The sequence below is a fragment of the Somniosus microcephalus genome, unplaced genomic scaffold, assembly GCF_052327205.1.
Source record: "Somniosus microcephalus isolate GS21.2 unplaced genomic scaffold, FLI_Smic_1.0 unresolved_chr5, whole genome shotgun sequence".
Classification (NCBI taxonomy): domain Eukaryota; kingdom Metazoa; phylum Chordata; class Chondrichthyes; order Squaliformes; family Somniosidae; genus Somniosus; species Somniosus microcephalus.
In genome coordinates this window covers 40,984,457-41,128,635 of record NW_028225183.1, presented here as the reverse complement: position 1 = coordinate 41,128,635, position 144,179 = coordinate 40,984,457, and positions in this window count along the sequence as shown.

The following is a 144,179-nucleotide window of genomic DNA, read 5'->3' as shown; positions in this document are numbered from 1 at the left end:
GAAGCATGAGAGGTGAGCTCAATGAAACATACAAGATTGTGAAGGGAATTGACAGTTTAGATGCTGAGAGGCTGTTTCCAATGGTCGGCGTGTCAAGTACTAAGGCCTTAGTTCCATGGATAAGGGGTAGAACGAGATGAGGAGGAATTTCTTCATTCAAACGGATGTGATTTTTTGGAAATCTCTGACCCAGAGGGCTGTGAATGCTGAGCCTTTTTGTATATTCAAGGTTGAGATGGACAGATATTTGGACTCGAGGAGAATCAAGGGATATGGAGATCGGGTGGGACAGTGCAGTTGAGCTCGATGATCAGCCATGATCTTATTCATTGTCGTAGGAGGCTCGAGTGGCCGTATGGCCTAATTATATTTTGATAAGTTTGTACACGAAACAGAACATATTTCCAGAGCAGAGGACATCTTTACACAGCAGGAAACATTTTTAGGCAACAGAGAAAACTTTTACACATCAGGAAACATCATTACAAAACAGGGAACATCTTTGCACTGGAGAAACCATCTTCGTACAAGTCTCTCTCTTCCTCTCAATCTCAGTTTCCCTGTCTGTCTAATCTTCCTCTGTCTCCCTCGCATGCTATTTCTTTCCCTCAGCCATTTGTTAATCAGTCTGTTTGTCTGTCTCTCTTGGGTTTCCTCGATGTCTTTCTCACTCCCTCCCGTTTGTGTCCAGAAATCCTGTTGCTGGTTAGTTGTGTGTCATTCTGTGCCTGTCCCATTGTGGCTGGTGTAAAACTGAGTGCCCTTGTGACATTGTGTATCCAGGGTGAGCCTCCCAACACGTGTGTTGCTATGTCCGGTTCTCTAGGATAGTTGAAGGCAATGCTACCGCTTTCATTACAGACTGGAGGCTGGTTTTTTCCTCGCTAACTCACAGTATTACCAGGAAGTTGGAGAGAAATAGCACCACACAGCTGGAGACGCCCTGGGCCCATAACCCAGATTCCGCTGCATCAGAACTATCTTTTGCTAGTTACACCAACAAAGGAAAACATCGATTGCCACCCACAATCACATCGCACTTATATTTATTTCACCACGCATTTGACATACAACAACTTTACACAACAGAAAATATCTTTGCACTACCTGAAACTACTTCTCCCAACAAGGAACACATTCACACAACAGAGCACACAAGAACACCAGAGGGATCATCCTTACAGAAAATAGAACTCGTTTACACAACAGAGAGCATCTTTACACAACAGGAAACACCTTTACACAACTGGGAGCAGCTTTACGAAACTTTCAAAGCAGCACACAACAGAGCACATTTAAGCAACAGGGAACTGCTTTACACAATAAGGAGCATCTTTACACAACAGAGAGTAACTTTAAAGAACGGGGAATATCTTTTCACAATAGTGAACGTGTTCAAACAACAGCGAACACGTTTAATCAGCAGGGCACAGCGTTCCACAAGAAGAAACAACTTTACACAACAGAGAAATGCTTTACACAACAGCATACATATTTACACAAAAAGCAATAACTTTTCACAACAGATGACATATTTTCACAAGAGGGATCACGTTTATACAACAGGAACATCCATTTCACTAATGAGAACACATTACAAAACATGGAAAACTTTACTTAACAGGGAACATCTTTAAACAATTTGGAACAACTCCACACCACAGGAAATATATTTGCACAACAAGGGACGTATTTTCTTTTCCTCTCTGTCTCCATTTCACTATCTTTGCTTCAGTCTCTCTCGCATCTCTGATTTTGCTTCAGTCTGCCTCTCCCTCGTGATATTTTATATCCTAAAAGTCCCTTGCTTTTTTTCTGTGTGTCATTCTGTGTCTGTGCCATTGTGGGTGGTGTAATACTGAGTGTCCTTCAGACATTGTATATCAGGTTGTGCCTCCCAACACGTGTGTTGCGGTGTCCGGGACTAAGGGCTATTTGAGGGCAATGCTATTGCTTTCAATACAGCCTGGAGTCTGAAAATTGTCTCGCCAACACACAGCGCTGACAGGCATCTGAAGATCGTTAGCTGACCATAATTGAGTGGCGCAGCGGAATCGTGCTGGGCCCGTAACCCAGCGGTCGATAGATCAAAGCCATCCTCTGCAATTTAATTCTTATTTACCCAATGAAAAACACCTATTGCTAACCAAAATCAGATCGTAATTATTGTTAGCACACATTAAGCATTACTTGCACCAACTTGACAAAGCAGACAACATGTTTCCATAAAAGGAAATAACTTTACACAAGAGTAAAATCCTTTACAAAACAGGAAATTGATTACACACGAAGGAATTCCTTTACACAACACGAAACATCTTTATTTAACAGTGAATATCTTTACACAACAGAGAACACATTTACACAACAGAGCACATCTCTACATAACAGGGAACATCTTTACACACCAGGAACACCCTTACATAACACAATACATATTTAGTCAACAGGGGAACCCTTTACACAACATTTAAATTCTTTATACAGCAGAGAAAACATTTACACAACAGGAAACATCTTTAAACAACAGGAAACATGTATACACAACAGCGAACACCTTGACACAACTGGCAACATCTTTACATAACAGCAAACATATTTACACCACTGGAAAAATATTTACACAACAGGGAACACATTTACACAACAGTTAACACATTTACAGAACAGGGAATAACTTCAAACACCAGGAACCCTTTTGAACAACAGGGAACATCTTGACACAACAGTAAACACTTTACGAATTTCCTTACACAACAGATAACACAATAACACAACAGGGAACATATTTATTCAAAACATATGATGTTCATTTGGAATAGGTGAATGAAGATGTGGGAGAAAATCTGAACACTTCTGCCCCTTAAACCTCTTTCCTACTCGGCAGCTCTGCGGAACCATGTCAAGCTATGGCTGGGAGCTCAGATATCCCGAAATGAATGCTGTGTGGTTAGAAGAATATAGTTAAAGGATTGCAGTTATAAAAGACACTCAGAATCAAGTGCGATTGCACCAAGACCCAGCATTCCTTCTTGGTTTCAGCACTTTCACCGAGTGAGAAACTCATTTTCACAATAAAAGGAACTTTTGGCAAAAGAGGCTGAGTTTGATTTTTCATCCTCCATTTGTTCCAGCATAAGATCAAACAGGACTGCATCTGGAGGGTAAAAGGAATGCTAAAATTCATAGAACGAGTGAATGTCTTATACGTCGTTTGCCAGAATATCTGCCCAGGCAGGAGGTCACTGACCTTCTGAACCTTAAGCATTGCAGGCAGAGCATCTTTCATTAGGTCACGGTTGCACGAGTTAATCACCTAATTCAGGACAATTGTTTGAACTGGTGATTGCAGTGGAATTGGTTAGTAGTTGAAGGTTTAGCGTTTCTGTGTAGTTTCATTTAGCGACACATCCAGTTGCTATTTTCTTGATGAAATAGTTGAACAATTGTTAGAACTGTTAAGCTTTAACTGCAGATGAAGGGAGCATATTTTCATATCATTAATACATAATACATATTGCATTCTTCGTGAATTTAGCGCTGTTTTATTTCACAAACCTTTATAACCAGTACATACAGCAAGCTGACTGAATGTGTTTGGGAAATTGTATTTGTTTAGCTCTGAATTGAATCCTTAATTAACAGTTCTGCTTGAAGACACATATGAAACATTTTTATTGTCCATGTGAAATATTACAAAGTTAAATTGTGACTCTCGGACCCTTCATTACCAATGGTTAGAAACTTTAATCTTTATGCCGAATGAACAAATAGCGGGAGAAATACAATAGTTAAATGGGGGCACTGAGCATGTAAGAATTGTGGAAAACCTTTCATTATAAACAGCACAAAGCAGCGCACCGTCACATTTTAATGAACCAATGCAACAAGTTTTTTTGATGGATCGGCACAAAATGCATTTTCATAGTTTATTGAGGAAAGTAATATTCAGCAAAATATCATTACAGGTGATAAGCATCACCCGTTAAATGTACAGTATTCAGCTGCCCAGGTCACTCATTCACTCATTCCTTTATGTCTGTCTGTCCGCCTGTCTGTCTCTCTATCTCTCTCTGTCTCTCTCTCTCTATTTATTTGTCAATCCTTAAAGCAGCCCCTCTGCGTGTGCAAGAACAAAAGATATGTAATTGACAGATTAGATTGGACCAACTCAAATTTCTCTTGAAAAATATGCAAGTGAAGCTAAGTTCCAAATTGAAATAAGTAATACTCAAATAAAGCTTAAATGCAGATTCAGTTCCAACAACTCGGGCATGGTCAACCGTCTACAAAAGGGGAGAGAAAATATCAGATCCATAACACAGGTAGATTTCAACAATTAAATTGCATTTGAGTAATTGCAAAAGTGAATGCTTTAAAATCTTATGTTAGCGTTATGGATGTGAATCATAAGAGATGATGAACATATTAACATCGAGAGGGAGGAGGTACTAGCGGTTTTAACAGGCTTAAAAGTGGATAAATCCCCAGGCCCGGACGAGATGTATCCCAGGCTGCTGTGTGAGGCAAAGGAGGAGTTTGCAGGGGCTCTGACACAAATTTTCAGAACCTCTCTGGCCACAGGGGACATGCCAGAAGATAGTCCCATTATTCAAGAAGGGTAGTAGGGATAAACCAGGTAATTACAGGCCAGTGAGCCAGTGGCAGGGAAATTATTGGAATAAAAAATTCCGAGGGACAGAATTAGTCTCCACTTTGAGAGGCAAGGATTAATCAGGGATAGTCAACGTGGCTTTGTCAAGGGAATATCATGTCTGAACAAATTGATTGAATTTTTCGAGGGGGTGATTAGTGTGTGGATGAGGGTAGTGCAGTGGATGTAGTATACATGGATTTCAGTAAGGCTTTCGATAAATTCCCGCATAGGACACTGGTAAAGAATGTAAGAGCCCATGGCATCCAGGGTGCCCGAGCACATTGGACCCAAAACTGGCTTAGTGGCAGAAGGCAGAGGGTGATGGTCGAAGGTTGTTTTTGTGACTTGAATCCTGTGCCCAATGGGATACCGCAGGAATCGGTGCTGGGTCCCTTGCTGTTTGTGGTCTACATTAATGATTTGGATGTCAATGTAAAAGGCATGATCAGTAAGTTCGCAGATGAAACGAAAATTGGTGGGGTGGTAAATAGCGAGGAGGGTAGCCTCAGGCTGCAGGACGATATAGATGGGTTGGTCAGATGGGCGGAATAGTGGCAAATGGAATTTAACCCTGTAAAGTGTGAGGTGATGCATTTTGGAGGGACTAACAAGGCAAGGGAATACACAATGAATGGTAAGACCCTTGGAAAAACAAAGGATCAGAGGGACCTTGGTGTGCATGTACATAGATCCCCGAAGGCAGCAGAACAGGTGGATAAGATGGTTAAAAAGGCATATGGGTTAATGGCGTTCATTAGCCGAGGCATATGGAGCAGGGAGGTTATGATGGAGCTGTACAAAGCGCTGGTTAGGCCACAGCTGGAATACTGTGTGCCTTTCTGATCGCCATACTATAGGAAGGGTGTAATTGCTTTTGACAGGGTTCAGAGGAGATTCATCAGGATGTTACCTGGGCTGGAGTGCTTCAGCTATGAAGAAAGACTGGACAGGCTGGGGTTGTTTTCCTTGGAGCAGAGAAGGCTGAGGGGGGAACTGATTGAGGTGTACAAAATTATGAGGGGCATAGATAGGGTAGATAGAAAGGAACTTTTTCCCTTAGTAGAGGGGTCAATAACAAGGGGGCATAGATTCAAGGTAAGGGGCAAGAGGTTTAGACGGGAATTGAGGAAGAGCTTTTTCACCCAGAGGGTGGTTGGAATCTGGAACTCACTGCCTGAAAGGGTGGTAGAGGCAGAAACCCTCACAACATAAAAGAAGCATTTGGATGAGCACTTGAAATGCCATAGCCTACAAGGCTATGGAACAAATGCTGGAAAATGGGATTAGATTAGACAGGGCTTGATGGCCGGCGCGGATGCATTGGGCCGAAGGGCCTCTTTCTGTGCTGTATAAATCTATGACTCTATGACTCTGTCTCTGTCTCTCTCTAGCCCCGGCATACAAACCGCTCATCAAAAGAGTGACAACATCAGTGAGATCAGTGAATGTATGGCCAGAGGGGGCAGTCTCGGAGCTTCAGGATTGCTTCGAATGCACTGATTGGGGCATGTTTGCCCATAATGACATCGAGGAATACGCATCAACAGTGCTATTCTACATTAACAGTTCTGTCGAGCTCGTCACGACCCATAAAAATATCAGGAGATACCCCAACCAGAAACCTTGGACGAACAGAGAGGTCCGCTCGCTGTTGAAAGCACATGACGCAGCTTTTAAATCTGGTGACGCAGCGGCTTACAGTGCAGCTAGGACCAACCTAAAAAAGGGTATCAGGACTACCAAAAGGAAACAGACACTACGGATAGAGGATCATTTCCACAACAACTCGGACCCCCGGCGCATGTGGCAAGGCATCCAGTCCATCACTGACTACAAGAGCAAAAACACCCGCCCCCCGGTTAGCGATGCGTCCCTTCCAGAGGAGCTTAACAACTTCTACACTCGCTTTGACAGGGAGAACAGGGAGCCGGCTACCAAAGCCTTGCCACCCCCAGCAGATCAGGTGCTCTCTCTGTCGACCTCCGACGTAAGGGATGTTCTACGCGGAGTGAACACATGAAAGGCTACTGGACCAGATAGCATCCCTGGACGGGTACTCAAGGAATGTGCTGATCAGCTGGCTGATCTCTTCACCGCCATCTTCAATCTGTCATTGGCCCAGGCAGTAGTCCCTACATGGTTCAAGACCGCTACCATTATTCCTGTGCCAAAGCAAATGGCTGTGACGTGCCTGAACGACTATCGACCTGTCACACTCACACCCATCATAATGAAGTGCTTCGAGAGACTGGTCCTGGCTCACATCAAAGCCAATGTTCCCGCCTCTCTTGACAAACACCAGTTTGCCTATCGTGCAAACAGATCAACGGAGGATGCAATCACAGCTGCTCTACAATCTGCACTGAATCACTTAGATGGTAAAGAGACCTACATCAGAATGCTGTTCATAGGCTGCAGCTCAGCATTCAAAACTATAGTCCCCAACAAGCTGGCCACCAAACTCCACACTCTTGGCCTGAATACTTCCCTCTGCAACTGGACTCTGGACTTCCTAACAAACAGACCCCAGTCTGTCAAATTAGGTAACCTCACCTCCCCCCCCCTGAATCAGAACACGGGGGCCCCACAAGGATGTGCGCTGAGCCCCCTCCTCTACTCCCTCTTCACCCACGACTGTGTGGCTCTTCATGGTTCCAAAACCATCATCAAGTTTGCGGATGATACCACGGTAGCAGGCCAGATCACCAACAACGATGAGTCAGCCTACAGGGAGGAGGTCCAGCATCTCGTGAAGTGGTGCGCCGATAACAACCTGGCCCTTAACATCAAGAAAACCAAAGATATAATTGTGGACTTCAGGAAGTCTAAAGGCGGAAGTCACACCCCCATCCACATCCATGGGGCTATGGTGGAAAGGGTGAACAGCTTTAATTTCCTCGGAGTCCACATCACGGAAGACCTCTCCTGGTCACTCAATACCTCCTCTCTGGTGAAGAAGGCCCAGCAGCGCCTATATTTCCTAAGGAGACTGAAGGGATGTAACCTGTCACCCCTGATCCTCTCTAACTTTTACCGCTGCACAATAGAGAGCATCCTGACGAACTGTATCACAGTATGGTATGGCAGGTGTAGCTACTATGACCGGAAAGCCCTGCAGCGGTAGTCAAAACTGCCCAACGCATTACCGGCACCCGGCTACCGACCATAGAGCACATATACCAGAAACGCTGTTTATGGAGGTCACGGACCATCATCAAATACCCTACCCACCCCAGCCACAGTCTGTTCGCATTTCTGCCATCTGGGAGACGCTACAGATGCATTCGCAACCGAACGACCAGATTTAGGAACAGCTTCTTTCCCAGGGCTGTCATCCTACTGAACTCCACAAATAAACTCTAAAGCCTGCACATCTGCCAATGAACTTTATTATGGTTATGTTTATGTTAATGTATTACAAGCCAAATGAATGTTGAATGTTTAAATGTCTTAATCTAAATGTCCACTCTCGGGAGCCGCATGCCTACATTTCGTTGTACTGCACTTGTGCACTAACAATGAAAATAATGTTGATTATGATTATGATTATGATTATGACATACACACAAAAAACTATTGAAAGAAAGAGGTGTAGAACTTCGTTGTATCTACGTTTGATATCAAAATCACGTGGTTCCGATTTTGTGTACTTTCAAACGCTAATCTAGAATTAATGTCACAGGTATATGGCATCTTGAATATGGTCTGACTGGATTGAAGTCTCGTCGTCGCCCCTTTGGACAGAATGTTTTCCTGCAGTAACATCTCCTGCCAAAAGAGAAAGTAAATGGGTCTCATTAAGGCTGCTCAGCAAGTGCTGGACTGTCACTGATATCTCCATGACACTAATCGAACATACAACTACATATTACTTTGGTGCACACTTCCGGTTCACATAACTTATTTCCGGTTGACTCATTTCGTTCAGGTAATTTTGTGGTCATATGCTATGGCAAATTAACAGTTCAATATTTCCGATACAATTTTGCGAATTCAACTGTTATGAGAAAAGTACAATTTCTAGCTACAGTGTCGCGCGCTGCAATAAATTCTGAAGTCCAACTCCCGACTTCATCGACTTTTCTTAAAATGTCTAAACAACTTATGTTAAACAAGTGATTATGGGCAACGCCACTAATCATATACTACCATTATTAAAACACTTTTGTGTGTGCGTCTATTTCCTGTAAAACCTACGGCTGTAATGATTTCTGGGCACCATCTTGTGGCTGCATTTAAAGCAGAAACTGACTCTGAGAGAAGTTATTTATAATCATGCAGTAGTGGAGTCCGGCCAGTCCGTGGTGCTCTGGATCCAAATTTCTCTTCTCAACCAGGTCCCAATCTTGAATGGGTAAAAACCGTATACATCAATTGACCTTGGACAAGTCACAGGCAATTCCCGAGCTTATGTTCATAGCTTGTTTAGTAACTTATTTCGGCATGTGTTTATCTGAATTAACTCCAGCCATAGTAGTTAATGGTAGAATGCTTGATAGCTCTTTCTATTGGGAGTAAGAGATGAAGGTCATCTATCAATTACTGTGTCTGTGTTGACTCTGCTTTCGCAGTGAAGTGGTTATTATCTTGAAACGGTGCATTTTGATAACTGGAGACCCACATGGTGGCACGGTGGCATAGTGGTTAGCACTGTTGCCTCACAGCGCCAGGGACCTGGGTTCAAATCCGACCTCGGGTGACTGTCTGTGTGGAGTTTGCACATTCTCCCCGTGTTTGCGTGGGTTTCCTCCGGGTGCTCCGGTTTCCTCCCACAGTCCAAAGATGTGCGGGTTAGGTTGATTGGCCATGATAAAAATTGGCACTTATTGTTAGGGGGGATTAAATATGTGATGTTAAGGGGATAGAGATTGGGTGGGATGGCTGTCAGTGTAGAGACCGGGTACTAGGATTTGGATGATCAGCCATGATCTTGTTGAATGGCGGAGCAGGCTCGAATGGCCTACTCCTGCTCCTAGTTTCTATGTTTCTATTATTAACAGGCTTGAAATGAGTTTAGCATAATTTTGCAAATAGATGTAACAGGAAGCAAAGAACATTATGATTGGTGGCAACGGGGCTGAAGTGTAATCTCGCAGAGTTCTGTCACAACTAGCAATTACAACTGGTAAATATCAATAAACTGAAAGATATTTTGATTCAGATATAATCGGTGTAGACAATTTAAAGGAATTTCCAAATGACCAATCTGAATGCACTTAATTCGGTAGTTATTTACACCTCAGCTACAGTTTGTTAGGTTCCCGCCAACGTCACAACTTCGTTGTTTTTATCGCCTCTTGTCTTGCGCTGCCAATGAATGATGATGTAATGTGCACATTTTGTGTCGAAGAGGAACATTATAAGGCCCTTGATTTTCAGCATTGGGACAAACTTTAGTCATCGTGTCGACATTTAATAACGTGAAAATCAATACTTATTTCCAGTGTGGTGTGAAAAGCAAAATCACTTCATTTCTGACTTTATTCCAGCGTGAAATATTGCAGTTTCAGCAATTCTTCAAACGTACCTGCACGATGTTGCTTTACTTTTATCGGTTTGCACTCTATTCCCAGGATAATCAGAGCAGGATACATGTGGCGAGACACAATCGAATTGGGATTGAATAGGACGTTAAGTAAGAACCTAGATGAACATATAAAGAGAGAATTTTAATGGGAAATTCTCCCGTTTCCACTGCAAACAGAAGCACAGCGTCAGTCTGTAATCCTATCTAACCTTTGCCTGGCAAGTACAGATCCATCATGATATTTTCATTCAGCATTAATTATCAGGGGCAGACGCACTCGGGAAAGACTTTAATTGCCTTCCATTTCTAAGTGTGGTTCTCCCAACATAAACTTGAGCTCATCCAAAACTCTGCTGCCTGTATCCTATCTGGCAGTAAGTCCCATTGACCCTTGGGCTCGCTGATCTGACTTGGCTTCTGTCCGACAGTGCCGTGAATATATATGGTAATTCTTGATTTCAAATCCTTCCATTGAACTCATCCTCTTCCTATCTCTGTAACCTCCTCCAGCCCCTACAATTTTCATCCTCGTGTTTGAATCCCTCCGTGTCCTCGTCCCATCGCTATCTCTGAAACCTCCTCCAGCCCCAAAAATGTCCATCCTTGTGCTCAAATCCCTCCATGACCCTTGCCGCTCCTTATCTCTGTAAGCTCTTCTAGCCACTACAATTTTCATCCTCCTGCTCAAATCCCTTGTGGCCCTCGCCCCTCCCTATCTCTGTAAACTCCTCCAGCCCCTGCAATTTTCATCCTCGTGTTCACATCCCTCTGTAGCCCTTTCCCCTCCCTATCTCTGTATCCTTCTCCAGCCCTACAATTCTAATTTTCGTGTTCAAATCACTCCATCACCTCACCCCTCCCTATCTCTGTAACATCACCCAGCACTAAAATTTTCAAACATATTTTCCAATCCCTCCATGGCCCTCGCTCCCATCCCTATCTCTGTAACGTCCTCCAGCTCTACAATTTTCATCCTCCTGTTCAAATCCCTCCAAGGCCTCACACCTCCATATCTCTGTAACTTTCTCAAGCCCTACAGTTCTCATCCTCATGTTCAAATCATTCCATCACCTCACCGCTTCCTATCCCATTATCCTCCTCCAGCCCTTCAACCCAACAAGATCTCTGTGCTCCTCCAATTCTGGCCTGTTGAGGATCCCTTTTATAATTCGCTCCACTATTGGTGGCCATGCCTTCAGCTGCCTGGCCCCTGATTTCCGGAATTCGCTCTCTAAACCTTTCCAAGTCTCTAACCCTCTCTCCTCATTTAAAAATGCTTGTTAAAAACTAACTCTTTGACTAAGCTGCCGATCACCTGCCCGGATATCTCCTTATGAGGCTCTTTCTAATTGTGTTTGAAACTGCTCCTCTGAAGCGCCTTCGGTCGCTTTTCTCCTTTAAAGGCTCTTTATTAATGCAAGCTGTTGCTGTTGTTGTCACTGTGGAATCCAAAAGCACTGGATCCTTGGTATTTGTAACGGCAGCATCCGTTGCCTTTTAAAGTTCATTGATTAATTACTTGTTTGATTTAAAGATTTAAAAACAATCTAAATGCATGGCCATTTACAGAGCGAAAGCCGTTCGAAACACGTTGGCAGATATTTCCAACAGAATAACATCACTGTCACCCATCAGACAGCATAATAATCAGGGGATATGGTAAGTTCGAATCCCCAACTGCTGGTTTATTTATCTTCATTCCTCCATCTGATAGACAGGGAATCTCAGGCGGAATACAATATGGATAGAGCAGAATGTTCTGTGTGAGTGTGTGAGTGTGTGTGTGTGTGTTAGTGAGTGTGTGTGTGTGTGAGTCTGTGTGTGTGAGTGAGTGTGTCTGTTTGTGATTGTGTGTGTGAGTGTGTGTCTGTGTGAATGAGTGTGTGTGAGTTTTTTCGTATGTGTGTCTGAGAGTGTATGTGAGTTTGTGCGCTTGTGTATGTATGTGTGTCTATGTGAGTGTGTGTGTGAGAGTGTGTGTTAGTGAGTGTGTGCATATTTGTGTGTGTGTCTGTTTGTGATTGTGCATGTGAGTGTGTGTGTGTGAGCATGAGTGTATGTGTGTGTGTGCACATCTGTGTGTGCATGTGTGCGAGTGTAAATTTGTGAGTGTGTTTTTGAGTGTGCGTATGTGTGTATGTGTGTGTGTGAGTGTGTCTGTATTTGTGCTTGACAGAGTGCATGTGTGTGTCTGTGTTTGTGTCTGTTTGTGTGTGTGCGTGTGTATGTGTGTCTGTCTGTTTTTGTGTGTCTGTGTGTGTGAGTTTTTGTGACTGGGTATGTGTGTATCTGTGTGTGTGTCTGTTTGTGTGTTTCTATGTGTGTCTGTGTTTATGAGAGTGTCTCTGTATGTCTCTGTGCGTGTGAGCGAGTGTGTCTGTCTGAGTGTGTGTGTGAATATGATTTGTGTGTGTATATGTTTTTGTGTATGTGTGTGAGTGTGTTTGCAAATGATTGTATCAGTGTGTATATCTGAGTGTGTTTTTGTCTGCATGTGTGTGTCAGTGTGTGTGTGGATTATTGTGTGTAAGTGAGTGTATTTGTCTGAGTTTGTCCGTTTCTCTGTGTCTGGAATGGGAATAAACTGACCGTTACAAGGCAAGGCGCAGCCGTGCATTAAATTACTGGTACATTGTCATACTATGGGGTAGGTTGTGAATATGATTGAAACATGCATAAGAGGATTCCAGTTTCAACTGTTGAAATTAGTTGCATTTGCACTGGATGGATCTGATCTTGCAATCATTTAGTGCAGAGAGCGAGAGCGAGGAATGTCTGCATTTTCCTGGCAGTAACCTGGCAGAAAAATTCCGAGAAAAATTGCAACAACAGGTACCAAATTAAATGCAGAAAAAATTTCCCAATATCTCTTCTGTCTGATTTTTGCACACTGGTTCTGGGAGAGGGAGGTTCGCTGACATGAATATTTAACAACACTTTAATACTTCCCTCTGAAGAAAATTAGGAAGTAGCATCGACTTTATTGGACATACATGTGTTACTGGGAAACACGCAGCGATCGGATGTGAGAAATACTTTCAATCCTGTAACACATCATTTTATTGGATACAGCTGAATGTAGTTTCAGCTAATGACTGACTGGTTCATTAATTGTTTCATTGAGCAATTGCATTTTTAACTATTTTACTCATACAGTCATTGATTCGGTGTGTGATTCATTTATTCATTCATTCCTTCTGCATTCGATCAATAAAACAACTGATTCAACCTAAATGGAACAGAAATAAACACAGTGACTGTGTGAATCTGACTGACCTCTTACAGTTATATGTACCGGGTCACTCAGAGCTGATGCTAGCTCTTTTCCCTCCACATTCCCCTTATACAGACAGATGTAATTTCCTCCTTCGGCGTGATCCATATTATTGATAGTGAATGAGACAGAAATGCTCCCTGCAGCCGCAGGCTGGACATCCGAGTAATTCTTTTCTCCGTGTTTATATAAGTAAAATGTGAAGCCAGGAAGCTCCCGGGAGATTGTACAGTTAAAGGTAACATTTCCACCCTTCACTGCAACACTAGAATCCGCTGATATATTTGGTTTTGAGTAGACCTGTAGTTCGAAAGGAACAAGTATTGACAATCGGCTCACAATGCAATTCAGACTTACTTTTGGGATCCAAAATATTAATGGTCTGGACTTGTGTAGAAAAAACATAATCGCAAAATGTGCAGATCACACAGAACCTGTAAATATCGGGAGCACTGAGGATGATAGTAAAACACGTGAGTTGGACAGAGACAACTGTTAAAATGGGGAGAATCATTGCAGATTAAATTTAACACAGAGAAGTGTGACGTGAAGAATATCAGTAGGAAGAATGTGGAGAGACAATATAAATTACAAGGTGTAATATTAAACGGGATGGATGAAGCAAGAGACGTGGCGTCTATGTAAAGAAGTCTGTGAGGGTGGCGGGAATGAGTGAGAAAGCTTGTCAAAAGCTCAATCACTGGAGGCGCAGAATACAACAGTAAGGACGGTATGGAGTGTTGTGTCTAATGCAGGGCATCACCCTCTATCACTAGAGGCACATAGTACAACAGTAAGGACGTTATGCAGTATTGTGTCTAATGTGGGGCATACACTCTATAACTGGAGGCACAGAGTACAACAGTAAGGACGGTATGGAGTATTGTGTCTAATGCAGGGCATCGCCCTCTATCACTAGAGGCACATAGTTCAACAGTATGGACGTTATGGAGTTTTGTGTCTAATGCGGGGCATCACACTTTAGGAAGGATTCCAAAGCTGAGGCAAAGAGAATAATTGGACAGTTGTATCATTCTATGACTCTATGATTAATGGTGTCGCTGACAGAAAAGAGTCAGCCTATGTGTCCACGATTAATATGTACAGAGAGGAGCTGACCGCAGAGGTGCACTCTATGAATATTAAACAATGTTACATTGAAAGATGGCTGATTTTTTGCATATACCAAGATCGTTGAATATGCGTATAATAAATCTCTGCTCCCCTTCACTCACCTGCTCTAATATCCGTCAATTGTAACCATCTGCTATTGATGGAGGTTCTATATTGGCAATGGTAATGCACTCCTTGGTTTTTGGGAAGAGCTGACTCGCCTTAGTAACTCAGTCATGTAGGGGTAAAATTGGAAATCAGGAACATAGATAGTGCAGTAATACCACCAGGCTGCAGTTCGTTTTTGGACGACACGTGGAGTACTGTGCACATTTCTGGTCTCCATATTATAAAAATGATATAGAGGCACAAAAGAACGTGAAAAAAAATAATTTACAAGGATAATCTAGAACTCAGAGGTTAAAACTGTCAGGAAATGCTGAACAGGCTGGATATCTTTACACTAGGAAACAAAAGGCTGAGAGGTGACCTGATAGAGATCTTTAAGATTATGAAAGGGCTTTATAGGGTAGATTTAGAGAAAATGTTTCCACTTGATTGGGAGTGCAAATCTAAAATCCATGAATATTAGACAGTAACCAATAAATCCAAGAGGGTGGTGAAATGTCCAGCTTCTTCCCAATGAATTCTGGGATACTTGACTATGTTAATCCTCTCAAGGAAGGGAATTGTATGAAATAGCTGTTAGATTCAAAGATGGGTTTTAATTCTTAAAACAGAGACTGACAACATGCAGCTGGGGAAAGTAAGCAGAAATGCAAGCATGGTCGAATATCCAGCATCTAAAGACAAAGAGAAGTCATAAGGGAATCGAACAATGCAAGGAATCAAGCACATTTGCAGACTGCAAGACGCCACTTCGCTAATCAAACTTCGAAATGGGTGTTCTCAGCCTCAGTAGAGCAATTGTCTAAACACAGCCTGTCCTCCCAAGAGATAAGGATACAAATTAACAACCAACATTTTACTAGTCGCAGAATACATGAATCACGGTGGCCTTGTAGTCACCCTGCTTGTTCGATCGTTAAGGATAAAATATATTTTCTCAAACAATAAACTATGCCAACAAAGGGGAAGAGATAACACCAGGAATGTGGGGATTAGGATGAAACCAAACATCTGTGACTGGCATCGTCAGAGGGTGCCCGAGATCAAGGGCTGGGCCCGACATTTGAGTGATTAACCACATAAACCCAAAAAGAGTAACTGTTGTGAAACTGTTTGCACATGCACGCCCCCATTTTGTAGTAGGCGGGCATTGCTTATAGAATTGTATAACTTGAATGAACAACTGCTCGTCCCTTTAGAGTGCACCTTTAGCTTGAGGAAGCTGAGTGGCTCTCCCTTGTGCACAACTTCTCCTAGTTGTTAATAAATTCTGTACTTGTCCTCAATTCTGTCTCCGTCTGTGATTTCTCCAAATTCGTATCTAACTGTTGGTGTCAGAAGTGGGATACAGCAGGTAAGGACCATTGGAGTTAAGCACTGGAATTGACGGCTGAGGCGTGAACCGTGTCGTGTCCTAAGGGAAAAAGTCAGAGTAAGGCTTCTCGGAGGAACAAGAACTCGTTCGTTCACCAGTCCAGGGAGGGGGTGGGGGGTTAAAAACCGTGTTAATACCAGTCAGTATTAATTTACCACATAGTAAATTATTCCTCATGGAGACCGCGGACTGACGGAATCGATTAGGCATAAATAAATGTATTTTTCTGGTTTAGAGCACAAGGTGGTACGTTTGTGCCAATAAAGTATAAGATAGAGTATAAGAATATACGTAACAATAAGATGCGACAAGAAAAAGCGGCTAGTTTTGTGTAATAGATCGGAGATCGAAAGTAGCTTCCTGATCAGCTGCTGCTCTTGAGGAGGGATAAACCCCGCGGGGAATGGGGAGAGCCCGTAAATTGCACGGTAGTAGCCGTTGTGTTAATGCATATACGTGTAAGTTAGACAGAGGCGCCTGTGTGGAGGAAGTGCAAGTATTATTGACAGAACTGTTAATCAAAGGAAACCGAGTCCCCTTTGAAAAAGTGTGAAACTTTATTCCGGAAAGTCTGTCTCAGAAAAAAACTCAAAGGTTTAAGGGAGAAACATAGCCAGGTGGTTAAGCATAAAGTCCAGGAGAGAGAGGGAGAGATAAAGAAGGATAAAGATCAGATTTACAGGCTAAACAATTTGAAATCTCATCAATGGAAGGGAAAAGAAACAGGGAGTTGGAAAGCCAGGAATATCTGCTGAGACTCTGGTTTAAAAAGAGAAAAAAAAATTAATGTTTTACCGACATGGAAGTTATTAACATCTGTGCCAAGACAAATAAAACACAATGTTTGCTGAGTGAAAGGAACCATAAAAAATGCTGGTATTTCAGTTTGTGCGAAACTGTACGTTAAATTGTGAAAGCCTTCCTGACCATGAATGTTTAAGAAGTTACAGTGTTTCTTTTGTCTGAAAGTCTGTCTTTAAAAGAATGATTCTGTTACGTTTGTTTTAGCTCCTCCCACTTCTCTGTGTTAAAAGCGTTTAACACTTTTGTCTTGTCTTGGATTTTGGAATTTTTAAGAATGTGCGAATAAGATTGCACCCACAGAATTGAAAAAAACTACTACAATTTAAGTTAAACTGGTGTTTAAAAACTGAGAAGAGCAACAAAAAGGTTTGTTTAACAAAAGAGTAAGTTTCAGTGTAAGATTTAACCTTGGAGTCACGGTTGCTATGGTGAAATTTTCCAAAGCATTTTGATTTGATTTGTTTAAATTTGAAAAACAATTTTTTCTCCAGTTGTATTCAATGTTTTTACAGTATTTTGGAAAGATATCTGAAGAAAGGACAATAAGAAATATGACGTAATTCACTGTTTTCTGCAAGAATGTGCCATTTTGTTTTGTTTTATCTTTTCTGTTCATGTTTAGTTAAGGTGTGAAAACACAACTGTCTTTTCGATCGGGAATTGTTTTTTTAAATTTACCTGATGTGAGGCAATTGCATGTGCCTGACAATGTTTCGCTCCACCTTCTTAAAAACTTGCAAAGGAGTTAACCCTTTCCACTGACAGTTGTTTAAGATCACCGAGCAACAACTTTAGTATGAATTTTAAAGATATTGGACATTATTAAATGTAATTTTTTAATTGTAATTTAATACTTCCCCAGTTTGACAGAAGGAAAATTATGATTTGATAAATTATATGGAATATCTTATTTCTTTTGTTATATGGAACTTATCTTGTAAACTAATTGAAGCACTTCTGTGCCCATTTAGACACGGGGGCCTCGGTGTCAATAACCGACACAGAGTTTCCCACCATAGATCAAAGCATTCAGATAACTGGGGATAGTGGAGAAAGGGTGGTCCTCCATTGGAGTGTTCCACATCTCCTGCAACTCCCACCAGTAGGTCACACTTGGTGGGTCACCCTGTGGGTGCGTCCCAACAGTGAGGTCCTGCTCTTAGGTATGGACATCCTCCATCAGATAGAGGCAAATTTTCTCCTAAGGGATCAACTATTGGAAGAAGGGGGGCCGCAAGGGGGTGATTTCCCTTCCAGGAATATAAAGCCTGGCAATGCAGAGTACAAGCCCTCTACCCAGTTAAGCGCGCATGAGTCCCTACCAAGAGGCCCACCGACAATACCCTCTCCAATCAGAAGCTCAGCAGGCCATTGATATCTTAGTAGTGGGCTTTTTAGAAACTGGTGTAGTGACAAGGACTCGGTCCCGTACCAATTCCCCAGTATGGAGAGTGCAGAAACCAGATGGATCCTGGAGAACGAACATTCAATATATGGCTCTGAATCGGGTGACTCCCAAGCTCCATGCCTTAGTGGCCAATCCCACCACTATTTTAATCGGCCTCCACCCAGCCCTGTCCATATTCATGGCACGGGACAACCAAAACGGATGTTGGACATGTCCTTTGGATCCCGGGTCCCAAGAGTATTTCGCTTTCACTGTCCGGTCCACCCAATATACTTGGACCCAGTAAATTCAGGGATTTCACAATGTTGCAACTATTTTTCATTAGAGCCTGCCAAAGGCTCTCCAGCCAGCATTAGCATATACCCGAATGCAAGATTCTGCCAGTCTTCAATATGTAGATGACATTCGCATTTGTAGTCCTTCACCCTCAGCTCATCTGGACGCCCTGACGTGTGTGTCATGGAGACTTTAGCTCTGTGGGTTCAAACTGAATCTGATCAAAGCTCAAATTGGGCTTCCTCGGGTTATCTAACTTGGTCAGATCATCTCCCCAGAGGGTAGGACCCTGTCCCCCGAAAGGGTTCAAGCACTCTTGCAGATGCCGCGACCCATCACTGTCTCTGGTTGTGAAGCATGATGGGATTGTTAACTATTGCTGTACTGAAATAAAGAATAGATTTGCCTTCCAAAGTTAGGCTTTATTAACTTTAAAATCGGCAGCATATCCTTCTATATCCAGTCCCAACTAAAGCTAGAAAAGGACTGAATGTAAGGTAGCCACAACACATCATGTGATCATCAACTACCAATGAGATTACAACACATATCCCAAGGCAGTTAACAAACAACGAATCACAATACTTTTACTAATCAAGGAATAATCACCACATTCACCCCTCCTTTAAAATATACTCTAACCTAATAACTTTTACAATTTACAATTAATTATTTACAACTAAACTATGCACGAGAATAAAACTATTTACATAACACAATACTAAATGAACAACAACAAATAATAACATTACACATAAGTATTAAGTATCTCTCAACTAAAACAATATACTATAATATTTCAACAATTTTTAAAACATTACTATCAATTTAAAAGTCCATTTTCAATCGGTCCACCGGATATCTTGTTCGTGTCGACCTTCTTAACCTTGGTGAAATTCCTTGCCCTCCCACGCCAGAAGGCACAGAAGTATCTTCAACAGGAAGGCTATCCATATCCCGATTCTCAACGGTTTCCGGATTAGAAATCCCATCAGAAGATGCACTGGGACGGTCATAAACATCTATCAAAGGCTGACTAATAGAAATATGATTATCTTCAATCGGATTGGAAATATTCGTTGTATCTGTAGCAGCATCCACATTATCCGAATCATGACCATTATTATTATCCTCAGAAGAGGGCTGGCCCCCACAAGGAGCCAAGTCTTTAATTGAAACAGTACTTTCTTTCCCATCTTGGAATCGAATATGAGCATATTGGGAATTTGCCTCCAACAGCTCCACCTCCTCCACCAAGGGGTCATATTTTGACAATCTAACATGGCGTCGAAGCAACACAGGTCCCTGCATAGTAAGCCATGAAGGTACCGAATATCCCGTAGTAGATCGCCGTGGATAGTTAAAGAGCCTTTCATGGGGGGTCACATTAGTAGCCGTTGAAAGCAATGATCTAATGGAATGCAGGGCATCAGGCAGTACCATTTCCCACTGTGTATTCTTAAGGTTCCGGGATGTCAACGCCAACATAACTGCCTTCCAGATCACCCCATTGTATCGTTCGCACTGTCCATTACCCTGGGGATTATACGGGGTAGTTCGTCTAGTAGAAATTCCCCGACTCTGAAGGTATTCCTTCAACTGGGAAGACATAAAAGAACTTCCCTGATCCGAATGGATATACACAGGCATCCCAAAGATGACAAAAAGTTGAGTCAAACATTTAATAACTGTAGCAGCTGATACATCTGCACAAGGAAAAGCAAAAGGGAACCATGAAAACTCATCCACAACAGTAAATATATATCGGTTTTGAGTAGTTGAAGGAAGAGGTCCCTTAAAATCAACACTCAAACGTTCAAAAGGAGAAGTAGCCTTTATAAGATGAGCTCGTTGAGGCTTAAAGAAATTCGGTTTACACCGAGCACAGATAGAACATGATGAAGCCATCCACTTGACATCTTCAACTGAAAAAGGCAAGTTCTTACTGCGTACAAAGTGTATCATCCTCGTAACCCCAGAATGACATAAGGCATTGTGAAGATTAATAAGCGTATCTCTGTGAATCACCGAACAATAAGCCCTCGACAGTGCATCAGCAGCAACATTATCCTTCCCCGGATGATAAACTATGTCAAAATGGGAACATGCCAACTCAATCCTCCATCTCATTATTTTATCATTTTTAATCTTTCCAAAATGTTTAACATCAAACATAAAGGACACAGATTTTTGGTCAGTTACCAACGTGAAATGTCGCCCAGATAAATAATGTCTCCATTTACGCAATGCTTCTACTATTGCGTATGCCTCTTTTTCTATTGAGGAATGTCTTTTTTCACTATTATTAAAAGTACGTGAGAAAAAGGCCACAGGTCTTCCATTTTGGTTCAAAGTAGCCCCAATTGCAAAATCCGAAGCATCCGTCTCAATCTCAAAGGGAACCTGCTCATCAATGGAATGCACAACTGCTCCTAAAATATCCTTTTTAAAATTCTCAAAACATGTCCTGGCCTCCCATGATAGAGGATATGTTGTAACCCGAATAAGAGGCCGGATCTTCCGTGAAAAACTTGCAATCCAATTAGAATAATAAGAAAACAGTCCAACAACTCGTTGCAAAGCCTTAGAATGAGTTGGACAAGGTAAATCGATCAATGGTCGCAGACGTTCTGGATCTGGTTTAATCTTATTTCCCGAAATAATATACCCCAATATATTTACCTCAGTAGTCGAAAAGACACATTTCCCTTTGTTAAAAGTTAAACCAACTTTTTCTGCAGCTTGAAGGAATCTTTTTAAATTAGAATCTTGCTCCACCCTTGATTTGCCACACACTGTGATGTCACCTAAGTATGAAAAGGTGTCAGAGAGGGAGTTATCATTTATAAAAGCATCCATTGCCCGTTGAAAACAAGCAACACCATTAGTAACACCAAATGGTATTCGGCAAAACTGATACAGCTTTCCACCAGCCTCAAAGGCCGTATATGGTTGATCCTTCTTAACAATAGGAATCTGATGATAAGCACTCTTTAAATCAATAGTGCTAAAAAATTTATACTGAGATACTTTATTGATAAGCTCATCAATCTTAGGCAAAGGGTACGCATCTAATTGAGTATACCTATTAATAGTTTGGGAATAGTCTATCACCATTCGTTTCTTGTGTCTCTCGTTAGTCGTGACAACTACCTGTGCTCGCCAAGGCGAACAACTAGGTTCAATGATTCCTTCCAGTAAGAGACGTTGAACTTCAGAATTAATAAATTCTCTATCCTGACTACTATATTTTCTTGACTTGGTAGCAATTGGCTTACAATCCGACATCAAATTGGAAAAAAGTGATAATGGAGGAATAGATAAAGAGGTTAATCCACAAATAGATAAAGGTGGCTTAGTCCCTCCAAATGAAAGACTAAGAGACTCGTGTAACTGAAGCACATCATGTCCAATCAAAATATCCGCACAGAGATTAGGCAAAACAGACAGGTGTATGTCAGTATACGTATTACCTAGAAGAGCCATTTTCACAAAGCAACAACCAGCTATTTGTGAAGTAAAGGTCGTCTGAGCCATACACACCTGATACGTAACAGGCGAAATTTTCAAATGCTTCTCCTTCGCAAACTGAAGACTTATAAAACTCTCAGTACTGCCCGTATCTATAAGGGCCTTCACTTCCAACCCATTAACTTGAGCCGTAACTATAGCTTTGTTTAGGCCATGAGCAAATGCAGCAGAAATTGATGCAATAAACGCCCTATCTAAAGGCTGAATAGTCAAAGAAGAGGTAGTGGAGGAAGATCCCTCCAACACCAGGAGAAGGGAAGGTAATTGAACCTGATGATTTGCACACACGTGCATAATGACCTCTCTTGCCGCATTTACTACACACAGCCTCCCGAGCAGGACACTTCAGACGAGGGTGCCGGATATTCCCACAAAAATAACACTTCTGAATCCTAGAGGCAACGGCCGCCGAAGTAGAAACTGTTTCAAAATCTAGTAAACCACTCCCATTAAGTCCACATAATTCCTTTTCATCCGAAACTGCCGAAACCATAGTCGCAGGCCGATTAAAAAGAGCATAAGAATCCGAACTTCTCTGAGCTATATCCAATGTAGAAGCTTGCTCAAAAGCACTTTTAAGATCCAGAGTCTTATTTTCTAACAACCGCTGACGAATTGATCTAGACAGTAATCCATTAATAAAAGCATCCCGTACCGATTCGTCCTTATAGTCTTCAGCCGTCGCACCGAAGTGCTTGTAAATAAATATCCAAAGATTCTCCCACCTGCTGCCTACGGGCAGATAGAAGATGACGTGCAAATACCTCATTCTTTGGTTTAACAAAAATCTTTTCCAATGTAGAAGTAGCCTCTTCATATGTTTTACAGTGCAAAATATATTTATATACATCCGGGTCAATGTAGTTGATCAGCATATTCAGCTTATTTAAAGCCTCTTGATCCAACACGCCCAAAAGGTTTTTAAATGTACAATGCCAATGTTTCCATTTATCATCCACTCCAGCAGAATTGGGGTCAGCCTTGAATCGTTCTGGTTGAAGATATCGCTCCATTCTAACTTAAAGTTAATAAATTGAAATAAAGAATAGATTTGCCTTCCAAAGTTAGGCTTTATTAACTTTAAAATCGGCAGCATATCTTTCTACATCCAGTCCCAACTAAAGCTAGAAAAGGACTGAATTTAAGGTAGCCACAACACATCATGTGATCATCAACTACCAATGAGATTACAGCACATATCCCAAGGCAGTTAACAAACAACGAATCAAAATACTTTTACTAATCAAGGAATAATCACCACATGTACCTACGTAGCCGACTTCACTGAATTGGCAAGCCCTCTAAACGACCTCCTAAAGGGAGGGCCTCTGGCAGAAGGAAGGCTGAATTGGATACCAGAGGCAGTCGAAACCTTTGAGATGGTCAAAATCACTTTGGCCAACGCACCTGCCCTGGTTCTCCCGGACCCAGCTAAAGCAATCCAACTGTGGAATGGGTGGGCAATCGGGCGTATAGTACGGTAGTGGGACAATCCCAGAATGATGCAATATGACCGGTAGAATATTACTCCTGCCCGATAGCATCCTCCATGATGGGACAGGCCTCGTGCCCGGCAGTCACTGATTGTACAGCCTGAGTGGTAGAAGCAATAGAGTCCATGGTAGTTCACGGGAAGGTAATCCTTCAAGGCCGCCACAGCCTCGTGAAATTTCTTGCATGTAGCCAGAAAAATATTTCCAACCAGAAACGTACGAAATTGGAGGCTTGTTGATTGGCTAGGGGGTTTCGGATCGAGGTGGTAACCGACCCTCAAACGAACCCAGCATCCTTCCTAATCAAGGAAGGGAACCTCTATGACTGCCCAACTATCTTAAATCTCGTTAGTCAGGGATCTCTCCTAACCGAACCCATAGCCGAGGCCGGATTAGAGATGTAAGTGGATGGGCCCAGTTATTACCACGAGGGCTGATGGGTCACCGGCTGTGCAGTAGTTGGTCCGTCAGTACAGACCCTCACCCAAGGGGCCCTGGGAATGGGAGGAGACCAGCTGGCGGAAATCACCGCCTTCACTGGAGCCCTTCAATTGGCAGAAGGAACAACCGCCAATATTTATACAGACAGCCAATATACCTACTCTGTCGTCAATGATTACTCCTGCCTGTGGCAGCGACGGGGATAATTGACTACATTAGGCAACACTACAAAACATGCTTCCACGATTGCCGAACCCCTACAGTCAGTGGACGGCTCAACGTTGGGGGTGGTTGTCAAGATTCGCACCTTCAAGGCAGGGGAGACCCTGGAAATCCAGGGTAGGTAAGCCATCGATTTGGCCACCCGACGGGCCGCGTTGCCTCTCCCTGTGATGGCCCTTAGTCCTAAGGAAGTAGTACGAACTGAAGAGGCTTCCCTGGCCGACGATTTACAGAATAATGCGCTCCTAACCGCGTATCTTTCCGAGTCCCCTGAGAATATACGGTTTTGGTTGCGTGAGGGAGCGTACAAAGACCCTAATGGGATTAGGCATCACACGACACATTACGTGGTTGCGACTTGGATTCGACATGCCCTGATACAATCTTAGCAAGAGCCCGCACATTTGTGAGGGTGTATGTTATCTTACATTATAGCTGACACCTGGTGGTGGCCCAGCATGTCCAGAGAGATCCACGAGTATTGGCGCCTTTGACTACCTTGCTTGCAAATGTGAAAGGGGGATCACATTCGAGTAATTATGGGGCACGCCGGTGGCTCAAGGCATCCTGGGCGCACTTACAAATGGTTTCACAGGACCAGTACCCCCCAGCGGTGGGTATAAACATGTCTTTGTAGTCTTCAACCTTTCTATCCGTTGGATCGAGGCCTTCCCCACTAGGATGAATTCAGCCGAAGCAGCTTCAAAAATCCTAGCGATGGAAGTAATTCCACGATGGGGGGTGTCTTCCCAGATAGATTCCGACCAGGGAACCAACTTCACTGGCAAGGCCATGAAACAGGCTTCACTCTCCTGGGGGTTCGACAATGGTTCCACATCCATTACCATCCGCAATCCTCAGGAATGGTGGAATGGATGAACCGTGATTTCAAACATTCTGTTTCTAAGACCATTCTGCAGACCGGCAAGGGGTGGCCTGCAGTCCTCCACGCCATTCTTTGGGGAATACGAGCCACGCCAGCCAAAGGGACTGGCTTAAACCCGTTCAAACTAATGATTGGATGAGCTATGGTGTTACCACATGACGCAGGCCCTCAGGGTACGGGGGACACTTCCCAATTCCAGACAACTATCCTGACATGATGGGAGGGGCCCTTCCAGATCCTCCTAAGTACAGGAACCTCGTTTGCCTACATAAAAAATTGGATGCAAGATGGAGACAATGGAGACAGACCAAGCCAGTGATGGAGCCCGGGGAAGAGATTTCCCCATCACTTGGGGATCCTATGATTAAAAGAAAATGATAACGAGTATTGACCTGTCTTTCGACCCCTATATTTGATCAGGACCGGATTTCGAAGGACTATGTCGATTTTTCGGGTGCTATATTACCTGTCACTTTTGTACAGATGTGCGGGCCCGACTTCAGTCCTGCCATGACTTACGGGGATGTCGAACTTTTGACGGTCCAGTTTTACGACTTAAAAAGCGATCCTGTGAACTCTCACTACTATACGAATCTAACCTTCCTCAGAAGTTACCCCTTGACTCTTGAGTTCCGATAATCTCCCATTTCTGGTAGACTACCGGATCCCTCGTTCTACATCCCAACAGAACTCAGAATATTTTATTTACCCTAACCCGTGCAGGGGAGATAGACCGGTTCCGAGACACATCTGCACTTTGGGAACCGCTGGTGTCGAGACTGGCGAACCTTCCCGAGGGGATATCCAACCCATTTTATTGGCCCTCCTACCTCTGAAGGAGGACAGTGCAACCTTTCTTTACACATTCCCATCCGATGGCTCCCAACCCTCACCGAATTACGATAACTCAGGTAAGTTACATTGAGCCACTGTCACAGGGCCACCGCCTCCTCCTCAATGCCATGTATGATGTAGCCTCAATACGAGAGTTTGTCAATTCCAACCATGGTACGGGTATACACCACGCAGGTCGAATGAAAACCAAACGGGGGGTGTGTGTTCCTGGGTTTAGTTTGGGTCATCCCAGTGATGACACCGGAAGTGGAAGGGTGGGAGGTATATCAGGTACAAAATATTGGTACACTAAAAGATGGCATACATGTATCTTGCTATTTATTTTTACCGTAATGTTACCTTACGCAGTGATTGTGAAAAGAAACCGGATGGGTTCCAAGCTGGAAGGATGTGTCATCTGACATGCCATCATCATGTGCCTCCATGCAATCAGCCAAAGCCCGCAAGCCAATGTCTTTTCAATAACACAGTCATGGAGATTTACTGCACCCTGAAGGCATTGGACGCAGCCTCAAAGCCCACTTAGGTATCATAAAGCGGCAAAGGCAAATACTGTGTAACGGCCAACCTGGAGAAGCTTGAGTATAGCCATCTAACTTGCAACATACCCAGTCCAGAGTTCTGCTTCACACCAGCAGTTCCGGTAGGGATTGGACACGATGAGTGGGTGGTCATACACCAGTTTAATACCCTTGAAGTATCTGAAGACATCAAGTATGGAATATAGAGATACATCAACATATTTGGGTATCCTAGACCCCACTGCATGAACAAATGAGGCAGTTGCGGATGGAGATATGGCTATCACAAAAGGTGCACTATACTCTATAACAATGGAAAACGGATTTGATGAAAGACATCGACGTGAGCAGTGTGACCACATGGGTGGATGACATTTGGGACGGAGGACTAAATATACAGATACTTCCATGGATCCGACTGATTTCGCATGTATTAGTCGTGGTGCGGTTATTAATTGTCCTGACCTTGTTATGTATGACATGCAGGAAATGTAAACAGACTTGGGCGAAACAAATTGCAATACAAGTGGTTAAAACTGCTAATGCTTGTACTGTTCCTACTCGAAGGGTTTCTGTGGTGTATGTACCTTTAAAAGGAACTATGTTTTTTTGAAGCCCCTGTGTACTGTAGTACTGGTAGTGACCACTCGGGTATATAAGCCTGTATAGCGTCTTGTATAGTTTAGTTCACCTCCAGACTTTGTTCAGTAAACACTTGTTAAATCAACTCCTGCTTTCCGTGTCTTCATTAACACACGGATACAACAGTGGCGATGAGTTAGAAACGAACTTACCTGCAATTCGGCAGCACCTCAAGGAGTTCGATTCCTCAGACGAAGGTCGAAGATAAAAAAAACTGTGGTTTCACCAGCTAAACGGGCTGGTGGCAGATAGTGCACTGATCCTTCCTGGGTGGCGGGCTGGGGCTCGATCGGGTAGCTCTGCAGCGCGGCCGGGTAGCGAGTCTGAAGGCAGAAACAAACAGAGACAGAGGGTGGAGCACTCAGGACACGGCTGGCGCTGCAAAGCAGGTCGGCGTACGGACCAAGCAGAGGGAGGGGAAAGTCCCAGAGAGTCCGACGGGAACGATTCTCCAAGTGACGGAGAAACAGTTTAAAAATATATATGTAAATAAAACCGCGGAGAACAGCGTTGGCAGCAGCGGCAGCGGCGGGAAAGCGCGGGAGGCGCCAACTTGACTCAGCAGGGAAGAAGGGAAAGCGCGGAAGGCACCAATTTTGATTTTCAGGATGCCCAGGACTGGCAATATTACTGCTTTCGATAGTGCTATAGAGGATTGGACCACATATGTGGAAAGAGTGGAGGTATATTGCAAGGCGAATGAAGTAGCGGATGATAAAAAGACATCGGTACTTCTAAATCTGATGGGCGCAAGGACATACGGGCCGTTACGAAACTTGATCACTCCAGCCAAACCGATGGACAAGAATTTTAAGGAGATTGTTGATACCCTACAGGAGCACTTAAACCCAACACCACTGCTGATAGCGGAGCGATTCAAATTCTTCAGGAGGAATCAGCACAAAAATGAAAGCAACGCTGATTACCTCACCGAATTACGAAAGCTGTCAAAGCACTGCCAATTCGGAGCATAACTGGCAGATACTCTACGAGACAAATTCGTCTGTGGTCTCCTAAGCGAAGGAACACAGAAAAGACTACTTTCTGAGAAAGATTTGACACTGGACAAGGCTTTCACTGTGGCTGTATCATACGAAGCAGCAGCAAGAGGAGCTGCAGAGATACAGCAAAAGCCACAGGACTTCAGCACCCATGAAATGACACGGGGTTTTGAGAAATGTTATCGCTGCGGCAGATCCACCCATGACCAGAGGGACTGCTGGTTCAAGGACAAAGCATGCAGGCAATGCGGAAAGATGGGACACATTGCACGTGTATGCCAATCTGGAAAAAAATCCGCTGACAGTAAAAAGGTCAATAAGGAAAAGTACAGGAAGGTACAAATGATGACGGGCAGTAGCTCCGAAGACCAGAAGAGCGATAGCGATTCAGGAAACAAGAGACTAAGCTGTCTCAAATTACATAATGTAATTGCCAAAGAACATTACCAGACCATTTGGGTTACCATCACAACAGCGGGATCCCCAGTTAAAATGTAGCTAGATACAGGATCAGCTCTGACCATCATAAGTCGACGGGATTACGAGCGGCTATTTCCGCATATACCTTTGAAAGACACATCCATTATCTTGAAGACATGTATGGGGCAGAAAGTATACCCCAGAGGGAAAATAAGGGTGCTTGTTGTATACAACGGCAAGGAAATACAGAAGTTGTATTTATACGTTCTGCAAGATGGTGGTCCACCGTTGTTGGGACATGAATGGATCAGAAAGATGCGTTTGGACTGGCACTTCATTCAGGCACTGACGGTGACCAGTAAGAAAAGAATGATGATGACGTCATACCTGGACGATTAATAGAAATCTTGTCTAACGCCAAAGAGCTGTTTCAACAGGAACTAGGAACCCTGAAAGGTGCCACCGCCTCAATAAAAGTGGAAGATGCGGCAATTCCCAAGTTTTTTAAGGCAAGGCCGGTGCCATACACAATTCGTCCAGCAGTGGAGGCAGAGCTGGATAATTTGGAAAAAGCAGGCGTGTTATCCAAGGTAGATTGGAGCGAGTGGGCAACTCCCATCATTCCGGTCATGAAGAAAGCGTTGAATAATGATATATCTGAAGAACAAAGAAAAATTCGCATCTGTGGGTAATTCAAGGTGACTGTAAACCCGGTTCTTCATACGGTACAGTATCCTCTTCCGAGGATAGAAGATATTTGCGCCTCACTATCCGGAGGGAAACGTTTCACCAAAATTGACTTGGCACAGGCATATCTACAGATGGAGGTTGAGGAGACCTCTAAAAAGTATCTCACGATAAACACACACAAAGGCCTGTACCAGTACAATCGGCTGGTTTTCGGAGTAGCCTCAGCTCCAGCTATCTGGCAAAGAGCTATGGAGCAAGTACTGCAAGGGATTCCGGGGACTCAATTCTACCTAGACGACATCCTTGTAACAGGAGAAAATGACAACGAGCACCTTGCCAATTTGGAGCAGGTGCTCACGAGGCTGAGAGAACGGGGCCTACGAACAAAGCACTCCAAGTGCGAATTTTTCCAGTAGCAAGTATCATATTGTTCCCATGTCATTAACGAAGAAGGGTTGCATAAATCAACTGAAAAAATTGAAGCGGTCGTAAAAGCCCCAGCGCCTGAAAATGTCTCACAATTAAGGTCGTTCCTGGGATTAATAAATAAGTATCATAAATTTTTACCCAACTTCTCAACGGTTCTGCACCCTCTTAACGCACTGCTACAAAAGGCTTGATCACGTCCAAGGAAGTGCTGGCTCATTACAACCCATCACTGCCAATCAGACTGGCGTGCGATGCATCCCCTTACAGCGTGGGAGCGGTATTATTGCATAAATTGCCTGATGGCTCAGAGCGGCCGATAGCTTTTGCGTCATGCTCATTGAACTCAGCTGAGCGTAACTATGCCCAGATCGACAGGGAGGCCCTCAGCCTGGTGTGGGGGGTGAAGAAATTCCACCATTACCAACACGGACAAAAATTTACCTTGTTGACTGACCATCAACCCCTCGTCTCCATATTCAACCCTAAAAAGGGCGTTCCCATTATGACAGCGCAAAGGCTACAGAGGTGGTACCTTTTCCTACGGGTACACCAATATGACTTAGAATACAAAGGAACAAAAAAGCATCAAACCTGAGGATTGGGAGCAGTTTAGGGTGCATACAAGGAGGACAAACGGATTGATTAAGAGGGGGGAAATAGATTATGAGAGTAAGCTTCAGGGAACATTAAACTGACTGTAAAAGCTTCTATAGATATGTGAAGAGAAAAGATTGGTGAAGGCAAGCGTTGTTCCCTTGCAGTCAGATTCAGGGTAATTTATAATGTGGCACAAAGAAAGGGAGACCAATTAAAAACATACTTTGATTCTGTCTTCACAAAGTAGGTCACAAATAACTTCCCAGAGGTGTTGGGGAACATAGGGCCTGATGAGCGGGAGGAATTGAATGAAATCAGTATTTGTAGGGAAATGGAGTTAGGGAAATTGACGGGATTGAAGGCCAATAAATCCCCAGGGCCTGATAACCTACATGCTAGGGTACGTAAGGAAGTGGCCCTAGAAATAGTAGATGCATTGCTGGTCATCATCCAAAATTCTATAGATTCGGGTACAGTTCGCATGGATTGGAGGATAGCTAATTTAAACCCACTATCTATAAAGTTGGTAGAGAGAAAACGGGGAATTATAGACCGGTAAGCCTGACATCGGCCGTGGGGAAAAATAATAAAGACCATTATAAAAATGTAATAGCAGAGCACTTGGAAAACAGTGACAGGATCGGACAAAGTCAACATGGATTTACAAAAGATAAATCATGCTTGACTAATCCACTGGAATTTTTTGAGGATGTAACTGGTAGAATAGATAAGGGACCGTTTACTCCAACTCTTTGCTTCCTGTCTGCCAACCAGTTCTCTATCCAAGTCAGTACCTTGCCCCCCGTTCCATGTGCTTTAACTTTACAGGCTAGTCTCTGATGCGGGACCTTTTCAAAAGCCTTCTGAAAGTCCAAACACACCACATCCACTGGTTCTACCTTATCTATTCTGCAAGTTACATCCTCAAAAAATTCCAGTAGATTAATCTAGAACGATTTACCTTTTGTAAATCCATGGTGAACTTGTCCGATCCTGTCACTGTTTTCCAAGTGCTCTGCTATTACATCTTTTATAATGGACTCTAGCATTTGCCACAATACTGATGTCAGGCTTACCGGTCTGTAATTTCCCATTTTCCCTCTACCATTTTTTTTGAATAGTGGGTTTACTTTAGCTACCCTCCAATCCATGGGAACTGTTCCAGAGTCTTTAGAATTTTGGAAGATAATCAGCAAAGCCTCTATTATTTCTAGGGCCACTTCCTTAACTAGCCTATAATGTAGTTTATCAGGCCCTGGGGATTTATCGGCCGTCAATCCCGTCAATTTCACTAACACCGTTTCCCTAAAAATAATGACTTCTTTCAGTTCCTCCCTCTGAATAGACATATGGTCTCCCACATCTCTGGGAGGTTATTTGTGTCCTCCTTTGTGAAGAAGAAACAAAGTATGTATTTAATTGGAATGCCATTTTTTTGTTCCCCATTATAAATTCCCCTGCTTCTGACTGCAAGGGACCTAAGCTTGACTTCACCAACTTTTTTCTCTTCACAAATCTACAGAAGATTTTAGTCAATTTTTATGTTCCTTGCAAGCTTACTCTCATACTTTGTTTTCCTCCGCTTAATAAATCCCATTTCCCTCCTTGGCTTAATCCTAAACTGCTCCCAATCCTCAGGGTTGCTTCTTTTTCTGGCCAATTTATATGTCCTCTCGTTGCACATTATGCTATCCCTAATTTCCCTTGTTAGTCACGGTTGAGTTACCTTCTTTGTTTTATTTTTAGGCCAAAGAAGGATGAACAAATTCTGTAGTTGATCCATGCGATCGTTAAATATTTGCCATTGCCTATCCACCGTCAATCATTTAAGTAACGTTCCCCAATCCATGCTAGCCAACTCGTGCCTCATACCATCGTGGTTTACTTTACTTAAATTCAGGGCCCGAGTCTCTGAGTCCAATACTTCACTCTCCATCTTAATGAAGGCAAATGGAATGCTGGCCTTAATAGCGAGAGGATTCGAGTACAGGAGCAAGGATGTATTGCTACAGTTGTACAGGGCCTTGGTGAGACCACACCTTGAGTATTGTGTGCAGTTTTGCTCACATTATCTGAGGATAGATGATCTTGCCATCGAGAGAGTACAGTGAAGATTCACCAGCCTGATACCTGAAGTATGAGGAGAGATGGAGTCGATTAGGCTTATATTCGCTAGAGTGTAGAAGAATGGGAGGGGATTTCATTGAAACTTATAAAATTCTACCAGGACTAGACAGACTAGATGCAGGAAGGATGTTCCCGTTGGCTGGGGAGTCCAGAACCATGTGTCACAGTCCAAGGATAAGGGGTAACCCATTTAGGACAGAGATGAGGAGGAATTTCTTCACCCAGAGAGTGGTGAACCTGTGGAATTCGCTACCACACAAGGCAGTTGAGGCCAATTCATTAAATATATTCAAGAAGGAGTTAAATAAATTTCTTAAGGCTAAAGGGATATCTGTAGAAAGCAGGGACAGGGTACTGAATTTGGATGATCAGCCATGATCTTATTAAGTGAAGGAGCATGCTCAAGGGGCCGAATGGCCTACTCCTGCTCCTATCTTCTATGTTTCTATGTTTCTATCGGTGTCCCCGGTAAGACATTGTCGCCTGTTTTTTGTTAATCGGTGTTAATTATATTCATGTAAAAACAGACTGTTTTGATAAGATATCGAGTTTCCTAGATGTCAGCATTACAGTTAATCTCCTAACCTTACTGGTCTTACAATGTTCTTCGAAGCTCCACCGCAAGGATTTTAGCGGATTTCTGGATGCCTTGTCCCCCCCGTGCAGGGTGAACGCTGCAACAGCTCATTAAAATATGTGGGTGGCTTTCCAGGTACCGGCTCCAATATTAATCCTGCTCTCACACTGATCCGTGCTGATAATCACACCAGGTGGAGTAAAATACTCTGTACAGGTGTCTCCATATAGATTTCAATCAGACAATGGAACATTATTTCTCTCCTCTCTCTTTCTCTTACACTGTACTTGGTGACAATTGTGATTCTCACCCGAGGAAACAGCGGCCTTTCCAAGTGTATCTCTGTCTACATGCTGGCCATGGCAACAGCAGATCTACTGGTCATTATCCTCATTGTAATGGTGTAATATATCCTCAGACATCACTTTCCACTTTCATTCATGTCCCACACTCCCGTGTGTAATTTCATTCTATACATGAATGTTGTCACCTTCGATTTGTCTGTTTGGTTCACCGTCTCCTTCACATTTGACCGGTTTGTAGTTATCTGGTGCCACACGTTTAAAGTAAAGGCTTGCACCGAGAGAACAGCAGCCGTGATTATAACAGCTTTCCCGGTCCTGATCTTTTAAAGGACAGTCCTGTTTTGCTTGCATTTGAAGCCGAACAATAATTAGCAAGGTGCAGTGGGGCTGCCGGGACAGTGTGGTTTTTATTTCCTCACCTCTAGGTGTAGCATACCTCTGGTTTCACAGCGCCTGGGGTGTTTGACTTTCTTTAACTTTAATTGCCTTGTTTAATTATTTGACCGTCAGACGTATATTAATGGCCAGCAGAGCCCGCAGGAGGCTCTGGGGTCACAGCAGTGAGAATCAGAGCGATCCAGAGATGGAGAACCAAAGGAAATCCATCATTTTACTGTTCAGTGTATCGGGCAGTTTTATACTATTGTGGCAGACAGCTGCCGTGAGTTTGGTCAATACCAGACTGACAAGTATCACCTATTACCGAGGTGACCTCACCGACACTGTATATACCGCCACTGAAACTGAACAATGTGGAAGTTTTTGAGTTGCTTTCAAATCTCATGTATTTAAGTAACGACCCAGAGGAAATTCAGTGAAAAGATGAAAAAGGTGGTAAAATCCCCCAGGGCACTCATTCTGAGAATAGTTAGAAAAGGAGAATAAAAAGAATCAATCAAACGAAAGCTCCCTCATAACTAAATCTCCATTTCAACTCCCTTTTCACCGTAGAGCGTCATTCTTTCTGTAATGTGATGAGAACTTGTGAAAACATTTCTTCGTTTTGCAGCATGCGTTTGATGGCTTCAGTGCTTCACTTTTCATGTTTATTTCGTTGAGTAAACTTATCCTACCCTGCAAATTTAGCACATTTCAAATTCAGGGGTCAAAGATAACGAGGATGAGGTTCAGCAGTGGACATGTGGGCAACGGAGGAATCCACCTTACTCTGCAAATACTGGAATCGGGTGCGCCACTTTAAAATCATCAGCAATGTTTCATTCGGTACATAATCAATCAAAGGTCTTGCCATAGGCGATATTGGTAACTTTCCTGGAAGTTTGGTGTGAATATTGCAGGTGATGGTCTCTCTATCGGACTTCATTCCTCATTAACAAATAGAGCCGGCTCTTGTCACGTCGTCAGTGTTCCAACGGAGGAAACAGTCGGAACTCGGCTCATCGATGTGACCTTTCACCTCATTTTCCCAGATACTGACTTAAAATTTCGATTGTGCGCTGACTGGTGTCTCTCACTCAGCAGAAAGATTGAGTCTGCTCTTGTTTTGTGCAGCCGATACAAACTTTGACATTCTGTCTCAATCAGTCTCCCAAACAAAGGTGTAAAGGAATGTAAAATGAATTAATTTTCATAAAGTTATTAATTATTACAATTGTTGCACGTGATCTGTTAAAACAACACCCGAATGCAGATACAATACAACTAATATTAGGTGATCTGTGTTTGGATGAACTTTTGCAGACGGTCAGAACAAATCTTTGGTAATTATCGCTTTATTATGCGGTTACACATTGTTCAAACATTAATTGAAAAATCACAGCAACTTTGAATCAGTTACAAATTGTTCATCGGTAAATTAAAAGTTTGTGCGAGAAACGCCAAGGAATGAGAGCAGAGTCTCAATGTGAAGGAGCTGAAGGATGTGGATGGACAGCGAGCGATAGAGATCCAAATATTCAATTCCTAGAAAGTTCATGAGCAAACCAACAGAAATGACTTTTCTAGAGACAGTGACATTGATCACAAGAGTAAACAAGTGATGATGAATCTTTACAAAGTACTGGTGAGGCCACCGTTAGAACACTATGTACAGCTTCGGTCCCTCATTGTTGAAAGGCCGTTAAATCCATTGAGAGCGGGGAGTGTCGCTAACCCAGGATGGTGCCATGCAACAGAACTACACTGGCGATGAGGAGCAAGATATTGTGACTATTTGCACAGGAGCAGCAAAAGCTGAGAGGAGATTTAATAGAGGATTTAAACATTATCAACAGTTTCGTTAGAATGAAGAGGTAGAGATTCTTCCATCTAGTTGGGGAGTGAGCAATAAAAGGTAATCGACTTCAAATGGTCACAAATGGAATGAGAGGTTAGCAGAATCTTCATTATACAAAGGGATGCTGGAGCTGGAATGTTTGCATCAGGGAATTTTTAATGGAAAACTTCAAAATTATTTGAAATAGAGGAAATATATATTCATGGAGAGAGAGGAGGACAATGTGGGTAGTTTTAGATTGCTGTATCAAAGAACCTTGTAGAAAGAGAATGGGTCACATAACCTATACCCACCGAATAAATTTATATGCTTTTACAGTGTTACCTATGTCGGTATCATTTCATTGTTTTTGTTTCTAAGGTACCGTCATGACCATTGAGATTCTCTTAAACAAAACATTATAAATGAACTGGTAACAAGGAAGGTCCCAAAGGTTCAAAAGTCACCCGTCCCTGATAGGTACCCAATTTTCGATAATCTACTTTCATTTTGTAATTATCTCTCTGTGCAGTGCCAGATCTCCCTCCACATCCCATAATTCCACACCGTTTGTAGATGTGGAACCTTGTCCGCTGCTTCACTGAAATACGACTGGTTCATTCCAACTGCATTTCCCCTGCCCTACAGGCCAGTGATGAGTTTCAGAAACTCCAGCAGGTTAGTTAAAGATGACACACCGTCCCTCAAACCAATATAATTCCCTTTTACAAAAGCTAAATCATGCTTGGCTAAACTACTGACATTTTCTGAGGATGTAACTGGTAGAATAGATAAGGGAGAACCAGTGGGACTTTCAGAAGGCTTTCGATAACGTCCCACATAAGGGATCAGCGTGTAGAGATAAAGCACATGGGTAAGGTACTGACTTGGATAGAGATGGTTGGCATACAGGAAGCAAAGAGGTGGAATAAATGGGTCTTTTTCCGAGTGGCAGGCAGTGACTGGTGGGGTACTGCAGGGATTGGTGCTAGGACCCCAATTATTCACAATATATATTAATGATCTAGACGAGGGAACTAGATGTAATATCTGCAAGTTTGCAAAAGACACAAAGCTGGGTGGATGTGTGTGTTGTGAGGATGATGCAGAGAAACTCCAGTATGATTTGGACAGGTTGGATGATTGGGCAGATGCATGGCAGATGCAGCATAATGTGGATAAATGCGAGGTTATCCACTTTGCTGGTAAAAACAGGAACGCAGATTAATATCTGACGGCAATAGAATGGGAAAAGGGGAAGTGCAACGTGACCTGTGTGTCCTTGTGCACCAGTCGCTGTAGTTAAGCATGCAATACAGTTGGCGGTTAAGAAGACAAATGGTATACTGGCCTTCGGAGCGAGAGGATTCGAGTACAGCAGCAAGGATGTCTTGCTGCAGCTATGCAGGGCCTTGGTGAGACCACACCTTTAGTAATGTGTGCAGTTTTGGTCGCCTTATCTGAAGGAAGGATGTTCTTGCCATGGAGGGAGTGCAGCGAAGATTCACCAGACTGCTACCTGGGATGGCAGGTATGATGTATGAAGAGAGACTCGGTCGATTGCGTTTATATTCGCTAGAGTTTAGAAGAATGAGAGGGGATCTCATTGAAACTTATAAAATTCTATCAGGATTAGACAGAGTAGATGCAGGACGGATCATCCCGATGATGGGGGAGTCCACAACCAGGTGTCATAGTCTAAGGATAAGGGGTAAGCCATTTAGGACTGAGAGGAGGAGGGATTTCTTCACCCAGTTAGAGGTGAACCTGTGGAATTCATACCACAGAAGGCAGTTGAGGTCAATTCATTAAATATATTCAAGAAGGAGTTGGATATATTTCTTAATGCTAAAGGGATGAAGGGATATGGGGAGAAAGTAGGGTCAGGGTACTGAATTTGGATGATCAGCCATGATCTCATTAAATGTTGGAACAGGCTCGAGTGGCCGAGTGTCCTACTCCTCCTTCTATCTTCTATGTTTCTATATTGCTCCGCTACCAGGTGCTCACCCAGTATATTTCTCCTGGCCTTATTTTAAACACTAGAATCATTTCAGCCGCTGTCTGTTCCTCAGGAATCTTCTTAAATTGAGGAAACTTGCAGCATTGTCAGTAAAGCTTCAGTTCTGTCAGTCCACATTCCTTTATCTCGCGGTGTCTGTGTCTCTCAATTCCACATTCACATTTTATGAGTTTGAATTACATTTGAAAATCTCCTTATTACTGCCGTTCCAATAATCACTTCTTCGATGATTCACTGGTGCTCTGCTCCGGACATTAATTAAACAGTCTTATTAAATCTCATTATCTACCTGCTCAATGCATTATATTCTGAAAAATCTTTGCCTTTATCCATAAATTTATAAATACATTTTAATTCCACACACCACCGATGGAGTCCCACACGCACAGAGGGTGGTTCTTGAGCAAATTGCGGATGCGCTTCCTCAGCTTTCATTCCTTTAATATTAATGGTAGGAAAATCACGTGCAACGCAATACATGTAGAATCATAGAGCAGAGACAGAAGCCATACGGCCTGTTGTGCCTCTGTTGGCTCTTTGAAATAGGCAGCCAATTAGTCCAACTCCCCTACTCTCCCCCTAAAGGCCATCAGACATAGGACCATAGGAAAAGGAGAAGGTTATTTAGCCCCTCGAGCCTGTTCCGCTATTCAATGAGATCACGGCTGATCAAACTTTTAGTTGTTCAAGTATGAATTCTATTCGCTTTTGAAAGATAGTATTTTATAAAGATGTCAGCAGTGGCTTGGTGGGCGCACTTTGTCTGAGTCACATGGTCGAGGGGGGCGTAGTTAAAGTCCCGCTCCAGAAACTTGGATCCAAACTCTCTGCTGACACCTCAGTGCAGTACTGACGTGGTGTTGCACTGTCGGAGGTGTAGGCTTTTGTGTGAGACGTGACCAAGGCCACTTCTGTCCTCGCTGGTGTAGGTAAAAGATGCTGTGTCTTTATTTCGAAGACGGGCAGCGGAGTTCTCCCCGCTGTCCTGGATAATATTTATCCCTCACTAAATCAGAGAAACTGGTCCTCATATACATTGCTGTCTATGGTACCTACTCTGCATAAATTGAGCGCTGCCTTTCCCACATTATAAAAGTGTCTCCACTTCAAAAGTACCTCATTGGCTGTAATGCAATTTAGGGCGGCCTGGGGTAGTGAAAGGCGCTATAGAAACGCATGTCTTTCTTTTTTATTGAATCTGCTTCCATCAATCTTTTAGGCAGTCCATCCCAGATCATTATAAATCACTGCGTTAAAAAATATCCTAATTCCCCCAGGGTTCTTCCAGTTAACTTAATTCTGTATCCTCTGCTTACCGAGCCTACTGCCAGTGAAAGTAATTTCTCCTTATATACTGAAACCAGTCCTAACTTTAAACACCTTTAGCAAATCTCCCCTTAACCTTTTCTGCTCTAAGGAGAACTCCCCTTGCTTCTGGCCATGTCGCTAATTTTAGGTCATTCACCCGCTGTTGTCGACTCTCCGCCCAAGACCTCGCATCCGGCTCACTTCAGTTTTAACTTGATCACTTTCATGCTCAGTTTATAAGATTATTCTTCAATTTTTATGTACAACCAACAATCAATATTAAGCAAAACACAGTTTTATTCAGCTTTGAAATGGATCCAGTTCTTCCTTTCACGATTTTATCGAATATTATTTCACCGATCGATTATTTACAAGCTGAAAACTAATAGAATTGCTATTTTATGAATTCACAGTGGAGCTCTCTACATCTATTGATTTTCTCAATATTTCCTGCTCTCCTTCTCATCATCGCCCCCGCTCCCCTGGTACCTTTTCTTTCTGTCGAATCCCACACTCTGCCAGATCCCAGTCCCACAATTTCCCGCACACTGCCAGTTCCAGATCTCCTCTTTGTTCGAGAATAGCTCCTTGAATATCAGAAGTATAGAGTTCAAATCAAATGTATTATTAATTTTACATGAAGGTTTGTTCTCATGCCGTTTGGACTGTGTGTTCACTTCTGGTAACTTAATCATGGGAAGGATATTCCTGCATATTGTATGTCACACAGCTCAGGAACAAAGCTGCTGGGAATTCACAAATGTAGTTTTGATGAAATTTTAGAAAGTCTTACTTTCTACCTTCAGAAAAGAGGCTATCTACAAGCCATCTAATGTCTGCTTTAAGGTTATGAGGAGAAAGTACGAATTTCTTTGCTCAAATTATTCCTCGTAGCAACGAGTTCAATCATAAACATCTACAAATTGAAAAAGTGAAATTAGAAGTCAGGAGGGATGGTGAGCGGTACAGTTCAGCTCATTGGGTAACTGTATTATGTTGTTTTTTTATTGAATTACCAGGAGTGTCATTCATAGCAAACCTACTTATCTGCCAGTGATGTTCTAATTATATTATCGAAGTTTGTGTCGCAGAAAGACATTGCAGTTTGATAGGATTCCAATCTACCCTGTTGTAAACAAACTCAATCTCCAGGTGCTGCGTAGCAAAGGCAAACATGGATTTAAACTGAGGAAGGTCGACGTTGGGATTTTGCCATTCAAGATTTAGAAAGAACTTAACAAGCAAGTTATCCTGAAAGCAGCGACGGACATCAGAAACACACTATTAAAATGGGTTCTCCTCTCAATACATATACTGCAGTTTAGGAGGCATGAAAAAGAACTCTATTATTTAACATGATTTTGTTCAGTCCCATATTTATCCTGACAGTTTGTTCCTTGTCCCTAATTTAACAAATCTAATGCTAGCAATTCAGTTATATGCGTTCTATTAAAGTACAACCAAAGGATTCTCCCTGTGTAGTGTTCAAGGGCCCATACAAAGCATCAAATGCACGGTAATTCCCATGCTGTGCATTCAAGTATTTTCCCAAGGGCTGGAGATCCAATGTTGGAAAGCTGTGTTTTTTATCAGACAGATATATGCTGAGTAATCAGACGAATCCTTATTTCCCTACTGAGGAATTGGCTGGGTTGTTTCCACCCAGTGTAGGTCTAGGAATGAATCATGCTCGGTTCCCGGAATCTCTTACATTTAACCCTGTTCGGATCAATGTTAATTTAATTTACTGACCCTCCATTAGAAATTCCTTAAGCTGCAGAGTGAACCGATCAAGGAAGAAGCCATGTACTCAACGCTGTTTCATGGTAAACGAAGACATCCTGAAGTTAAAGTTGGGCACATGGGCGCTTAATAAATGTAATCAGAGCTATCCATCCATTGAGTAGGACATCATTAATGGATAGAGTCTCTTCACAAGATTAAGTAGCAAACGCTGCACAGGGAATTCGGTGTCTCACTGTAAATCAGCATCAAAGGAAACTGATTACAACATTAATTTCAACAGGGGCAACAGTCTAAGGTTCTAAATTCACAGAAATCACAGATCACAGAAACCCCACAGTGCAGATAGAGGCCATTTCAGCCTATCGAGCCTGCACCAACACATATCCCACCCGATCTCCGTAACCACATGTATTTAATCCCACTAACACTAAGGGTCAATTTATCATAGACAATCATTCTAACCCACACCTCTTTGGACTGTGGGAGGAAACCGGAGCACCCGGAGAAAACCCACGCAAACACAGGGAGAATGTGCAAACTCCACACAGACAGTCACCGGAGGCTGAATTCGAACCCGGAGTCCTTGGTACTGTGAGGAAACAGTGCTAACCACTATGCCACCGTGCTGCGGTGAGTCATAGATTTGTTGAGGCTAGATGAAGAGTAACTGCTTAGTCTGCTGGAAAGTTAACCACTTTCGATAGGTAGTTTACTCAATAGCTCTAGACCACGTGTGAATAAGTACATACAGTGTTTGCAGGACCTCGTCTTCACCAACAGTGTCGCTTATTATATTTAGTAAGTACTGTGATGATTGTATACAGAAATTGATGCGCTTCACTTGATCCACTAACCTTAAATAAAAACACTGTTATGTGTTTCCGATTCACTAAACTGACTCTTATTGGGAATATAAACTATTTCTCACTTATTTCACTTTTAGTGGTTATTGCGAGACAAGGCATTGCAGATGGCTCACGCCACTTTTGGTCGTTCTTTGCAGTCTGAGCGTTTCACTGTGAGCCCACATCTCCCAACGTTACTGCAAGATCCCAGATCAGCTTCCAACAATCTGTCTGTCCCCTTCCTTAGTGCCACATTTGCTAAACTTACACCCAGCCCTGCAACTCGCTACAAACCATGACACTGTTGTTATCAATGTAAATTGTTACATCTAAATTAAACAGAGTCAACATCACGATGGCAGCTTAAAGTCAATTTGAAGATACAATAATTTAAAATTAAATTAAACACAATAAAATATGTTGTAATATATGGCTGTTTAGGCATTAATGCACATGGATGTTGCTTGGAACAGACTCAATGACCGATTTGCACTGACTTGTGTTCCAACATTTGATGTTATTTTTTGAAGAGTTGTCGAGTGAACTGATCTTTTGGGGCTGACGGACTTGGTGTTGTCTTTTACTCCCCTAACTTGTTGGTTGGGCGGAATTCCGGGACTGGGGAAAATGACACCCGGGCCATTTGAAAGCTGAAGCATTCTGGCACACTCACTGATCAGCGGCAGCATTTCCTGTTCTAAGACACTCAGACCGAGGCCTCACTTCCTGCGGTCCATCGTTAAGAGCGACACAGTCTGGAGTACCAGGTTTCTGCTGACATAGGCGAGTGTTTAAACACTGGATCGTATTCCTCACATCTATTACACTAACTGCCAATGAGTGTGAGTGCAACGCTCAACCTATTCTGTAACGTGTCATGAATTAAAATCATGTGCTCCTGCATCTTTCACTCCTTACGGTTTGTTTTTCTTCAGCTGTTTTATATTACTTTTGTTATAACAAATAAATGGTTAATATTTATGATTGATGTATTTGCGCAATGATTAAACTTGTGGACATCAGCCCTGGGTATCGATTTTCTTCCATTTTTATATAACGCAAAATGTATTTAATTTCGGCTGAGGTAAAGATCACTTTAGATTCTTCTATCATTGAATGGAACAAGTGACAGATTCCGATGCTATGGGCGGCCCCTGGATGGAGCTCTGTAGTCCTCCACTAACAGTCTCCAACCATAGAGCTCTCTGCACTGTAATACAAACACATCCAAAGTGATCATCGTGTTCCGACTTGCCGATATACAACTGACAACTTAGCGTGAGTTACACACCAACTATTCAAGTAGATCTTTCTACCCTATTATAAAATAGATTTAAAGAAAACATTTATATCTGTTGCTGTGTCTAAGAGGTTGTGAGAGTAGGTTTCATCTACAGGAACAGAAATCTGACCCACAATCCAAATACTGCCACTGCCCAACTGACTCTGATAGTAGAGAGTCTAGAAACAATAGGCGGCTGATTCAACAGTGTTGGTATTTTATCAATTAATATTCAGAAAATAGGAAACAATTCAATAATTCCATGATTTTACTGAAATTTCCTCCAGCTTTAGTTAATCCTAGTGATTGGCAGTGGCATATTTTACACTATGCCCAATTGCCTTTCTCATTCTAGTCAAAGAAAAGGGAAATTCGGGCGGGGTGTATGACTGGCGCACAGTCCGCTTCAGCCAGATTTCTGCCCAGGCCGAAATTTAAAATAATCATCATTCAGAATATTCAGATTGTACTAAACTAAAATGGACCTATAACCAACTTGTCAACTTGTGTTAAAACAGCTTAAATTGGGGACACTGAATTGCTCCTTACAACTAGTTCTGGGATTTGGCTGGAGATAATGTACTTGGGCCCCGAGTTTCGTGGAGCCTTCGGGCGGGTTGTCAGATGGGCGGGGGCTGAAAATCATAGCAATAGGCGGTTGCGACCCCCGCCTGATTCCACACCCCGCCCGACTTTCGCCCTGGTGTTTCAGTGCGACCCGAATCAGTCCCGCCCGCAGCCAGCGGGACTGGTCGTCGGGAGCCTAATGAGCAATAACTGGCAGCTTTAATCCAATATTAATGGCCGCTTGCAATTTTCAGACTTTCCCCACATAAACCACGCCTGGTGGAAAACCGCTGATGAAACCTGGCGTGAATAATGTTGGCTTGCTTACTTTCAGCTGCAGGTCAATCAGGAATGATGAGATTTAATCAGCCAGCATTGGTAGGCTGCAGGAACTTGTTGCTCCAGGCTTGGGGCAACTTATTGACGGCTTAGGCACAGCTGTGGAATGTTGGAGCCTCACACACTTCTGCAGTGTGAGCTCCTGGTAAGCCACTCTCACCACTCTCGCTCAGCGCTTCCTCAGCAGAGTCATCTGCCAGAAGCATGTGAGGCCTTTTGTTCCTTCCCTTCTTGGCATTAGAGGATCTCCAACAGCAGAGGATATCCAACAACAACAGCAGCACCAGCAGCTGCAGCACCAGCAACAGCAGCACCAGCAAAAGCAGCACCAGCAGGAGCAACAGGCTGTGGCTCACCAACCTGAGGCAGCACAGTCCAGAAGGGGCCAGTGCATGGAAGGCCGTCGGTCCAGGAGATACCCCCCAAATAGAGTCTACAGACACAGAGTGTGCTACCTCAACATGACTGAGCAGCAGTGCCAAAGGCGGCTCCAAAGTTCACGAGAGGTAGTGACTGACATCTGCGCAATGATACAGCAAGACCTGGAGCCCAGAGCACCAGGTCGACACTCCTTATCAGTGGCCATCAAAGTCAACACCGCACTCAACCTTTATATATCAGGCTCGTTCCAGGGGTCAGCAGCAGACGTCACTGGCATCTCCCAGGTAGCCGCACACACTTGCATCAAACAGGTCACCAATGCCCTCTTTTCCCTCGCGAACAATCATATCCATTTTGAGCAAGTGTGAGGGCGTGGGTGCTTGGATTAGCTCAGCTGGCAGACTTTCCATGGTTGCAGGGCGTCATTGACTGCACACATGTGGACCTTAGGGCACCCCATCGCAATCCAGGAGTTTTTGTCAACCGCAAGTGCTTCCACTCCCTTAACGTTCAGCTGGTGTGTGACCACAAGAAGGAGATTTTGCATGTTTTTGCCAAGTACCCTGGCAGCTGCGATGACTCCCTCATACTGCGCCAGTCTACTGTGCCTCCGCTATTCAGTCCGTCAAACGACATTCAGGGATGGCTCCTTGGAGACAATGGCTATCGCCGGAGGACTTGGATAATGACGCCGTTGAAGAGACCAGCCAACAAAGCTGAGGAGCGCTACAACTCCAGCCACATTTCCACCAGATGCATTTTCGAGCAAGCCATCGGATTGTGAAAGATGCGCTTCAGATGCCTCGATAGGTCAGGTGGAGCCCTACAGTACTCCGCAGCCAGGGTCTCCAAAATCGTCGTGGTATGCTGTGTGCTTCACAACATGGCACAGCGTCGTGGCTTGCCGATTCCACAGGACCAAAAGGCTCCTCACAGAGCTGCCTCGGATGAGGATGATGCTGAGGATGATGCTGAGGAGGAGGAGGAGGAGGAGGACGGAAACGAACATCCTGCAGAGGCCCATCAACCAGCGGCACCAGTGCGCGAGAACATTGCTGGGTGGAATGCAAGGAACGCACTCATCCTGGCCAGATTTGTGTAGCCTGGAACATGCAACACTGTAGTCTCGCTGCTACTTAACTGACCATGGACAGTGGCCCATCCCTGCGCATATCTACATATTTGCCCAGCTTGCTGACATCTGCAACTCATCCTATGACCTCAATCTGAAATCCCCATTTGCCAAATGACAGACGCCGCAACTGCAGCATTTGCCTCCAGATTTTTATGTACAAGAAACTGATGGCATTAAAACTATATACAAGACATTTCACCCAAGTGACTACCCTGGTGATCAGTGGTGCTTTATTTTTCTCTTACACGTGGTCCTAAATAGTGGTACCCCTGTGGCTTCAGCCCATTTGGAGGCCCCTTGCACATGTTTCTGCTGCTCCTGTCTCGACACCTTTGACGGGCGTCCTCAGGGGTCGCGAGGCTGTGAGGACTCGTCAGGAGTCTGCTGCTCCTGCGGCTATGCAGAGGTTGAGACTCCAATCTCACTTGGGTTTGGACTCCAGCGGGGCTCTGACCGAGGGCTCTGAAATGGCATGGAAGTGTGAGAGCGTGGAGAGAAGCCCCCACTTCTTTGAGGTGTGCCAACAACCTCCCTCTCATGGGGCAGCTCCCCCTCAGCGCCTGCAAGTTGCTGGAGAGCACCTTGCTGCACATCAGGGGTACCATTGGGACCCGTATCTGCACTGGAAGTCCTGCTCAGAGGGACTTCCATGAACGTCTGGTTTCGGTGCTCAATAGATGCCCATCGCTCCTCAAGGGATGTCATTCTATTCTGTGCACTCACCATGTTTTCGATACCATGGCGACTAAGCTCCTCCATGGCCGGAGCCCTCCTCTCCTCGGCTGCAGCCCTCTTCCCCTCGGCCGCAGCCCTCCTCTCCTCGGCTGCAGCCCTCCTCTCCTCGGCCGCAGCCCTCTTCTCCTCGGTGGTAGCCAGCCTTACCACGGAGGTAGCTATCCTTTCCACGGTGATGCTTTCATGTGCCAATTACTCCACTAAGGCTCTGCTCATGCTCGCCATGGACTCTTACATTCACTCCACACTCGCAGCGACTCTGGGGAAAAAACCTGCCAGAGACTCCTGCATCTGTGCATGGAGATCCATCACCTCCTCTCTTGCGGATGGACCCAGATGCATAGGGTCGACATGCAGCTGAGCTGAGCTGGTAGAGGACTGCGCCCTCCAACGAGGACTCTCCACTGCTGTCCCTGTCTCCACCATCTGCTGATTGGAGCTTCCTCTGAGGAGTTTGGCTGCACAGCCTCTTCCTCCTTGACAGTGGGGACGGGGGCTCTGTCTGGTCCTGTGGGGAAGTAAAGGAAAGAGTTAGAGATTTGATGCCAAGTCTACTTGCACATTGGATTTGGCAGATGCTCATACGTCCAAATGATGTAGCTTCTGAAACATATCAGCGACTCATGCTATGACAATGATAGAGATGGTAAACTATTCTGTCAGCAACTTGCGGCGTTGCCCCTGTCTCTCCTTCCCCAGCTTCCGCAGCCACGTCAGCCCCAAAAATCTCCAGCACTGCTTCCTCCCAGGGGGTCACGTGGGCGATTGAGTGTGGTCCTCCTCCAGACCTTGCTCACTCTCTCCTATTGTGAGCTCTCTTTACCTGCAGTGAGGGAGACAAGTGGAGTTTGAGTGGGAGTGCAGGAGTGAATGTAAAGATTGCATAGCATAGATACTTAGAAGGAGAAAAAGATGGTGTGATGCTGCAACCCAAGGGCCCTCCCTGTGTGTTGTCAGTTCCGTTCCAGCATCAGAGTGAGAGGCAGTCTGAGGGCTGCATGGTGGAACAGTTATGTGAATATGAGCATAGAGGGAGAGGGAATGGTTAAGGGTGCATGGATGTGATTTTGAAGTGGGTTGTGGAGCAAGAGAGTGCTGAAGCTAAGTGCTGTTGGGGAAAGGCAATGGGGATCAGGTTGAGGGTGATGGAAACTTCATACTTTATTTTCCTGTATGGCGAAGGCCATGGAAACGCTTCCTGCACTGCATCCAGGTCCGTCGGGTGACTCTCTGAGAGTTCACCTCTGCAGCCACCTCCATCCAGGCAGCCCTGTTCTCTTTGAGAGGCCTCTTCCTACCTGAGCTAGCGAAAAGGACCTCCCTGTCGGCCCTAACCCCATCCACCAATGTCTGCAGTGAGTTTTCATCAAATTTGGCGGCAGCTCGGGCTCTGCCGCTGGCAGCAGCTGATGCCGGCTCCCCTGCCATTCTGTATGACTGGTTGGGAAGCCTGCAGAGGTTGACAAGCTTGCTGCAGGCTTTAATAGCACCACGAATGATGACATCATACTGTGTGGCTTTCTGACTGGAAATGCACAATTAGCAAGGGTGCCCACACGCTGGAAATTAATTGGCCAATTGAGGGAAAATTGCTTCCAGCTGGCCGACCCATTTAGATTCGTGTCGGAACCCGACATTCGGGGAACCCGACAATTCCCCGCACCGGCGGGAAAATCGGCCCCTATATAAAGAGAGTCTTCTGAGAAAAAGTGACTGAGCTGACAAAAAACAGACATGAACCATAAGTTAAACTTAACAATTTGGCTGAGTTGGTTCGAGCTTAAATGCTAATAACGCCTAGGGCACATCTTCGAATCCTGTAGGAGTCATTTGATTTTGGTGGGGAGGGTAGTTTCTTAATGTTATCGTTTGTCAAAAAGTTAGGTTTGAAATTCACGGGGGACCTGCAATACTTGGAAGCAAAGCGGGAAATCTTGAGTTCTGACCTGCAGAGTGTTCCAGCATTAAATGAACATTTCGAGATCGATCGGGACTTCTCGTATTACAATCAGTGAATGGTTCACAGCCGCTGATTGGCTTGGAGTGGAAAGAATAGAACTGATATAAATACAATCCCGGGGTTTAATCACTCATTATTACCATACCGCACAGAAACAAGCCGTTCAGTCCAACCAGTCCATGCCAGCGTTAATGCACCACCCGGGCCTCCTCCCATCTTTCCTCATCTATATCTATTCAGCATAACCCTCTATTCCATTCTCCCTCATGTGCTTGTCCAGCCTCCCCTTAAATGCATCTATACAATTCTCTTCAAACACTCCCTGTGGTAGCGAGTTCCACATTCACACCACTTTTTTGGCTAAAGAAGCTTCTGCTGAATTCCCTGTTGTATTTCTTGCTGAATATCTTATATTGATGCCCTCTAGTTATGCTCTTCCCTACAAGTGGAAACATTCTCTCTGTATCCACTCTGACAAAAGCTTTCATAATTTTAAAGATCTCTATTAGGTCGCTCCTCAGCCTTTTTTCAAGAGAAGAGACCCAGGCTGTTAATCCTTTCCTGATAAGAATACCCTCGCATGTCTGGTATCATCCTTGTAAATCTTTTCAGTACCTTTGGTCTAACCAAGGTTTGATACTGTTTTAGCATAACTTCCCTACGTTGCAATTCTATCCCACTAGAAATAAAGCCAATGCTTGGTTTTCTTTTTTTATGGCCTTTTTAACCTGTGTCACAACTTTCAGTGATTTGTGTATTTGTACACCGAGGTCCGTTTGTTCCTCTACTCCGCCTAGACTCGCACCCTCCAAGTGATAAGTGACCTCCCTATTCTTCCTACCATGTTGTAATACGTCTTTATCTGTGTTGAACGTCATTTTCCAAATATATGTCCATTTTGCAAGTTTCTTACTGTCCCCGGTAATTTGTTGCAGTCCTCCTCAGTATTGACTAGCCCCCCCAATTTGGTGTCATCTGCAAATATATAAATTGTGTTTTTGATTCCATAGAATGAATCGTTAATGTAAATTGCGATCAGCAGTGGTTCCAGCACTGATACTTGTGTAAGTCCACGACACACCTTCTGCACCTGTGAATAAGCTACCATTTATCCCGACTCTCTGCCTTCTGTCCTGAAGACAGCCAGCCATCCCTTCCACTACTTGTCCACTGACTCCGCATTCGCTGGCCTTGCTCATCATTCTATTATGAGTTACATTATCGAATCCTTTTGAAAATCCAGATACATTACTTCTGCTGTATTATCATTCTCTGTTGGCTATGGATTGCAAAGAATAGGACTGAAATGGCATCGGCCATCTGTTGTTCCCTGTTCCCTGCTCCCCTCACTCAGACCAGCCTCCCTCCCTCTGAACTGGCAGCACTCCGTTCTCTCTGATCCAACCCTAGCATTGTCATTAACCTACTGACAATGGTGATGATGTTGTTGTTTGGCGAACCGACCTCCACCTTGCGGAGGCTGAATGGCAAATCTCTGAATCTGCCTCCTAAACACACCCCTGGAACATGCTCCCGCAACAGAACATCAAGCAATCGTTTCCAAGACTGTCACTGACCTCATCGCCTCTGGAAATCTTCCCTCCATGGACGCCAAACTCTACCCTACACAGCCCGCTTCTACCTCCTTCCCAAGATCCACAGACAGGACTGCCCTGGTAGAACAACTGTTAAGCCTGTTCTTATCCCACATCCTCCTATCTCGACTCTATTGTTCTCGACTTGTCCAGTTCCTTTCCACCTACATTCGTGACTCTTCCAGCACCCCCTGCCACTTCAATAGTTTCCAGTTTCCCGGCCCCAACCCCAACGTCCAATCCATCTATACCTCCACCCACCACCAGGACGGCCTTAAGCCGCTCCACCTCTTCCTTGAACAGAGGGTCAGACAATTCCCATCCACAAACGCCCTCCTCCACTTAGCTGAACTTGTTCACATATTGAACAACTTCTCCTTTGACTTCACTCATTTCCTGCAAATTAAAGGTGTTGCTATGAGTACAGGCATGGGCCCTAACTATGCCTGCATTTTCATGGGATATGTGGAACTTTCTTTGTTCCAGTTCTACTCAGTTCCCCTCCCTCACCTCTTTTTACAGTACATCGATGACGGTACTGGTGCTGTTTCATGCTCTCGCCTAGAATAGATAATTTCTTTCACTTTGGTTCCAATTTCCACTTTTCTGTTACATTCACATAGTCCATCTCCGACTCTTCACTTCCCTTCCTCGACTTCTCTGTCTCCATTTCTGGGAAAAGGCTATCGACCAACATCCACTCTTCTTCTTAGCCAGTCCCTCGGGACAGATAATTATTAGCTTCAACCTTAAAAATTACTTCTCAGGTAACTGAGTCCAATGCGGGACCTACAGTCTCTGTCACAGGTGGGGCATCACTTTGCTGACGATTGAGAGTTGACTGATGGGGCGGTAATTGGCCGGGTTGCATTTTTCCTGCTTCTTGAGGACAGGACATACCTGGGCAGTTTCCCACATTGTCGGATAGATGCCAGTGCTGTAGCTGTACTGGAACAGCTTGGCTAGAGCCGCGGCTAGTTCTGGAGCACATGTCTTCAACACGATAGCCGGGATGATGTCGGGGCCAATAGCCTTTGCTGAATCCAGTGCGCTCAGCTGTTTCATGATATCACGTGAAGTAAATCGAATTGTCTGAAGATTGGCTCCTGTGATGGTGGTGACCTCTTGTGTAGGCAGATATGGACAATCCACTTGGCACTTCTGGCTGAAGATTGCTGCAAACGCTTCAGCCTTGTCTTTTGAACTCACCTGCTGGGCTCCATCCTCATTGAGGATGGGGATATTCATGGAGTCTCCTCCTCCCGTTCGTTGTTTAATGATCCACTACCATTCTTTGCTCCTTCCTCACTTCTTCTCTATATATTTTTTGTAATGTAGAGAGCAGAACTGTGCACAATATTCTAAGTGCCATCTAACCGTGGTTCTATATAAATTTAGACATCTGTGATTTTGAATTCTATTCCGAGAGAGAGAGAGAGAGAGAGAGAGAGAGAGATGAACCCCAGTGGTTGGTTTGCACTATTTATGGTCTTGCTAACCTGCGCTGCTACTTTCAATGATTTGTGATACTGTGCCCCTCGATACCGTTCCGCCTCATCCACATTTAGAGTCTGATTTTCCAGGGATTAATACCTCAGTGACAGGAGATCCATTGGCTGGCTGTTACCCACTGCAGTCCCGGTAGCCCTGCAAGTTTAGTCCCGAATGGAGAGGGATGACATGTCCTGACAAGGAATGGGGAGGTTTACCTATGCTGTGTGCTGGCTGCCGCAGGACGTTAAATGATTAAACTGCAGTTCACCTGCTGCAGACATTCGGGATCCCCGAGCATTGTTTGATTGAGAGAGTGCCTGTGACGCCTTTTGGTGAAGCTATCCAGTTAGTACTGATCCTTTGCTCTTTCCCCATAGTCAAGTACATTTTCCCTTCAAGTCTTTGTCCAATTCTATTATGAAAGTTACTACTGAATCTGCTTAATCCACACATTCCACATCATAACAACTCTCTGCTTAAAACATATTTCTACATGTCTCTTCTGGTTCTTTTACCAATCATCTTAAATCTGTGTCCTTTGTTTACCAAACCTTCTGTCACTGGAAAAAATTTCTCCTCATTTACTCTTACAGAACCTTCATGAATTTGAACACCTCTTTACCTTCGCTGCTACAAGGAGAACAATTCCTAATAAGGGGGAGGCTCGGTTCCGGTAAGGGAAAATTTATAATCCAAAGCGAAAAGTCAGGTTGTAGAGCAATTAATATTAAAGGCACTCTATCTGAATGCACGAAACTTTCATAACAAGAGAGATACATTAACGGCACAAATAGAGATAAATACGTTTGATCCAGAAGCCATTACTGAGACGTGGTTTCAGGGTGACCAAGGTTGTGCACAAAATATTGCTCAGTGCTTGACGTTTTGAAACGTTTGCCGTAATGGAAAAGGAGGCGGGTAGCCCTAATTAAAGAGGCTGAGAGAACGGCAGTTACGAGAGAAGATATAGACCAGAAAATCAAAATGTAGACCCAGTATGGGTGGAACTAAGAAATAACAAAGGGCAGAAAACACTAGTTAATAGGATCGAAAATTGTAATCATTGTGTTGGCCAGTGTAGAAATCAAGAAATTAGTGCAGCATATATCAAGCGTAATGCAAAAAACATGGGGACTTTAAGTTCATACAGACTGCAAACAAAATTGGCAGAAGGTTTTGGAGGACGAGTATATGTAATGCTTCGAGACAGTTGTCTAGAATAATATTTTGAGCCAACGGGGGAACAAGACATTTTCGATTTCATATTGTGTATTGAAACAGAGTTAATTATATAATTAAGTAAAGGATCATCTGGGTAAGAGAGAACATAACATGATAAAATTTCATTTTTAATTTGTGAATGATGTGTTTCAGTCAGACACTAGGGTCATTAATGTAAACAAATCCAATTACAGGGATATGAGAGGTGACTTGGCTAAGATAGATGGATAAATTGGATTAAAACATATGATGGTAAAAAGGCAATAGCAAACATTTAAGTGAACAATTCAGTATTCTCAAGGAATATAACTTCCTTAGATTAATAAAAACACTCCACTGGAAATGTTCTCCAAACATGCCTAACTAGAGAAGTCAAGGATAGTATTAGATTAAAAGAAGAGTCTTACAATGTTGTCAAAACGAATAGTAATCCTATGGATTAGGAGATGTTTAAATTTCAGCATAGGATGATCAAGACATTGATAAAGAGGGATAAAATAGAATTTGAGAGACAACTGGAGAGAAATATAAAATCAAATTGTAAGCTTTTAAATTATGTAATAATGAAGCGATTAGCACAGGTAAACGCGGGTCCCTCAGAGGCAGAGAGAGCAGAATTTATATGGGGGAAAAGGTAATTGCAAAGAAGTTAAACAATTATTTTGCATGTCTTCACAGTAGAAGGTGCAAATAACAGACCAGAATTTGTGGGGAACCAAAGGTCTAATGAGCATGAGGAACATAAAGGAATTAATAATATTAAAGAAAAAGTAATGGAGAAATTAATAGGTTTAAAAGCAGACATATCGCTTGCACCTGATGGGCTACATCCTTTGGTTTTAAAGCGAGTGACGTCAGATATAGTGCAATAGCACTTTAAAGCAAATTAAGTACTTTTTGAGGTGTAGCCACTTATTGGAAAAACAATGGTCAAGTTGCGCACAACAAGTTTCCACAAACTGCCATGTGATAATGACTAGGTCATCTGTTGTAGAGATGATTGGTGCGGACACTGGGGATAATTCCCCTTCTTCGAAACAATTGGATTATATCATTTACATCCAACTGAGCGAAAGAGACGGGGCCAACTGTTTAACATCTCATTCGAAAGACGGCACTTCCGAAAGTGCAGCATTCCCTCAGTTTTGCAGGGAAAACAGGAAACTAGAGTTTAGTTATCCTGACATCAGCCATCTGGAAAATGCTAAAATCTATTGCTAAGGACGTGGGAACAGGGCAGTTGGAAAATCAGAATATGAGTACTGCACTTGTGCACTAACAATGACAATAAAGTTGATTATTATTAATTATTATTATTATTAGGCAGAATCAACACTGTTTTATTGAAGCAAAATCGTGTTTGTCAAACCAGTTAGAGTTTTTGAGCGTTGAATTAGCAGGGTGGATAAGGGGGAACCAGTAGACATAGTATATTTGGATTTTCATAAAGCATTCGATAAGGCGCCATGCAAGAGGTTGTTCAATATATTTAGTGCGCATTGGTTTGGGTTTAATATATTAGTATGTTTTGAGGATTGGCTAACAGACAGAAAGCACAGGGCAGGAATAAATGTGTCATTATTGTAATGGCTGGTTGTAACGAATGAAGTGCTGAAAGATCAGTTCTTGACCCTCAGCTATTTACTATCTATATCAATTACTTAGATGAGCGGCCGAGTGTAATCTATCCAAGTTTGCTGACGATACAAAGCTCGGTGGGAAAATAAGGTTTGAGGCGAAGATAACGAGGCTGCAATAGGACTTATAGACCAGCTAGGCGATTGGGCAAACAATTGACAGATGGAGTATAATGCGTGAGTGTGAACTTATCCACTTTGGTAGGAAGAATGCAAAGTTCACCTTTTTTTCAAAGATGAGAGACTAGTGAGCGTTGCTATTCAGAGGGATTTGCGGGTCCTTGTATACAAATCACAGAAAGTTAAAATGCAGGAACAGCCAGCAATTAGGAACAGAAATGGTATGTTAGCCTTGATTGCAAGGGGGTTGGAGTATAAGAGTAAGGAATTATTGCTGAAAATATATTAGGACTTTAGTGAGACCACACCTGGCGTACTGTGTACAATGTTGGTCGGTTTCCTAAGGAAGGGCATAATTGCCTTGGAGGGGCTGCAAAGAAGCTTCGCTAGATTGATTCCAGAGATGAGAAGGCTCTCCTATGAGGAGAGATTGAGTTGAAAGGGCCCATACGCTCTGGACTTTAGAAGAATTAGAAGTGATCTCATGACAAAGTATAACTTTCTTAGAGGGTTTTACAGGGTAGAAGGTGAGCGGCTGCATCCCCTGGCTGGAGAGTGTAGAAGTACAAGCCTTTGTCCCAGGTGAAAGGGTCAGCCATTAAGGCCTGAGATCTGGAGACACTTCTTCACTCAGAGGGTTGTATATCATTTGAATTCACTACCACAGAGAACTGTGGATGCTCAGTCGACGAGTATAGTCAAGACTGAGATCGATAGATTTTTGGGCAATGGAGAAGCAAGGGCTCTGGACATGGGAGGGGGGAATTAAGTTGATGTAGCAGTTCAGCCATGATCTCAATGAGTGTCCCAGCAGGTTTGATGGGCCGTATTACCTATTCTTACTCATAATTCATCTGTTCTTATGTTCCAGGACTGAATGATCGGGGACACAGAGCAAACACATTTTGAGCAGCTGCAGAATGATCCAGGACAGATACACCCCTTTCAAGAGGCTCTGAACGAGCAGGACCGAGGCAAAACACTTCAAACAGGTACAGAATCATATGGCACTGACAACAAATCCCTTTAAACAGACACAGAAGGAACCAGGACTGATTAACTTAATGCGCTTTGAGACAAAGCAGTGGTGTGCAGCTGTCGATCATAAACACGTTAGGAAGGAACATTCTACATTGAATTAACCCCAGCCTTCAGCTGTCATTCAACCCTCCACGCCCACACAACCCCACCCATCAGAGAGAGAGAGAGAGAGACTGTCAGAGAACATCCTGCATTCAGTGCTGACCCTGTTACACACCGCAGCTCCTCAGACAGAGCTCTGGTGTCATAACTAGAGAGCATTTTAAACGATAAACTTAAAATACAGTCTATCAATTGAGAAAAGATAAAATTTCACCACACTTTGCTTCAATGAAAGAAAAGCTAATTACGTATTCACCAGCACTCGGCAACCCCGTTGGCATTCCTTCCACCCATAGAATAAATTTGCGGCTGTAAGAATTGATCATTTTTCCCTCTGAGTTGAATTATTTCAGTGTCAGGAAATTAATGTCTTCATAAACATTTAATTAAAAAAGTAACTAAATATCGAACAAGCATGTTGACGGTTGAATGCATCGCAGTTTCTGCATTAAATAACCAGTGGGCGCCGAGCAGCCTCACTTGTACTGCAGACCGGCTAACATACACCAGCAGGTTGCGCAAACTCGCCGTTGCTTATGCTGCAGACCTGCTAACAGGCACCGTGTACATTAGACCAGCAGGAGGCGCACACTCAGCATTACATACACTGCAGTCCTGTTAACTGCACCACGCACATATGACCAGCAGGTAGCGCAAACTCGCGTTAATAAAACTACAGGCCCGCTAACGTGCGCCATGCATATTAGAGCAGCAGGGGCTCACACTCAACATTACTTATAGACCTGTTAACTGCACGCACACATTAGATCAGCAGATGGGGAAAACTTGCATTACTTGAACCACAGACCTGCTAACATGCACCTTACACATAAAAATTCCAAGGGCACACACTTGCCATTTCTAATACTTCTGTAAACATGAATGCAACATTTATCGTTTTTATAGAAATCTGAAATAAAAACGGAAATTGCTGGAACGTCGCGAGGGAAACATATTTAATGTTTCAGGTCGATGACTTTTCATCAAAATGTGAAAACGTTAGGGATATAACATGTCTTAAGCATGTACACAGCCAGGGAAATGGGAGCATAGAACAAAAGCCTCTAGAGGAGGCCTAAATGGCAATAGCAGAATCATTAACAACAGCTGCAGTCTAAAAAATTGGAGCAGTTTTTATGATCAGAAATTGTTAAACTCAACTTTGAGCCTGGAAGGCTGTATATTGCCCAATCGAAAGATGATGTGCTGTTCCTCGAGCTTCTGCTGAGCTTCATTCGATCAGTGTAGCTGGCCAAGGACAGAGAGGTCAGATTGGGAGTGGCTGAGCAAAATAAAATGACAGGCGACCGGAAGCTCAGAGTCATACTTCCAAACGGAATGGAGGTGTTGCACAAAGCGATTACCCAATCAACATTTGGTCCCCCAGTGTTGAGGAGACCACACCCTGAGCAGCGAATACTGGATACTAAATTGAAAGAAATACAAGGTAATCACGAAAGAATGGCTGGCATGCACCGTATGCATTATACGACCAGGGGCCGCATACTAGCCATCACTTATACTGCAGAAAAGGAAACAGGCACTGTTTACAGTAAATCACCAGGGGGCACTCATTCACAATTACTTATATTGCAGACCTGCAATAATGTTTGATCGGCAACCCATCTATCACATTACTCATTCACTGCCTCCACACCCGGCATGGTGTGGCTACAGTGTATACCATCTATAAGATGAACAAAGGCAAGAAAGCTTTGGCAACAAATGCCAGCCTTGCCAGTGTCACCCAAATAATGTGAATAAATAAATAAAAATAAAAAAGCTGTTGACATGCACCATGCATATTTACCACCTGGCGGTGCTCACTCGCCATTTGTGATCCATCAGAACAGCTAACATGCCCCGTGCAATTTCTGTATCCCCTTCCATTGAGCCCAGTGCTGATTCCACTGCTAGCGTTTTTGCCCAGTTTCCAGCCCTTGAATGGCATATTTCCTTATTCTCTGTGCCGCGCTCGCTGTTTTCCTCAAGTACTCTCAGTGTGGGAGGTACTCAGGCCTTTTCAGACATTGTTTTTCTGAGTGGAATCCCGGGTTAGCCCGATGTGATTCCACCACCCTCACTCCCCAATCCCATTGGACCCTCTCAGATATTCCTGCTATAATCCACGTGTCGAGCTGCGGTGATACCTTCAGCTACTCTTCGCACTCATTAACCTAGCCTTTCGATCCCTGTCTGGTTCGACACATTATGCAAAGGTAAGTGTTGTTCAGAGTACAACACAGCAAACTGAATCCCTGAGTGTGGCATTTTAAGGCAGGTACTTTACTGTCCAAATTACAAAAGACAAAAGTCAAATGTTGTAAACCTGAGAAGGCGAAGGTTTGGGCTATTTAACCAACTACCGTCCAGCAAATACCCACAAACACTGGGCTTGGTAAAAGCAGGCGTAAGGCCTTCACTTCATAGAATCATAGAATGGTTACAGCAAAGAAGGAGGCCATTCGGCCGGTCGATCTCGTGCCGGCTCACTGCCAGGGAACTTCAGCTAGTCCCACACTCCTGCCTTTTCTCCGTATCAGCATAAGGCTTATAATAAGTGTTAAACTAAATGTATAAAATAGATTTATATGTTCATTTACTTTAAAATGAAATGTGGTTAATTTTGTCCCGAACAAAAATGTTTACATTTATTTAAAAAAAATATTTTTTGTTATTTAAAATGTTCAATTAAAGGCATATTAATGAATTATGAAGCTGTGGTAATTTATTTTTATTTAAGTTGTGTGAAATTTGATTTATTCGGTGATTTCTACAAAGCTAATGGGCATTCCATACGTAAATGGAATCTCCATAAGCATAATCGGAAACCACATTTGTCATTGCTTGGCCTGGCCCACGTGATCCCGCATGCACACCTGGGATCCGTGGGTCTTTACGAAGGTGTATGCCGGCATGCCCAGAACGGGAACAGTCCGAATCTCCAGAGACACAATGTAAGTTCATAGGTAAATTTCGGTTCAGAGGCGTGTGCAGGCGGTAAAACTACGACCGCAATTTCCAGGCCAATATAAATAAAAGTATTGCTCTGCTGGTAGGATATCCTCCTTACTAGATAGTCGCTTTAAGCAACTAAATAACTGAGCTAAATCACTCTCCAATAGAACAGCTCTTCTCAATAATACCTTTCAGAAAGAGTCCTTCGAGAATCAAAGGGCACCACAACTTAGGAAGACATACTGGCCCAGAAATTCGGGTCTCCACGGGTGAGTACGCATGGGGCAGTCACGTGTAATCACAATAAATGTGCCGGTTTCGTGCATGCACTGCACATGCGCGCGAAACCGGCACTTCGGTTCCCCTGAAAGAAGGGGTTCAGAAGTCGAAAGCGTGCGACGGAGAGACAGTGCGTGCGCATTGAACTTACGTTTTTTTTGCAGGTTTTTCCAGGAGGTTACGTCTCCAGGAGTTACACTTTTAAAAAGCAGGCAGAAAGCTTGCTTTTAACAAGGTAAGTGGTGAACTAATGTAAACTAATACATTTTTTCAACAGATTTATTATTTTTAAATACTTTAAAGAAAGGTAAGTTTATTTGTAGCCCCATTAGAAAATGTAATTAATATTTTCAAAAATATAAATTCAAGTTTGAAATAGTTATTGAAATAGATGTGCTGATCAGCTGGCTGATGAATTCACCGCCATCTTCAATCTGTCATTGGCCCAGGCAGTAGTCCCTACATGCTTCAAACCGCTACCATTATTCCTGTGCCAAAACAAACGCCTGAGACGTGCCTGAACGACCATCGACCTGTCACACTCACACCCATCATAATGAAGTGTTTCGAGAGACTTGTCCTGGCTCACATCAAAGCCAGTGTTCCCGCCAATCTCGACCAACACCAGTTTGCCTATCGTGCAAACAGATCAACGGAGGATGCAATCACAACTGCTCTACACTCTGCACTGAATCACTTAGATGGTAAAGAGACCTACATCAGAATGCTGTTCACAGATTACATCTCAGCATACAACACTATTGTCCCCAAAAAGCTGGCCACCAAACTCCACACTCTAGGCCTGAACACTTCCCTCTGCAACTGGACCCTGGACTTCCTAACAAACAGACTTCAGTCTGTCAAATTAGGTAACCACACCTCCTCCCCCCTGACCCTGAACACGGGGGCCCCACAAGGATGTGTGCTGAGCCCCCTCCGCTACTCCCTCTTCACCGACGACTGTGTGGCTGTTCATGGTTCCAACACCATCATCAAGTTTGCGGATGATACCACGGTAGTAGGCCAGATCACCAACAACGATGAGTCAGCCTACAGGGAGGAGGTCCAGCATCTCGTGAAGTGGTGCGCCGATAACAACCTGGCCCTTAACATCAAGAAAACCAAAGAAATCATTGTGAACTTCAGGAATTCTAAAGGCGGAAGTCACACCCCCATCCACATCAATGGGGCTGTGGTGGAAAGGGTGGACAGCTTTTAGTTCCTCGGAGTCCACATCACGGAAGACCTCTCCTGGTCCCTCAATACCTCCTCTCTGGTGAAGAAGCCCCAGCAGCGCCTATATTTCCTAAGGAGGCTGAAGGGATGGAAACTGTCACCCCTGATCCTCTCTAACTTTTACCACTCAACAATAGAGAGCATCCTGAGGAACTGTATCACAGTATGGTATGGCAGCTCTAGCTACTATGACCGGAAGACCCTGCAGCGAGTATTCAAAACTGCCCAATGCATTACCGGCACCCGGCTACCGACCATAGAGCACATATACCAGAAACGCTGTTTATGGAGGTCACGGTCCATCATCAAAGACCCTACCCACCCCAGCCACAGTCTGTTCGCCCTCCTGCCATCTGGGAGAAGATACAGATGCATTCACAGCCGTACGACCAGATTTAGGAACAGCTTCTTTCCCAGGGCTGTCATCCTACTGAACTCCACAAATAAACTCTAAAGCCTGCACATCTGCCAATGCACTTTATTATGGTTATGCTTATGTTAATGTATTACAAGCCAAATGTATGTTGAATGTTTAAATGTCTTAATCTAAATGTACACTCTCGGGAGCCGCAAGCCTACATTTCGTTGTACTGCACCTGTGCACTAACAATGACAATAAAGTTGATTATGATGATTATTATTATTATTATTTCATGTAATTTATAGTTTATTTAACAATGTGATTTTATTTAAACATTTATTTGAAGTTTTATTGATGTTTTGGGGTTATGGTATTTATCGGTTTGACATGTCTTCCTGTCAAACTTATGAATGAAGCAATTCCTGCTACCATTGGCTCTCCATGGCCGACGTGATACAAGGGGACGCATCGAAGTAACTGCGCCCCTGGGACACGCAAGCACTGCACACCGGCAGTTGGAGGAGGCCCAGGATCGGAATTCCATGCAGGCCCACTGCTCAACGGCCTGCGCTTTAGGTAAGGGCAGGTCGGTGGCTTGCACCCGCGGGAAGACACCCAACCCGAATTTCTGGGCGATTGACCTTGAAGGCAGTGCAGCTTAATTGAACAGAATGATTAATGCACTCCAAGTGTTAAATTACGAGGAGAGATTATGCAATGTGGGATTGTATTCCGTACAATTTAGAAGGTGAAATGTTGATTGGATATGAAGTTATGAATATATTAATGGTAGCTAGAGAGAAACTATTTCCGCAGGTTGGGGATTCTAGGACTAAGAGGCATATTCTGAAAATAAGAGCCAGACCATTCAGGAGTGAAATTTGCAAATACTTCTACATGCAGAGGCTGTTGGAAGTTAGGAATTCGCTTCCACAACGGCAGGTGACATTCGACCTTTTGTTAATGTTGAATCTGAGATTGCTAGATGCTTTGCAAACTGAAGGCTTAAAGGGATATGGGGCAAAGGAGGTTAAATGGAGTTAAGTTACAGAGCAGCCTTGATCTCATAGAATGGCGGAACAGGCTGGAGCGGCTGAATGACCTCCTCCTCTTCGTATTTTCCTACTTATAAGCGTATTGTTGGAGCATCAGTGTTCGTCATCAATGTATTTTGTGTGCACGTATTCAAGTCTATGTTATCTGAAGATGCTTCTGAGGAATAAATAAATAACGGGTAAATTGAGGGTAAGGAAGAATGCATAAATTAATACAGGGGCAGCGGGGGAGAGCATGACCAGGGAGAATAGTAAGAGATTAGGATAGACTAATAAACAATTAGGAAGGAAAAGAGGAACTACGAAATTAAATTTATATATATATCTATGTTACTTGTAAAGAAAACACAGACTTAAGCAAACACAATTACAACACACATACATTTAAAAGATAAAACAGCCGCTTACCAATATATTGATGCATACCACAGAGATACCCACAAGTAAATTCAAAAAGCATAGAGTAAAACACAGACACATTCATTACTGACGCAGAGAGTAACAGAGGAACAGGTGTAGGCTCTTCAACTGTTCTGCCATTCGATCATAACTGGCATGCACACACATGCAATTACAACTGATATAGAGATAGAGAAATGCATTGTAAATAAAACACAAATACAAGTACATTGATAACGAACAGAAAGCTACAAAAAAGTATATATTAAATTAAAAGTTGGAGACAAATATATTGATATGTAATTAAGATCCCTCGAGGTAACTAGCAGACAGATACTAATAAAATGTATAATACATTAATTCAACATGCACTCCCTTCCATTTGAAACTTAAACATTTCAACGGAATCACACACAACATCAAAATCATAGAATCACATCCCACACTTTGGGAATAACTTGCACAATCCTACGTACACACCCACTATACACACCCAAGGTTTATATAAAAAATCATACTTTTGTGGTGCTTATAATAAGTGTGAAGATATCCAGGGTGGACCAATAAAAATGATAGATCCAAGTATTATTTAAGTGGTGGAAAGCTAGGAACATTGGAGGTCCAAAGGGATTAAGGGATCCTAGTACACAGATCCCTAAAATGTAGTAAAAAAGTGAAATGCTGAGGATTGATTTATATCTGAAATAAAAACAGCAAATGCTGGAAATACTCAGCAGGTCAGGCAGCATCTGAGGGAGAGCTATGACCTTTCATCAGCACCGTATAATTTTGCCGATGCAACAGGCTTTTTAAGGAAGCGCAGGGGTCAGGGAAAGGGAGGGATGGGAGGAATGAACTAAAGAAAAGGACTGCGATGGGGGGAAGGCAGAAGAGCTTGAATGACAGAGGGATGATGGTGCGAGGCAACGTGGGTGGTAATGCGACAAGTAAAGAAGCAAAAGCAGGATCTCGAAGAGCTGAAATGTAGTAGTCAGGTACAAAATAAACACAAATGCCAATGGAGTGTTAGTTTTTATACCTAGACGGCTGGAATATTGCAGGAAGGAAGTTTTGCTACAGCTATACATAGCCATATTTAGAATATCTGTGGAATACTGCGTACATTTCTGGACACCGCTCCTTCAGAAGGATATATTGGCCTTGGCTCTACCCACTCCATCCTCCACTCGGCCTCTGATCTCTCTCGTCTCATCCCTAACAGTGTGCAAACCACCAACTCATTAGATTAAATGATGGTTTTGTAGTTTAATGAATAATGTGGGTTACCTGCAATTGGTACGATCATGATTCGTTAATAGCATGAAGGAGTGGATTTCACTTCTGTGAAATGACAGTGTCACTCGAGCACGGAAATAACCTGCAATTTGCAAATGAGCTGTTGTCACTTCGCACCAGCACTTTAAGACTGCGCATCTCATATATTCTGTTCTTGCTGCAAGTTGTTCAAACAAAATTCTGAGCTTTGGGGATTTTAACTTTCCTCTCCAGTGTCAGCTGTGGCTCAGTTGGTAGCACACTCGCCACAGTCAAGAAGGTTGTGGGTTCACGTTCCACGCCAGGGACCTTGAGCACGTAAAAAAGCTGGGTTGACACTCCAGTGCAGTACTAAGGGAGTGCTGCACTGCCGGATGTGCCTTCTTTCGGATGAGACATTAAACCGACTGCTACCTTAAGTGCACGTAAAAGATTCCATGGAGCTATTTCGAAGAAGAGTAGGGGAGTTATCCCAGGGGTCCTGGGCACAAAAGTTATCCTCAACCAACATAACACAAACTGATTATCTGGTCATTATCACATTGCTGTTTGTGGGATCTCGCTGTGAGCAAATTGGCTGCGGCCTTTCCCACTTTACAACAGCGACTCCACTTCAAATGTACTCCATTGGCTGTAAAGCGCTTTTAGACGTCTGGTGGTCGACACATGGGCTCTATCAATGCGAGTCTTTCTTTCTTTCTTTCTGTCTATGCAATCTTTAGTTAACCAAGTTCCATTATTTAAGATTATTGGGCTGAAAGTGTCCAAGTGAACATTTTTGTTAATAGCATGAAGGAGTGGATTTCACTTCTGTGAAATGACAGTGTCACTCGAGCACGGAAATAACCTGCAATTTGCAAATGAGCTGTTTGTTCACTGACTGTGATTAATATCAGTCGCCACTAACAGCAAAGCTCCAGTGGCAGATTTGCTCTCTGGTATAGATCAGAGGGTGCTTCCCTGTCTTACCTCAGTCTCGGTTGAATCATTGACTCCCACATACACTGCTATCACCGTTTCTCAGTGAACCCGAACTAATGGAAAGATGTCAATCAAATGAAGACAGACTACTCTACGGTCTTTATACTGTACAGAAGATTCACTATACAACCCTCGCTGCTAACAGTTTTCCCAGTGAGTAATTCTATATAATCACAGAACCTGACTGTGAATATATCAATCTTATATCCAACCAACAATTGAACAAACATTTTCAAATGTGATATCTTTATTATTTGAGTGATGATGACGGACAATTAAAGATCTTAGCGTATTGCCCGTGCCTCTGCTGATGCTCTGCTCATCCACTATGTGACTGTTTCACCAGTTGCTCATTCCGTGATTTCATTTCAATGAATCACGATCATCGGCTTCTCAGTTTTTCTCCCATGCAGTGGAATCGTGATAGCATTTGTTTACTTGAGTCGTACCGAGTTCAATCTTCTGGTTATAATCATAGTATTCTTGAACTTCACATAGAAAACAATTAACAAGTGGAGTGTATGCACAGATAGGACACGCGAACCTCTTCATGGCCCCGTCTGACTATTTGAACAAAGGAAATTACTTTCTTTTATACACTGTTTATTTATCAAACTTATTTTTTTATTCGTTCATGGGATTAGGGCATCGCTAGCAAGGCCAACATTTATTGTCCATCCCCAATTGCCCCTTGAGATGGTGGTAGTGATCTACCTTTAAACCGCTGCTGTGCATGCAGTGAACACACTCACACAGTGCTGTTAGGGAGGGAGTTCCAGGCTGTTGACACACCGATCATGAAGGAACGGAGATATATTTCTGAGTCAGGATGGAGTTTGACTTGGAAGGGATCTTGGAGCTGATACTGTTCCCATGTGCCTGCTGGCCTTGCGATTCTAGATGGCACAGGTCGTGTGTTTGGCAAATGCTATCGGAGAAACTGAGTGAGTTGCTACAATGCATCTTGTAGATGGTACAGACTGCTGCCACAGTGCACTGATGGTGGGGGGAGTGAATGCCTAAGGTGGTGGATGCGGTGCCAATCAAGAGAGTGATATGTGCTAGATGGTTTTGAACTTCTGTGGTGTATGTAACCTGTTCCACCTTAAGAGAACTACCTTAAGAGCTGTACTACTTTCTCTTGGCTGCTGTATACTGTAATACCGGTGGTGACCGCACCGGTATGTAAACGTTGTGTAGTGATTTGCTGGGCAGTTCAGCCCTGACCTCCGAATAGTAAAGACCTGTTAAAGTTATTCTTGTTGTCTGTGTCCAGTGATTTATAATAAGTATAACATGGGACACACAGACTCAACAACTTCCTCAGTGTTATTGGGGCTGCAGTCATCCATTAAGTGGAGAGTATTTTACCCACAGCATTTCTATGGCTGTTCCAGTTAAATTTCTGCTCAATTGCGGCCCCGCAGGATGTTGATAGCGGCGGGCTCTACGATGCTACTTCCATTGAATGTCAAGGGCAGGTGGTTAGACGCTCTCTTATTGGAGATAATGGTCCAGAAATTCGGGTTGAGTGCTTCCCGCGGGTGCAAGCCCCCAACCTGCAATTACCTTGCACGCCGGCAGTTGAGCTGTGGGGCCCATGGAATTCTGATCCGGGGCCTGGTCCAACTGCCGGCGTGCAGTGCTTGCATACTCCAGGGGCGCAGTTAGTTCGATGCGTCCCCTGGGATCACGTGGGCCATGGGCAGCCAATCGGAGCAGGGAATGAGCCATTCATAAGTCTGACAGGAAGTGCTGTCAAGACTTTTAAATACTACGGCCCCAAAATAGCACTAAACCTTCAAATAAATTTAAAAAAACATCACATTTTTTAAATAAACTATAAATTACATGAAGTGACCATTGTAAACAATATTTTGCATTTAAAAAAATTAATTTTATATTCTAACGGGGCTAAAAATAAACGTACCTTGCTTTACAGTATTTAAAAATAAAAAAAATGTGGAAGAAATGTTTTAATTATAATAATTAACCACTTACCTTGTAAAAAGCAGGCCATACACCTGCTTTTTATATTTCAAAATTCTGCAGACTTACCCTCACATAAAAACCTGTAAAAAAAAACGAAGTTCCATGCGCAGGTGCAGCCTCCCCCGTGCATGCATTCGACCTCTGAACCTTTTGGTTCAGAAGAACGGAAGTGCCGGTTTCCCATGCATGCACAGTGCATGCAGGAAACCGGCACTTCCATCAGGCCTACGGGTGAGTACCCCGTGCGTACTCACCCGTGGAGACCCGAAGTTCTGGGGATCATTCCCTGGCACTTATGTGGCTCCATCTTACTTGCCACATATCAGCTCAAGTCTGAATGTTATCCAGGTTTTACTGCATGCGGGCACGGTCTTCTTTATTATCTGAGGAGCGCCGAAAGTAGCTCAACACCTTTCCAATCATCAGGGTTCATCCCCACTTCTGATGTTATAATATATACCACTCTTCCTAACATCTTTCAATTAGCATTTGAAATAAAGTAGATGCTGTTATTAACATTCCCATGACTACACATTTGATGTAGTTTAAGTGTGTACTGCTCTTCATAAATGTATTGTCTCCAGACTGCTTCAGATTCTCCGATGCCATTTCTCATCACTGATTACTTTATGGCGTTGATGATACTCTTCACTCTTCCTGCCCATTGGTGCATTCTGACGGTGCACTTCAACAGTCCCACAGTGGCCACGTCTCTCTTTCTCCAGCTTATTAGCGTATGTCATACATGGAGCAGGATTTCCAAATGGGGATTTCACTTTACCGAGTCAACTTTTCTACATTTCTCTCTGTTACTCCTTCTCTCTCTTTCTCTCTCTCTCTCTCTCTCCATTTGTCTCTCTCTCCCTTTCTCTCTGTCACGGCCTCACTCACTTCCCAGCTCTCACCCTCTCCCCTCTCTTTGCCTCCCATTTGCACTCCCTCCCTATGCTCTCGATCCCCCTTCTCTCTGTGATCTCTCTCCCACTTTCTCTCTTCCCCTTTCTCTCGCCCTGCCAAGACCGGAAGCAGGAAACTTATTACGGTTTTGACTGCATAACACTGGGACATTTTAGTAATAAGGTAAAGGAATCTCAGCTGTTGTTCTCCTTGCTAATCTACGGTGACTAGACAATATTTAGGTCAAGGAACAGTGACTGACTGGCACATCAACAAACTGGGATGATTGAACTTAATCAAAATGCTGCTCTTGCTCCCATTGTGGTGCATAATTAGATTTTTCATTTCTCTTGCTCAAAGCGAAATTAATGAAGATTGCAATCCTGTCTCGGGGGAAGTGCGTCTCTCCAAATGTGTCACTCACTACCTGGTGGACCTGGCTGCGGCAGATCTACTGCTCGTCATCCTCGATATGATACTGGGACAGATGTCCATTGTGTATTGGCTCCAGTTTATGACTCTGTGGCATGACCCTTGTGTAACATTCACGCCGTACTGCTTTATGCAGCCACAGAATGCTCTGTCTGGTTCACCTTCACTTTCACCATTGACCGAGGTGTGGCCATTTGTTGCCAGGAGCTGAAAACGAATTATTGCACCATTGAAACGGTGTCTCTGGTGCTTGCAACAGTGACTGTTTTGTTTTGTTTGAAGAACATTTTCTGGTACTTTCTGTATACGAGTGTATATCTTCTATTTAATTATCCCTGGTTTTGTATAGTAAGAAGTAATTCACTATTCTCACAGGTGCGGGTAATAATTGAAACCCTTCATTATATTCTAACCCCAGGAGTCTCATTCGTTCTGATTCTGCTGCTCAATGCTTTAACCGTCAGACACATTTTAGTGGCCAGCGGAGCCATCAGGAGGCTTCGGGCTCACAGCTCCGGGGAGAGTCCCAGACACTTGGAGATGGTGAGCCGAAGGAAATCCATCATGTTTCTTCTTGTTATATCGGAGAATATCATAGTGCTATGGGCGGTGCTTCTCATATATTCGCTGTGGAAGCCGATGTGGTAATTGCGGTATTTGTCTCGTCGGATACGCAAATTTGTATGAGAGTAGGGTATCATGCTCTAGCTCCTGAGTTGCTGCACAAACATTTGTATTTATGCTGTGACCCAGAATAAGTTCTGGCAGCAATTGAAGAATGTGATGAAATAGCCCTTCGTTGTAATTGTTAAGCTAATTAAATGATCATAAGATTTCAAACATTGGAAGTTTATTTCATCTTGTAACCTCAATAACTGGCCTGTGCCTGTGTAACACATATCATGATCTAGTTTTTAGACTTACTACCCGGGGTGAAAACTCAATTTGTGGATCATCCCCAGATAAACACATGTGGATATTAAAACAGGGTAAACTCTATTTACAGGAACCAATCCATCACCCCAATTTCAAGCTGGGGGCAGGATTAAAATCTCATCAAATGTAATCTGTTCATCCCAAGAATCTTGATCAAATACTGTCAATGTAAAATTAGTCTACAGATTTACTTTATAGGGATTGTGTTACTGGCTTAAATTTAAAGAAAGCCTCCACTTCAAAATTTTCATCCTTGTTTTCAACTCTCTCCAGGTTCTCCTCCCTCCCTATCTTTGTAATCGCCTCCAGCCTCACAACCACCCGAGTTCTCTGCGCTCCTCTAACGCTGCCCTCTTGTGCATCCGCAGTATTCATCGCCCAACCAGTGATGACCATGCCTTCTGTTGCCATGCCCTAAGCTCTGAAATTCCCTGCCTAAACCTGTCCGCCCCTCTTTCCTCGTTTAATACGCTCCTTAAAATCTATCTGTTTGACCAAACATTTCGCCACCTGCCCTAATTCCTCCTTATGCAGTTCGGTGTCAAATGTTCTGTATTATTATACTCCTGTGAAGCGCATTGTGATGTTTTCCTACTTTAAGGCAGTATACACATTCAAGCTGTTGTTGTTTTAATATTTGATAAAACTTAGACGTACAATTACAGTGTCATCATATTTCCAAAGGTTGATGATTTAATGCTCCCTCCCATACACATTACATTGAATTATATTAAATTACATTAAGTTGTAGTCCGGGAATGCAAAGCAGCATCAGGTGGATATCGGTTGCTGGGGCATAAATTCACAGAATGCGAGAAATGATGTTGACAAGCTGCACATTGGCTTATCATACAGCAGCAGTAACGGCGCCCCATCGCCACCAAGGAGAGGAATGGCTATGTAACATTCTTCAATATGGAAAGACTAGGCTTGTATCTGCTGAAGGTTAGAAGAGTAAGAGGTGCCTTGATTGAAAAATGTAAGATCCTGAGGGGTCTTGACAGGGTGGATGTGGAGAGGGTGTTTCCTCTTGTGGGAGAATCTAGGAGTAGGGGTCACTGTTTAAAAATATACTGGTCGGCAATTAAGACAGAGATGAGGAGAATTACTTTCTCACAGAATGTCCTCAATCTTTGGAACGATTTTCCTCAGAGGGCGGTGGAAGCAGAGTCTTTGAATATTTTTACAGCAGAGGTGGATAGATTCTTGATACGCAAGGGGGTGAAAGTGTATCGGGGGTATGCGGGAAAGTGGAGTAATCAAATCAGCCATGATCTTATTGAATGGCGGAGCAGGCTCGAGGGGGGAAGTGGCCGACTCCTGCTCCTAATTCGTATGTTTGGATGACTACAATGTAATCAGGATGGTTAGGGAAGGAATATTATATAGAGTTGCATTATAGATGAAAGGTTCTGTTACATCCCGGGAACTGGATAATGTGCTTGAAGTTTCACATGTAGAATCTACATTGTTACAAATAAGGAGCAGCAGAGCGTTGTTAGACTTTCGGGTTTAAACTGCAGAGCCCCAACTACTGCGAACGAAATGGAAGAGCAAATATGCAAGCAATTTTCACGAAAATGTTAATAATATAGAATTGTAATAATGGGGAACTTTAATTATCATAACATAGACTGACAATAAAGCAGAGTGTCGGTCAATGAGTGGGAGGTATTCCTAACATGTGCACAGGAGAATTTTGCTGAAAAAAAAGGAAAACTCAAAGGTGACGTTATCCAACGGGAGCAGGGCTAATTTTAGTGTGTTGAAAAGGGGCCTGGCCCAGCTGGATTGAAATCAAATATTGGAATCATGGATACCCTCATCAGGTAAATCATTAAATGAGCAATGGGAAGCCTTCAAGGAGCAGATAGTTTGTGTAGAGTCCAGACGCATTATCATGAGTGGAAAAGGAAGTGCATTCAAAGCCAGATCTCCCTGAATGACTTAGGATATAATGATTAAAATATAATAGAAAAAGGGAGGTTATGCTAAACATCTGGTTCATAATGCATTACAGAGCCAATCCGAATATAGAAATTGCAGAGTAGAATTGAAAAAGTAAGGAGAGATGTAATGAGATGTATGTGAAATTATTGGTGGGTCACATAAAGGGGAACACTAAATACATTTATAAACATAAAAAAGATTACAATGGTCGTTGAAAGAAGGGTGGGGCCAATTAGGGAACAAAAAGGCAATCTTCCTGTGAAGGCAGAGGGCAAGGCTGTCGTATTAAACGATAGGTTGCATCTGTTTGCACTAGAGATGTGGGTGCAGCCAATCTTAGGATAAATGAGTAGGGTTCAGAGAAATTGGACTGAACAAAATATATTGAGGGGTTAATTAAAAGTTTGTCAGCAATCAAACTATGACGCATTACCCGCTGCTGCTGGAATGCATCCGAGTTTGCTGAGGGGAAAACCAGTGGAAAGAAAACAACGTCTAGCCACAATCTTTGAATACTCCTTAGATATGGGGGTGATGCCAATGCACTGCCGGGTTGTAAATGTTAAACCCCTGTTGGAAACAATTGGAGAGGAATAAAGACAACATAGGTAGAACTAGGAATGAGTTTCTGCCGAAAGGTTTTCAGGAGCAAGAGTCCAAATTAAACCATAAAAACTCGAAGGTAATAATCGCTGTCTTCTTACCAGAGACAAGCATAAACTGGCATAGGGACAAAGAGAGAGAGGTTTAATGCTTCGCTCAAAGAGTGGTCTGGGATAAAGGGGTTTGGATTCAAGGAGCACTGATTCCAGTACTAGCGAAAGATGGATCTCTTCCCTTGGGACGTGCACCACTGGGCCGGGACCAGTGTCCTGACAAATCGAGTAACCGGGGCTGTAGATCGGGATTTAAACTAAAAAAGATGGAAAGGGTTCAGGTGAGGAGAAATCTTGAAACCTAAAGAAAAAAGTCAAGGCAATTGTGCAGCGTAGCGACTTGGATAAAAATAAGCAGAGTGTGAGAGGAAAGGACGGAGAATTTAAAGTAGTAGTGCATCAGCGATTAACGTAAAAGTAGGGATAATGGTTAAAAGTTAAAACTAATTCGTCTCTACTGAATGCACGAAGCATTTATAACAAGGGATCTACAAGACAGTAAAGCAGTCTAAATATAAAAGAAAGAGAAAAGAAGAACATAGAAAAGACTAAACTTAGGTTCGACATAGCTGGACTGGGAATAGAGAGAATTAGAGAACAAGAGTGTAAAAAGATGTTTAAAAAAAGTGAATGGAACTGCTATTAACAGTGGGTGAAACTGTCTGTACAGCTATGTAGGCGGTGTTTGTAATAAAACAGTGGAACAGGAGGCAACAATACGTTGCAAAGCAGCAGATATAGTAGATATGACTGAGACACAGTTACATACAAATCAGGTCTGGGAATTAAACATTAGAGGTTAAAACATATTTAGAAAAGATCGAGATGGATAAGGTGGGGCGGAGTGGCTGTACTCATTAGGGAAATCATAAAATCAGCAATTAAAAAAGTATCGCAGCTGTCAGTAAGTCAGAAATAGAATCCATGTGGATAGAGAAAAAAAAATCAATGATCAATCATTTTAATAGGTTTTGACTTCATACCACGTAATAATAGAAGAGAGGTGGAGGAAGGAGAGTGCCAAACCGATAGGGAAATGAGGATAAAAGTCATAAAATAATAATTGGCCAGAAGAGGTACGTAAAAAGGTTAAGGGAATGGAGTTCCTACAATGTGTACTCTGCTCCTTTCTCACTCAATACATAAGAAGCCCGTCAAGGGGGGCTCGCTACTGGACCTAGCAATGGGGAATGAACCAGAGCAGATAAAATAAGTAAAAATGGAGGAACTTCTAGGTAATACTGACCATAATATATTATGCTTTATGTTTATAATTGAGAAGGATATAAGTAAGAGGAAGAGGAAGTTAATATTTTGGAGAAAATTCGATATTGAGAGGCTGAGAATAGAAATTGAGAAAATAAACTAGACAACAATATAGGCAAACAATGATGTAGAGTCCATGAAAATTATATTACATTAAAACTCAAGAGCAAGATACACACTAATGGAATACCATGGAAGAATAACAAATAAGGGGTAAATTGAGGGTAAGGAAAGAGGCATACTCTAATAGAGAGACAGCGGAGGGGGAGCATGACAAGGGGGAACACGAAGAGATTAGGCCCTAGTGTATATCTTTAATTGGTGGTATTGAATTAATTTAAATTAGTTAAAGGGTAAGTCATGTCAGGAGAGCCCAGCCCCGTGTTATGCTCCTCTTGTTCTATGTGGGAATTCAGTGACGCTGCCTGTGTCCCTGACGACCATGTGTGCCAGAAATGTATCCAGCTGCAGCTACTGGTAGACCGCATTGCGGCGCTGGAGCTGCGGATGGATGAGTTTTGGAGCATTCACGATGCTGAGAGGGTCGTGAGTAACACGTTTAGTGAGTTGGTCACACCGCAGGTAAGGGCTGCACAGGCAGAAGGGAAATGGGTGACCATCAGGCGGAGCAGTAGAAGCAGGCAGGTAGTGCAGGGGTTCCCTGTAGACATCCCCCTCTGAAACAGGTATACCGATTTGGATACTGCTGAGGGGGTTGACTTACCAGAGGAAAGCAGCAGCAGCCAACTTCCTGGCACCAGGGGTGCCTCTGCTGCTCAGGAACGGAGGAAAAATAGTGGGAGAGCAATAGCGGTAGGGGGTTCTATCATAAGGGGAACAGATAGGCGTTTATGTGGCCGTAGCCATGACTGCAGGATGGTTTGTTGCCTCCCTGGTGCCAGGGTCAAGCATGTCACTGAAAGGCTGCAGGGCACTCTGACGGGGGAGGGTGAACAGTCAGAGGTCGTGGTTCACATTGGGACCAATGACATGGGTAGGAAGAGGGATGAGGTCCTGCAGCAAGAATTTAGAGAGCTAGGTAGCAGACTAAAGAGCAGGACCTCAAAGGTTGTAATCTGGATTACTCCCGGTGCCACGTGCTAGTGAGTATAGGAATTGTAGGGCAGAGCAGACGAATGCGTGGCTACAGAGTTGGTGCAGGAGGGAGGGCTTTAGTTTCCTGGATCACTGAGCCTGATTCTGGGGAAGGTCGGACTTGTACAAGTCGGACGGGTTGCACCTGAACCAGAACGGGAGAAATATCCTTGCGGGGTGGTTTGCTAGTACTGTTCTGGGGGGTTTAAACTAACTTGGCAGGGGGATGGGTTACAGAGTGGAGCTATAATAGGGGGTGATGTACAGCCAAATAGAGAGGAACAAGTAAGTCAGACAGGAAGGCAGAGCAAATATGTAACGGCACAAGGGAGTAGGGCAAGGCTAAATGGCATTTATATTTATGGCAGTGTTCCATATTGTCCGATACGTGCCAATTTTGTAGCTGTACTGGAGTCACGGCCAATTCTGGAGCTCAAGTCTTCAGCACGATAGCCGGGATGTTGTCGGGGCCCATAGCCTTTGCTGTATCCAGTGGGCTCAGCCTTTTCTTGATGTTACTTGGAGCGAATCGAATTGGCTGAAGACTGGCTTCTGTGATTCTGGGGACCTTAGGAGGAGGCCGATATGGATCATCCACTCGGCACTTTTTGCTGAAGATTATTGCAAACGCTTCAGCCTTGTCTTTTGCAGTCAAGTGCTGGGCCCCACCTTCATTAAGGATGGGGAAACTAATTGAGCCTCCTCCTCCCGTTAGTTTTTCAATTGTCCATTACCCTTCACGAATGGATGTGACAGGACTGTAGAGCTTTGATGTGATACATTAATTTTGGGATCGCCAAGCCCTGTATCTTGCATGTTGCTTCCGCTTTTCAGCATTCATGTAGTCCTGTATTGCAGCTTCCCCAGATTGGCAACTCATTGTTAGATACGCCTGGTGCTGCTCCTGCCATGCTCTTCCACTCATTATTGAACCAGGGATGGCCCCCTGGCTTGGTTTAATTGTAGAGTGAGGGATATGCCGGGCCATGAGGTTACTGATTGTGGTGGAATACAATTCTGCTGCTGATGGCCCACAGCGTGGGTGTCCAGTGTTGAGCTGCTAGATCTGTTCTGAATCTGTCCCATTTAGCACGGTGGTAGTGCCACACATCACGATGGAGAAAATCTCACGATGAAGGCGGGATTTTGTCTCCTAAATGTCTGTGCGATGGACACTGCTACCAATACGCTCATGGACAGATGCACTTGCGACAGGTAGATTGGTGAGGATGAGGTCTAGTAGGTTTTTCCCTCGTGTTGATTCTTTCAGCACATATCGCAGGCCCAGCCTGGCAGTTATGTCCTTAAGCACTCGGCCAGCTCGGTCACTAGTGGTGCTACCGAGCCACTTTTGGTGATGGACGTGGAAGTCCCCCACCCAGCATACATTCTGTGCCCTTGCTACTCTCAATTCTTGTTCCAAAGGGGTTCAACATGAAAGAGTACTGATTCATCAGCTGATATAACAGCACCATACCTTTGTGGTACATATATTAAGTGTGAAGATATCTATTTTGGTCCAAGAACAGGATAGATCCAAGTATTAATTAAATGGTGGAAAGCTAGTAACATTGGAGGTGGAAATGGTTTGATGGATCCACGTACATAGATCACTAAAATTTAGTGCAGAATTTAAATTCTTTGTATTGTTGTAGTAATGAAATAAAAACAGAAAATGCTTGAAATACTCAGCAGGTCAGTCAGCATCCGGGGGAGAAAGAAACAGAGTTAAAGTTTCAGCTCGATTAACTTTTCATCAGGACCGGAAAATGTTGCCGATGCAACAGGTTTTTTAAGGAAGCACAGGAGTCAGGGAAAGCGGGGGGAAATGGGAGGAATGAACTAAAGAAAAGTCCTGTGATGGGGGAAGGGAGGAGAGATTGAATGACAGAGGGATGATGGTGCGAGGCAAAGCGAGTGGTAATGGGAGAAGTAAAGAAGCAAAAGATGAGTCTATAAGAGCTGAAATATAGTAGTCCGGTACAAAACAAACACAGATGCCAATCGATTGTTAGCTTTTATAACCAGACGGCTGGAATATTACATGGAGGAAGTTTTGCTACAGCTATACAAAGCCCTATTTAGAATACCTCTGGGGTACTGCCTACAGTTCTGGATACCACCCCTTCGGAAGGATATGTTGGCCTTGGAAGTGTGGAAATTGGCCCTTCGTTTTATCTCAGTCCATCCTCCTCTCTCATCCTGATTACACTCGTCTCAGCTCCCACAATTTGGGAACCTCCGTTTTATTAGATTAATTAAATGTTGGAATTGTATTTTAATGAGTAATCCGGGTTACCTGCAATTTGTACGTTAATGATTCGCTTATTGGCCTTAAGGAGTGGATTTCACGTCTGTGAAATTGGATTGCCACTCGAGCACGGAAATAATCTGCAATCTGTGAATTAGCTGATCTCACTTCGGGTCAGCACTTTCAGACTGCGTGTCTCATATTTTCTGATCTTCCCACTCATTGTTCAAGCAATATTCTGAGCTTTGGCGAGTTTAACTTTCCCCTACAGTGTCAGCTGTGGCTCAGTTGGTACCACAATCGCTTCTGAGTCAAGAAGGTTTTGGGTTCAATTCCAGTCCAGGGATGTGAGCACATAAAAAAGCTGGGCTGACACGCCAGTGCAGTACTGAGTGAGTGCTGCACTGTCGGATGCGCCGACTTTCTGATGACACGTTAAATTGACTGCTCTCTCACGTGGACATAAAAGATCCCAGGGCACTATTATGAAGAAGAGCAGGGGAGATATCGCCGATGTCCAGGCCAATATTTATCCCTCAACCAACATAACAAAAACAGATAATTTTGTCATTGCTGATTGTGGGATCTTGCTGTGAGCAAATTGGCTGCTGTGTTTCCCACTTTACAACAGCGATTCCACTTCAAATGTACATCATTGGCGGTAAATTGATTTGAGACTTCCGGTGGCTGTGAAAGGCGCTCAATTAATGCAATTTGAAATCAAGCAGTGGCGGCAGCTGTGCGGACCTGGGAGGTGCAGAGAGGCGGCAGTGGTGGTATAATGTTAGCCCGAAGCGGAGGTAGGGCCCACTGCAGCAGCGGCGGTGGTGCTGCGGACCCAGGAGGAGCAGCAAGGCGGCAGCGGTGGATTTGAGTACAGCAGTAAAGAAGTCTTATTCCAATTATATTGGGCTTAGGTGAGACCAGTCCTGGTGTACTGTGTACAACTTTGGTCTCCTTACCTAAGGAAGGACATACTTGCCACAGCGGGACTGCAAAAAAATGTCATGAGTTTGATTCTTGGGATGGCGGGACTGTCGTAAGAGAAGAGATTGATTAAACTAGGCCTGTATTCTCTCGAATTCAGAAGAATGAGAGGAGATCTCATTGAAACATACAAAATTATTACAGGGCATGATAGGGTGGATGTTGGGAGAAATTATCCCTTGGCTGGGGAGTCTAGAACCAGGTGCCACAGCCTCAAGATAAAGCGGAGGCCATGCAGGACTGAGATGAGAAGACATTTATTTACACAGAGGGTTGTGAATCTTTGGGATTCTCCACCAGCAAGGGCTTTGGAGGCTCAATCATTGGGTGCATTTGAAACAGAAGTTGATATATTTCTGACTAGTAAGGGCATCAAGGGATAAGACGCGGCAGCAGCGGGAGCGGCGGGCCTGCAATGGAAAAGTGGCTGTGGATGAAAATAAAGGTTGGTGATTTTCAGGCCCAGTCGAGCAGCGGCGGATCTGCGAGGGAGAATGCAAGAGTGACGTCACAATACATAAAGTGACACCGGGCAGGGGTAGCAGCGGATTGGGTGAGTATGGTCATGTGAGTATGTTTACTACTCTATAGTTTGACAGTTAAAGTTAATAGCTTATAATGTTTAAAAGGTCCTAATTTTGTGGTTTATAGATGCTAAGGTCTCTGTTGTGTAACAGGGAGTGCTAATAAACAAGGGCGCTTGAGTACATCATTTAATTTTTGCGTTATTAGTGGTATTGATTTGATTTAATTTAATATGAATTAATTAAAAGGTAATTCATGGCAGGACAGCTCGGCCCCATGGCATGTTCCTCCTGCGCTATTTGGGAAATCAGGGACACTTCCTGTGCCCCTCACAAGCATGTGTATTGGAATTGTGTCCAGCTGCAGCTATTGACAGACCGCATTGCGGCGCTGGATCTGCGATTGGATACATACTGGAGCACTTGCAATGCTGAGTACGTCGTGGATATCACCTTTAATCAGTTGGTCACACCACAGATAAATTCTGCACAGGCAGGAAGGAAATGGGTGAAAACCAGACAGAGTAGTAGGAACAGGCAGGTAGTGCAGGGGTCCCCTGTGGCCATCCCACTCTCAAACAGATATACTGATTTGGATATTACTGGGGGAGATGGCTTATCGGGGGAAGGCAGTGCAGCCAACTTCATGGCAATGTGGGTGGTTCTGCTGCACAGGACGGGGGGAAAAGAGCGGGCGAGCTATAATTATAGCGGATTATATTGTAAGAGGATTAGATCGTAGTTTCTGCGGCCGCAACCGAGAGTCCAGGATGGTATTTTGCCTTCCTGGAACAAGGGTCAAAGATCTCTCAGAGCGGCTGCAGAATATTTTGGAAGGGGAGGGTGAACAGCCGGTTGTCTTGATGCATACAGGTACCAACGATATAGTTAATAACCGGGATGAGGTCCTAAAAGCTGAATATAGGGAGTTAGGAGGTAAATTAAAAAATAGGACCTCCAATGTAGTAATCTCAGGATTGCTACCAGTGCCACGTGCTAGTCAGAGTAGAAATAGAAGGATATTTCAGATGAATACGTGGCTAGAGGAATGGTGCATGTTGGAGGGATTCCAATTCCTGGGACATTGGAATTTGTTCCGAGGGATGTGGGGCCAGTACAAACTGGACGGTCTGCACCTGGGCAGGCCTCGGACCGATGTCCTTGGGGGAGTGTTTGCTGGTGCTGTTGGGGAGGGTTTCAACTAAAATGGAAGGGATTACGGGAACCTTCGCAGGGAGACAGACGAAAGGGAAAAAAGGATAGAAGCATATTACAGGAAGGATAGAAGCAAAAGTGGCAGTCCGAGAAATCCAGGATTTAAATCAAACATGGCCACAGTAAATAATAACGCTAAGAGGTCTAAGAGTGTTTTGAAAACAAGCCTGAATGTTTTGTCTCGTAATGCGAGAAACATTCATAATAAGGTGGATAAATTAGCTGTGCAAATAGATGTAACAGGCTATGATATGATTGGGTTTACAGAAACATGGCTCCAAGTTGACCAAGGCTGTGAACTCAACATCAAGGGGTATGCAATATTCAGGAAGAACAGGTAAAACGGAAAAAGAGGTGGGGTAGCATTGTTCGTTAAAGACGAAATTAACGCAATATTAAGGAAGGATGTTAGCTCTGATGATGTGGAACCTGTATGGGTACAGCTGAGAAATACCAAGGGGCAGAAAACGTTAGTGGGAGTTGTATACAGACTGCCAAACAGTAATGCGGAGGTTGGGGATGGCATTAAATGGGAAATTAGAGGCGCGTGCATTAAGGGCACAGCAGTTATCATGGGTGACTATAATCTACATATAGATTGCGATAACCAAATTACTAACAAAACTGTGGAGGAGGAATTCCTGGAGGGTATGCGGGATGGATTCCTGGACCAAGATGTCGACGAATCAATCAAGAGTTCAGGCCATTTTAGACTGGGTAATATATAATGAGAAAGGATTAATTACGAAGTTGTTGTGCGAGGCCCCTTGGGGAGGAGCAATCACAATATGATAGAATTCATCATGAAGATGGAGAGTGAAGTAGTTGACTCAGAGACTAGGGTGCTGAATTTAAATAAATTAAACTATGATGATATGAGGCGCGAGTTGGATTGGATGGATTTTGGAATGTTACTTAAAATGTTGATGGTGGATAGGCAATGGTAAATATTTAAAGATTGCATGGAAGAAGTCCAGAATTTGTTCATCTCTGTTTGGCATAAAAATAAAACAAAAATGTGACTCAACCGTGGCTAACAAGGGAAATTAGGGGTAGCATAGGAGCCAAGGAGAGGACATAAAATGGCCAGAAAAAGCAGCAAACGTGAGGATTGGGAGAAGTTTAGCATCCAGCAAAGAACGACAAAGGGATTAATTAAGAGGGGGAAAATAGATTATGAGAGTAAGCTTTCAGTTAATATAGAAACTGCCTCTTAAAGCTTCTTTAGATATGTGAAGAGAACAGGATTGGTGAAGTCAAGCGTAGGTCCATTGCAGTCAGAGTCAGGGGAATTATAATGTGGAGTAAAGAAATATCAGGACAAATAAATTCATACTCTGTTTCTGTCTTCACAAAGGAGGACACAGATAACCTCCCAGAGATATCGGGGAACATAGGGTCCAATGAGAGGCAGGAACTGAAATAAATTAGTATTTGTATGGACATGGTGTTAGGGAAATTGACGGGATTGAAGGCCGATAATTCCCCTGGGACTGATAATCTACATCCTAGTGCACTTAAGGAAGTGGCCCTAGAAATAGTAGATGCATTGCTGCTCATCTTCCAAAATTCTAAAGACTGTGGAACAGTTCCCATGGACTGGAGGGTAGCTAATGTTACCCCGTTATTCAAAGAAGGTGGTAGAGAGGAAACGAGGAACTATAGACTGGTAAGCCTGATATCGGTAGTGGGGAAATTCTAGAGTCCATTATAAAAGATGAAACAGCAGAGCACTTGGAAAACAGTGACAGGATCGGACAAAGTCAACATGAATTTTCAAAAGGTAAATCGTGCTTGACTAATCTAATGGAATTTTTTGAGGATGTAACTGGTAGAAGAGATAAGGGAGAACCTGTGGATGTAGTGTATTTGGACATTCAGAAGGCTTTCAATAAGGTCCTGCATAAGAGATTAGCGTGCAAAGTTAAAGCATAAGGGATTGGGGGCAAAGTACTGACTTGGATAGAGAACTGGTTGGTAGTCAGGAAGCAAAGAAATTGAATAAACGAGTCTTTACCGAGTGGCAGGCAATGACTAGTGGGCTAACGCAGGGATCAGTGCTAGGACCCCAGCTATTAATCATATATATAAATGATCTAGTCGAGGGAACTGGGTGTAATATCTCCAAGTTTGCAGTTGACACAAAGCTGGGTGGGGATGTGTGCTGTGCGGAAGATGCTGACAAACTCCAGTATGATTCGGACAGGTTGGGTGATTGGCAGATGCAGGTCAGATGCAGTATAACGTGGATAAATGTGACGTTATCCACTTTGGTGGCAAAAACAGGAAGGCAGGTTATTATCTGAACGGCAATAGATTGGGAAAAGAGGAAGTGCAACGAGACCTGGGTGTTTTTGTGCACCAGTCGCTGAAAGTAATCATGCAGGTGCAGCAGGCGGTTAAGAAGGCAAATGGTATGTTGGCGTTCATAGTGATAGGATTCGAATACAGGAGCAAGGATGCCTTGCTGCAGTTGTACAGAGCCTTGGTGAGACCACACCTTGAGTATTGTGTGCAGTTTTGGTCGCCTTATCTGGGGAAGGATGTTCTTGCCATGGAGGGAGTGCAGCCGAAGATTCAACAGACTGATACCTGGGATGGCAGGAATGACATATGAAGAGTTTAGAAGAATGTGAGGGGAAATCTTTGAAACTTATAAAATTCTAACAGGACTAGACAGGCTAGAGGCAGTAAGGATGTTCCTGAAACGGGGGAATCCAGAACCAGGGGTCACATTCTAAAGATAAGGGGTAAGCCATTTAGGACAGAGATGAGGAGGAATTACTTCACCCAGAGAGTGGTGAACCTGTGGAATTCTCTACCACAGCAGGCAGTTGAGGCCAATTCATTAAATATATTCAAGAGGGAGTCAGATATATTTCTTAAGGCTAAAGGGGTCAAGGGATATGGGGAGAAAGCAGGGACAGGGCACTGAATTTGGATGATCAGCCATGATCTCATTACATGGCAGAATAGGCTCGACGGGCCGAATGGGCTACACCTGCTTCTTTCTTCTATGTTTCTATGTTAATCCGCTAACTGATAATCGTACCGGTGGGAGAAAGTTTCAGCAGGATGGAAATATATTCATTGGAATTTAGAAGAATGAGAGGGGATCTTATTGAAACATATAAGATTCTGAAGGGGCTCGAGAAGGTAGATGCAGAGAGGATGTGTCCCCTCGTGGGGGAATCTGGAACTAGTGGGCATAATTTTAGAATATAGGGGGACCCTTTAAAATCGGAAATGAGGAGGAATTTCTTCTCTCAGGTGGTCGTGAATATTTGAAGTTCTCCTCCCCAGAGATTTGTGGATGCTGGGTCATTGAAAATATTTAAGTTGGAGACAGACAGGTTTTTTAATGGTAAGGGAGTCAAGGGCTATGGTGAGCGGACAGGGAAGTGGAGTTGAGCCCAAGATCAAATCAGCCATTATCTTATGGAATGGCAGAGCAGGCTCGAGGGGCCAATTGAATTACTCCTGCTCCTACATCTTACCTTCGTATGAAAGCACCTCACCTAACGTATTAAATCACCAAGTGTGTGCACATGCTCACTTAATCATACTTCTGTACTACAGACCTAAAAGCATGCACAGTGTGAATTAAAATAGCAGAGCGCACTTACTCGCCCTTATTGACACGACTGATCTGTACATTAAATCACCAGGGGGCTCCCACTTGCTCTTAACTGTCATACAGTCCTTGAAAAAAGCACCGAATGCATTAAATCAAGCGGGGGTGTACAGGAGGCTTTACTTTTCTGCAGCCCTTTTAACAAAAACTGTGTACATTTAACCACCAGAAGGCGGACAATCGCCATTACTAATACTACTGAATTGTGTACATGTGCTGTGTATATTAAACCAGCAAGGGAGCACACGAGCCCTTTTTTACGCTGCAGACTTGTTATCCTGCAGCATGTCCATTAAACCACCGGGACGGCGGGGCATTCGTCATTATTAATATGGCAGAACTATATAATGCACCGTGCACATTCTGCATGCCTTTCATTTAGCTCTGCGCTTCTTTCACAGTCCTGTTTTCTATCCGTGGTTTCCTGCCTCTGAATGTGGATATTTAGCAGCTCACTGTGCCGCTCCTCCCGCTGCGTTCTTCAAACACCCTCAGTGCTGTCGATGAACAGCCCTTTGCAGACTTGGTTACTCTGAGTGGAATCCTAATTTCCTGCCTTGCTACCGACCATTTTTCCGATGGAAATAGTTGCTTCCTAATTACTCTTTTCAAAACCCCTCATAATTTTGAACACCTCTTAAAAATCTACCCTTATTCTTCTCTGCTCCGGTCTCTCCATCTAATTGAACACTTTCATATATTTTAAAGTTCCAGTCAATCTATACTACACCCTTTCTTATCCAGTGACATCCTTCTTAATGTCTGGTGTCCAGAATTGGTCACAGTATGCCAGCTGAAGCATAAACTCTAATTCATAAAGATTTCATTGAGTTTGCCCTTTGTGCATCTGTTGATTAATTGTAGGATCCCGTGTATCTTAGCAGCTTGTTCTGCCAACTTCAAGGATTTGGGTATGTGAACTCGTAGTGCCTCACCGCTCCTGCACCCGTTTGTACCAGGTCATTGAAATATATATCTAAAAGTGTAGTTGTCCCAAAACCAACTCCTGGGGAACACCAATGCATACTTCCATCCTGTCTGAAAAACAACTGTTCACAGCTACTGACGCGCAGTTCTGAGGAAAGGTCATCGACCTGAAACATTAACTCTATTTCCCTCTCCATAGAGGCTGACTGACCTGCTAAGTATTTCCAGCATTTTGTTTTCTTCTTCACATCTACTTCCTCCTTTCTGTCCCTCAGCCAATTATGTATCCACCCTGCAGATGCCTGTTTAATCTCATGGGCTTCAATATTTCTGATAAATCTATTATGTGGATACTATATCAAACAACTTTAGAAAGTTCATATATACAACATCAACCACACTATCCTCAATCGAATGTCTCCATTACTTCATCCAACAACACAACTCATTTTGTCAGACACGATTTGACTTTAAAGCATCGATGTTGCCTTCTGAAGTTATCTTCACTTTTGGGTTTCTGTTGCTTATCAAGATATCCTCCTGACATTTATTAACCCTTGTTTTGCCGAGCCACAATTGAATTTATCGCGGATTATGGTCTGGAAAACATTTGGCACCACTGACGTTCGGCTGATTAGTCAGTGATTAACGAGCTTTACATAGGATTACATAGGGTTACATAGGATATGCAGCACAGAAACAGGACATACGGCCCGTCCGGCCTGTGTCATCGTTTATGCTCCACGCGGGCCACTCCCGTCTTTCCTCATCCACCTTTATCAGCAAAGCCATCTATTCCCTTCTCCAGCATAAATTTATCCAGCGTCCCCTTAAAAGCATCGATACTATTTGCGTCAGCCACTCCCTGTCGTAGCGCATTCCACATTCTCAGCATTCTCTGGGTAAAGACGTTTCTTCTTAATACTCCATTTGACAATCTGATTTTGATGGCCACTAGTTTTCCTGTTCCCCTCAAGTGGAAGCAAACTTTATCAAAATAATTGATAATTTTAAATATCTCTATTAACTCACCCCTCAGATATGTTTTTCAAGAGAAAGGAGACCCAGCCTGTTCATCCTTTCCTGATAGGTATAAACACGCATTTATTTTATCATCCTTTTAATTATTTTTTCACCCTGCCTAGTAGCTCTATATTATTTTATAATATGGCGACCATAACTGTGCACTGGACTCCAAGTGTGGACTAACCAGGGTTCGATAATATTTAGAATATCCTCAATATTTTTTAACTCTAATGCTCTGGAAATAAATCCGAGTGTTTGGTTTGCGTTTTATGGCCGTGTTAACCTGTGTCGTTCGAAAGCTGTCTGATGCAGCTTTGTATTTATGGGCTACAACTTCATTTCATTTTACTTAATATAATTTATTATTGAAGGGAGGGCGCGCTATAGCATCGCCCTTTGGAAATAATATGTCACTGTAAATGTAAGTGTAAATTATATCAAATATTGTAACAAAAACAGCTTGAATTTATATACCACCTTAAAGTGGTAAAATGACCAAAGCGCTCCACAGGAGTATTATAAGACAACACATTTGACACCGAACCACATAAGGAGGAATTAGGGCAGATGGCGAAATGTTTGGTCAAACAGAGAGATTTTAAGGAGCGTCTTCATGGAGGAAGGAGAGGTCGCGAGGCAGGCAGGTTTAGGCCGGGAATTCCAGAGTTTAGGGCCAGGCAACAGAAGGCACGGCCACCAATGGTTGAGCGATTAATACTGCAGGTGCTCAAGTGGGCAGAATTAGAGAAGCGCAGAGATCTCGGTGGTAGTGAGGCTGGTGGAGATTACAAAGATAGGGAGGGGCAAGGCCATGGAGGGAGTTGAAAACACCGATGAGAATTTGGAAATCGAGGCGCTGTTTAAATGGGAGCCAATATCACAAACACTACTAAATAATACTGCAGAATAATTTTACAATAACACTAATGATCAAGATTTTGGTGAAGATCAGGTTAAATTTGACTATAATTTAATCTTGCCCCCAGCTTGAAACTGGGGTTGTGGATTGGCTCCCGTTAATAGAGTTTACCCGGTTTTAATCATCATTTATTTTTATCCGGAGATGATCCACATCATGATTTTTCAACCCAAGTCTTAAGTTGGAAAGCTAGATCATCGTTTGAGTTACACAGGCACGGTTCAGTTGGTGAGGTGAGATGAGGTGAGCTCGGGTTCTAGTCATTGAAATCTTCAGAGCAGTTAATTAGCCATTATTAAATTATTTATTTCCAATAGCCACAATTGGACAATGTTCCTCGCGATTTATGTGCAGAAACAATTATCCATTTATCCAATGGATGGGCTCCATGACAGTATCACCGACTGCCTAGTCAAAAGCTGTAAACATTTTATCGAAGTACTTCTTAAGCTGATTTTATCTTTCCCAATCTTTTGGGCCATATAGTGATTAGTGATTTGTGCGTGGTTAATCTTCTTTGCCAACCACTTGTCTCTAATTGCTCCGTGCATCAATGATATTTCTGCAGGGAGCAAAGATGTCCTGGGCTAAGCTGTAGTGGTACAGTTATTGCTTGATTTAGTGACAGCCCTGTCGAAGAGAGTGGGATATAACGCATAGCCAGTAAGCATATTAGCAGCATAGTTGGATCGTTTTCAAAGTCATATTTCCACTTTCGACCACCCGTGATGAATGAGGACGCTGAGATGCATGCCTTGTTTGTGTAAATTGTGTTACTTCCTGTAAATTCTGTAACAATGTTCCCTTTGAAATGAGACCCTGGATCACGATGCACCTGTAATGAAAATCCCCACTCGATGATCACCTCACTCAGTTCCAAGCATGCTGCAGTGTGCGCCGAGCTAGTTCTGCACGGGATTAAGAACATAAGGGCCCAGAAATTTGGATCGGAGGCTTGCCGCGCGTGCAAGCCCCCGATGTGCACTCACCCGGCGCGCCGACATCTGAAGCCTGGGCCTGCTTGGAATTCCTATCACTCGCCCGGTTCAGATGTTGGCGCGATGTGCTTGCCTGATCAAGCGGCATAGTTAGTGCGATGTGCCGGCTGGGATCAGGTGAGCACTGTGCAGCCAATCAGGGGAGGGGAAACTACATTCATGAGTTTGACAGTAAGAACTGTCAAACTCATGAAAAGTACGGGCGCCCTAAAGACTAGTTTAACTTTAAATAAAATTTTGAAAAACATCCCAATAATTAAATAAACTAAAATAACTTTAAAAAACAATTTTAAACAATTAATCAAATTTTTGAAAAAAATTATTTTTTAAGAAATCGGTCTACAAATAAACTTACCTTACTGTAAAGTCCTTTTAAACAATAAAGCTGTGGAAAAAATGTTATAATTTTAAATAATAGACAACTTACCTTCAAGAATCAAGTCCTTACACCTCCTTTTTATATGTCTAAAAATTTCAGGCTCTTGCACATGGGCAAACCTGTCAAAAAGAAAGAGCATTGGACCTCTGAACCCCTTGGAGGAAATGTCGGTTTCCCGCGCATGCACTGTGCATGCTGAACTCCGGCACTACCAACGGGCCCACGAGTGAGTACACCGTCCGTACTTATGCGTTGGGACCAGAATTACTGGCCCATTAATATAAGAAATAAGAGCAGGAGTAGGACATTGGGTCCGTCGAACATTCTCCTCAAGTCAATAAGATCATGTCTGATCATCGATCTCAACTCTACTATCCCGCCCGATCACCATATACTTTGATGCACGTAGAGTCCAAAATATATATTATGAGCCTTGAATAGATTCATATACTCAGCATTCACAGCCCTCTGCGGCAGAGAATTTGAAAGATTCACAAGGCTCTGAGTGAAAAAATTACTCCTCATCTCAGTCTTAAATGGCCTACCTCTTAGCCTGAGACTAAGCCCCCTAGTTCAATGCACGCCAGCCAGGGGAAAAAACCTCAGCATCTACATTGTCAAACTCCTTCAGAATCTTGTATGTTTCAGTGAGATCACCACTCATTCTTCTAAACTCCAGAAAGTATAGGAACAATCTACACAATCTCTCATCATATGATAGCCCTCTCCTCCCAGAAATCAATCTGGTGAAACTTCCTTGCATGGCCTCCAAGCCACTTATATCCTTCCTTATATAAGGAGAAGAAAACTGTGCACGATACCCCAGTTGTGGTCTCACGAAGGCCCTGTAAAATTGCCGCAAGACTTCCTTACTCTTATACTCCAACCCCCTTGCAATAATGGCCAACATAACATTTGCCTTCCTTATTGCTTGCTGTACCAGCATGCTTGCTTTACCTGATTGCCTTGATCCACTTTGCGAATCCATCAATAACCACCAAGCAATACTGGTAACCCATGATTGGACTGTGCAAGAGTCCAATAATATCAAATTGAATCTGAAGCCATATTCCCTCCTGGGGGCACAGCTTGTCAGAGAAAGGCACGGTTAGAGTACAAAGAAGGATTTTTTGCAGGCAAAATGATCAATGAGTTTCAAAGTCCCGCTAAATATTAGCCCACAGGACAACTTTACTCACTTTTTGATAAGTTTCCTCGGCCGAATAATGGCCCCTGTAGGATGGGAATGAAAGATATGAAGAAATCCCCAGAAAGCAGTGTGAGTACACACTCAGTAAACGTTGGGAGCTCTGGCAGTTTATGGACTAATAGGGCCTGATCTGTCCCTATCTCCTTAATATATATAGCCCATCATTTGATGGGGGCAATGATTCGCCAGAGGCGTGCCACCTCCAGATCAACTCCTGTGGGGCTGTCAGGTAGTGCTCAGTTGGTCAGTTGGTCAGTTTCTGGCTGCACGCTCGGGTAGTGGTCATTTAGATAGTTTCTGGATTTTCGGTCAGGTTGTTGGCAACTGGTCAGTTTTTTAATTCAGTCGTTCATGGGATGTGGGCGTCTGTGGCAAGGCCCAGCATTTATTTGCCATCCCTAGTTGACAAGGTGGTGTTAAGCTGCCATTTTGAACCGCTGCACTCTGTGTGGTGAATCCACTGCCACTGTGCTGATAGGGAGGGAGTTCCAGGATTTCGAAACAGCGACGATGAAGGAATGGCGATACATTTTAAGTCAGGATAGTGTGTGACTCGAAGTATAACTTGAGTTGGTGGTATTTCTGTGCGCCCGCTGCACTTGTTCTTCGAGCTGGTAGACTTCGGGGGTTTGGGATCTACAATCGCAGCAGTCTTGGCGAGCTGCTGTTGTGCACCTTTTAGATTTTACACATTGCAGCCACGTTATATTTCAGGTGGTGGATGGGCTGCCGATTAAGCGGGATGCTTTGAGATGAATGGTTTCCATCTGCATTAGATTGTTATGCTACTAGTTGGTAGTCTTCCTGGGTTTGGAGATGGTGTTGCAGCAGGGTTGGCGATTTCCTGCAGTGCATCTTTTAAATTGTGTGCATTGCAGCCATGTTGCGCCGGTGGTAGTGGGAGAAAATGTATCAGGTGATGAATTGGTTGCCGATCTAGCGGGCTGCTTTACAGTCAATTTGTTGAATCAAAAGAGCAAGCAGGCTGCTTTTTCCTGGATGATATTGATCAGCAATAGTTTGAGGTACACTATTAGTTTGAGGTGCTGTATTAGGTTGAGTTGCTGTATTAGTTTCAGGGGTTGTGTTCGTTTGAGGGGATGTATTCGTATCAGGGGCTGTATTATTTTGAGGTGCTGTATTAGTTTGAGGAGCTGTATTAGTTGGAGGGGCTGTATTATTTTAAGAGTCTGTGTTAGTTTGAGGGGCTGTATTAGTATGAGGAGCTGTGCTGGTTTGAGGGGTTATATTTGTTTGAGGGGCTATATTAGTTTGAGCAGCTGTATTAGTTTGAGTGGCTGTATTAGTTAGAGAAGCTGTATTATTTTGAGGAGATTTGTTAGTTTGCGGAGCTGTATTAGTTTCAGGGGCTGTGTTAGTTTGAGGGGTTGTAGTAGTTTGAGGAGCTGTATTAGTTTGAGTGACTGTTTTAGCTTGAGAAGCTCTATTAGTTTGAGGGGTTGTAGCTGTTTGTGGGTCTGTATTAGATTGAGGGGCTGTATTATATGGAGGCGCTGTATTGGTTTGAGGTGCTGTATTAGTTTGAGGAGCTGTATTAGTTTGAGGGGCTGTGGTTAGTTTGAAGAGCTGTATTGGTTTGAGGGTTTGCAGTAGTTTGATGTGCTGTATTAGTTTCAGGGGCAGTGTTAGTTTGAGGGGTGGTAGTAGTTGGAGGGGCTGTTTTACTTTCAGGAGCTGTAATGGATAGAGGAGCTGTATTAATTTAAGGGGCTGTGGTTAGTTTGAGGAGCTGTATTGGTTTGAGGGTTTGTATTGGATTGATGGGCTGTATTAGTTTGAGGAGCTGTGTTAGTGTGAGTTGCTGTATTCGTTTGAGTTGCTGTGTTAGTTTGAGGAGCTGTATTAATTTAAGGTTCTGTTTCAGTTTAAGTGGCTGTATAAGTTTGAGGATCTGTACTAGTTTGAGGAGCTGTATTAGTTTGTGGAGCTGTATTAGTTTGTGGTACTGCTTTAGTTTGAGGGGCTCTATTAGGTTGATGGTCTGTACCAGTTTGAGGGGTTGTAAACGTTTGAGGAGCTGTATTAGTTTGAGGAGCTCTATTAGTTTGAGGAGCTGTATTAGTTTGAGATGCTGTATTAGTTTGAGGAGTTGTATTAGTCTGAGGAGCTGTGTTAGTTTGAGGAGCTGTATTAGTTTGAGGGGCTGTGTTAGTTTGAGGAGCTCTTTTATCTTTAGGGGTTGTAGTTAGTTGGTGGGGCTGTATTAGTTTGAGGGGCAGTGGTTACTTTGAGGAGCTCTATTGTTTTGAGGGATTGTAGTAGTTTGAGGGGCTGAATTAGTTTGAGGAGCTGTGATAGTTTGTGGTGCAGTATTCCTGTGAGGTGCTGTTTTAGTTTGAGGGGCTGTATTAATTTAAGGCTCTGTGTTAGTTTGAGGTGCTGTATAAGTTTGAGGATCTGTATTAGTTTGAGGAGCTGAATTAGTTTGAGGAGCTGTATTAGTTTGAGGGGCTGTGGTTGGTTTGAGGGTCTGTAATATTTTGAGCGATGGAGGTTAATTTGAGAGCTGCATTGCTTTTAGGGATTGAACTAATTTGAGCAGCTGTATTAGTTTGAGGAGCTATATTAGCTTGAGGTGCTGTATTCGATGGAGGTGCTGTGTTAGTTTGAGGGGCTGTATTAAGTTAAGGTTCTGTGTTAGTTTGAGAGGCTGTAAAAGTTTGACGATCTGTTTTAGTTTGAGGAGCTGTATTAGTTTGAGGGCCAAAAATTTTGAGGATCTGTATTAGTTTGAGGAGGTTTATTACTTTGAGGATCTGTATGAGTTTAAGGTACTATTTTAGTTTGAGGGGCTCTATTAGTTTGAGGAGCTGTATTAGTTTGAGGAGCTGTATTATTTTGAAATAATGTTTTAGTTTGAGGGGCTGCATTATTTTGAGGGGCTGTATTATTTTGAGGGGCTGTAGAAGTTTGAGGTACTGTTTTAGTTTGTGGATCTGTATTAGTTTGAGGAGGTTTATTACTTTGAGGATCTGTATGAGTTTAAGGTACTATTTTAGTTTGAGGGGCTCTATTAGTTTGAGGAGCTGTATTAGTTTGAGGAGCTGTATTATTTTGAAATAATGTTTTAGTTTGAGGGGCTGCATTATTTTGAGGGGCTGTATTATTTTGAGGGGCTGTAGAAGTTTGAGGTATTGTTTTAGTTTGAGGATCTGTATTAGTTTGAGCAGCTGTATTAGTTTGAGGACCTACATTAGATTGAGGTACTGCTTTAGTTTGAGGGGCTGTATTAGCTTGAGGAGCTGCATTAGTTTGAAGTACTGTTTTAGCTTGAGGGGCATTATAAGTTTGTGGGGCTGCATTAGTTTGAGGAACTGTATTAGTTTCAGGGAATTTATTAGTATGATGTGCTGACTCAGTTTGAGGGGCTGTATTAAACTGGGCATTTGTATTAGTTTGAGGTATTCTATTATTTTGAGGTACAGTGTTAGTTTTAGACCCCTTATTACAAAGTATTACATAAGTTATAAGCTATTATAAAGTACCTACAGTGCAGAAACTGATCATTCGGCCAAACTGGTATTGATTCTGCAGACGGTAAATGCACCCTTCTATTCTTTACTACCTCATAAGTTTATCTAGTTTCCCCTGAAATACATCAATCTTAGATGCCTCAACTATTCCTTGTAGGGCGTTCCACATTCTTACAAATCTGTGGGGAATGCCTTTTCTCCTGTATTCCGTATTGGATTGAGCAATGACTATCTTATACTTATGGCTTCATAGTTCTGTTTTCAATCGCAAGTGGAAACAACTTGTCCACATCTACCCTATCAAATACGAACATATGAACATTCAAATTGGAGCAGGAGTACATATCTCGGCCCCTCGAGCCTGCTCCGGAATTCAATAAGATCATGGATGATCTGATTCCTACACATTCCCGCCTATGCCCGATACCCTATCTCGTCCTTGCTTATCAAGAATCTATCTACCTCTGCCTTAAAAATATTAAAAAACTCTGCTTCCACCGCCCTCTGATGAAGGGAATACCAAAGCCTCACGACCTTCTGTGAGAAAGAAATTCTCCTCATCTCTGTCTTAAATGGGCGACCACTTATTTTTAAACAGTGACCCCTACTTCCAGATTAACCCACAAGAGAAAACAGCCTCTCCACATCCACCCTTCCAAGACCCCTCAGGATCTTATATGTTTCAATCAAGTCAACTCTTACTCTTCAAACTCCAGTGGTTACATGTCTAGGCTGTCCAAACTTTCCTCATAAGAAAACCCGCTCATTCCAGGTATTGCTCCAGTATTCCTTCTCTGAACTGTTTACATCCTTCCTTAAATAAGACCAATACTGTACACAGTGCTGCAGATGTGGTCTCACCAATGCCTCATATAAATGAAGCTTAACCTCCCAACTTTTGTATTCAATTCCCCTCGCAATAAATGATAACATTCTATTTGATTTCCTCGTTACTTGCTGTACCTGCATACTAACGATTTGCGAATCATGCACTAGGACTCCCAGATCCCTCTGCATCTCAGAACTCTACAATCTCTCACCATTTAGGTAATATGCTATTTTTTTCTGTTCTTTCAGAATGGACCATTTCCCACTTTCCCACGTTATACATCATTTGCCAGATCCTTTCCCACTCACTTCACCTATTTATATCCCTTTGTAGTCTCCGTATGACCTCTTCACAATTTACTTCCCTGCCTATCTTTGTTTCATCAGCAAATTTATCGGCCATAACTTCGTACCCTTCATCCAAGTCATTTATATAAATTATAAAATGTTGAGGCCCCAGAACTGATCCCTATTTTACACCACTCGTTACATCTTGCAAACCAGAAAATGACCCATTTATGCCTACACTCTGTTAGCCAATCTTCTATCTATGCCAATATGATACCCACTTCACCATGAGCTGTTATTTTCCACAATAACCTTTGATGTGACAACTTATCAAATGCCTTCTGGTAATTTAAGCACAGTACATCCACCGGTTCCCCTTTATCCACAACACATGTAATTCGTGTAAGAAGTCCAAAAAATTGGTTCAACATGATTTCACTTTCACAAAACCATATTGACTCTGCCTGATTACCTTGAACTTTTCAAAGTGCCCTTCCAGAACGTCTTTCATAATAACTTCTAACATCTTCTCTATGACAGATGTTAAGCTAACTGGCCTTATTTTCCTGCTTTCTGACTCCCTCCCTTGATGAATAAACGAGTTATTGTCGTTATTTTCCAATCTAATGGAACCTTCCCCGAATCTAGGGATTTCTGGTAAATTAAATATTATGCATCAGCTATCTCACTAGCAACTTATTTTAAGACCCTAGAATGAAGTCCACCATGACCCGGGCACTTGTCAGCCCGCTGCTCCAACAATTTGCTCAGTACCACTTCCCCGGTGATTATAATTTCCGTGTTCCTCCCTCCCTTCTATTTCCTGATTTACTGCTCTTTCTGGGATGTTACCTGTATCCTATATAGTGATAACCGATGCACAATACCTGTTCAATTCAATGGCCATCCCCTTAATTTCCATTACTAATTCCCCAGACTCACTTTCTATAGAATCAATGCTCACCTTGTTAATAATTTTCCTTTTTAAATATGTATCGAAAATCTTACTATCTGATTTTAAATTTCTAGCTAGCTTTCTCTCAAACTCTACTTCTTCTCTCCTTATTAATCTTTCAGTCAGTCTTTGCTTTTTTTTATATTCTGTTCAATCTTCAGACCTGCCAGACTTCATTACACAATTATATGTTTGTTCTTAAAGATTGACACTATCTTTAACTTTTTAGCTAACCACGGATGGTGGGTCCTCCCCTTGGAATTGCTCTTTCTCTTTGGAATGTATATATTCTGTTTATTCTGAAATATCACCTTAAATGTCTGTCACTGCAAATCTATTTACCTATATCTTAACTTAATTAGCCATTTCAGCTTTCATGCCCTCCTAAAAGTCCTTATTTAATTTTAAAATGTTATTCTTGGACCCACTCTTCTCTCCTCAAACTGAATGTCAAATTCAATCATATAACGATCGCTGCTATCTAGGGGCGTCTTCACTATGAGGTCATTAATAAATCCGTTCTCGTTGCACAATACCAGGTCTAGTATAGCCTGCTCTCTGGTTGGGTCCAGGACGTGCTGTTCTAAGAAACTATCTCGGAAACATTCTCTGAACTCCTCATCTGGGCTACCTTTTCCCATCTGATTTTTCCCCCTGACTAAGAAACACAGACACATAGAAACATAGAAGATAGGAGAAGGAGTAGGTCATTCGGCCCCTCGATCCTGCTCCGCCATTCGATAAGATCATGGCTGATCATCCAAACTCAGTACCCCGTACCTGCATTCTCCCCATATCCCTTGATACCTTTAGCTCTAAGAAATATATCTAACTCCTTCTTGAATATATTTGAAGACTTGGCCTCAACCGCCTTCTGTGGTAGAGAATTCCACAGGTTCACCAATCTCTGGGTGAAGAGATCCTTCCTCATCTTGTCCTAATTGGCTGACCCCTTATCCTTCGACTATGACCCCTTGTTCTGGACTCTCCGACCATCGGGAACATTCTACCTGCATCTAGTTTGTCCAGACCAGTCAGAATTTTATAAGCTTCGATGAGATCCCCTCTCATTCTTCTAAATTCCAGCGAGTATAAGCCCAATCGACCCAATCTCTCCTCATAAGTCATTCCTGCCATCCCAGGGATCAGCCTTGTGAATCTTCGCTGAACTCCTTCCATGGCAAGAACATTCTTTCTCAGATAAGGTGACCAAAACTGCACACAGTACTCAAGGTGTGGTCTCACCAAGGCCCTGTACAACTGCTGCAGGACATCCTTGCTCCTGTACTCAAATCCTTTTGGTATGAAGGCCAACATACCATTTGCCTTCTTCACCACATGCTGCACCTGCATGCTTACATCCAGCGACTGGTCTCGTTGCACTTCCCCTTCTCCCAATCTATTGCCACTACAATCCGATTAAGACCCCTGCCTGAATGGCTTCCTCTACCTCGGTGCCATGGTCAGTTTGCTCATCCAATGTGCAGCCACCGCTTTCATGCATACAGGCCGCAAGAAGCTCAAATCTGTTGGACAATTGAAAAGGCTGAGGCTCCTCCACCTCCTGGGTCCCCGTACCTGCCTCACCCACAGTCACATTCTCCTGTCTCTGGTCACTGACCAAATCAGAAGACCCTATCGTAAGGGGTGTGACTGCCTCCTGGAATAAAGTGTACAACTAACAATTCCCCTCCCTGATGCATCGCAGTTTTGGCAGTGCGGCCTCCAACTCATAAACTCTGAGCCGAAGCACCCCGAACTGCAGACACTTGCTGTAGATGTGTTCATTCTGGAGCAAACTGGCGTCCAGGAGCTCCCACATCCTACAGTCGCAACACATCGCCTGCTGTGCCATCTTTATTGAGTCTTATTTCATTTAATTTTAGAAATTAATAATCCCTACTACACATCCTCAGCTCCTGCCCACACCAAATAAATATCCGCAGCTCCTCTCCACCCTACCCAAACAAACCTCCTATGATTTTCAATACCCCACCTATCCACAGATCATCACCACCCACAGCAAATTTCCTCTGCACATCCCGCCAAAACCAAACATCCTCAGCTCCTCCACAAAACATCTAATATTCCCAACTGCGCCCCACCTCTACCTGACATTCTCAACATCTCTCCACTTATTTCTGCCTACAGTCTGCAGCTGCCAATGTAATGAGTGCGATGTGCTATCGCATATTACCAATCAGAAAGAACAACAACAACGTTGCTTTGCGGTTTAAAGGCTGGAATTCCCTGAAAGTTTCTAGGAGCGTGTGTGATTGACAGCCACAGTTTGTGTGCCACGTGATTAGTGCAGAAAGTTCTCTGACAGATCCCGGGAGGAGATCGTATAATAAAGTATTACAAAGTATTGACAGCGCTGACATTTAATTTCAGCCCAACAGTTCCATGCTGGTGTTTATGCTCCACTCGATCCTCCTCCTGATAGTTAGTCTCCAGCTGTCCTCCGGTTTCCAACCGGCCAAACTGTAGAGTTAGTTGTAAATGTGCCTTGGCGACCAACACCCTGCTTTAACAATGACTCGATTGTGGCTAGAATATGTGGTCCACTCCTGGCAGGATACGAGGATTGGTTTGCAGGAACACGTACCGGTCCATTGATCTCGTCGGGCTCAGTCATCCTTCCCCAATCGGTTTCTGCATTACAAATGGGCACGGGACAGTTTCTCGGACCGCCTGTACCTCTGGGTCATCGGAGGTGGCTGATATCTACCCCTTTGTTTAATAATCGTGGATATTGAATGTGTGTCAGATAGGGGATCCGTTCTAATCTTCCATCAGATACAGTTTTTGGCCTAATCAGTCACCACTCGTTGCCTGTTGAGCACATCGCCACCCAGCAGTCCCTGCCCATTGCACATAGACATATAGAGGCGAGACAGGACAGTGACCTGAACCCCGTCCATGCCTAATGCTAAAGGAACGGGCCCCGTATGGTCGTCTGTGTCCAATTGTCGAAGCTGATGGAACCTTGTGCAGGCCCTTCGTAGGAGCAGGGTCGGTGTTGCCAATGTTGGTAGTGGAGGAGCTGGAGTGGACCAACATCAATTGTTGATGGTGTCTGTAGCCAACAATGTGGACTACCGGTCTCCCACCACCATGGTATCGGACAGGGGAGGTTGCCTCCCCCTAATGGGCCTGCAGGAATCAGAGAGGAAGTGGAAATGATTCCATTGACTCGGGTTCTGCAGCGACCGATCGGGTTCCCTGGCCGATGGTAAAATAGCCTAATGCTGCCTCCATCTTGTCTAGTCGTCGGTCGAGTGAGTCAGAGCCTGCCTGTCTGCGGGGTTGTGTCCATTGTTGCATTGACGGGCATAGTGGCCTCGATGGTCGAAGAGATAGCAGTGACCAAAACACTTTTCGCTGTAGTCTTAGATGACCCTGAATTTAGCTTAGGGAGCGGGTCCTCAACGGGCTCTGCTACAACCTTGGCATGTGTCCTAGGAATATTGGCAGGGGTGTGCTCCCATGCAATCCTGGCATCAGTGCATACTTGTTCCCACGGCGAGTCTTTGGAGACATAGAGACAGTTAAAAAAGAAGCTTTTGAAGCCCGGGTTATTGACGTCATCCCCTGCACCACCACTGGTGTGCTGGAAGATGTCACGGAGTTTATGGGCAAAAGACATTCGGGCTTTCGGTATGGCCCTGTTTGGTGTTAGCTAGGAGCTGGTGAAAAGTTTTATTATGGTCAAAGATGTTTTGATGCTTCAGCTGGCTGGTTCCCTGCTGACGCCCTCATCAGTATTGCTATGTCTGGTTGATGGGCTCGCTTGTGCTTGTGTTGACCTAACGTCTCTTTCATTAATTATCTGATGTGATTGGAATTCTTTCAGGGTGGTCAGTCAGCGGGGATGCCGAACAATTTAAACAGAAATGTTAAACATCTCATAACATGCATCAATCTTTAGGATTAAATGTTTCTTACAATCTGCTGAACCATTGTTGGCCGTGCCTGCTGTTGCCGAGACCCAAAGCTCTGGAATTCCCTGCCTAAACCTCTCCGCCTCACTTTCTTCCTGGAAAACGCTCCTTAGCACATCCCTCTTTGACCAAGCTTTTGGTTATCTGCCCCAATTTCTCCCTATGTGGAACGGTGTCAAATGTATTTCCTTTAATACTGCTGTGAAGCGCCTTTGGGATATTTTACTACGTGAAAGGCACTATTTCATAATTGTTGTTGATGTAGTTGCTAATAAACCTGAATAACAGGCTTGTCCCATCTCGGGCACCACCAGCGAATCCTCCCATTTCCCTTCCCCATGTCCAATTTCAACATAATTACAAGCGATTGGCCGATGCTTACAGCTCCTTTTCCATTAGTAACTAAGCTCTTTCGCTCCATTGCAGACTCCAAAGCGATCTCGCGAGATTCAGGTGAGATGGCGCCTTGGTGTCATGTGGGGGATGGGCTGTGCACAAACACTTTTTGTCTTCTAGCCTCGGTCGACAACCCGCTCCAACTTGTAACAGCTGGAAGTGGAAGCAATGGACGCCACAAAGGGGATTGGGAGATAAGAGGGGCTCTGATAGATGATCTATCAGGACACTAGATGTGAAGATAACTCCCATAAGTTCCAGGCGGGCGCCAAAACTTTTCCAAAAAGAATTTCAAGATTTCGATGGAAAAATCTGGTGAGAGGAGGAGGGAAATCTGGTGGTGTGTATAATCTGCAGCGAATTCAACCTCGCCCGCTTTACACTATCCCTCCAAGTTAAAATTGTCCCCTCCCCGACATTGTGTCCTGCTTTTGTATTATTCCAGTCTGTTTCAGCATCTCTCCTATTTACTAATGTTAATCCTCTTCATAGCTCTAGTGAAATATTATCATAGTATGAGACTGCGTACAGAAAGGCCGTCTTGCCTGTGACGGCTCCTTGAAAAAGTGACTTAATTTTCCCACTGCCCCTGCTCTTTCCCCAGAGCCGAGTATTTCTTTTTACTTTTAGGTATTGCTCCAATTCCATTTTGCAAGTTATTATTCAATCTAATTCCTCCGCAAATTTCGACACAGCCATCCAGTTCACAACAACTCGCTGCACACAGTTAATGACCATAAAATCTCTCCAGGTCTGATGTTGGTTGAGGAAGAAGTATCAGCCCAGGACATCTGCGAGAACTCTGCTGATCTTCTTCGAAATAGTGGCCATACGATTTTTTATGTACACCTGTGAAGGCATATCAGTTAACATCTCATTCGAAAGATGGCACCTCTGAATTTTCAACGTTCCTCAGTACTGCCTCCCCATCAGTACAATGCTCCCTTAGTACTTCCCCTCTGACAGTGCAGCACACCGTCAGTACCGTCCCTGACACAGTGCAGCGCTCCCTCAGTAGTGTCCTTCTGACAGTGCAGTGCTCCCTCAGTACTGTCCCTGCCACAGTGCAGCGCTCCCTCAGTCCATTCCCTCCGACAGTGCAGCCCTCCCTCAGTACTGCCACTCCAACCGTGCAGCACTCTGTCAGTACTATCTATCTGACAGTATTGCGCTCCCACAGAACTGTCCCTCCGACAGTGCAGCATTCCCTCAGTACTATCCATTCAACAGTGCAGCGCTCCCTCGGTAATGTCCGTTCGACAGTGAAGCACTCCCTCAGTACCATCACAAAGACAGCACAGTGCTCCCTCAGTACTGCCACTCCGACAGAGCAGTGCTCCCTCAGTACTGTCCCTCCGATAGGGCAGTGCTCCCTGAGTAATGCCACTCTGACAGTGCAGCAGTCCCTCGGCACTGCCCATCTGAAAATGCAACGCTCCCTGAGTACTGCCACTCTAACAGTGCAGCTGTCCCTCGAATTGCCCTTCCAACTGTGCAGCGCTCCCACAGTACTACCCCTCCGAAAAAGCAAAGCTCCCTTTGTAATGAGACTCCAACAGTGCTGCACATTCTCAGGGCACGGCAGCATAGTTGTAGTGTCAATGGGCTAGTAATCCAGAGGCATGGACTAATGATCCAGAGCCCTGAGTTCAAATCAAACCACGGCAGCTGGTGTCTGTTAATTCAGTTAATTAAGTCAACCTGGAATAAAAAAAACTAGCATCTGTAATAGTAAGCATGAAACTATCAGGTTCAGAACAGATATCACAGCTTGAAACTGGACGTCTTCGGCATTGCACCACGTTCTATAATCTCATGTCCCGGCATATCCCTCACTCTACCATTACCATCAAGCCAGCGGATCAACCCTGGTTCAATAAGGAATGGAGAAGAGCAAGCCAGGAGCAACACCAGGCGTACCTATTAATGAGATGCCAACCTGGGGAAGATGCAACACAGAACGACATGCATGCTAAAAAAGGGGGAGCAGCATACTTTAGAAACGTTAAGCGATCATAAATCAATGGATCAGATCAAAGCTCTGCAGTCCAGCAACATCCAGTCGTGAATGGTGGTCGACCATTAAACAACTCGTGGTAGGAGCTAGCTCCATGAATATTCCCATCCTCAATGGAAGTGGAACACATACGTGAATATCAAAGGCAAGACTGAAGCATTTGGAACAAACTTCAGCCAGAAGTGCCGAGAGGATGATCCTTATCAGCATATTCCTGAGGTTCCCACCATCACAGTAGCCAGTCTTCAGCCAATTCGACTCACTCCATCTGATATCACGAAACGGCTGAGCGCACTGGATACAGCAAAGGATATCGGCCCCGATAACATCCCGGTTCTTGTGATGAAGACTAGTGCTACAGATCTAGCCATGCTTCTAACCAAGCTGGTCCAGTACAGCTACAACACTGGCATCTATTCGACAATCTGGAAAACTGCCCAGGTATGCCCTGTCTACAAAAAGCAGGATGAATCCAATCCAGCCAGTTACCAGCCCGTCAGCCTACTCTCAATCATCTGATGGAAGGTGCCGCCGACACTGCTATCAAGCTGCATTTAATCGCAAATAACCAGCTCACTGATGTTAAGTTTGTGATCCACCAGGACCCCTCGGCTCCAGACCTCAGTACAGCCTGGGCCCAAACACCGGACGCAGTTCTATATCTGTGCGGTTTCAGGCTCTGGTTTATGGATCATTAAATCCCAGAACATTTAGGCAGATGAACATTACTGATGGTGGCTCCAGAAACGCAGTTGAATGTTCCAGTCAAAAGAGGACAGTAAATGCTGTCAATGGCCGTGGGGCAGACACGATGGGCCGAAAGTCCCCAGACTGTGCTGCAGATTCCTATGATTTCGTGATTCTGTGAGTGTGAGGAACGGTTTGGCTCCCAGCGAGCGGTGGGGGTACGCTCTCTCGCATCACACAGCTTCATTATCGGCATCTACAAGTTTACATGAGCTGCATTACTTAAGTGCACGCATTTTGGAAATGGAAACAAAGATATCTCCAATCACCCACTGCCGGAGTGAGTGAGGCGGGGACAAGCAGCAACATTCAGGCCCCCTGTCCCCGCCCCCGCTCTCTCCAATCACACACTGCTGGAGTGAGTGAGGTGGGGACAAGCAGCAACATTCAGGTCCCCTGTCACCCACCCCCCCGCTCTCTCCAATCACCCACTGCCGGAGTGAGTGAGGTGGGGACAAGCAGCAACATTCAGGCCCCCTGTCCCGCCCCGCTCTCTCCAATCACACACTGCCGGAGTGAGTGAGGCGGGGACAAGCAGCAACATTCAGGCCCCCTGTCCCCCAACCCGCTCTCTCCAATCACACACTGCTGGAGTGAGTGAGGCGGGGACAAGCAGCAACTTTCAGGTCCCCTGTTCCCCCCCCCCCCGCTCTCTCCAATCACCCACTGCCGGAGTGAGTGAGGTGGGACATGCATCACCATTCAGGCCCCCTGTCCCGCCCCGCTCTCTCCAATCACCCACTGCCGGAGTGAGTGAGGTGGGACAAGCAGCAACATTCAGGCCCCCTGTCCCCCCCCGCTCTCTCCAATCACACACTGCCGGAGTGAGTGAGGTGGGACAAGCAGCAACATTCAGGTCCCCTGTCCCGCCCCGCTCTCTCCAATCAGCCACTGCCGGAGTGAGTGAGGTGGGACAAGCAGCAACATTCAGGTCCCCTGTCCCGCCCCGCTCTCTCCAATCACCCACTGCTGGAGTGAGTGAGGCGGGGACAAGCAGCAACATTCAGGCCCCCTGTCCCGCCCCGCTCTCTCCAATCACCCACTGCCGGAGTGAGTGAGGTGGGGACAAGCAGCAACATTCAGGCCCCCTGTCCCGCCCCGCTCTCTCCAATCACACACTGCCGGAGTGAGTGAGGTGGGACAAGCAGCAACATTCAGGCCCCCTGCCCCGCCCCGCTCTCTCCAATCACACACTGCCGGAGTGAGTGAGGTGAGACAAGCAGCAACATTCAGGTCCCCTGTTCCGCCCTGCTCTCTCCAATCACCCACTGCCGGAGAGAGTGAGGTGGGACAAGCATCAACATTCAGGTCCCCTGTACCCCCCCCGCTCTCTCCAATCACCCACTGCCGGAGTGAGTGAGGCGGGGACAAGCAGCAACATTCAGGCCCCCTGTCCCCCCCCCGCTCTCTCCAATCACACACTGCCGGAGTGAGTGAGGTGGGACAAGCAGCAACATTCAGGTCCCCTGTCCCACCCCACTCTCTCCAATCACCCACTGCCGGAGTGAGTGAGGCGGGGACATGCATCAACATTCAGGACCCCTGTCCCACCCCGCTCTCTCCAATCACCCACTGCCGGAGTGAGTGAGGCGGGGACATGCATCAACATTCAGGTCCCCTGTCCCACCCCACTCCCTCCAGTCACCCACTGCCGGAGTGAGTGAGTTGGGACAAGCATCAACATTCAGGCCCCCAGTCCCGCCCCACTCTCTCCAATCACACACTGCCAGAGTGAGTGAGGTGGGGACAAGCAGCAACATTCAGGCCCCCTGTCCCGCCCCGCTCTCTCCAATCACCCACTGCCGGAGTGAGTGAGGTGGGACAAGCAGCAACATTCAGGCCCCCTGTCCCGCCCCGCTCTCTCCAATCACACCCTGCCGGAGTGAGTGAGGTGGGGACAAGCAGCAACATTCAGGTCACCTGTCCCGCCCCCCCGCTCTCTCCAATCACACACTGCCGGAGTGAGTGAGGTGGGGACAAGCAGCAACATTCAGGTCCCCTGTCCCGCCCTGCTCTCTCCAATCACCCACTGCCGGAGTGAGTGAGGTGGCGACAAGCATCAACTTTCAGGCCCCCTGTCCCCCCCCCTGCTCTCACCAATCACCCACTGCCGGAGTGAGTGAGGCGGGGACATGCATCAACATTCAGGCCCTCTGTCCCGCCCCGCACTCTCCAATCACCCACTGCCGGAGTGAGTGAGGCGGGGACAAGCAGCAACATTCAGGCCCCCTGTCCCGCCCAGCTCTCTCCAATCACCCACTGCCGGAGTGAGTGAGGCGGGGACAAGCAGCAACATTCAGGCCCCCTGTCCCACCCCTCACTCTCCAATCACCCACTGCCGGAGTGAGAGAAGCGGGGACAAGCATCAACATTCAGGCCCCCTGTCCCGCCCCGCTCTCTCCAAACACCCGCTGCCAGAGTGAGTGAGGTGGGGACAAGCATCAACATTCAATCCCCTGTCATGCCCCGCGCTCTCCAATCACACACTGCCGGAGGGAGTGAGGCGGGGACATGCAGCAGCATTCAGGCCCCCTGTCCCACCCCGCACTCTCCAATCACCCACTGCCGGAGTGAGTGAAACGGGGACAAGCATCAACATTCAGGCCCCCTGTCCCGCCCCGCTCTCTCCAGACACCCGCTGCCAGAGTGAGTGAGGTGGGGACAAGCATCAACATTCAATCCCCTGTCATGCCCCGCGCTCTCCAATCACCCACTGCCGGAGGGAGTGAGGCGGGGACAAGCAGCAGCATTCAGGCCCCCTGTCCCACCCCGCTCTCTCCAATCACCCACTGCCGGAGTGAGTGAGGCGGCGACAAGCAGCCACATTCAGACCCCTTGTCCCGCCCCGCTCTCTCCAAACACCCGCTGCTGGAGTGAGTGAGGCGGGGACAAGCAGCAACATTCAGGCCCCCTTTCCCGCCCTGCTCTCTCCAATCACCCACTGTCGGAGTGAGTGAGGCGGCGACAAGCATCAACATTCTGGCCCCCTGTCCTGCCCTGCTCTCTCCAATCACCCACTGCCGGTGTAAGTGAGGCGGCAACAAGCAGTAACATTCAGGCCACCTGTCCCGCCCTGCTCTCTTGCGATGTCCTGATCTGGGGAAAGACACTCATTTTCCTTTGAATAAAACATTAAGTTTCCAAATCTGAGATTGTGGAGAAAGAAAAGTTACCAGCCTAATCAGCTAAACTTCTACATTCAAGATTAATTAGAAATTCTTCAGCAAACGTTGTGCGAATTATTTGTTTCAAAATCTAACGGACACTTAAATTCCCCATTACCCTGAGAATGAAGCGGAGCTGGAGCCAGAAACTGTTTAGCCACACCGTGATCAGACAGACACCCATGTCCCGGCTTAGCAGCCAAACATCATCAACCACATCTGCTGAATGTTGGAGCTGATGCTATTAGGTAGGGCGGGGAGGAGCTGAGGATATTAGGTAGGATGGGCAAGAACTGAGGATATTACGGTGGTGGAGGAGTTGAGACGGTTAGTTGGAGTGGTGAGCAGCAGAGGATATTAGCAGGGGGAAGGAGCTGAGGATATTAGGTGGGGAAGAGCTGAGGATATTAGGTGGGTTGGGGAGGTGCAGAGGATATTCGGATATGGGGAGGGAGCTGAGGTTATTATGTGGGATGGGGAAGAGCTGAGGATATTAGCTGGATTGGGGAGGAGTTGAGGGCATTTTGTGAGTGGGGAGGGAGCTGAGGATATTAGGTGGGGTGGGGAGGAGCTGAGGATATTAGGTTGGGTGGGGAGGAGCTGAGGATATTCGGTTGGGTGGGGAGGAGCTGAGGATATTAGGTGGGATGGGCAGTTGCTGAGGATATTACGGGGGTGGAGGATTTGAGGCGGTTAGTTGGGGTGGTGCGCAGCTGAGGATATTAGGAGGGGAAGGAGCTGGGGATATTTGGTGGGGAGGAGCTGATGATATTAGGTGGGGAGGAGATGAGTATATTAGGTATGTTGGGTAGGAGCAGAGGACAATAGGAGGTGGGGAGAGAGCTGAGGTTATTAGGTGGGATGGGTAAGCGCTGAGGATATTAGGTGGATTGGGGAGGAGCTGAGGAGAATAGGTGGGGTTGGGAGGAGCAGAGGATATTTGGAGGTGGGGAGGAAGCTGAGGTTATTATGTGGGATGGGGTAGAGCTGAGGATATTAGCTGGATTGGGGAGGAGCTGAGGACATTTTGTGAGTGGGAAGGGAGCTGAGGATATTAGTTCGGGTGGGGAGGAGCTGAGGATATTAGTTTGGGTGGGAAGGAGCTGAGGATATTGTGGTGTATGTAACTTGTTCCACCTTAAGAGAACTTAAACCTGTTCCACCTTAAGAGACGTACTACTTTCTCTGGCTGCTGTATACGGTAATACCGGTGGTGACCACACCGGTATATAAGTGCTGTATAGTAATTTGCTGGGTAGTACAGCCCTAACCTCCGAATAGTAAAGACCTATTGAAACGTTATTCTTTTAGTCTGTGTCAGTAATTGACTTTAAATATAACTGGAACACACAGATTTAACAGTGGCGACGAGTCCAATCTTACCCTGTGGCAGTTTACATCCACGGCAGCTTCGTCCTCAGAACGGGCATTGAGAAGAGGCATCCACCTCTTTCATCCTGCTGAACAGCACGTCGCGTGGGAGGCATCGAGGACCCGGAGTGAAGAAGAGAAATTCTGAACTCGAAGCGCCCATCAGTGGCAGACAGCTATCTTCCTTCTACCACCGTGGTGGGTAAGCCAATCAGCGAAAGTCGGCCGCGTTGGCTGTAGTGAAGGGGAGGGAAGACGGAGGAAAGAGGGCAGTGAAATCGACCGCAGCCGGTGAAAAGGGCCGGGCCGCATTCGGGCCGAAAGGCGCAGCGACTGGGGCAGCTGAAGGTGCGAGAGCCGCGGTGAATTCAAACGCAGCAGGTGCACATAACCAGGCTGCAAGAAGGGCTGTGAGGCGCGATGGCAGGGAAGCGTGAATGCCCACGGTAACCGCGGTGGAGTAGAAGCAGCGTCGGGTGAGTTGTTAACCACTGGGGAGGCGAGACCGGCAGCAGCACAGCAATCGGCATTGCAGCCAGTGGGTGAAGAAGATGAGCACGGGAAAGACCGCCAAGCGTGGGAAGCGGCCATTTTGAAAAAGAAAAGAAATTGCAAGGATGCCTAAACATGGGAACATTAATACTTTTGATAGCGACATCGAAGATTGGACCACGTATGTAGAATGCATAGAAGTTTATCGTAGAGCAAATAAGATACCAGATGGGGAGAAAGCACTAACCTTATTAAACTTAATGGGTGTGAAGACATACGGGCAATTGAAACACCTTCTATCACCAGAGAAACTGACGGATAAGACTTTCGCGGATATTGTTACCGTCCTGAAAAATCATTTAAGCCCCACGCCGCTGATGCTAGCGGAACGATTTAAATTTTACAGCAGAAAGCAGCTGAAAGATGAAAGCAATGCTGAATTTTTAATTGAATTGCGTAAGCTAGCAAAGTACTGTCAGTTTGGAACAGGATTAACAGATGCGCTCAGAGATAAATTTGTGTGTGGATTGTTAAAAGAGGAGACACAAAAGCGACTGCTTGAGGAGAATGAGCTGACGCTTGATAAAGCTGTCGCTATGTCAGCATCGCACAAACCCGCAGCGAGAGGCACGGCGGTAATGCAGCTACGGTCACCGGAACTCAGCACAAATCAAATGGTCTTGGGTACAGTAAAATGTTATCGTTGTGGAAAGACAATGCACGATCAGAACCAGTGCTGGTTCAAAAATAAGGAATGCAGAAAATGTGGCAGGCTTGGTCACACAGCTAAAGTATGCCAGTCAGAAGAGAAGACCAGCAACAAAAAGTCACCGCAGGGAAAGTACAGAAAGGTACACAAGGTGACAGAGAACAGTTCGAACGAACAGAAGTCAGATTCAGACGCCAGCAGTAATGAACTGGTAAGCTTATGAGTACACAACGTTGGTAAGGAAGCAGACCTCCAGACAATTTGGGTCACACTTCAGATAGTAGGAGTCCAAATGAAGATGGAATTGGACACTGGATCGGCATTGATGGTCATGAATAAGAAAGATTACAAAAGGTTTTTCCAACATATTCCCCTACGGGATACGGAGATTGTATTGAAAACATACACGGGGCAAAGAGTATACCCCATCGGAAAGATAGAGGTAAAGGTGGTCCACAAGGGCAAAGAAAGCCGAGGAATGGACTTATATGTGCTACCTGTAGGAGGTCCACCACTACCGGGACGGGAGTGGATTAGAAAAATGAATATGGACTGGCATTCCTTAAAAGCACTAACGGTAGATGCCAGGGAAAAAGATGTCAAACCTAAACGATTGTCCAGATTATTGGACGATGCTAAAGAGGTGTCCCAGCAGGGATTGGGAACACTGAGAGGAATTACGGCAAACATCAAGATTGAAGAACATGCACAACCAAAATTTTTCAAAGCCAGACCGGTACCCTATGCGATACGACCTGCTGTGGAAGCGGAGCTGGAAGTGCTAGAACGTTCAGGAGTACTGTCTAAGGTAGACTGGAGTGAGTGGGCTACGCCCATTGTTCCCGTGATCAAACATCCTTCGAGCAACAAGCCGGGAGAACCAGGGAAGGTTCGCATCCGTGAAGATTTCAAGATCACTGTTAATCCGGTGATTCACACGGTGCAGTATCCACTTCCATGGATTGAGGATATCTTCGCTTCATTGTCGGGCGGGAAACACTTCACCAAGATAGACCTGGCGCAGGCGTACTTACAGATGGAAGTGGAGGAAGAGTCACGCCAGTACCTCACGATCAACATGCATAGAGGCTTGTACCGGTATAATAGACTGGTTTTTGGAGTGGCATCGGCTCCAGCAATTTGGCAGAGGGCCATGGAGCAGGTATTACAGGGAATTCCAGGCTCACAATGTTACCTGGACGATATTCTGATTACAGGAGATGGTGACGAGGAACACCTCGCAAATTTGGAACTGGTGCTCATCAGATTGAAAGAATATGGACTTCGAGTTAATCGGCAGACATGTGAGTTCTTTCAGAAGCGGATCTCGTACTGTGGCCATGTCATTGACCAGAAGGGACTTCATAAGTCTCCTGACAAGATCGAAGCGGTTGTGAAGGCTCCCGCTCCGGTTAATGTATCTCAGTTGAGTTCGTTCCTAGGATTGATTAACTATTACCATAAGTTTCTGCCAAATTTATCCATGGTACTGCACCCGCTGAACGCTCTTTTGCAGAAGGGAGTACCATGGGAGTGGAGCGAGGACTGTAAGAAGGCCTTTCGCAAAAGCAAGGAATTGATAACCTCAGAGGAAGTGTTGGCTCACTTCAACCCAACACTGCCTATTCGTTTGGCTTGTGACGCTTCTCCATATGGTATTGGGGCAGTACTCTCACACAAGTTGCCAAATGGCACGGAGAGGCCAGTCGTGTTGTCATCCAGATCATTGACCTCCGCTGAGCGCAACTATGCTCAGATAGATAGGGAGGCTCTCAGCCTTGTGTGGGGAGGAAATAAGCTTAATCATTACCTGCAGGGCCAAAAGTTTACGCTTCTGACAGATCATCAGCCGTTGGTATCCATTTTTAACCCTAAGAAGGGTGTGTCGGTGATGACAGCACAGAGACTCCAGAGATGGTCCCTTTTCCTAGGGGCACATCAATATCAGATAGAATTCAAAGGTACAAAGCAGCATGGTAATGCTGATGGACTGTCGCGCCTGCCACTACCTGCAGAAGAGGAGACAACGAAGGTTGACCCTGTTGAGTTATTTCACTCGACCATCATCGAGTGTTTACCAGTCACCAATGCAAGTATTGAAAGAGAAACCAGGAACGACCCGACACTGTCCCGAGTCTACCAGGTGACAGTGAAGGGATGTCCAGCACATGGTGATTCTCTGTTACCGGCATTCTCGGCAAGACGAGACCAGCTGCCCGTCTGTCAAGGAACATTGATGTATGGAACGAGAGTGATTATTCCTCCTAAGTTAAGGGAAAGAGTTCTAAAGGAGCTGCATGAAGGTCATCTGTGGGGAGTCAAGATGAAAAGCCTTGCTAGGGCTTATGTGTGGTGGCTGGGTATCGACCAACAGATAGAGGAGCTGACGAAAAGCTGCTCAGGGTGCCAAAAAGTGCAAAATGCACCTCCGATTGCACCGCTGCATCCATGGGAATGGCCTTCAGCCCCATGGCAACGCGAACATATTGACTTTGCTGGTCCATTCATGGACTCCATGTTTCTAATTGCGGGGGACGCACATTCTAAATGGCCAGAAGTGATCAAGATGACTTCCACTACTTCAGAAAAGACAATTGCGGTGTTAAGAACGATATTCGCAAGGAACGGATTGCCAGAACAAATATGTTCCGACAACGGACCACAGTTCGTGTCAGAAGAATTCCAAAAATTCTTAAAGAAGAATGGGGTGAAACATTATACCTCTGCCCCATATCATCCGGCTACAAATGGGTTGGCTGAGAGATTTGTACAAACATTCAAAAAGGCCATAATGGCCATGAGCGAAGATCAGATTCCACTACAACATAAGGTGGACAAGTTTCTACTGGCATATCGAAACGCCGCTCATGCAGTGACAAACCAAAGTCACACACACAGAATCACACAGAAACCCCACAGTGCAGATAGAGGCCATTTAGGCCCATCGAGCCTGCACCGACACATATCCCACCCGATCCCCATAACCCCTACACCAACACATATCCCACCCTATCCCCGTAACCCCACATATTTAATCCCCGTAACACGAAGGGTCAATTTATCATAGCCAATCAACCTAACCTGCTCATCCTGCCATGATGTTTTATAACAGAAGGTTGCGGTCCAGGTTGGACTTGTTAAAACCAAATGTGCGGAGGGAAGTTGAAAACAAACAGTTCCAGCATATAAATAACAAGACCACTCGGAGTTTCGAGGTAGGACAACCAGTGTTGGCCAGGGACTATGGAAACGAGAAATGGCAATCCGGAACAATTCGGGCCAGACAAGGACCCCTGATGTACACGGTAGATGTTGGTAAAAATGTAACACGGCGTCATGCTGACCAACTGGTAGAATCGAGAACAAGGGTCGAACCCATGTTTACGACAGAGACAACCGTGGAAGAAGTTAGTGAACCTGAAGCATCTACCTCGGCAATGAATGTACCTGATGATGATGTCCAAGACATAAGAGACGAACTAGAGGAGTCACCTCAGCAACAAGAATCAGAGACCCCTGAAAGGCGTTATCCAACTCGAATCAGGAGGCCTCCTGAGAGACTGAACCTTTGAACTGTTTCGACATGAAGTTGTATATGTATATATGTTATTATGTTATGTTAAATGGGGATATAACTGTTAAGCTAAAAAGGGAGGATTGTGGCGTATGTAACTTGTTCCACCTTAAGAGAACTTAAACCTGTTCCACCTTAAGAGATGTACTACTTTCTCTGGCTGCTGTATATGGTAATACCGGTGGTGACCACACCGGTATATAAGTGCTGTGTAGTAATTTGCTGGGTAGTATAGGCCTAACCTCCGAATAGTAAAGATATATTGAAAAGTTATTCTTGTAGTCTGTGTCAGTAATTGACCTTAAATATAACTGGAACACACAGACTTAACAGATATTAGGTAGGATGGGCAGTAGCTGAGGATATTACCAGGGTGGTGGATTTGAGGCTGGTAGTTGGGGTGGTGTGCAGCAGAGGATATTAGGAGGGGGAAAGAGCTGAGGATATTTGGTGGGGAGGAGCTGAGGATATTAGGTGGGGAGGAGATGAGTATATTAGGTGGGTTGGTTAGGAGCAGAGGATAATAGGAGGTGGGGAGAGAGCTGAGCTTATTAAGTGGAATGGGAAGAGCTGCGGATATTAGGTGGATTGGGGAGGAGCTGAGGAGATTAGGTGTGGTTGGGAGGAGCAGAGGATATTAGGAGGTGTGGAAGGAGCTGAGGTTGTTAGGTGGGATGGGGATGAGCTGAGGCTATTAGGTGGGGTGAAGAGGAGCTGAGGACATTCGGAGGTGGGGAGGGAGCTGAGCATATTAGGTGAAGTGGCGAGGAGCTGAGGGCATTAGCTGGGGTGAGGAGCAGCTGAGGATATTAGGTGGGGTGGGCAGGAGCTGAGGATATCGGGTGGGGTGGGGAGGGAGCTGAGGGTATTAGGTGGGATGGGGAGGAGATGAGGATATTAGATGGGTTGTGGAGGAGATGAGGATATTAGGAATTGCGGAAGGCGCTGAGGTTATTAGGTTGGGTGGGGAGGCCCTGAGGATATTAGGTGTTGGGTAAGGCGCTGACGATAAGAGGTGGGATGGGGAGGAGCTGAGGATATTAGGAAATGCGGAAAGTGCTGAGGTTATTAGCTGTCGTGGGGAGGAGCTGAGGTTATTAGGAGGTGGATAATGCAATGACGATATTAGGTGTGGTGGGCAGGATCTAAGCATAATTGTTGGGGATGGGTGGAGCTGAGGGTTTTAGGTGGGCTGTGGAGGAGCTGAGGATATTAGGAGAAGGGGAAGGTGCTGAGGATGTGAGGTGGGGTGGGTGGAGCTGAGCATATTAGTTGGGGTGGGGTGCAGCTGAGGATATTAACTGGGGTTCTCTTTGTTGAAATAAATAATAATTTCAGCCACATCTTCGAAAAGCAAAATACAACGTGAGAAGCAAGTAGCTTAGTATGCATTAAATCTACAGATTTTCTGATAAAATTCCAAAACCTCACACAGTTGTATGTATCAGCCTTTATTTATTATTATTGCTTTTATTTAATACAACTGATGCCTCGCTTGAAATACTGAGGAGGTATTCCCTTAAATTACATCTCACAATAGACATTAGCAAACTTGCAGACTGTGCTGTTAAGTGGTAAGTGAACATTAAAATAGATGAATGCGAATTGATAGAAAAATAGTAACATCATGAGTGTAATGTGGTTGATGTTGTGTAGATGGATTTTCAAAATGTGTTTGACGAAGTAGCATAGAATAGATTTGTTGAATAAATTGTCGCCCATGAGATTAAAGGGACAGGGCAGCATGGATATAAATGTGGCTCAGTGACAGAAAGCAGAGAGTAGTGGTGACGGGTTGTTTATCTGACTGGAGGAAGGCATACAGTGGTGTACACCAGGGGTCGCTATTAGTTCTACTGCTCTTTTGGATGCATATTAATAAGCTAGGTTTGGGTATACATGACATCATTTTATAGTTTGCAGTTGATGCGAAACTCGGAATTATAGTACACTATGAGGACAATAGCAACAGGCATGAGCTTTACAAAGACTGACTGGTCAAAATAAGTACATAAGAAATAGGAGCAGGAGAAGGCCATTCACCCCTTCGTGACTGCTCCACCATTCAATAAATCATGGCTAATCTTCGGTTAAAACACATTCATGTAACACCTTCTAACTGACCCTCATTCCTGCATATACAGTTACCTGCTTACTCAGTTTGCTGGTATATTTGGCATCAACAAAATAAAAGCTCAGTACCACTTAAAACGGACCCTAAATCCACAGCAAATTTGGCTGCGTCTTGACCCTCATAAAATGTTCCTCAGGCTGGAGGGCCCGAGAGCTTCAGAGAAGTCCCTGGTCTGATGCTGCACTTCCCCGATGGAGTTTCTTTCCAAATCCAATCGCTTCGCTTATAACATAACCCGAACTCGGAGTAAAATGTGCAAACACATGGCAGATTAAATTTATCACAGAGAATTGTGAAGTGATGTATTTTTGTAGGAAGAATGAACAGAGGCAATATGAACTAAATGTACAATTTCAAACGGAGTGCATGAACAGAGAGGCCTGGGTGTTTATATAAACACATCTGTGAAGGAGGCAGGACACGTTGAGAAGGCTTTTAAAAAGCATTTGGGATCTTTGGCTTTATTAATAGAGCGATACATTATAAAAGCAAGGAATTCGTGCTAAAACTTTATAATGCACTGGTTAGGCTTCAGCTGGAGGAATGTGTTCAATTCTGGGCACCACACTTTAGGAATGATGTCAAGACTTTGGAGCATGAGCAGACGAAAGTCACTAGAATGGTACCAGGGATGAGGGACTTCAATTATGTGGAGAGACTGGAGAAGCTGGAGTTGATCTCCTTTGGGAAGAGAAGTTTAATAGGAGGTTTGATATAAGTGTACAAAGTCCTGACTGGTTTTGATAGAGTAAATAAGGAGCAACTGTTTCCAGTGGCAGATGGTACGGTAACCAGAGGACACAGATTCAATGTGGGTGTCAAATGAACCAGAGACGACATGAGGAAGCTCTGTCTTTAAACAGCGAGTTCGTGTGATCTGGAATACACGGCCTGAAAGGGAGGTGGAAGCAGATTCAATATTAACATTCAAATGGGATTTGGAAAATATATTAAAGTAAAAGAAATACCTGGGTAAGAGCAGAGGAGTTGGATAAATTGGGTAGCTCTACCAAAAAGCCATCACAGGCTCAATGGGCCGAATGGCCTCCTGCTGCGCTATATCATTACATGATACATTGATCACCTGAACCTTAGAAACGAATAAACTGAATGGGGCAGAAGAGCAAAGTGATTTATGGATACAGGTGTACAAATAATTGAAATCAGTATCACAGGTCATCAAAGCAATTAAAATGCTAGTAATGTACTGGGGTTTATTTGTAAGGCAATATATTTCAAAAGTAGTGAAGTTGGCAAACAATGAGAAGCGGTGTTCCAAAGTATGTATACTGGGACCACTCTGGTTCACCATTCACAGAAACAATTTGGACTCGGGTGTCAGAAGAACAATTTCAAGTTGGGGGTTTATAGTTAATACAGAGGAGGGCTGCGACGGAATACAGGAAGACGTTATTAAGCCTGCAGAGTGGGCGTGTAATTGGCAAATTAACTTCTAAATAGAGAAATAAGAGGTACTGCATTTTAATAGGGAGATTATGGCGATCACATACTTCTTGGGAAATAAGTGTCTCAATGGGATTGAGGAACAGAGGGATGAGATTTAAGAGATACACTAATCACTAACATTCGCGATGCAGGTTGATAAGGCCATAAAAGACAAATAAAACACTAGGATTAATTTAAAGAGTGATAGAATAGTAATGCAGATAGTTTATGTTAACTTATATAGAACATTGGTTAGACCGCAATTGGAGCCCTGTGGACATTTTCGTGTCCAGCCTATAAAATGGGCATAGATTCACTGGAGAAGATGCAAAAAGGATTTACTAGAATGATATCAGGACAGAGAGGTTATACATACCAGGAACGATTGAACACGCTGGGGCTCTTTTCTGTCGAAAAGAGAAGACTGAGGCGTAACCTGATAGAGGTCTTTGGATATCTGAAAAGGCTTGATAGGATAGATGGAGAGAAGATAATTCCACTAGCGGGAGAGAACCGAATTCTGGGCCGTAGATATATAATTGTCACCAATAAACCCAGTTAAAAGTTCAGGAGAAAATTATTTACCTATTGATTTGTCAGAATGTGTACTCGCTACCATAAGCAGTAATGAATGCAAAGAGCTTGGATGAATTGAAGTGTAAACGAGTTAAGCAGATGAAGCTGAAAGGAATAGAAGGATATTTTGACTGGGTGGAAGAAGGATGGTGGGCGCAGGGTAATCTGGAGCATCAACACCGACATGGACATTTGGGGCCGAATGGCCTGTCTCTGTGCTGTAAGTAATTTGTCATTTGTGTTCAATTTGTTGAGGACCCTGGTCAACTCACGCTTAGAGTTATGGATCCATACTTTAAAAAGGACATAGAAGCACTGCAGAAAGTGCATTATTTTACTATAAAAGGAACAGCTTGTATTTATATAGCGCCTTTAACGTAGTATAATATACCAAGGTGCTTCACAGGAGCATCAACAAACAACAATTGACACCGAGCAGCAGTGGAAATATTAGGGCAGATGACCAAAAACTTGGACGAATAGGTAATCTTTGAGGAGCATGTTAAAGGATGGGAGAGAGTTAGGGAGGGAGAGAGGTTTATGAAGAGGATTCCAGAACTCCGGGGCCAGGCAGCTGGAAGCACTTCCGCTAATGGTGGAGTTCAAGGGGGATGTGAATGAGCAAGGTGCCAGATTTGGAGGACTGCAGAAATCTCGGCGTGGGTCGCGGCGCGACTGCGGACGTAGAGCTGGTGGCGGTTACAGAGACAGGGAGGCCATGTAGAGATTGAAAACAAGGATAATAATTTTAAAATAAAGGCGTTGCCGAACAGGGAGCCAATGTGGCCAGCAACCACAGGGGTGGTGGGTTATCGGGATTTGGTGTGAGTTAGAGACCTAATTCTATCTAAAGGAAACTAGACGCATATATGAGAGAAAAGGTAACAGAAAGATAAGCTGAAAGGCAGGGATGAGATAGATGCAAATGGAGACAAGTGTGGAACATTAATATCAGAGAATAGTTGAAATGAATGGCCTATATATATGCTGAATATTCTATGAAAAATAATCATCTGAATTGCGGCACTAAATAGCTGATCTCAGACTGAATGCAACAAATTGCCCGGAAAGACAATGTGGGAACTGCCAGTCAGAAATAGTGCTGTGTCCTAAACACAGTGCTTGCCTGCTGTTGGTTGTATTTTTAGATCACGAGCAGCTCCTGATATAATTCAGTTGCTCGATGTCTGTGGCTAAGCATTACATTCATGGACTGGAAACACGGACCCGCCTCTGGGCTGCGCTCAGTTGTTCTGATTCTTAATTATTTGAATAATTGAGGTAAGCGGATATTTCATCGCGCTCTTGAACTGCTCTCTGAACCCGGACTGGGTCACCCCATAAATAAATATGTCTGTGCTGCAAATTAAACACCGCAGCATAAATCCGAATTGTCGAAAGATAGGTAAAGAATTATTGTATAAACTGGGATTAGTTCCTGTAATGCTATAATATAAGAAATTTATAACATATACCAACCACAGAAGTATGGAGCTGCCAGATATGGTGAAGAGTAAAATCACAGACTTCCTTCTGCACTCCATCTCTGGGTCACTGCGATTCTCTCCCTTGCTCTCACCCCTCAGTCCCTTACAGATTCGACTGGCCACTAAAATGTGCCTGACTTTTAGAGCGTTGTGCAACAAAATTAAAGCGAATGGAAGCAATGGGGTTAAAACCGTATTAAACCAGTCAAATCCCACCCATCCGGGAAGAATAAAAGAGCTTGGCTTTACAGTACAGAGCCGCGGTACATTGTCAATTATAGCTCCAGGTACAAATTTAAAGTAGAAGGGAACGTTTTTGAATCAGTGCAGACTGCAGGTTGTTGCTAGAACGACAGCCGCAGTTTTCTCGCTGCAATATTTTGCTTTGAGCTTTTGCCAACAAATAGCCAGAAATCTATCAAAGGAGAAAGTGATGGTGTACCAGACAGAACACTCTGTGGCTGCACGAGACAAGACAATGATATCACTGCACACAGGTGTGATGTCGAGGAAAAATCCCTGGAAATAATATGACATCAGTGATAATTACCAGTTGATCCGCCGCTGCCATGGCTACTCGGTAGCGAGTGGTGCAGGTGGAGAGTCCACACTTTCCCCGGGACAGGATCACAACCACCACTAAATTAACTGCAAAAAAGGGAAGGGAAAAGCGACTCGAAATTATTGATCAAACATTATCCGTATCTGAGGCCAGACAGGAAGGGCTGGATGTTAGCCCGCAACAGTCGGTGGGTTGTGGGTGGGTCAGAGGTTAATTTTAAAAAATGTATATCTTCCCAACCCTAACCATCCCCCTTCCCGGTATAATGGAGTCGGGACAGGGGCCAAACTGCTAACAACTTCCAGAAGGCGGGTTGGCAATTTGAATATTTTAATGAGGCTGACAGACTCTGATTGAAATGAAAACAGGAAATGCTGGAAATACTCAGCAGGGCAGCCAGCATGTAAGGAGAGAGAAGCAAAGTTAACTTTTCAGCTCAATGACCCTTCGTCAGAACTGGGAAAAGTTGAAGATGGAACAGGTTTATAAGCACGTGTGGAAGCAGGGAAAGGCTGAAGGGGATGAAAGAACAAAAGGGAAGGACTGTGATAGGATGGAAGGCAGGAGAGATTAAGAGACAAAAGGATGATAGTGCAAGGCAAAAGTAGATGGTAATGAGACAAGTTAAGAAACAAAAGATGGCTCTAAATGAAATGTGAATGGCAATGGCAGAATGATCGACAGCTACCATGCAAGAGAGAGAGAAAAAAGTAATGAAAAAAAGATAGGGGCAGAGGTTATGATCTGAAATTGTTAAACTCGATGTTGAGTCCGGAAGGCTGTAAAATGCCTAATTGAAAGATGAGGTAATGTTCCTCGAGCTTACTATGAGCTTCATTGGAACAGTGTCAGAGGCCAGGGATGGAGATGCCAGGGTGCCAGTGGAGCGGAGAATTAAAGTGAGAGGTGTCCGGAAGCTCGGGGTCCCCCTTATGGACTATTTGGTGTTGTTCCACAAAGCAGTTACCAATCTGCATTTGGTCTCCTCCGTGTAGAGGAGATTACATCATGAGCAGCGAATAGAGTGCACTAAATTGCAAGAAGTACAAGGAATTTGCTGTTTTACCTGGAAGGAGTGTTTGATGCCCTGGACAGTGGGCTGTGAGGAGGTAAAAGGGAATGTGTTGCATCTTCTGCGCTTGCACGTGAATGTGCCAGGCGAAGGGGAAGGGGTGCTGGGGGTGATAGAGGAGTGGACCAGGGTGCCTTGGAGAGACTGGTCCCTTCCGAATGCTGAAAGCGGAGGTGAGCGGAATATGTGTTTGGTGGTGAGAACACACTGGAAGCTGCGGAAATGGCGGAGGATGATCCATTGAATGTGCCGGATGGTGGCATGAGAGTTGAGGTAAAGGGAAAACCTATGGTGCTTCCGGGAGAGACGGGCAGGGGTGAGGGCAGAAGTGCGGGAAAAGGAATGGACTCGGTCACGGGCAGTGTCAACCGCAGTAGAGGGAAATCCTTGTTTGAGGAAAAAGGAAGAAATGTTGGAAGCACTGGTGCGGAATGTGGCATCATCAGAGCAATTGCTGCGGAGAATGGAATAGAGTCCTAACAGGAAGAGTGGTGGGAGCAAGTGTAGTCCAGGTAGCTGTGGGGGTCAGTGGGCTTATAGTGAATATTTGTCAATAGCCTATCACCAGAGATGGAGACAGAGAAGTTGAGGAAGAGAAGGGAAGTGTCAGAGCTGGACCATGTGAATGTGACGGAAGGGTGGAAATTATCAGCAAAGTGAATGAACATTTCTAGTTCAGGGCGAGAGCAGGAAATTGGCACTAATAAAGTCATCAATGTACCGGAAAAAGAGGTGAGGAAGGGGACCTGAGTAGGACTGGAACAAAGAATGTTCCAGATATCACTTGTAAAGGCAAGCATAGGTAGGACCCATGCGGGCTCCCATAGCAACACCTTTAATTTGGAGCAAGTGAGTGGAGTCCAAGGAGAAGTTGGTCAATGTGAGAACAAGTGCAGCCAGGCGGAGGAGTGTGGTGATGGATGGGAACTTGTTGGGTCTCTGTTCAGGGAAGAAGCAGAGAGCCCGAATGCCATCCTGTTGGGGGGTGAAGCTGTAGAGGGACTGGACGTCCATAGTGAAAAGGAGACGGTTGGGGTCAGGTAATTTGAAACTGATTACATGGCGGAAGGCGTCGGTAGAGTTGTGGATTTAGGGTGGAAGCGAATGGACAAGGGGATAAAAATAGATTCTTGATAGGAAGAGATAAGTTCCGTGGGGCAAATACAGGCTGAAACGATGGGTCTACCGGTGCAGTCCAGTTTGAGGATCTTGGGAAGGAGGTAGAAGCGGGCTATGCTGGTTTGAGGAACTATGACGTTGGCAGCGGTGGAGGGAAGATCTCCAGAGGAGATGAGGTCAGTAACATTCTTGGAAGCGGTTGCTTAATATTATCTAGTGGGGTCCTTGTCCAGGCAGAGCTAGGAGGACGTGTCGAGATTTGCCATTCAGGCACCACTATGGAGAGGTCGGTTCGCCAAACAACAACAGCACCACCATTGTCAGCAGGTTTAATGACATTGTCGGGGTTGGATCTGAAAGAATGGAGTGCTGCCCGTTCAAAGGGAGCAGAGTAATTGAGATGGCCGATGTCATGCCGGCAGTTTGCAATTAAAATAATTAGATAGGATTAGAGGCCAGAGGGGGGTGTCTAATTAGAATGAGAATTCCGAAAGCAGGAGAAAGGGTAAGGTTTGCGGGGGGAAGACTGCTGGCCCCAAAGTGGGCCCGGAGATGAAGGCTCAGCGCCGTGCCAAGTTCGAAATTCATTGAGGTGCGGGTGTAAGAGGAAGATGCTCAGGCTTTTGCTGAGGACTGATCGTTCAGAGGCAGAGGGGGGAACGTCAGAGGGGATAGGGTAAACAGGGCAGGGGTGAGATTGGAAGAAGGGATGGGATCAGAGGAAAGTGAAGGGTAGAAGTTTCCGGAGGGGCGTGGTGTCCATGAGTTGTTGAAGCTGAAATTTCTTGACACCTGAAAGGAAGAAAAACAGTTTTTTTTTAAAGCAGCGAATGAAGCGAAGGATGAAATGAAGCTGCGGACCAGGACAGCTTTGAGATAAATCAGTCGGTGCTGCTGAAGACAGAGGTCGAGATTGTTCATGTGGCACTGCATGGCGTTCAGGATGGATCTCAAGATACGATGAGAGCAGTGGTTGGAGGAACGCTGAATATCTCGGAGATATCTGAATTCCTTGGTGGATCCATAACATGAAGGGCGGAATTCCAGTTCGATTACACGTGGAGTAAGTCGGAGCAGGATACCATTGCTGAGGATTTGATCTAAACTGTGTTACACGATTAACTCTGGCTTCTGGAAAATCGGCAAATGAAGTGCGGCCCAGACAGCTTGGGGACATTGTACTTGCACTGTATGTTGGCCAGGAGGCGGAGGAATTCTTCCCCAAGGCCCCACTAGCTCCTACTCCCCTAAGACGAACTCCCATGCAAAGACGCCCGAGTTAAAGTCCCCAAGGTGGAGCGACAGCAGCAAGCAACGTGAAGTGCAGGGTTATGCTTGAAGACTGAGTATTTCTCTCTTTCTCGCTTTTTGCCAAACTTAATTTTTTTGTTTATAGTTTCTAGATTCTCTGTTGTGTAGCGGAGAGTGCTAGTAAACAAGGGCCCTTGATTATATCATTTAATTGTAGTGCCATTAGTGGTATTGATTTAAGTTACTTTAATTTGAATTATTTAAAGGGTAAGTCATGGCAGCGGAGCTCGACCCCTTGGCATGATCCTCCTGGGAAATCACTTATTGTGTCCCTGATGGCCATGTGTGTGGGAAGTGTATCCAGCTGCAGTTTATGGCAGAGCGCTTTGCAGCACTGATAGATACATACTGGACCATTTGCGATGCTGAGCACATCGTGGATAGCACGTTTAGGGAGTTGGTCACACCGCAGATACAAACTGCACAGGCAGGAAGGGAATGGCTGACCGCCAGGCAGGTTAGTAGGCGCATGCAGGTAGTGCTGAGGTCCCCTGTTTCCATCCCCGTCTCAAACAGCTATACCAATTTGAATATTGTTGGGGCAGATGGTTCATCGGGGGAGGGCAGCAGTAGCCAACTTCCTGGCACCATGGGTGGTTTTGCTGCACAGCAGGGGAGGAAACAGAGCGGGAGAGCAATAGTCATAGGGGACTCTATTGTATGTGGAAAAGATATGCGTTTCTGCGGCTGCAAACGAGACTCCAGGATGGTATGTTGCCTCCCTGGTGCAAGGGTCAAGGATGATCAGCCATGATCACAGTGAATGTTGGAGCAGGATCGAGGGGCCGAATGGCCTATTCCTGCTCCTATCTTCTGTGTTTCTATGTTTCAATGCTACCCCACCTCCCTTTCATTTTGGCCTATCTTTCCTGACTATTGAATGCCCCTGGATGTTGAGTTCCCAGCCTTGGCCGCCCTGGAGCCATGTTTCCGTAATCCCAATCATATCATATTCGTTTACCTCTATTTCTCCAGCTAATTATTCCACCTTTTTACGAATGCTCCTAGCATTAAGACACAAAGCCTTCAGGCTTGTTTTTTTAACGATCTTAGATCTTATAGAGTTATTATTTATTGTGGCCATGTTTGATTTAAACACTTGATTTCTCTCTCTGCCACTTCTGTTTTTCTCCAGCCTGTCATTTGCATTTATCCTTGTTTCCCTTTCCTTTGTCTCCCCGCTCAGGTTCCCAACCCCCTGCCATTTTAGTTTAAACCCTTCCACAGAGCACTAGCAAACACTCCCTCTAGGACATCGGTCGCGGCCCTGCCCAGGTGCAAACCGTCCATTTTGTTCTGTTCCCACCTTCCCAAGAACTGGTTCCAATATCCCAGGAATTTGAATCCCTCCCCGTTGCACCATTGCTCTTGCCACGTATTCAACTGAAATATCCTTCCATTTCTACTCTGACTAGAACGTGGCACTTGTAGCAATCCTGTGATTATTAACTTTGAGGTCCTATTTTATCATTTACCTCCTAACTCCCTATATTCAGCTTTTATGACCTCATCCAGGTTTTTAGCTATATCGTTGGTACCTATATGCACCACGACAACTGGCCGTTCACCCTCCCCTTCCAAAATGTTCTGCAGCCGCTCTGAGACACGCTTGACCCTGGCACCAGTGAGGCAACACGCCATCTTGGAGTCTCATTTGCGGCCGCAGAAACGCCTATCTATTCCACTTACAATAGAAACCCCTGTCTCTATAGCTCTCCCACTCTTATTCCTCCCGTCGTGTGCTGCAGGACCACCCCAGGTGCCACGAAGTTGGCTGATGCTGCCTACCCCTGGTAAGCCATCCCCGCTGTCAGTATCCAAAGTGGTATATCTGTTTGAGAGGGGGACGGCCACAAGGGACCCCTGCACTACCTGCCTGCGCCTACTACTCTGCCTGTTGGTCACCCACTCCCTTTCTGCCTGTGCAAACTTTGCCTGCGGTGTGACCAACTGCTTAAACGTGATTCCCACCATGTTCTCAGCATCGCGAATGTTCCAGTATTTATCCAATCGCAGCTCCAGCGCCGCAATGCGTTCTGCCTGTAGCTGCAGCTGCATACACTTCCTGCACACATGGTTGTCAGGGACACAGGAAGAGTCCCTGAGTTCCCACATAGCGCAGGAGGAGCATACCACCAGGCCGGGCTCTCCTGTCATGACGTTCCCTTTAATTAATTCAAAATTAAATAAAACCAATCACTCCCACCAATTACACGACATTTAAATGATATATTTAAGGGCCTTGTTTTAAAAACAGTCCCCGCTACACCACAGAGAGCTTAGAAACTATAAACCACAGAGTTAAAGTTTAAAAAAGAGAGAAAAACTCACCAACCAATCACTTACCTGCTTTCTGGTGACGTCACACTTCCATTACTTTTTACTTCTCTCCCTCTCTCTGAGATTGGTAGGCCTACCTGGTCTCTGCCACCACTTTATAGCCTCGCCGCCGAGTTTCCCACAGGTCTACCGCCATCACCCTGAGGCCTACCTGGTCCCTGCCACCTCCTTATAGACTCGCCACCGAGTTTGCCGCAGGTCCACCGCCGCCACTCTGAGGCCTACCTGGTCTCTGCTGCCTCTTTATAGTCTCGCCGCTGAGTTTCCCACAGGTCCGCTGCCGGCGCTCTGAGGCCTACCTGGTCTCTGCCACCTCTTTATAGCCTCGACGCCGAGTTTCCCGCAAGTCCACCGCCACTGCATAAATTGCTGTTTAAAGAGGGTATTCGCCCAATTGTAAGGATTGATATTAGCTCTGATGATGTGGAATCTGTATGGGTAGAAGAGAGAAATACCAAGGGGCAGAAAACTTTAGTGGGAGTGGTATATAGACCTCCAAACAGTAATGCAGAGGTTGCGGATGGCATTAAACGTGAAGTTAGTGAAGCGTGCAATAAGGGCACAGCAGCCATCATGGGTGACTTTAGTCAACATATAGATTGGTCTAACCAAATTAGTAACAATACAGTGGAGGAGGAATTCCTGGAGTGTTTACGCAAAGCTTTCCTGGACCATTATGTTGAGGAACCAACTGGAGATCAGGCCATCTTGGACAAGGTATTATGTAATGAGAAAGCATTGATTAGCAATTTTGTTTTACGAGGCCCCTTGGGTCGGGGCGATCATTATATGATAGAATTCTTCATTAAGATGGAGAGTGAAATAGTTGAATCAGAGACTAGGTTCCGGAATTAAAATAAAGGAAACTACGATGGTATGAGGCGCGATTTGGGTAAGATTGCTTGCAGAAAGTCACTCAAAGTGTTGACGGTGGAAAGGCAATACCAAATATTCAAAGACTGCATGGATGAACTACAGAATTTGTTCATCCCAGTTTGGCATAAAAATAAAAAAAAGTGGCTCAACCTTGGCTAACAAGGGAAATTAGGGTTATCATAAGATCCAAGGAGAGGACATATAAATTGGCCAGGAAAAGCAGTAAACCTGAGGATTGGGAGCAGTTTAGGATTCAACAAAAGAGGACAAAGGGATTAATTAAGTCGGGGAAAATAATGTATGAGAGTAAGCTTGAAGGGAACATAAAAACTGACTGTAAGAGCTTTTATAGATATGTGAAGAGAATAAGATTGGTGAAGTCTAGCGTAGGTCCCTTCCAGTCAGAATCAGGGAAATTTATAATGACAACAGATTAAATCCATGTTTTGGTTCTGCCATCACAAAGGAGGACACAAATAACCTCCCAGAGATGTCGGGGAACATAGGGTCCGACAAAAGGGATGAACTGAAAGAAATCAGTCTTTGTAGCGAAATGGTGTTAGGGAAATAGACGGGATTGAAGGCCGATAGATCCCCAGGGCCTGATATTTTACATCCTTGGGTACCTAAGGAAGTGGCCCAAGAAATAGCAGATGCATTGCTGATCATCTTCCAACATTCGATGGAATCTGGAACAGTACCCATGGATTGGAGGGTAGCTAATGTTACCCCACTGTTCAAAAAAGCTGATGGAGAGAAAAGGAGGAATTGCAGACTGGTAAGCCTGACATCGATATTGGGAAAAATGCTGGAGTCCAATATAAAAGACGTAAAAGCAGAGAACTTGAAAACATCAACAGGATCGGACAAATTCATCATGGATTTACAAAAGGTAAATCATGCTTGACTAATCTAATGGAATTTTTTGAGGATGTAACTGGTAAAATGGATAAGGGACAACCAGTGGATGTGGTGCATTTGGACTTTCAAAAGGCTTTCGATAAGGTCCCGCATAAGAGATTAGCTTGTAAACACATGGGATTGGGGGCAAGTTATTGACTTGGATAGAGAACTGGTTGGCTGACAGAAAGCAAAGAGCTGGAATAAACTGGTCTTTTTCCAAGTGGCAGGCAGTGACTAGTGGGGTACCACAGGGAACGGTCCTTGGACCCCAGCCCTGTTCCTGGGACTAGCCCCGTTCCTGGGACTAGGGACAGGGTCACTGGCAAGGCTTGGAAGCTAAGCAGAGCCAGGCCTGGTTAGTACCTGGTAGAGGTGACCATCAGGGAAGACCAGGTGCAGAAAGTCACGAAAGGAGCCCCGAGGAGGGGCGGTTGGTGAGAAGGTCACGGAAGGAGCCCCGAGGAGGGGCGGTTGGTGAGAAGGTCACGGAAGGAGCCCCGGGAGGGGCAGCTGGTGAGCAGGCCCGGGCGTTGGGCTGAAGATTGTCGGACAGGAGGAATGGTGGAAATGGAATGGCGGCGCACACAGACGCAGCGGCTTTGCTTCTCCCAGGACGGTGCTATTTACGTTTAATGTTAATGTTATTTGCACTGGACTCATGGGAGCTTGCAGGATCACATTTCGTTGTTCATGTACTTGTGCATTGTACAATGACAATAAAGTTGAATTATTATTATTATTCACAATATATATATTAATGATCTAGACAAGGGAAATAGATGTAATATCTCCAAGTTTGCAGCTGACACAAAACTGGGTGGGCATGTGTGCTGTGAGGAGAATGCCGAGAAGGTCCATGATGATTTGGACAGGTTGGGTGAATGGGCAGAAGCATGGTAGATGCAATATAGCGTGGATAAATGCTTGGTTATCTGCTTTGGTGTCAAAAGCATGAAGCAGCTTATTATCTGAATGGCAATAGATTGGGAGAAGGGGAAGTGCAACGAGACCTGGGTGTCCTTGAGCACCAGTCGCTGAAGGTAAGCATGCAGGTGCAGCAGGCGGTTAAGAAGGCAAATGGTATGTTGGCCTTCGTAGCGAGAGGGTTTGAGTACAGGAACAAGGATGTCTTGCTGCAATTGTACAGGGCCTTGGTGAGACCACATCTTGAGTACTGTGTGCCGTTTTGGTCGCCTTATCTGAGGAAGGATGTTCTTGCCATGAAGGGAGTTCAGCGAAGATTCACCAGGCTGATACCTGGGATGGCAAGAATGACATATGACATATGAGGAGAGATTTGGTCGATTGGGCTTATACTCGCAGTGTAGTGTATGTCCCTTTAAGAGCCCCCTGTGCACTGTAATGCCGTTAATGGCCACTCGGGCTATATAAGCCTGTATATTAACATAAAGACAGACTGCAAAAGCTTTTATCGGTATATCAGGAGGAAAAGACTGGTAAAATCCCAAGTCGGTCCCTTGCAGTCCGATTCGGGAGAATATATAATGGAGAATAAGGAAATGGCATACCAATTAAACTCATACTTTGGTTCTGTATTCACAAAGGAGGACACAAATAACCTCCCAGGAATATCGGCAAACATAGGGACTAATGAGAGGGAGGAGCTGACAGAAATTAGTATCTCTAGGGATATGGTGTTGGGTAAGTTGAGGGGACTGAAGGCCGACAAATCCCCGGGGCCTGATAAATTACATCCTAGGGTACTTAAGGAGGTGGCCCTGGAGATAGCAGATGCTCTAAGGATCATCTTCCGGAACTCCATTGACTCGGGAACAGTACCCGTGGATTGGAGGGTAGCTAATGTTACCCCAATATTTAAAAAGGGGGGTAGAGAGAAAGCAGGGAATTATAGACCAGTAAGCCTTACATCGGTTGTGGGCAAAATGCTAGAGTCCATTATTAAGGATAAAATAGCGGAGCACTTGACAAATGGGGAAAGGATCGGACAGAGTCAACATGGATTTACAAAGGGTAAATCGTGTTTGACTAATCTGCTGGAATTTTTTGAGGAAGTAACTGGTAAAATAGATGGGGGAGAGCCAGTGGATGTGGTGTACCTTGACTTCCAGAAAGCCTTCGATAAGGTTCCACACAAAAGATTATCATGCAAAATTAAGGCTCATGGGATTGGGGGCAAAGTATTAACGTGGATAGAGAACTGGCTGGCGGATAGAAAACAGAGAGTTGGAATAAACGGCTCGTTTTCGGAGTGGCAGGCAGTGACCAGCGGGGTGCCGCAAGGATCTGTCCTGGGACCCCAGCTGTTCACAATATATATAAATGATCTGGATCAGGGAATTGGATGCAATATTTCCAAATTCGCTGACGACACTAAACTAGGAGGAGGGGTGGGCTCTGATGAGGATGTCAGGAGGCTACAGTGCGATTTGGACAGGTTGGGGGAATGGGCGGATACGTGGCAGATGCACTATAATGTGGATAAATGCGAGGTTATCCACTTTGGGGGTAAAAACAGGAGGGTAGATTATTATCTAAATGGCAATAGATTGGGAGATGGGGAAGTGCAGAGGGACCTGGGTGTTCTTGTGCACCAGTCACTGAAGGAGAGCATGCAGGTGCAACAGGCGATTAAGAAGGCAAATGGTATGTTGGCCTTCATATCAAGGGGGTTCGAGTATAGGAATAGGGATACCTTACAACAGCTGTACAAGGTGCTGGTGAGACCGCATCTGGAGTATTGTGTACAGTTTTGGTCGCCCCATCTGCGGAAGGATGTTCTTGCCATGGAAAGAGTGCAACGGCGATTCACCAGGCTGATACCTGGAATGGCGGGAATGACCTACGAAGAGAGATTAAATAGTTTGGGCTTGTACTCACTGGGGTTTAGAAGATTGAGAGGGGATCTCATCGAAACATATAAAATTATGGCAGGCCTGGACAGGCTGAATTCAGAGAGAATGTTTCCAATGGCCGGGGTGCACAGAACCAGGGGCCACAGTCTAAAAATAGCGGGCAAATCATTTAAAACAGAGATGAGGAAGAATTTCTTCACTCAAAGAGTGGTGAGCCTGTGGAATTCCCTGCCACAGAGGGCTGTGAAGGCTAATTCAATAAATATTTTCAAGAGAGAATTGGATATATTTCTGAAGGCTAAGGGGATTAAGGGTTACGGAGAAAAGGCGGGGACGGGGTACTGAACTGGTAAGATCAGCTATGATCTCAGACGAAGATCAGCCATGATCTCATTGAATGGCGGAGCAGGCTCGAAGGGCCGAATGGCCTACTCCTGTTCCTATCTCTATGTTTCTATGTTTCTCTATGTATCAGTTATTTCACCCCCAGACTTTTTTCAGTAAACACCTGTGAAACTAACTCCTGCCTTCTGTGTCTCTATTAACACATGGATACAACAGTGGCGACGAATTGGAAACGGACTTACCTGCAATTCGGCAGCACCTCAAGGACATCGATTCCTCAGATGTCCAAAGTCGAAGAAAAGCAAGAAAAAAACAAAAACTGTGGTTTCACCAGCTGGCCGAGCTGATGGCAGGCACTGCAATAATCCTTCCTGGGTGGTGGGCTGGGGCCCCATCGGCTGGCTCTGCAGCGAGGCCGAGCAGCGAAGGCGGAGGCAAGCAGAAACAGACAGGGGGGGAAAAGTCCCAGAGAGTCCGGCGGGAACGAGTCTCCACCTGTAAATAAAATTAAAAAATTAAAAAAAAACGCGAAGTACAGCGTTGTCAGCAGCAGCAGTGGCGGGAAAGCACTGGGAGCGCCTTATTTTTTCTGCAGGAAAGAAAGGAAAGCGCGGGAAGCGCCATTTTTTTCCAGGATGCCTAAGGCTGGCAATATTGATGCTTTTGATAATGATATAGAGGATTGGACCACACATGTGGAAAGAGTTGAGGTATATTGCACAGCAAATGGAATAGAAAATGATAATAAGGCGTCAGTACTTCTAAATCTAATGGGCGCAAAGACACTCGGGCTGTTACGAAAATCCCAAGTCGGTCCCTTGCAGTCCGATTCGGGAGAATATATAATGGAGAATAAGGAAATGGCAGACCAATTAAACTCATACTTTGGTTCTGTATTCACAAAGGAGGACACAAATAACCTCCCAGGAATATCGGCAAACATAGGGACTAATGAGAGGGAGGAGCTGACAGAAATTAGTATCGCTAGGGATATGGTGTTGGGTAACTTGAGGGGACTGAAGGCCGACAAATCCCCGGGGCCTGATAAACTACATCCTAGGGTACTTAAGGAGGTGGCCCTGGAGATAGCAGATGCTCTAAGGATCATCTTCCGGAACTCCATTGACTCGGGAACAGTACCCGTGGATTGGAGGGTAGCTAATGTTACACCAATATTTAAAAAGGGGGGTAGAGAGAAAGCAGGGAATTATAGACCAGTAAGCCTTGCATCGGTTGTGGGCAAAATGCTAGAGTCCATTATTAAGGATAAAATAGCGGAGCACTTGACAAATGGGGAAAGGATCGGACAGAGTCAACATGGATTTACAAAGGGTAAATCGTGTTTGACTAATCTGCTGGAATTTTTTGAGGAAGTAACTGGTAAAATAGATGGGGGAGAGCCAGTGGATGTGGTGTACCTTGACTTCCAGAAAGCCTTCGATAAGGTTCCACACAAAAGATTATCATGCAAAATTAAGGCTCATGGGTTTGTGGGCAAAGTATTAACGTGGATAGAGAACTGGCTGGCGGATAGAAAACAGAGAGTTGGAATAAACGGCTCGTTTTCGGAGTGACAGGCAGTGACCAGCGGGGTGCCGCAAGGATCTGTCCTGGGACCCCAACTGTTCACAATATATATAAATGATCTGGATCAGGGAATTGGATGCAATATTTCCAAATTCGCTGACGACACTAAACTAGGAGGAGAGGTGGGCTCTGATGAGGATGTCAGGAGGCTACAGTGCGATTTGGACAGGTTGGGGGAATGGGCGGATACGTGGCAGATGCACTATAATGTGGATAAATGCGAGGTTATCCACTTTGGGGGTAAAAACAGGAGGGTAGATTATTATCTAAATGGTAATAGATTGGGAGATGGGGAAGTGCAGAGGGACCTGGGTGTTCTTGTGCACCAGTCACTGAAGGAGAGCATGCAGGTGCAACAGACGATTAAGAAGGCAAATGGTATGTTGGCCTTCATATCAAGGGGGTTCGAGTATAGGAATAGGGATACCTTACTACAGCTGTACAAGGTGCTGGTGAGACCGCATCTGGAGTATTGTGTACAGTTTTGGTCGCCCCATCTGCGGAAGGATGTTCTTGCCATGGAAAGAGTGCAACGGCGATTCACCAGGCTGATACCTGGAATGGCGGGAATGACCTACGAAGAGAGATTAAATAGTTTGGGCTTGTACTCACTGGAGTTTAGAAGATTGAGAGGGGATCTCATCGAAACATATAAAATTATGGCAGGCCTGGATAGGCTGAATTCAGAGAGAATGTTTCCAATGGCCGGGGAGCACAGAACCAGGGGCCACAGTCTAAAAATAGCGGGCAAATCATTTAAAACAGAGATGAGGAAGAATGTCTTCACTCAAAGAGTGGTGAGCCTGTGGAATTCCCTGCCACAGAGGGCTGTGAAGGCTAATTCAATAAATATTTTCAAGAGAGAATTGGATATATTTCTGAAGGCTAAGGGGATTAAGGGTTACGGAGAAAAGGCGGGGACGGGGTACTGAACTGGTAAGATCAGCTATGATCTCAGACGAAGATCAGCCATGATCTCATTGAATGGCGGAGCAGGCTCGAAGGGCCGAATGGCCTACTCCTGTTCCTATCTCTATGTTTCTATGTTAATCACCCCAGCCAAGCCAAAGGACAAGAATGTTAAGGAAATTGTTGATACCCTACAGGAGCACTTAAGCCCAACACCGCTGCTGATAGAGGAATGATTCAAATTCTTCAAGAGCAATCAGCACAAGAATGAAAGTAACGCTGATTACCTCACCGAATTAAGAAAGCTATCAGAGCACTGCCAATTCGGGGCAGGACTGGCAGATTATCTTCGAGACAAATTCGTCTGCAGTCTCCTAAGTGAAGGAACACAGAAAAGGCTGCTTTCTGAGAAAGAACTGACACTGGACAACGCTTTCAGTATGGCTGTATCATACGAAGCAGCCACAAGAGGAGATGCAGAGATACAGCAAAAGACACAGGACTTCGGCACCCATGAAATGACACAGGGTTTCGAGAGATGTTAGCGCTGCGGCAGATCCACCCATGACCAGAGGGACTGCTGGTTCAAGGACAAAGCATGCAGGCAATGCGGAAAGATTGGACACATTGCACGGCTATGCCGATCTGGACAAATAAAATCCACGGACAGGAAAATAAAAATCAATAAAGATAAGTACAGAAAGGTACAAATGATGACGGACAGTAGCTCCGAAGACCAGAAGGTCGATAGCGACTCCAGAAACAAGAGACTAAGCTGTCTCAAATTATATAATGTAATTGCCAAAGAAGATTACCAGTTCATTTGGGTTACCCTCACGATAGCAGGGTCCCCAGTTAAAATGGAGCTAGATACAGGATCAGCTCTGACCGTCATAAATCGACGGGTAACGAGCGGTTATTTCTGCATATACCTTTAAAAGACACATCCATTATCTTGAAAACATATACGGGGCAGGAAGTATACCCCAAAGGAAAAATAAGGGTGCGTGTTGTATACAACGGCAAGAAAATACAGAAGTTGCAATTTATACGTTCGACAAGATGGTGGTCCACCGCTGTTGGGACGTGAATGGATCAGGAAGATACGTTTACACTGGCACTCCATTCAGTCACTGACGGTGACCAGTAAGAGAAAAAATGATGATGACGTCATACCTGAACGATTAAAAGACATCTTGGCCAACGCCAAGGAAGAGTTTCAATAGAAACCAGGAACCTTGAAAGGCATCACCACCTCAATAAAAGTGAAAGATGCGGCAATTCCCAAGTTTTTTAAGACAAGGCCTGTGCCATACGCAATTCGTCCAGCATTCGAGGCAGAGCTGGAGAATTTGGAAAAGGCAGGCGTATTATCCAAGATAGATTGGAGCGAGTGGGCAACACCCATCGTCCCGGTCATGAAGAAAACGTTGAATAATGATAAACCTGAAGAACAGAGAAAAATTCGCATCTGAGGAGACTTCAAGGTGACTGTAAACCTGGTCCATCACACGGTAAATTATCCTCTTTCGAGGATAGAAGATATTTTCGCCTCACTATCCGGAGGGAAACGTTTCACTAAAATTGACATGGTACAGGCATATCTACAGATGGAGGTTGAAGAGGCCTCTATAATGTATCTCACGATAAATACACACAAAGCCCTGTACAAGTACAATCGACGGGTTTTCGGAGTAGCATCAGCTCCAGCTATCTGGCAAAGAGCTATGGAGCAAGTACTCCAAGGGATTCCGGGGACTCAATGCTACCTAGAAGACATCCTTGTAACAGGAGAAATCGACAACGAGCAACTTGCCAATTTGGAGCAGGTGCTCACTAGGTTGAGAAAACGGGGCCTACGAGCAAATCGCCCCAAGTGCGAATTTTTCCAGAAATAAATATCATATTGTGGCCACATAATTAATAAGGAAGGGTTGCATAAGTCACCTGAAAAAATTGAAGCGGTCAAAAAAGCCCCAGCACCTGAAAATGTTTCACAATTAAGGTCGTTCCTGGGATTGATAAATTACTATCATAAATTTTTACCGAACTTATCAACTCTTCTGCACTCTCTTAATGCACTGCTACAAACAGGAGTAATTTGGAAATGGAGCGAAGACTGTAAACGTGCCTTCCATATATGCAAAGACATAATCATGTCCAAAGAATTTTGGCTCATTACATCCCATCACTGCCATTCAGGCTGGCGTGCGATGCATCCCCTTATGGCGTAGGAGCGGTATTATCGCATAGATTCCCTGATGGCTCGGAACGGCCGATAGCTTTTGCGTCACGCTCATTGAACTCAGCTGAGCGTAACTATGCCCAAATCGACAGGGAAGCACTCAGCCTGGTATAGGGAGTGAAGAAATTCAACCATAACTTACACGGACAAACATTTACCTTGCTGACTGATCATCAACCCCTCATCTGCATATTCAACCCTAAAAAGGGTGTCCCATTATGACAGCGCAAAGGCTACAGAGGTGGTCCCTTTTTCTACGGGCACACCAATATGACATAGAATACAAAAGGATTAAAGCAGCGTGAGAATGCTGACGGTTTATCGCGCCTACCTATGCCAACGGTAGAAGAGGCACCTACAGTAGACCCAGTGGAGATGTTCCACTCTACCATAGTGGAATGTCTACCAGTAACAACTTCTGCCATTGAAAGGGAAACGAGAAATGACCCGACTCTCTCACGGGTCTACGACTTAACAGTGAAGGGATGGCCAGCACATGGCGAACCACTGCTGCCAGCATTCTCACAAAGAAGAGAACAGCTGTCAGTGTGCCGAGGAACCTTGATGTGTGGATCCAGATTGGTGAATACACCCAAACTCCAGGATAAAGTGCTGAAGGAACTTCACGAGGGGCATCTGGGTGGAGTGAAAATGAAAAACCTAGCCAGGGCGTTTGTATGGTGGCCAGGTATCGATGGAGACATCGAAGAAATGACCAAGAGCTGCCTAGGATGCCAGAAGTTCCAAAACGCTGCACCACAAGCCCCTCTACATCCATGGGAGTGGCACTCATCTCCATGGCAAAGGGTACAGATCGACTTTGCTGGTCCATTTATGGACTCAATGTTCTTAATCGCGGTTGATGCACATTCCAAGTGGCCGAAGGTAATAAAGATGTCCTCCACCACCACGGAAAAAACCATCACAGTATTAAGGACCATATTTGCCCGGAATGGGCTGCCTGAACAGATCTGTTCTGATAATGGACCGCAATTTGTGTCCGAAGAATTCAGGAATTTCTTAAAATAACAATGGTGTTAAGCACTACACGTCCGCCCCATACCATCCCGCCACCAATGGATTGGCTGAAAGGTTTGTCCAGACCTTCAAGAAGGCCATAAAGGCCATGGGTAAAGAAGACATAAAACTTCACCATAAGGTAGATAACTTCATGTTTGCATACAGGAATGCAACACATATGGTTACAAACCAAACTCCCGCCATGATGTTCTTCAATAGAAGCCTAACATGCCGGCTGGATTTGATCAAGCCAAACATCAGAAGGGACGTGGAGAACCGGCAATTTCAAGGCATGAATGAAAGGCCAACTAGAACCTTCCAGATAGGTCAACAAGATTTGTCCCGGGACTACCGTACCGAGAAATGGCAGCCTGGAACTATTTGCACACGACTAGGACCACTGATGTCTACCGTGGACATTGGAGAAAGCATAATAAGGCGCCATGCTGAACAGGTCATAGAGTCATCCGAAAAGTGACAACCTAAACCACAGCTCTATACGCCTAATGATGAAGTAGAGATACCCATAGTATCTACCTCCGATCCGGTGATACTGGAACCATTTGAACCCGACAGTGGCATTCAAGCCGAATCAGCCTTGCCAAAAGAACCTACTACATCACCAGAAACTACTACACCACCGAGGCGTTATCCGGACCGAGTCAGGAAGCCTCCAGAGAGACTGAATTATAATTGATTAACTGCAGCAATGTGTAGATTATTGTTCTTGTACCTTGTAATTAATGATTACTTAAAATATTATGTACTGGTTGGCAAAAAGGGGAGGAATTGTAGTGTTTGTGCCTTTAAGAGCCCCCTGTGTCCTGTAATGCCAGTAATGGCCACTCGGGCTATATAAGCCTGTATATTGTGTTGTATCAGTTAGTTCACCCCCAGACTTTGTTCAGTAAACACCTGTGAAACTAACTCCTGCCTTCAGTGTCTCTATTAACACACGGATACAACACGATGGAGTTTAGAAGAATGAAAGGGGATCACCTTGAAACTTATAAAATTCTGACAGGACTGGACAGACTAGATGCAGGAAGGATGTTCCCGATGGTCGGGGTGTCCAGAACCAGGGATCACAGACTAAGATAAGGGGTGAGCCATTTAGGACAGAAATGAGGAGGACTTTCTTCACCATACAGTGGTGAACCTGTATAATTCTCTACCACAGAAGGCAATAGAGGCCAATTCATTAATTATATTCAAGAAGGAGTTGGATATATTTCTTCAGGCTAAAGTGATCAAGTGCTATGGGGAGAATGCAGGGACAGGGTACTGAATTTGGATGATCAATGGTGGTGGGAGCTCGACGGGCCGAATTGCCTACTCCTGCTCCTTTCTTCTATGTTTAATTGTTAAAAGCACCTAAGCTATTTGCCTCAACTACCTGCCAAGGCGGCGAGTTCCACATTTCAACAACTCTGCTAATTGCGCCTTATTTCCCTTTTGATTTTTCAGGAAATATATTGCATTTATTGTTCCTTGTCTTGGATTCTTCCACAATCTAAACATTCTCTCCAAATCGATCCTGCCCAACCCATTCATAATTTAGTAACATCTATCCGGTCACTTCTAATTTTTCCCACGTCTGAAATAATAGGGCCCAACCTCTTCAATCTTTGCCGATGGCTGCACTCTCTCAGCAAGATCAGCCTTCTCTGAATGCAAGCATCTCTTTTTCTTCTTCTTCTCCTTCTTAGGCTGTCTCTCGGAACCGAGGATGACTTTCTTCCACGTTAAAAATGAGTTCGCAGGTGACTGATGAGTCCAATTCGGGAACTACAGTCTCTGTCACAGGTGGGGCACAAGGTGGTTGAAGGGATGGGTGTGTGTGGTGCTTGGGTTGAAGTGCGCTCCTTGCACTGCCTGCGCTTGGCTTCCGCTTGCTCCCGGCGAAGAGACTCGAGGTGTTCGGCGCCTTCCCGGATGCTTCTCCTCCACGTTGTTCGGTCTTGGGCCAGGGATGCCCAGGTGTCAGTGGGGATGTTACACTTCTTCAAGGAGGCTTTGAGGGTCTCCTTGAAACGTGCCCTGTGCCCACCTGGGGCTCTCTTGCCTTTCCGGAGCTCTGAATAGAGCGCTTGTTTTGGGAGTCTCGTATCGGGCATGCGGACAATGTGACCCGTCCATCGGAGCTGATTGAGCGTGGTCAGAGCTTCGATGCTGGGGATGTTGGCCTGAGCAAGAACACTGACATTGGTGCGTCTATGCTGCCAATGGATTTGCAGGATCTTGCGGAGGCAGCTTTGGTGTTACCTCACCAGTGCTTTGAGGTGCCTGCTGTACATTGTCCATGTTTCTGAGGCATACAGCAGGGCAGGTATCACTGCTGCCCTGTAGACAATGAGCTTTGTGCCGGCTTTGAGGTCCTGGTCTTCAAACACTCTCTTCCTCAGGCGACCGAAGGCTGCACTGGCAAACTGAAGGCGGTCTTGGACTTCGTCGTCGATGTCTGCCCTTGTTGACAGTAGGCTCCCGAGGTATAGAAAGTGGTTCACGTTGTCCAAGCTCTTGTCGTGGATTTTGATGATTGGGTGGCAGCACTGTGCAGTGTGGTCCATTGAAGGAAAACTGCCTTATAAAATTTAAAAAAATGTAAAGTCAGATTTTTTTTTAGCCCTTACAGCTCAAATTAGCTTCACCTAGACTGATACTACATCTTGATTTTCTGAGCCAATAACTTTTCTCACTTTTGCTCTAATGTCATCCTTTACTACCAACGCCACCCCACCTCCTTTTCTTTTTTGCCTCTCCTTCTTAAATATCGAATATCCTTGGATATTCAGTTCCCAGTCTTGGTCACCCTGCAGCTATGTCTTAATTTTTCAGTTTTTAATTCGTCTACCTTATTACGAATGCTTCACGCATTCAATTACAGTGCCTTTAGATTTCTCTTTTTAAAATCTTTAGACATCTTAACATAGTATGACCTTAATTGTCTTCTTACCATTTTACTTACCCGGACATTATTTGTTGGTGCACTCCTTTTTCTGCACGCTTTGACCCTTACTGATACAATCGGTTTATACTTACCCCAAACACATTCCTGCACTGTTTCCTTGCGTTTTCTCTTTCGCATTCTAGATTTCTCTCCACCGGGAGCCTCCCCCATATCACCTCATTTAGTTTAAATCCCTATCTACCTCCATAGTTATTCGATTCGTCAGAACTCCGATCCCAGCATGGTTCAGGTGTAGTCCGTCCCAACGGAACAGCTCACTCTTTCCGCAGTACTGGTGACAGTGCCCCACGGATCAAAATCCACTTCTCCCACACCAGTCTTTGAACCACGCATTCATCTCCCTGATCCTGTTGAAACTATGCCATTTTGCTTGTGGCTCCAGTAATAATCCAGTGATTAAGACTGTCGTGGTTCTGCTTTTTAACGTAATTCCTAGCTGCTCAAACTCTCTCCGCAGAACCTCTTTCTTTGACCTACCTATATCGTTAGTACCTACGTGGACCACGACAACTCGATCCTCCCACTCCCACTCCAAGTTCTTCTCCAGCTAGTAGAAGATGTCCTTTAGCCTGGCACCGGGTAGGCAAAATAAACTTCGGGACTCACGCTTCTGGCTGCAGAGCAAAGTGTCTATCCCCCTAGCTATACAAGAAGCACCTTCATGTTTACATCACCCACTTGAACGGTTTCCACTATTATGGTGCCGTAGTAAGTTTGAACGTCACCCCCTCAATTCCCGCACTTGTCCACAACCGTTGCAAGAACCTCGAATCTATTGGACAAGTGCAGAGACTCAGGCTCCTGAAATACTACCTCCTGGATCCCTGTAACTGCCTCACTCGCAGTCACACGCTCCTGTCCCTGACCACGTGTCAATTCTAAAGCATTTCATCAAATGGTTATCGCTGCCTGCTGGAGCAAAAGCTCCAGGTAGCTTTCTCCCTCCCTGATGTCATGCAATATCTGCAGCTCGGACTCCAGCTCCTCAACTCGGAGCTAAATTTCCTTGAAGCACAGACACTTACCGCAGATGTAATCACCCTGGAAACAAATGTCCACAACCTCCCACATATTGCAGCAGCCACATCTACTGTTCTCCCATTATTTTATTTATTTTATTAATTATTTTAGTGTTATTCAAATCATTTACTTCGTTTAGTTTATTAAATTAATTGAATTAAGTTTAGTTTTTAAAATGTTGTTTTATGCTATATGTTAACTTAAAACATAGCCGACAGTCAGCACCAATCACTTACCTGCCTTACCTCAAACGTCACACTGCCGTTTTCTCTAGTAAATGCAGTTCAGCTGCTGCTTTTATCCTCGCTCTCAGGACTTGGTTTGCTCCCGCTCAGGTCCGCTGCTGGTCTGAGGGAGAAGTCAGAAAAAGCAAGGCAAAGCAACACCTCCATCTCCCTCTCCCCCGAACGCACACACTTAACAAACTCCAACTTGTTCACTCTCCCCGCTGCACTTGGTGCCGGTTGCACTCACAGATCCCTGGATTTATACTGTTTGTAAAGCAGATCAGTCAGCACTGCGCTGCTGTTATTTTAGGAACCAGTTTACTCTAGCTAGCTAGTTAACTAACGACAGCAGCTCTCTAGTAGGAGAGCTTGCTTGTTTGTTTCTGCTTAATCCTGAAAGAAAATTTAAAATTTAAAGTTTAAAGTTCAACTTAAACAGTTTATCCTAATTAAGAGCTACTAGCAATTAACACTAGATTTTAAAGAGATTAACCCTAAAAGGAGATTAACCCTTAAAACACCCACACTTACCAAACTCCAAAGTGTTCAGTCTGTGCTCTCAGACAGAGAGACACATGGTGGGAAATAGAGAGACAGCGACAGACCCAGGGCACAGAGTGTCAAACCGACTGGGAGGGAGATGGATGGAGACAGGTTGTGGGGAGTCAGATTGTGGGTGACACAGAAAGAGACAGATGTGGCTGTCAAACGGGGTGATAGATGGGAGGAAGCAGACGGGGGAGATAGTTGGAAGGGAGAGAGCAAAATACAGGAAGGGGAGACAGAGCGAGAGAGGAATATGGGAGACAGAGCCTTAATCAGACCGGGGGCGAGAATGTATGGGGAGAGCGGCATTGGTGGAGACAGACTAGGGAGATACAGAGAGAAACAGATGCGGGAGCAGGGAAAGAGATAAGATGGGGTGAGATAGATGGAGAGACAGCCGGGGTCGGTGAGGCAGAGAGAGAAAGACGGGGGTTGATGTAGATATACATTTAGACAGGCGGGGAAACGGATAGGGAGAAAGGCAGTGGAGATAGAGGGAGAGAGAAATGGACAGTGGGAGACTGAGAGGCGGAGGCAGTCAGCGGAAAGAGATGTGGGGAGAAACAGAGAGAGAGAGACGGGGCAGACAGATGGGGTGAGACAGAAAGAGAGGGACAGACATGGAGGAGAAAGAGAGATAGATAATGAGACAGCGGGGGGGACAGAGGAGGGGACACAGATGTGGAGACAGTAGTGCTAAATCTGACATCAGAAGATGGAAATATGTGTGAAAAACTGTGGCGACAGAAAGAGAGAGAGAGACAGATGGGGGACAGACTGGGGTAGAAAAAATGCAGGGAGACAGATGCGAATAAGACAGACAGGGGGAGGCAGATGGGGAGGGAGAGGGATACACAAAGTGAGAGAGAGAGAGACAGAAGGGCGGTGGCAGACGTAGATAAACACAGAGAGTGACAGACTTGGAAAATAGACAGGGTGGAGACAGAATTGGAGGACAGATGATGGAAATCAAATACAGGGACAGACGGGGAGAGCGAGACAGGAGGGAGGTATCCCGGTGGAGAAAGAGAGAGAGAGACGGACAGTAGGGTGACAGGCAGAGAGACATATGGTGGGAGATAGAGAGCGAACAACTGACCGGTGGACAGAGACAGGCCGATGCGGAGAGAGACGGATGGATTCAAACTTGGCGGAGACTGATGGCGGGTGACAGAAAGAGGGCGGGTGTGATAGGATAGACGAGGCAGGAGGGAGAGACTGATTTTGGGTGACACAGAGAGAGAAAGATGGGTTTGACATGATGGAGGAGGCAGAAGTTTATACAGATGGTGGGTGACAGAGAGGGAAGGATGTGTGTGATATGATGGAAGAGACAGAAAGGAGAGGCAGATGATCGGTGAGACAGAGTGAGAAGGATCCTTGTGATAAGTTGGTAGAGTGAGAATGGAGAGGCTGACGGTGGGTGACACAAAGAGAGCCCGATGGTTGTCATAGGATGCAGGAGGCAGAAGTGATGGCAGACGGTGGGTGACAGAGGTAGAAGGATGGTTGTGATAGAATGGAGGAGGCACAGGATGAGACAGATGGTGGTTGACACAGAGAGGGATGGATGGTTTTGATAGGTTCGAGGAGCCAGAAAGGAGAAACATATGGTGGGGGACACAGTGACAGAAATATTGATGTAATAGGATGGAGGAGGCAGAAGTGAGAGACAGATAATGGGTGACCCAGAGAGAGATGAATGGGTGTGTTAGGAAGGAATAGGCAGATGGGAGAGATAGATGGTTGCTGCCACAGAGAGAGAAGGATAGGTGTGATAGAATAAAGCAGGCAGAAAGGTGAAACATCTGGTGGGTGACACAGCGACAGAAGGATTAATGTGATAGGATGTAGGAGGAAGAAGAGAGAGACAGACGGTGTGTGACCCAGAGACAGATGAATGGGTGGTTTAGGAAGGAATAGGCAGAAGGTAGGGACAGATGGTGCGTGACAGAGAGAGAAGGATGGCTGTGATAGGATGGAGTAGGCAGAAGCGATAAACATATGATGGGTTTGATAGGATGGAGGAAGCAGAAGGTTGAAAACGATGGTGGGTGACACAGAGAGGGAAGGACCGGTGTGATATGGTGGAAGAGAGAGAATGCTGATATAGAGTGTCGGTGGCACAGAGAGAGAAAGATGGGTGTGATAGGATTGAGGAGGCAGAAGAGGAGACAAATGGTGTGTGACAAAGAGAGAGAAGGATGGATGTGATAGGATGGAGGAGACAGGAGAATGAGTTAGATGGACGTTGCCCAATAGAGAAAAGGATGCATGTGATAGCACAGAGGAAGAGCAAGATGGAGACCGATGGTGTATTTCAGAGAGAGAGAAGAATGGGTATGATAGGATGGAGGAGGCAGAATGAAGAAGCATACGATGCGTGACAAAGTGACAGAAGGATGGATGTGATATGATGGAGGAGGCATAGGCGAGATCCATATGGTGGGTGAACCATAAAGAGCAGAATGGGTGCGTTAGTATGGAGGAGGCAGAATGTGGAGACAGATGGCTGTTGACCCAGAGAAAAAACATGGGTTTGATAGGATGGAGACGGCATAATGGAGTGACAGATGGTGGGTGACAGAGTGAGAGAAGGACGGGCGTGATAGGATGGATGAGGCAAAAGGGAGAGACAGGGGGTCGGTGCCAGACAGAGAGAAGGACGGGTGTGATAGGATGGACGAGGCAGAAGGGAGACACAGATGGTGGGTGACAGAGAGAGAAGGATGGCTGCGAAATGACGGGGAAGGCAGAAGGGATAGATCAATATTGGTTGGTCCAATGAGATAAAGATTGATGTGATAGCACTGAGGAGGCAGAACAGAGGGACAGATGGGCAGATGGGAGAGTCAGATGGTTGGTGTAAAGGACAGAGATCGATGGGTGTGATTGGAGAGAGCAAGCAGAATGAAGAAACATACGCTGGGTGACACAGTGACAGAAGGATGGATGTGAGAGGATGGAGGAGGCAGAAGCGAGAGACATAAGGTGGATGACGCAGAGAGAGGATGATGGGTGTGTTAGGATGGAGAGGCAGATGGGAGCGACAGGTGGATGTTGACACAGAAAAACGTGGGTATGATAGGTTGGAGACAGCATAAGGGTGAAAAATATTGTGCGTGACAGAGAGAGAGAATGGTGGATGTGATATGATGGAGCTTACAGAAGGTAGAGAAAGATGGTGGGTGACACAGAGAGAGAAGTACTGCTGTGATAGGTTGGACGAGGCAGTAGGGGAGACAGATTGCGTATAGCTGAGCAAATGAAGGATGGATGTGATAGGATGGAGGAGGCAGATGTGAGAATAAGATGGTCGGTGACCCACAGGGAAAAGGATGGGCTTGAGAAGATGGAGCAGGCCGAAGGAGGGACAGATGGTGGGTGAATCAGAGAGAGCAGGTTGGATGCGATAGCAGGGAGGAAGAGGAAGTGAGAGATAAATGGTGTGTGACCGAGATGGAGAAGGTAGAAGGGAAAGGCTGTTGATAGGTGACCCAGAGAGAGAAGGATGGGTGTGATAGTTTGGACGTGGCAGAAGAGAGAGACAGTTGGTGGGTTAACAGAGAGAGACGATGGGTGTGATCGGATGGAGAAGGCAGAAGGGAAAGTCAGATGGTGGGAGAGAAAGAGAGAGAAGGACATCCATAATAGGATGGAGGAGGCAGAGGGGAGAGACAGAAGGTCGGTGAATCAGAGAGCGAAGAATGGATGTGTTAGGATGGAGGAGGCAGCAGTGGAGTCAGATTGTTGGTGCCCCAAAAAGAAAAGGATTGTTTGATAGGATGGAGGAGGCATAAGGGAGGGATAGATGCTGGGTGACCGAAATAGAGATGGATGCATGTGATAGCAGGGATAAAGAGGAAGTGAGAGACAGATGGTGAGTAACTGAGAGAGAGAAGGATGGGTGTGATAGGATGGAGAACTCAGAAGGGAGAGGCAGATGGTGAGTGAAATAGAAAGTGAACGATATGTGTAATAAGATGGAGGATGCAGAAGTAAGAGAAAGATGGCAGTTGACACAGAGAAAGAAGCATGGGTGTGATTGTATGGAGGTGGCAGAAGAGAGACAGATGGTATGTTACACAGAGAGAGACGATGGGCGTCATAGGGTGGAGGAGCCAGAAGAGAGACACATTTTTGTGTGTGACACAGCGATAGAATGATGCGTGTGATAGGATGGATGAGGCAGAAGGGAGAGATAGGTGGAGGGCGACCCAATGAGATAAGGATGGATGTGATTGGATTGAGGAGGCATAGGGGAGAGACAGATTGCGGGTGACACTGTGAGTGAAGAATGCGCGTGATAGGATTGAGGCGGCAGAAGAGAGGGACAGATGGTCGGTGACACAGAGAGAGAATGATGGATGTGATAGGATGGAGGAGGCAGAAGCGAGGGACAGATGGTGGGTGACACAGTGTGAGACGGATGGGTGTGATAGGATAGAGGAGGCACAAGGGAGAGACAGATGTTGGGTGACACACGGGGAGCAGGGTGGGTGTGACAGGATATAGAGGCCGAATGGAGAGAGAGATTCTGGGTTACACTGAGAGAGAAAAGTTGGTGTATGGGATGGAGGGTGCAAAAGGGAGAAACAGATGGTGGGGGAAATAGGGAGAGTAGATGGCTGTGATAGGATGGAGAAGTTAAAAGGGAGAGACAGTTGGCGGGTGGCCCAGAAAGAGAAGAATGTGTGTATAGGATGGAAGTGGCAAAAGGGAGAGAAAGATAGTTGCAGTCACAAAGATAGAAGGATGGGTGCGATAGTATGGAGGAGGCAGAAGAGAGAGACAGATGGTAGATGACCCAGGGAGTGAAGGATGGGTGTGATAGGAGGGTGGAGGTAGAAGTGGTTGAAAGTTGGTGGTTGACACAGAGCGAAGAAAGGGTGAGTTAGGATTCAGAAGGGAGATACAGATGGTGGATGACAGAGGGACAGAAGAATGGGTGTGATAGGATGGACGAGGCAGAAGGGAGAGAGATGGTGATTGACAGAGAGAGAAAGATGTGTGTGAAAGGGTAGAGGAAGTAGAAGGTAGAGTCAGAGGGTGGGTGACAAAGAGAGAAGAATGGGTGTGATAGTATGGAGGAGCCAGAGGGGAGAGACAGATGGTGGATGACCCAGAGAGAAAAGGAAGGGTGTGATAAGATGTTGGAGCTAGAAGAGATTGACAGTTGGTGGGTGACAGAGAGAGATGGATGGGTGTAATAGAATGGAGGAGGCAGTAGGGAGAGACAGATGGTGGGTGACACAGAGAGAGAAGGGTGGGTTTGTTAGGTTGGAGGAGGCAGAATAGAGAGGCAGAAGGTGAGTGACACACAGAGCGAAGAATGGGTGTGATAGAATGGAGGAAGCAGAAATAAAGGGATAGATGGCGGGTGACTCAATGAGATAGGTATGGGTTTGATAGGATTGAGGAGGCAGAAGATGGAGACAGATGGTTGGTGAGACAGTGAGAGAAAAAAGGGTGTGATAGAATGGCGGCGGGAGATGGGAGAGATAGATGGTAAGTGACACAGAGAAAGGAGGATGGCTGTGATAGGATGGAAGAGGCAGAAGCGAGAGATATATGTTGGTTACCCAGAGGGAGAAGAATGGGTGTGTTAGGAAGGAGGAGGCAGAACGGGGAGAAAGATGGTGGGTTATCCAGAGAGAGAAGGCTGGGTGTGATAGAATGAAGGAAGCAGAAGCGAGAGACTGATGGTTTGTGACCAAGAGAGAGAAGGAACAGCAGATATGATGGCGCAGTCAGAAAGGTGAGACAGATGGTGAGTGACCCAGAGAGAGAAGAATGGGTGGATAGGATGGAGGAGGCAGAACGGTGAGACAGAAGGTGGGTCGAAGTGAGATAGAAAGATGGGTGCGAGAATACGGAGGAGGCAGATGAGAGTTAAACACAGAGAGAAGGACGTCTGCAGTAGAATGTCGGAGGCAGAAATAAAGTAATAGATGGTGCGTGATCCAATGAGATAAGTATGGGTGTGATAGGATTGAGGAGGGAGAAGAGACAGACAGATGGTGGGTGACAGAGGAAGAAATATGTTTGTGAAAGGATGGAGGAACCAGAATGGAGAGTCAGATGGTGGGAGAAAAGAGAGAGAAGGGTGGTTGTGATAGTATGGAGGAGGCAGAAGGGAGAGGCAGATGCTGGGTGACGCAGAGAGAGAAGGTTTTTTGTGATAGGATGGAGGAGGTTGAAGGGGGAGACAGAAGGTGGGTGACAGGGAGGGAAGAATTGGTGTAATAGGTGGAAGTAGGCAGAAGAGAGAGACAGATGGTGGGAGACACAGAGAGTGAAGAATGGTTGTGATAGGATGGAGGAGGCAGAAGTTGGACAGATGGTGGGCTACACAGAGAGCGATGAATGGGTGTTAGAGGATGGAGGAGGCAGAAGAGAGAGACAAATGGTACGTTACACAGAGAGAAAAGGATTGGTGTGATAGGAAGGAGGAAGCAGAAGGGAGAAACATACGGTGGGTGACACAGAGAGAGAAGGATGGGTGTGATAGGATGGAGGAGCCAGAAGCGACAGACATATGGTGGGTTAACCAGAGAGACGAGGATGGATGTGAAAGGAAGGAGGATGCAGAAGGGAGTGAAAGATGGTGAGTGACCCAGAGAGAGGAGAATGGTGGATAGGATGGAGGAGGCCGAAGGGAGAGACAGGGGTTGGGTAACATAGAGAAAGAGGATGGGTGTGATAGGCTTGAGGAGGCAGAAGCGAGAGCCAGATGGTGGGTGACACACAGAGAGACGGACGGATGTCATAGAATGGAGGAGGCAGAAATAAAGGGATAGATGTTGGGTGACCCATCGAGATAAGGATGGGGGTGATAGGATTGAGGAGGCAGAAGAGGGAGACAGATGGTGGGTGACACACTGACAGATGGACGGATGTGATAGAATGTAGGAGGCAGAAATACAGGGATAGCTGATGGGTGAACCAATGAGAACAGGATGGGCGTGATAGGATTCAGGAGGCAGATGGTAGAGACAGATGGTTGCTGACAGAGAGAGAGGATGATTGGTGTGATAGGATGGAGGAGGCAGGGCGGAGAGTGAGATGGTGGGTGACAAAGAGAGAGAAGGATGAAGTGCTTGGATAGTGTAAGGAGAAGGGAGAAACATATGGTGGCTGACACAGAGACAGAAGGATGGATGTGATAGGATGGAGGAGGCAGAAGCAAGAAACATATGTTGGGTGACACACAGGGAGAGACAGATGGTGGGTGACACAGAGAGGGAATGATGGGTGTGACTGGTTGGTGGAGGCAGAAGTGAGAGGCAGACGGTGGGTGACACACACAGAGATGAATGGAAGTGATAGGATGGAGGAGGCAGAAGGGATGGACAGATGGTCGCTGACCCAAAGACAGAAGAATGGATGTGATAGCAGCGAGGAGGAGGAAGCGAGATACAGATGGTGAGTGCCAGAGGGAGAAAGATGGGTGTAATAGGATGAAGAAGGCAGAACTGATAGACAGATGGTGTGTGACACAGAGCGAGAAGGATGCATGGATTGTATGCAGGGGGCAGAATGGAGTGACTGATGGTGGGTGACCCAATGAGATAAGGATCAGTGTGATAGAATTGAGAATGCATAACGCAGAGAAAAATGGCAAGTGAAACAGAGAGAGAACGATTGGTGTAATAGGATGAAGGAGGCATAAGGGAGAGTCAGATGGTGGGTGACAGAGAGAGATGAATGGATGTGATAGGACGGAGGAGGCAGAGGGGAGGGACAAATGGTCGGTGGCCCAGCGAGAGAAGATTGGATGTGATAG